This window comes from Vitis vinifera, chromosome 8 (genome assembly GCF_030704535.1).
Source record: "Vitis vinifera cultivar Pinot Noir 40024 chromosome 8, ASM3070453v1".
Lineage (NCBI taxonomy): Eukaryota > Viridiplantae > Streptophyta > Magnoliopsida > Vitales > Vitaceae > Vitis > Vitis vinifera.
In genome coordinates this window covers 17,791,289-17,930,785 of record NC_081812.1, presented here as the reverse complement: position 1 = coordinate 17,930,785, position 139,497 = coordinate 17,791,289, and the positions used below count along the sequence as shown (strand labels likewise).

General features: G+C 34.7%; 16 protein-coding genes across 29 annotated transcripts; 8 read left to right on the top strand and 8 right to left on the bottom strand.

Annotated features, from left to right (window-relative positions):
* The first annotated feature begins 4,091 nt into the window (after nt 1-4,091).
* LOC100263022 (short chain aldehyde dehydrogenase 1) lies at nt 4,092-5,309 on the top strand. Its single transcript, XM_010655825.3, has 2 exons — nt 4,092-4,171; nt 4,304-5,309. Exons 1-2 carry the CDS (start codon nt 4,143-4,145, stop codon nt 5,121-5,123), a joined length of 849 nt encoding a protein of 282 aa, XP_010654127.1. The 5' UTR covers nt 4,092-4,142; the 3' UTR covers nt 5,124-5,309.
* A 4,035-nt stretch (nt 5,310-9,344) lies between these two features.
* Nucleotides 9,345-10,041, top strand: LOC100256195 (small ribosomal subunit protein eS17). Its single transcript, XM_002281220.5, has one exon. It carries the CDS (start codon nt 9,430-9,432, stop codon nt 9,853-9,855), a length of 426 nt encoding a protein of 141 aa, XP_002281256.1. The 5' UTR covers nt 9,345-9,429; the 3' UTR covers nt 9,856-10,041.
* A 1,222-nt stretch (nt 10,042-11,263) lies between these two features.
* LOC100261287 (uncharacterized) lies at nt 11,264-24,244 on the bottom strand. 2 transcript variants are annotated; one of them, XM_002281182.5, is made up of 8 exons: nt 23,908-24,244; nt 23,721-23,823; nt 23,270-23,374; nt 19,173-19,258; nt 18,100-18,341; nt 16,633-16,822; nt 14,894-15,077; nt 11,264-11,761 (listed from the first exon to the last, which is right to left on the bottom strand). In XM_002281182.5, the coding sequence occupies exons 1-8, from the start codon at nt 24,012-24,014 to the stop codon at nt 11,456-11,458; spliced, it is 1,323 nt and encodes a 440-aa protein (XP_002281218.2). In that variant the 5' UTR covers nt 24,015-24,244; the 3' UTR covers nt 11,264-11,455. The 2 variants fall into 2 exon arrangements, with proteins under 2 accessions (XP_002281218.2, XP_059595144.1); XM_059739161.1 differs by lacking the exon at nt 23,270-23,374 and having other exon boundaries at nt 23,908-24,174.
* Nucleotides 24,245-42,857: 18,613 nt separating this feature from the next.
* Nucleotides 42,858-44,397, top strand: LOC100266492 (protein GL2-INTERACTING REPRESSOR 1). Of its 2 annotated transcripts, none has more exons than XM_010655828.3 (2): nt 42,858-43,474; nt 43,604-44,397. In XM_010655828.3, exons 1-2 carry the CDS (start codon nt 43,210-43,212, stop codon nt 43,993-43,995), a joined length of 657 nt encoding a protein of 218 aa, XP_010654130.1. In that variant the 5' UTR covers nt 42,858-43,209; the 3' UTR covers nt 43,996-44,397. The 2 variants fall into 2 exon arrangements, with proteins under 2 accessions (XP_010654130.1, XP_002281204.1); XM_002281168.4 differs by having other exon boundaries at nt 43,367-43,474; nt 43,576-44,397.
* A 6,235-nt stretch (nt 44,398-50,632) lies between these two features.
* Nucleotides 50,633-54,459, bottom strand: LOC104880158 (uncharacterized). Its single transcript, XM_010655829.3, has 2 exons — nt 54,164-54,459; nt 50,633-52,916 (listed from the first exon to the last, which is right to left on the bottom strand). Exon 2 carries the CDS (start codon nt 52,914-52,916, stop codon nt 50,859-50,861), a length of 2,058 nt encoding a protein of 685 aa, XP_010654131.1. The 5' UTR covers nt 54,164-54,459; the 3' UTR covers nt 50,633-50,858.
* Nucleotides 54,460-59,419: 4,960 nt separating this feature from the next.
* On the top strand, nt 59,420-65,691 carry LOC100244148 (ubiquitin-conjugating enzyme E2 variant 1C). 2 transcript variants are annotated; one of them, XM_003632602.4, is made up of 4 exons: nt 59,420-59,881; nt 63,308-63,447; nt 64,108-64,233; nt 65,270-65,691. In XM_003632602.4, exons 1-4 carry the CDS (start codon nt 59,848-59,850, stop codon nt 65,408-65,410), a joined length of 441 nt encoding a protein of 146 aa, XP_003632650.1. In that variant the 5' UTR covers nt 59,420-59,847; the 3' UTR covers nt 65,411-65,691. The 2 variants fall into 2 exon arrangements, with proteins under 2 accessions (XP_003632650.1, XP_019077187.1); XM_019221642.2 differs by lacking the exon at nt 59,420-59,881 and adding an exon at nt 61,394-61,473.
* Nucleotides 65,692-67,561: 1,870 nt separating this feature from the next.
* Nucleotides 67,562-68,941, top strand: LOC100249306 (probable CCR4-associated factor 1 homolog 9). Its single transcript, XM_002281102.4, has one exon. It carries the CDS (start codon nt 68,032-68,034, stop codon nt 68,866-68,868), a length of 837 nt encoding a protein of 278 aa, XP_002281138.1. The 5' UTR covers nt 67,562-68,031; the 3' UTR covers nt 68,869-68,941.
* Nucleotides 68,942-79,890: 10,949 nt separating this feature from the next.
* LOC100251218 (transcription repressor OFP13) lies at nt 79,891-80,904 on the top strand. Its single transcript, XM_002275534.5, has one exon. The coding sequence runs from the start codon at nt 80,159-80,161 to the stop codon at nt 80,846-80,848; it is 690 nt and encodes a 229-aa protein (XP_002275570.1). The 5' UTR covers nt 79,891-80,158; the 3' UTR covers nt 80,849-80,904.
* Nucleotides 80,905-87,531: 6,627 nt separating this feature from the next.
* Nucleotides 87,532-88,682, bottom strand: LOC104880159 (transcription repressor OFP6). Its single transcript, XM_010655830.3, has one exon. The coding sequence runs from the start codon at nt 88,422-88,424 to the stop codon at nt 87,864-87,866; it is 561 nt and encodes a 186-aa protein (XP_010654132.1). The 5' UTR covers nt 88,425-88,682; the 3' UTR covers nt 87,532-87,863.
* Nucleotides 88,683-90,791: 2,109 nt separating this feature from the next.
* LOC100261457 (uncharacterized) lies at nt 90,792-103,176 on the bottom strand. 8 transcript variants are annotated; one of them, XM_010655832.3, is made up of 13 exons: nt 102,666-103,176; nt 102,158-102,259; nt 101,988-102,061; nt 101,666-101,737; nt 101,534-101,562; nt 100,277-100,327; nt 99,711-99,761; nt 99,109-99,168; nt 98,915-98,997; nt 97,086-97,233; nt 95,443-95,493; nt 94,790-94,894; nt 90,792-91,192 (listed from the first exon to the last, which is right to left on the bottom strand). In XM_010655832.3, exons 1-13 carry the CDS (start codon nt 102,728-102,730, stop codon nt 91,049-91,051), a joined length of 1,035 nt encoding a protein of 344 aa, XP_010654134.1. In that variant the 5' UTR covers nt 102,731-103,176; the 3' UTR covers nt 90,792-91,048. The 8 variants fall into 8 exon arrangements, 6 of the variants coding, with proteins under 6 accessions (XP_010654134.1, XP_010654136.1, XP_002275518.2 ...); XM_010655834.3 differs by having other exon boundaries at nt 101,666-101,717; XM_002275482.5 differs by having other exon boundaries at nt 102,158-102,253.
* Nucleotides 103,177-106,119: 2,943 nt separating this feature from the next.
* Nucleotides 106,120-109,666, top strand: LOC100254641 (HVA22-like protein j). Of its 2 annotated transcripts, none has more exons than XM_002281002.4 (8): nt 106,120-106,333; nt 106,455-106,539; nt 106,663-106,706; nt 106,833-106,931; nt 107,410-107,466; nt 107,546-107,609; nt 107,690-107,905; nt 108,264-109,666. In XM_002281002.4, the coding sequence occupies exons 3-8, from the start codon at nt 106,675-106,677 to the stop codon at nt 108,504-108,506; spliced, it is 711 nt and encodes a 236-aa protein (XP_002281038.1). In that variant the 5' UTR covers nt 106,120-106,333; nt 106,455-106,539; nt 106,663-106,674; the 3' UTR covers nt 108,507-109,666. The 2 variants fall into 2 exon arrangements, with proteins under 2 accessions (XP_002281038.1, XP_010654141.1); XM_010655839.3 differs by having other exon boundaries at nt 106,423-106,539.
* LOC104880160 (uncharacterized) lies at nt 108,537-109,338 on the bottom strand. The gene has a single exon (XM_010655838.3). It carries the CDS (start codon nt 109,336-109,338, stop codon nt 108,784-108,786), a length of 555 nt encoding a protein of 184 aa, XP_010654140.1. The 3' UTR covers nt 108,537-108,783.
* A 3,013-nt stretch (nt 109,667-112,679) lies between the features above and the next one.
* Nucleotides 112,680-119,224, bottom strand: LOC100249486 (transcription factor E2FA). 2 transcript variants are annotated; one of them, XM_010655840.3, is made up of 14 exons: nt 118,811-119,224; nt 117,027-117,219; nt 116,754-116,807; nt 116,558-116,643; nt 116,392-116,480; nt 116,213-116,267; nt 115,933-115,985; nt 115,773-115,823; nt 115,625-115,673; nt 115,433-115,501; nt 115,262-115,338; nt 114,849-115,071; nt 114,073-114,139; nt 112,680-113,989 (listed from the first exon to the last, which is right to left on the bottom strand). In XM_010655840.3, exons 1-14 carry the CDS (start codon nt 119,009-119,011, stop codon nt 113,853-113,855), a joined length of 1,404 nt encoding a protein of 467 aa, XP_010654142.1. In that variant the 5' UTR covers nt 119,012-119,224; the 3' UTR covers nt 112,680-113,852. The 2 variants fall into 2 exon arrangements, with proteins under 2 accessions (XP_010654142.1, XP_010654143.1); XM_010655841.3 differs by having other exon boundaries at nt 115,433-115,498; nt 118,811-119,223.
* Nucleotides 119,225-122,659: 3,435 nt separating this feature from the next.
* Nucleotides 122,660-123,840, bottom strand: LOC100254596 (transcription termination factor MTEF1, chloroplastic). Its single transcript, XM_019221431.2, has one exon. The coding sequence runs from the start codon at nt 123,679-123,681 to the stop codon at nt 122,674-122,676; it is 1,008 nt and encodes a 335-aa protein (XP_019076976.1). The 5' UTR covers nt 123,682-123,840; the 3' UTR covers nt 122,660-122,673.
* Nucleotides 123,841-124,864: 1,024 nt separating this feature from the next.
* Nucleotides 124,865-131,065, top strand: LOC100259748 (2-Cys peroxiredoxin). 2 transcript variants are annotated; one of them, NM_001281184.1, is made up of 8 exons: nt 125,122-125,349; nt 125,565-125,569; nt 126,076-126,148; nt 126,898-126,979; nt 127,118-127,197; nt 128,374-128,499; nt 130,453-130,566; nt 130,703-131,065. In NM_001281184.1, exons 1-8 carry the CDS (start codon nt 125,122-125,124, stop codon nt 130,817-130,819), a joined length of 825 nt encoding a protein of 274 aa, NP_001268113.1. In that variant the 3' UTR covers nt 130,820-131,065. The 2 variants fall into 2 exon arrangements, with proteins under 2 accessions (XP_010653738.1, NP_001268113.1); XM_010655436.3 differs by lacking the exon at nt 125,565-125,569 and having other exon boundaries at nt 124,865-125,349; nt 126,074-126,148; nt 130,703-130,999.
* Nucleotides 131,066-132,932: 1,867 nt separating this feature from the next.
* Nucleotides 132,933-137,123, bottom strand: LOC100259707 (cytokinin riboside 5'-monophosphate phosphoribohydrolase LOG7). The gene is made up of 7 exons (XM_002275378.4): nt 136,872-137,123; nt 135,794-135,891; nt 134,889-134,919; nt 134,433-134,532; nt 134,247-134,317; nt 133,392-133,535; nt 132,933-133,252 (listed from the first exon to the last, which is right to left on the bottom strand). Exons 1-7 carry the CDS (start codon nt 136,977-136,979, stop codon nt 133,154-133,156), a joined length of 651 nt encoding a protein of 216 aa, XP_002275414.1. The 5' UTR covers nt 136,980-137,123; the 3' UTR covers nt 132,933-133,153.
* Nucleotides 137,124-139,497: the final 2,374 nt, after the last annotated feature.

Sequence of the window (139,497 nt, the reverse complement as noted above, 5' to 3'; positions counted from 1 at the left end):
CTAAAGAAATCGTCTTTTGAATATACGATTTCTAAAATTACTTCTTTTTTTTAAATTTACACACTAAAATTGTCTCTTGAAGGGGACGATTTCTGTTTTTTTTTTTTAAATGTTGGGAGAAACTGTCTCTTCAAGATACCATTTTCTCCTTCAAAAAAAAAAAAAAAAATTGTTTGGGAGAAATCGTCTCTCAAGAGACAATTTCCTCCCCCAAAAAAAAAAACATTTTTTCATTCCCTATAAATTTTTTTAATAATATAATTATTATAAATATATATTATAAAATTAATTAATTTTATTTACTAAATTTAATATATAAAAAATTATGATTATTGATATATTATGTTTAATATTTAGATATTGATTTAAAAAATATTTTCTTCTTAATCTTCAATTTTTTCTTTAAATTAATTCAATTAATTATAACTAATAAAATTAATTTACTTTGATATTGTTTTTTATTTATAAGATAAATAATATTTATCTAATTTTTTTTTCTTTTGCTTTGTAATTTTAAAAATTTATTATCAATTTTATGTGAAAAATGCATTTATAAAAAGTAAATTTGTTATTAATTTATTAAATAATTATTTACAAAATAAATATTTTTATTTTTATTTTTATTTTTAAATTAATTTTATTATATAAATTTTAAAATTAAAAATAGTACTATAAAAGGAATAAAATATAGAAAAATAAATTAATTTTCAATAAAATTTTCAGCATTAAGAGATGTAATTTTTTAAGTACTAATCAATTTAAAAAGAAATAATAATCATTTGTATATTAAAATATTTTATTTATAAATTATGAATGATAAACAACTAAAGTAATTTGAAAAAATAATAAAATATTTCTTTAAAAATAATCTAATACACTTAAAATTATAAATGATTAACTATTTTTTATTAAGAAAAAATTGAGGAAATATTTTGTTATATAAAAATTTTTTTATCTGTTTTTAATTTTTAATGTTATAGGTTTCAAAAAAATCCATTAAATAAAAAAGAATAAATAAAAATTAAGAAAACATTTTTTCAAAAACTATATATCCAAATAAAAGTCTTCAAATTCAAATACACAACATCATAAATATGAACACCAAGTCAATTTTTAATCATCAAATGTTTTTAATATTAAAAAAATCTAAATCACTTATTATGATGATAAGAAATCCAATAATATTATTTATATAAATACTAAAAAACTAACAAATATCTCGACAATTAATAAAGTATCAACCATGATAAAATAAAATTAAAAAAAAAATCAGCTATTATCATGAATGTAAAAACCAATAATCTTGTTCATATGAACTATCATCGAAGAAATAAAAAAAAATCAATATCTAAGTATTAAACTTAATTTATATTTTTATAAATATTATTATTGATAAATATCTCAATAATTATAATTTTTTATATATTAAATTTAATAAATAAAATTAATTAATTTTATAATAAATATATATATATATATATATATATATATAAAATAATTATATTAGTAAAAAATATATCATTAATTATTATTTTTTGAGGGAAAACCTTCTCTTGAAAAGACGATTTCTCCCAAATAATTTAGTTTTTTTTTTTAAGAAAATCGTCTTTTTAAGAGACGACTTCTCCCAACCTTTTTTTTTTTTTTTTGAAAATCGTCTATTCAATAGACGATTTCTTTCAATTTTTTTTCTTTTACAAATCGTATCTTCAAAAAATAATTTTTTTATATGTAAATCGTTTTTCAAAGAGATGATTTAAAAAAAAAAAAATAACGTTCTCCCTCCTACTTAACAAAAATTACAATAGATTTGGAATTAATTTTTTCATAATGGTAATTTAGGAATTATTTTTTTAAACTGCCGTACTATTATCAAAAATCCTTCCCATGCCCTTGGCAGCCACTTTAAATTTGAAATTCGGTGGCAGCATCCTGCCACTTTAAATTTGAAGCGTGGGCAGCATCCCGCCACTTTAAATTTGAAATTTGAAGCATGGGCAGCGTGGATAGCGGCGGCCGATTTGAAATTTAAGTCACTGTCACCGTCAGAGGGGTGTGTATAATCAAAATAATTATTAGGATCTCTGAAAGGTGATCTCGTGCTTTGAAATATGGTAGGTTAAGTGGATGAAACTTTCACACTTCATATCAAGTTCTACTAAATAGGGTATTTTGTTTTGAATGCGACATTTTTATAGGATAGCTTTCCCCACGAGATGATCCCATGCTTTAAAGTATTCTAAGTTTGGTGTATGTGATATTTTCCCAAAAATTCCACCGCAACTCTGCTCCAAAAAAATATAATAGAAGCAAGTTGTTGCACTACTTCATTCTAGCATCAACCACATGTATCATTGTATTTTTATTTGATTTTTTGACTTTTGAGAGTGAACGGAGTGTATTCGCATTTAAAAGAAGAAAAGAAAAAGTAAAATGAGAACTTCAATATGTAAAATCCAAGTTTAATATATTTATATAAAAATTACCATATTTTTCGGTAAAAGATATAATTTTTAATCATTTAAGTATTATCTTTTAATTATATGAATACCGTAAAATGTCATTGTCTTCAAAAGTTTCTTTTTTTTTTTTATGAAATTTTATTACTTTTTATACATCTTTTGATTGTCATATGTCAACTTGTAATTAATTATATGATTTGTTTTCGATAAGTAACAAATGGTTAGATTTATCTTCTAACCAATAAAATATGAATTAATTCATTTTATTTTTGTTGAAACAAATAAATTTGTTATGGCTTTTTAAGGACTAATAAGAGATCTCTATAAATTTCTTATATTAAATCAATAGTTTTATTAGTTTATGACTTTTTTACTAATATTAAGCTAAAAAGCAATGTTTTCAGGATTAGACTAATCGTTAAATCGAAAAAATTACTGATTCACAGTTCATTAATTAGACTTGCAATTGAACCATAATCAAACCGATAATGTCATAAATATATATTTTATATATTATTAAGATTATAATAAAAAATTAAAAATTAAAATAATAAATTTTGTCTAATCTATCAAATTATAAACAAGAATAATAATTTTAATTATCATTCATCTCATCAACAATTATAAAAATAAAAATTAAAAATAATGAATTTGAAATTTACTTTGAAATAAAAAATTTATTTAAAATTTAAAAATCAGAATTTTATTTAAAAATAAGAAAATTTTAAATTTAAAAATGGGAACACAATGTTTGATTTATTGATTGTTTTCAAAAATTTATTTTAATTTTTAATGTTTTTAATGATTTTATTAATTTATTTAAACTCAAACTAGATATTTTAGAAATCAAAATAAATAAAATGGAAATAAACTAAACAAATATACTTACTCAAGTGAATGTAAAAATGTAAGTAAAAATAAGTTCAAATTACTCAAGTGAATGGAAATAAAATGGAAATAATGTAAGTAAAAATGTAAAATAAGTTCAAATTACTCAAGTGACTTTAAAATAAACTTCTTTATTTTCCCCCATCTAACACCCATTTCTTTTTAAGCAATGTCAATTTTAAATTATACTTAAGTGTCAGATAATTCCTTCATTTAGAGCTTTCACTAAAATAATCTTCTAGAATTTTGTAAATAAATAAATAGAACTTTCATCAAGATATATATTGGCATGTCTACCAGAAGGTCGGGTGCTCTGTTTGCAAAGAAATTGGCACCCAAAAACTATTTCCTTTGTCCATTATTCATTCACTAATTATCTAATCAAATATGGTAAACACAGAAATGTTACAAATTAACATTTTTCTAAAAGTTTTGTAATTAACTTCGAACACCTAGTTTGTCCTTTCCAGCAAGCCATTTGGCTTCGTTTCATATTTTATTAATAAATTTAACATATCAGTGACTAATTAATAATATTTCTAGGATAAATTCTATATATATGGATTAAGATACTTTCAATATAGCTATAGGACTCACGTAGGCCCCTGCGATTCTACAGACATTTAGCCGCTCCAGTCCTGGGCTTCTAAAAGTACTTTTATTTTTAAATCACCAACTTGGAAGTTGTGACTTGTGACGTCCATTATTGAGAATTTTGTCCTATAAAGGCATAGAAAAACATTGAGCAGAAAAAGTCCCCAGATCTTTCCTCTTCTTCATCACACAGCAGAAATGAGTGCTGCCATTCCCCTCACCCAGAGGTAAGCCGATGATAGTTAGGCTTTTTGCTTGTGATCTTCATTTTTTTATTAACAGATTCAGTACTCCAGACCACTTAAATATCTTTATGAGACGTTTCTCATGTACTAATCAATGCTTCTTTTGTTTTGCAGATTAGCCGGTAAGGTGGCATTAATAACTGGTGGAGCCAGTGGCATAGGCGCCTCCACTGCCAAGTTATTTGTGAAACATGGTGCCAAGGTCATAGTCGCAGATGTCCAAGACCAACTTGGGCTCTCCGTTTGCAAAGAAATTGGTCCTGAAGAAACTGTTTTCTATGTCCACTGCGATGTAACATGTGACTCCGACGTCCAAAACGCCGTCGACACTGCCATATCCAAGTATGGGAAACTCGACATCATGTTCAGCAACGCCGGCATCTCAGGCGAAATGGAGTCAGGAATCTTACTCGTCGATAATACAAACTTTAAACGGGTTTTCGATGTGAATGTGTATGGGGCCTTCTTGGCCGCTAAGCATGCCGCTAGAGTTATGATTCCGGCTAAGACAGGATGTATTATATTTACTTCAAGTGCGGTTTCGGTTGTTTCAGTGGGCGCCACACATGCATATGTGGCATCGAAGCATGCTGTGGTGGGACTTGCCAACAACTTATGTGTGGAGTTGGGACAATATGGGATAAGAGTTAATTGCATATCTCCGTTCGGAGTGGCAACACCTATATTAAGGAAAGGATTAGGAATAATGGAGAAGAGGAAGGTTGAAGAGTTGGTTTGCTCTGCGGCCAACCTAAAAGGTGTGGTGTTAGAGGCGGAAGACATCGCAGAGGCAGCCTTGTATCTGGGGAGCGATGACTCCAAGTACGTTAGCGGGATCAACTTGGTGGTGGATGGCGGTTACAGCAGTACAAATCCCTCTTTTGGAATGGTACTTAAGTCTCACTCGTCATCAACCCATCCATCCCAAAACTAAAGTCACTCCCATCTTAATTCTATGTCTAATAAACCTAGTTTTGTCAATGATGAAAAAAAAATGTTGTAAAATGCAAAGTTCTCATTTCATTGTTCATGTTGTAATCAACTCAGAATTCTGAAACTCAGTGTTGAACCAGGTTTTATGGAAGTTTTTTGTAATAAAATACCAGTCAGTCATGTCCCATTACGTTGTCTAAAAATTTGGAAAATAATCACTTTTGATAAGAAGAGTCAAACCAGTGTTGGATGTTCAACCCATCTGGCTGGCTTCCAACTCACCCTTTTAAATGTTTTTCCTTTTTCTTGACTGGTTCAAGTCTCGGATAAACCCGTAAGCAACATTGATTACTAAAAATTCCATGGAAATGAATTTTTCTCTACTCTATATTATATTATGATTTTAGTCTCTTTCATATACCAAAATATCCATTTCAAGTTAACTAAAGTCATTGTCAGTCTCAAATGAGTGTATATAATCAAAATAATTATTAGGATCTTTGTAAGGTTAATCTCATGCTTTGAAATATGTTAGGTAAACTTTCACAAATTATATGAAGTTTGCTGACTTTTTTATTGGGTATTCTATTTTGAATGTGACATGTGAATAAGATAGCTTTTTTCCACAAGGTAATCTCGTGCTTTGAATTATGCTAGGTTAGGTGTATGAAACTTGCAAATTTTCTTCATAGTTTTAGATTCCACACAACTTTCACACTTTCTATACCTTTTTAGTGAAACTTTGAATTATGCTAGGTTAGGTGCATGAAACTTGCAAGTTTTGTCTTTCTTTTAACTTGCAAATTTTCTTCATGGTTTTAGATTCCATACAACTTTCACACTTTCTATGTCTTTTTAGTGAAACTTCGGGCATCAACTAAATGTTTAACATTTTTTTTATAGAAGAATGGTTCACATATCCTTGTCTATCATGTCATAACTTGCAAGAGCCAACCATTAGTAATAATTTCATAAATTTGTAGCATAAACAAGCCTCGACTACAATAATCTTTTTCCCCACAAATACATCATTCTTTGTGAGCATAATTTTATTAGACTTAAATGTGATCTTAACTCTTATTTTCCCAAGTAGAGAGACAGATACTAAATTCTAGTAAATATCTAACATATGAAGGATGACACTAATAACAAACACTTCATTTGAAGTTAGCTTGAAAATTACTTTCCCTCTCCAAATCATTGGTGAGGGCCTTAAGTCCCTCATAAATACTTGTTTCTTGTCATTCTCTGTAGTAGTGAAGGAAGCAAATGCACTCCTATTGTGCCTAGTAGTCCCAAAGTTCATTACTCAACACTTCACCCTATCTAGTAATCATGTTCATAATAGAGAGAATCATTGCAACTATCACATCAATCTTAGCTAAACCCATCTTAAGTTTTAGTTCCTTATTTCTTTTCCTGCATTACGTTGCATAGTGTGCAAGGTTTTCACATACAAAGCAATTTCCTCCTTTTTAAATTTAGGTTTTTGAGACTTGTTCAAGGAATTTGGGTTAGATTTTTTATTTTAGGTTAATTGTTATTATTGTTGTTCTTCATATTTTGGGCTTATCTTCAACTTGATTTGCCTTGGAAGTGAGTTCCTTGGCTTTCACAACCTTTGTCTAAGTTTTTGTTTTATTATTTTATCCTAAAATAAAATATCATATCTTCTAAACACATTGGTTCCCTATGTTTCATACTACTTTTATCACACATCTTTCATGGACTTAGGTAAGATATAGATGAGATACATAACACCAAAATATTTAAGTAGCTCAATATACTCATTCAATAGGCCATTAATTAAGGCAAGTATGTATGGATTTGAAATGATATGTTACCCTAAGGGTTCTCCTAAACAAGTTTTGATATTGGGAAAACAAGGTTAAGTGAACTAATGAATTAAAATCAAGTTAAGTTTGAAGTTTTAACAAGAAAATAAAAGGAATGATAAGTTCACTTACGAAGATTCGAGGAAGGTAAAGATTTGGATACTTGAAAACTTATCAAGACTAGGATAATAATGTATGATAAACCATTTGGGTGCACTTACGATTAAAATAATTTCTGTGTATTCTCTCATACTTAGTTTTTACAAAAATGAGTTTAAACATTTATAAATTATTTGAAACTGAGTCAATCTTCAAAAACCTTAGGCAAAACTATTCCAAATTGACTTATAAGGGTTTTAATATAAGTTTCCCAAGTGCTAAGGAACTTTGAATTAAAAAAAAAAAAAAAAAAGGTTTTGGGCCCTTTTTTGTTCAACCAATGTAGGGTGCTTTTAAATAAGCTCAATTAATTGAGAGTCGATTCAATCGGTTATCCTTTCCCAATCGAGGATTGATTTAGGCTCCAAATGACATTCTCTCTTGTTCAGAAAACTTGTTTTCCCAATTAAGTATCAATCGAGGGCCAATCGAAGCTTAGAAAGGACCAACAGTCACTTGCAGTGCATTTAATGTCCAATGACTACTCAACCAATCAAACTAAAATTAAATCGATCAAGGTCTATTTTTTTTGTTTGAGGTGTTTGAGATTGGTTTTCTATAATTTGAAAGCTCCTGTGCATTTATTTAAAAGAAAACTCTTACATTAAATTTCTTACCTACTCATTTCTCTCTTTCAAAGCTCTCAACTTCAAGTGCATTGATTACTTTACTTGAAAATATCTTTTAATGCACTCATTTGTGTTCATCCTAGCTTTCTTTGTATCAAGTGATCATTAAGTTAGATTGAGTATGCTTAATCATTCCTCATTTAAGAAATGTTGAGTGATTGAAGCTTCAAGTTGACATTGAACTTGAAGAGACTTGTAAGTGCTTATAGCAATCATTGAATCCAAGTGTAACTTGAAGGCTTGTGTTAGAAGCCCTAGAATAGTGGAACTTTCACTCAAAAAGGAATATGAGGAAAGTAAACATAAGCAGGATTGGTTGAGTCACTATAGAATGAATTTGTCTCTTTTTCCCTCTCTATTTACATTAATTGTGTTATTTGTTACTTTATTCAAATAGTTTTCAAAAAAGTTTTAATTACTCAATTCACCTCCCTCACCCCCCTCTTTGGGTGATTTCCTTTAAGTTAATTAGTCTTACTTCACATGATACATCTTTATCTTCAATATGATATATGATGATATATATATATATATATATGTTACATTTTTTTACAAGGCAACACCAAATAGCTTGTTTGATAACATACTTCAAAACATGGGGAACTTGTTTGTTTCCTCTTCCCCAGTCAACATAATGTATAAAGGTTTCATACGGTTTTGACCGAATCAAACATGTCATAGGTTAACCACATCGAAGAACACATGTTCCTACCATGAAACTCATTAAATAAGTCCATCTAACATGTGTCAAGTCTACCTATTGCTTGGGAAGCCTCCTTGTTCTCAAATCTCCTCTAAGATGATTGGAAAATAGTGGTTGAAATTATCGTCGAACTAAGGTAACCCTATTGAACAAAGGTCAAGACTAAAATGTAGGAAACCAAAATCTAAACAATATAATGAAACTACAAAGACAAAATATGAATAAGAAAACTTATTAAGCTCGATTGACGTTTGTAACCACTGTCCTTAGTAACATTTTGATGCTCTTAGAGTAGATCTCACCTCCTCTTTAAGATAATATCTGGGTGCAGTAGGGTCAACAACAATGACTTACTTCCGGTGCATGACAGTCTACCACTTGTTATGGAGCATTCCAACCACAAGTAGCAACACAATTAATCAAGAGTGTTTGTCTATAAAAAATACAATTCATTTTTTTAAATGGGGATTTCTTTATTTTCCAAAATATGATTATCCGATTTTTAGATGGGATTTTTCTCTATTTTTTTTTCATAATTATGAAAGAGGGTTTTTTTTCGTGGTAAAACAAAAGTTAAATTATGATTTTTCTAATAAGAAAATATTCTCCACTTCCTTAAGAAGCAACATTTGATGCTTAAGAAATGGATTAGCAAAAAAACGACAACAATATATTTTTATTTTTATTTTTTTTATAATTTTTATAATTTTATAGATTGGGCTTCAAAGCACAGCCTGCGTCCAGGCATATCAGCTCAATTCACTTATTAGTGGGCCTACTGAAGCCCAACTCACATAGCAAAATGGGCCAGCACACGGCCCATCATAAGATTGAGCCCTAGAAATTTTGTTGGGCCCCTCAGAACTCAAAACCTCCCACCACCACCTATAAGAGGGAAAGCGAAGCTGAGGAAACCCTAGCTAACGTAACCAGCCCACGTTCTCCTCTACTATTCTCTGTCCGTCTGTTTTGCTGTAAACCATGGGGCGCGTCCGTACCAAGACGGTGAAGAAATCCTCAAGGCAAGTGATTGAACGTTACTACTCACGTATGACTCTGGACTTCCATACAAATAAGAAGGTCCTTGAAGAAGTTGCCATCATTCCCTCCAAGCGTCTTCGCAACAAGATCGCTGGATTCTCCACTCATTTGATGAAGCGGATTCAAAAGGGTCCCGTCAGAGGCATCTCCCTTAAGCTCCAAGAAGAAGAGCGCGAGCGTCGCATGGACTTCGTGCCTGACGTCTCCGCCATCAACACTGATGAGATTCCTGTCGACAAGGAGACTCTTGATATGCTTGCTATGCTAGGGATGAATGATCTTCCGGGTGTGGTCAAGGCGGAGCCCGTTGTGGTTTCTTCTCAGCCTGCTTTTGGCCGGAGTATTCTAGATAGGAAGAGGTATTGATGGAGGCTAATCGTAACAATTTTGGGTTATTTATTATGGGTATTTTTAGTTTTTGTTTACGAAGGGGAATTGCATTTTGATTGGAATTTGCTATTTGAACAGTCTGTTGATCGGAATGTTCTATTTGAACGGTCTGTTCTATTGGAATGTTCTATTTATTATGGCTATCATTGATGTTTATTGTTACTCTTGGTTTGAGATTAGAATGTGGTTTGGAGGGACATGATGAGCCCTTTAGGGTTTTTTTTTTTCCCTCTCCTTTTTCCTCCTTTTGGGTATATATTTTTATGATTAGTTTTAAACTGGAGTTTAAAGAGTTGCTTAGGGTGACTCGTATGTCCGTGAATGTGGGGTTTTTCATAGATGTGATTTATAGTATAATTGATTTCTTTGTTGGAACAAAATTTGAGTTTAACTTAGATCTCCACAGTGGTACGGGAATTTAATGACGGTAATGTTAGTGTAATATTTTTCTGCACCACATCTTTTTCAATTTCTAATTTTCTACTCGTTTATGGTTTCATCTTTTAATTTTATCATTTTATCAAATACCAATCTTATTCTAGTAGACTCATTTTATAGATTATTCTTAATATTATTTGAGAAAATGATACTTTAAAATTAAGATAATACTTTAATTTGAATTTTCATTTCTTTGAAAAACAATTAATTTTAAAATTTCATGACTAATAAAATATTATTTTTAAATTCATTTATTATATTTATTATTATTCTTTATTTTAAATTAAATTTTACTCTTTTTTTTGTATAAATTCTTTTTAATTTACAAGAATAGTGTTGAAATAATTTTTTTTGTTTTTTTAAATCGTGGATGTCTAGTCCAGTTCCCATACACCTGAAGTTAACGGGTAAAGTGGCATGAAGAGATTCAAACTGGTGACCATTGGACTGAGCTACCCCTTAGGTTAAATAACATTATTAAATACCTTGATGAAAAATCTGTACCCTTCTTTTTCTATAAGGAACGATTTATCTAAATTGCAGTTTTTTCAATTTGCCAAAAAATCAACAATGCATTTAGCTTTTTTTTTTTTTTTTTTTTCCCTTTGTTTGGCAAAAATTTTACTGTGACATCCGATCTTCCGATTAGTCGTCCATTTTTTGCCAGCCCGTGGCCTCTTTCATGCCCAAACCCTCCACACTGATTTCCGTCGCCTCATTCGCAGGCCCTCTGATATCTAGTATTTTCCTAAATATGACGATTTTTGCCTTCTTTTAAAAAAAGGTTTAGATTTAGGCAAACTTATCATGTGTTATGTCTCCTTCGGTAGAAAAATGACTTCAAGGAGGACAACAGGAGGACAACATTCGGTTCTCATTGGCAATATTATCAAAATTAGTTTTAAAAAACAGAGGGTATGGTCTCTTAAAGCTGAAAGGTTGAAAATGGAGTCAAGATTCTATGATACAAAAATATATTCAACACGTAAATACTTTTAAATTTTCCACAAGAAAGACAAGTAAATACCACCAGTGTACTACACTGTAGAACACATCACAAAGGTTTAAAGACACTGGGATTGTGACAAACAATTCAAAAGCGGCAAATTATGAATATAATGATGCAGAACTCACTGGTTTATTCGCTTGAATTTGCCAGCCCAACCATATTGAGCATATGGCGGTCCTCCTTAAACCTCTCTAATATAGTGCCTTTGCCAGTCTCGTGCCTTTCTTGTTGTGCTCCTTTTGGGACTACTCCCCAGCATTCTATCACTTCCGGGTGTATTCGATTGATATTGGAGAGGCAAGGGCTCCCAAATGTGGTGCAGGTAAAGGTTTGCCCTTCATCAAAGCTTGCTGAAAGGAACAGTCCAAAGTGATTTACTCTTCCTCCAAAACCAATACCGTTTGGGATGCTATCCGAACTGAAATTCACAGCACACTGCAAACAAAATAATTTTCAGCATGATTCCGATTAAAACATATACACACAGACACTTTAAAATATTTGCCTTTTTGCATTACATGCTATCCAATTCAGGTCATAAGGAAAAATAGATGCTGAATAAGCTAACCATAAAAATGTGGTTATTTGGATCTCACAGCTTAAACCTTCTCCACAGCATAAAATGTTCACAAACTAGTCCCACTTATAGCCCAACCAAACTCAATCCAAGTTAAGAGGTTAGAATTACATGCAACTTAACTTAATGTTTTGGTTTAACATTTCCAAATACTCAAAACAATCTCCACAAAAGTTAGAATCTATTGCTTGATGGTGATTTTCCTAAGGACACATGTAAGTTTCACAAAAGCTTTAGTAGCATTTCATGATAATTCAAACGTTTATATATAGATACCAAATTGGGAAGAGTATCGTTAGAACCATTTTAGTTGTCTCAAAGGCATTTAATCTAATTCTTCCAATTTATTAAGGCTGGTTTGTTTAATTGGCAGAATAAGATAGGATAAGATATACATATTTTAAGCTATTATATCTAATGAAAATAATATCATAAGATATTAGATCCAGGATATGTTAGATATTTCTTAAAAATAAAAAATTAGAGAAAGAGTAAATTTATGATCCATGAGATATATGTCTTATATCTATATCTTAACTTAGAATTATTATATTCCATGAAGAAGGGAAATAAAAAAAGGTTCAATAAGTTATTTCATTAGTTATTATTTATCTTATCTTATATTTGGTTAAAACATAAGATATGATAAATGATGGGACAACTTATCTACAGGTAGCAATTCGTTCAAACGAGGTGTGTCAAAGCCTAAGCATTCTACTATATAGGTTAACCCAAACCTAATATGAATAATAATTATGTTACATAAATGAACAAACCTATAGGTTAATTCATGGAGAAAAGAAAAGGAAAAGTCCTATATATATATATATATATATATATATATATATATATATAGCTCTAGGAAACCTACAAAAAGAAGGAAAGTAGAAAGAAATAGGAAACTACCTAACAAATCCTATCCAAATAATGATTGTGGCTTGAGTAAACTCCTAACAAATATGGTTCATGCATGAATTGACTCGCAACACTAACTGTGTATGTGATGTCATGTCTACTGTGTTACATATAGATTAGATGTCCTAGAAGCCTTTGGTATCTTCCCTTATCAACAAGAACCTCTCCTTTCACAAACCCAATCTTATGATTTGCCTCGATTGGAGTACATGTTGGTTTACTTCCAAGGAAACCGATTTCTTTGAGTAAGTCAAGGGTATACTTCCTTTGGAATACCAAGATACCCTCTTTGATCTTGCACCTTCCATGCCTATGAGGTACTTCATGGGACCAAGATCTTTGATTTCACATAATTTGGTTAGAAAGCACTTCATTCTCTCAACTTTTGCTGAATTTGTAATTAGAATGTCATCAACATATATAATCAAGATAGAGATTTTACCATTCAAAGACTTCCTGTAGAATAGAGTATGATCTACTTGAGCTTGTAGCCATGACTCCTTATTGCCTTGGAGAATCAATCAAACTAAGTTTGTGGTGATTGTTTCAATCCATAAAAGGACTTTCTCAACCCACACACCTTGTTCATTCCATAAACCTATTCAAACCTAGGAGGAATATCCATGAACACTTCTTCCACCAAGTTGACATAGTTGCCAATCTAAGTTTGCGGTTAAGGAAAGTAATACTCAGATTGTATTTAGCTTTGTCATTGAAGCAAACGTCTCTTGATAGTCAATCCCATAGGATTAGGCAAGTCCTTTAGCATTGAGATGGGCCTTATATCGTTCAATGGATCCATTGGACTCGTACTTCACTATGAACATGCACTTGCACCCCGCTGTCTTGTTTCCACTCGGCAAGTCTACAAACTCCCATGTTCCACTCTTCTTAAGAGTCATAATCTCTTCAAGCATGGCATCCCTCCAAGAAGGAACACTTAGAGCCTCTTAAATTGATTTTGGAATCTCTACATTAGAAAGGTTAGTGACAAAGGCACAATAAGAGGGTGAGAGATTACTATAGCACATGTATTTCGAGATAAGATGAGATGTACAAGCTCGCTTTTCTTTTCTTTTCTTAAAGCAATAGGAAGGTCTAAATTTTGATATTGGATTGTACAAAAAAACTAGATATACTAAAATATACTATTTCTCTTGGTTAGAAATATGTCCTATCAAACCGTATGGTTATGTTTGATTAGTTGGATAGATGGGATATACATAGCAAAGGATATTATATTTAGTGGGATATGTCATACCATGCTAGTATTTAGTTTGTCAAAAGAATAAAAATTTGAAAGGAAAACAAATTTCATCCTAATATCAAGCAACTTTTAAAATAAAATATTGATTGCTTCTCGATATTTGGTGTTTAAAAAATCAGGAACTCTCTTTGATATTTTGTGTTATGTAAAAATTAATGCATAATTCATTTTTAAATAAGTAATTCATTTCTTTATTATTAACAGTAGTAAAATGTATTACATTTTCCAATAACATTTAAGTGTTTAATTTTTTTTTTCCACAAAGAGATTAACATAAAAAAGTTAAAAATAAAAATAAAAGAGAAAAAAAATAAGAGAAAAGAATTTATGATCCATAGGATATATATATATATATATCTAATCTCCTCCTATGGGACTATTAAGTTTCATCCATAAGAGATATGAGAAAGAGGATCCTATTAAGTTTCATATATAAGAGATATGAGAAAGAGGATGGAAATGTTATTCCAACTCTTTTTTCATTCTCAATCAAACAAATACACGGGATAGGATATGTTATTCGACCTCTTATACCATCCCATATTATATCCAGCATATCAAACATAACACAAGTTTTAATCTGGAGAAGGAAAAAAATTATCTCTTAAGCTGTGGTCAAGTTATTGCATGTCCATATTTGGAGGGTACTATTTTTAGCATCGATATGGAATCTCAAGTACTAGCCAGCCAAAATTAAGAATAACAATACCATAGTAGATAAAATAAAAAATAACCCCACTTCAGAACCATATGAAAACAAGTGGACACAAACTAGACACCAAAACAAAGAGAGGAACTAAAAAGTTACCCATTGTATATTACTGTTTGCTCCAGTAGGCTTGAAAATAGATGCCTTCGGGAATATCTGAAAGAGAAAAGACTTCATATCCCCATAGAAGTCGCCATGCCTCTCCCAAGGCTGAGAAGCATAACCTCCATATACATAACCTTCTTTATCCTTAATTATTAACACTGTCGGCCCTTCATCATTTCTGCATTTCAACGGAACAATTACCCATTCTGACCCCTACTTAAAAATAGTTGCAGCAACCGAGAAACTGAAATGGAAATAGAAACCATTTAGCATTTCTGCTTCTTAATGAAGACAAAAAGCAGCAAAGTATCAACACAACATGGAAAAGTCTCAATTCTTTTTTATCCTAAACCTAAAGCACAGGCTGGGACAGTCTGCATATACAAGTTCCACAGACACCACTGATGGCCTCTCATCATGGTAGCTCAGAAAACCAGTCAAAAGATTAAAAGACTTAGAGAACCTTGTCAGTACCAATTTGTCCAGCAGTTCATTATTGCACCAGTATAGGTTTGGGCTTCAGGAATTTTTATGCACATGATTTCCTGCTCAGAGACTAACAGGAAACATAGAATAAAAGGTCCAAAATCCAGGATGGGCAATAAAATATGACAATTAGTGAATTTTCTGGCAAACAATGATGATGCATCAGAAAAATGGAAGCATTTCTTGTCATTTTTTAATATTCAAAATTATCCAGAGACATTTTATCGTAATATTCGCGAATAGTTTCTGATTTTTGAATTATGCCTACTAAATCAGGCAGTATCCTTCAAAGAGATTGACGTGAATCAGAAAAGAGTTTTAAAAAAAAAAAAAAACCTAACTTTTTCTGCATCCTAACTAATTTCAAGAACCTAAGTCACTTTGTATAATTGATAGAGACATTTAGGCCAATGTTCTAGGGATGTTTATTTAAATACCCAGGACATTTGTCCCAAATGCCATCCTCCAACACTAATGCCGAATAATTTCTGGCACAGGGTCTGTTTACCAGAATCCACCAGCACCATTCAGTTTCTTTGTTCTGTTTTGATGTTTAGTTCCTCTTCTTTTAACATATAGTTTCTACGTCATAAATACATGAAAGTTAATCTAAAAGGAAAAACAATTAAACGTCAATACTCAACGCCGTATTGAACCAGAAAAATGTTGTTGAGTACTTGCAAAAGAGCACACATAACACACAATTTCTAATAATAACATAAGCAGTCACAACAGCAACAACAACAATACTAATGATGATTGCTGTCAAATTTGATTTTAAAAGGTTTTTAATTGAGGCAAGACAAAGAAATACAAGTTCCTGCATGCCCTTTGCTTCAAATCATAACTACATGGTGAAAAACAAAGTTTAAAATATTCCATGACGAAGGCATTTTTCCTTGCATGTTCTTCCCTCCTCTTTGATGCTAAAAACTGAAGAGAAGCAAGTAAAAAGTTCAATCTTCTATATTTGCTATTCAATTCTATAAAAGTGAAATGTCAACTCTGCCAAACAATTCTATAAGTAGATTGCAATTTTCTCAATCGAAATAACAAAAAATATAGATGGTTCATCCTTTCTTTTTACCAACCGATTCATACAAACCAAACAGAGCTGAGATTTTCTTTTGATTAAAAGCCCTACAAGTTTCTTGAATGAATTCATAAAATTTAATTGGTTCGTTCATGCAATAATGGTTTAGGCCCATCAGACAAGCTATGATAGTTGAACAAAAGAAGCAACTTACGATATATTGCCCAAGAATGTGTTGAAACTTAGGCCATGAAATGCACTATGGTATAAAAGCTTCCATTCCTCCAGCTCCTGTTGAGGAAGGGCCCCACCTATATGCCAAGCATATTCCTTCTTTGCTATTATCATACTAGAATCGATGTTTTCCGGATGCATTAGGTGAGGCACTTGATAACCTGGTCTTCCTACACAAAAGAAAAACACTAATAATGATAATGCATTTAAAATATGAAAATAAACATAAAAAGTAAATTAGTTACTACCATCATAATTCTGGATTGTTCAAAAACCATACTGGAGAAGACCCGACACAACAATTTGGGGCCAAAAAATTCAATTGAGAATGAATATCATATAATCAAAACTTCCCAATTTAACATGCAGAAAACAGAATGTAATGGTAGTTGGTCCGTCCTTAAATGAAGATGCATTTGGCGATATAAATATTGCGTCGCAGTTTGTTTCTAGTCTTCAAAATTGGTTTATGCTTTGTTAAGTCATTAATCATTGTGCACTGCAAAATTAATTAAAATATTAATTTTTTAGTGGAAATTAATATTTTAATTTTGTTCTAACAAATTAAAATCATCATGATACTTTGCAGCACCAAAATCGGGTTTATATATCTTGTCAACTCTCTGATATCATGGTTGACCACAAGTTCAATCAAAATTTGAGTTTTTATATATATATATATAAACTACAAATATCCCAATATTTTGCAACATCATGACATAGTGGACATTATATTTTTTTATCAGCATACTGGAGATTATATTGGTCATCCTCAATTTTTAAATTTGCAATAAAAGTACAAATACCCTATGACTATGTTCTAACATGGTTAATGACCAAAATAATAAATGAGACTGTTAACTCTGCATCATTCATTATAATAAGTATGTCAATGAATCAAATAACGATTTTTTTTAATGAGTAAAGAGGTCCACAAAACACACCAAAAAAAGAGAAACAAAGTATACATGGAGTAACAAGGATCAAAAGGAAGAAAAAACATAAAGCAAAAAAGAGAACCTATCCTCACAAAGTCTTTGATCTTTTTGCTATCGTAGAACCTATCAAAAAGAAAACTTATTCTGCACAAGAATGCTATCAATAAAATCAATCAAAGAACTTGCTCATGCAAGAGTACAACATGAAATTCAATGAAACAGAAAACTATAGAAACATATTTGAGCTTCACATAGGGCTGCTCCACCACCAGGAGTCTTCCTACTCCATCTCTTTTCAGGGTTTGATGAAATAATAGTTTAAATAAGTTCAATCCAAGCCATATTATGCAATACATTTTTTATTTTAAAATCATACTTATTAATTCAATTGCATATGATCCTAAAATAATTGTTATTGAGAAAAAAATAAAATAAAATCAGAATGTAAAACAGTAAAAATAAACAGAACAGCAATTAAGGAAAAAACCTGAATGAAAATGGGAGAAGACCTGAATCAGATGACATCAACAAGCTTCCAAGGTACTTCCTGACAGATGGGAGAAGACTACACCAACTTCTGAAATCCTCAAAATACATGCAGGTTTCTGCACATCCTTCATCAATTTTTGAAAATGTTGCAGCATTAAGAAAAATTTTTATGATACCCTCGTGTGGACTATATCCCGGTTCAGAATTTCTCTGAGAAGATATATCATCAAGCATCACAGTTAAAACAGCTTCCAGATCAGACCTGACAGTAGATTCCCAATATAAAACATATTAACATAAGAAAACGTTGCTGAGTTAAAAGTTTCCTTAAATGTATAATAGCTCAGGTTTATTTCACCCTCTTGTAATTTTAGCAGCAACAGCAACAGATCATATTTAACCCCCTGTAACTAATACAATAAAAAGTAGGGGACAACAATGATTATTAATTATTTATACACATTTCTGCTGGAGTTAGAAAGAAGTAGATACTCTTATCCATAGATTCAGGTCTCTTCTTTTGCACTTTTTTTAACATTGCAGGAACTGATATTAGGAAAGACAAGAAAAGACAACAAGAACAAATTCTCTTACAAAGGGAGTTACTAAGATCAATTTTTACATAATTTGAAGCAGGAAATGGTTATGGGAAAATGAGAAAATACAACAAAACCAGAATCTCTTACAAAAGATGGAGTTCTTTGAGATAAATTTAACCCCCTCTCCTTTTTTGTTTTTTTTTTCAATCTTCTCATGGTGATAAGTCACTGCTTAATGGTTGAAATAAAACACAAACTTGGTTAAATAATTGCATACTTTAGAACATCAATTCTATTCAACTTTAATTCTCCACCCATGCTGCAAAAATTATTTTTGAATGAAACAGAATATAACACACGTTGAAACCCAAAAAATATGTAGCATCGAAAATTAAATATAAATAGCCTTAAGTGCTTTGCCATGTAAGCACCAGCAATGTAGATTGATCTTGAGTGATTATGATCCAGCTTTCCTCAACATATAAGGTAAGCTAAGGGTAAAGCAACCTTAATGGGCTCCCTGTGTCTAGACATAGGAAGTGATTGTGATATACCTTCCCACTATACCATCACTATTTACATCCAGTAATCGATATATGAACTCTTCAATATCATCATTTGATCCTTTTTCATAAGTTCCCTGCAATGTGAAAATGGAAGTTAATAGAGCAACCAGCATTTTTCTCATAGCTAAACAAAAACATATATTGAAAAAGACCCAAAAAGGTTGTTGCCCAGATACACAAGATTTACAAATTTACACTCAAGAGATAATAGAACAAAGCAAAAACAGGGGAGGAGGAGTGGGGGGGGGGGGGGGGGGAAGGAATCATACAGCCCAACCCCAACCTTCAATCTCAGGGACTACCCATTTCATCAATAAAATCTAGGAAGCAGCATCTTGTAGTCAAAGATGAAACAATTTCTAGACTCACAACATGGTAAGATCTCAACATGATATACTTCCACTTCAAAGAAGCAAGCCATCACCCCTTAAAGAATTAACATACTTTGCCAATGTGGTAGTAATTATATAGTGTATAGTACATTTACAAGTACCATGTATGTGTTTCAATGCTTCCCTTAAAGAATTAACACACTTTGTCAATGTGGTAGTAATTATATAGTGTATAGTACATTCACAAGTACCATGTATGTGTTTCAATGCTTTTAAAAATTGATGCATATGCATATATATATACATTTGAACACAAACAAAGGTCCAAGGTGCTAGGTGAATATATTTCCTGTGGAAGATGCCTCAAATTCATTATTATTGTATAATCCTTTTAGTAAAAAATATTATATAGAATATTTCATATTTTAATATGTCGTTGTAATATTAGATTTATTTGTAAAATAACGAAAGTTGTTAGGAATATCTTTAGCCCTTGAGGCTCGGGTCAAGTGATAAAGGCTTGGGGCGGGTTTGTGAGAGCACATGTGTATATATATATATATATATATATATATATATTGATAGATAAAAAATATGTATATAAAGAAAAGAGGAAGCACCAAAAGCAGTGCCCTCAAAGTATACAAAAGAAGCCCAAAGGCTCAAACCGAAGGGAAAGGAATAGAAACAAAAAAATAACATGTCCTTACTTAGAGCCTAACCAATCAAAGAAGCTTACAAGTGAAGAAGGGTTCAAAACTATAGACACCCTAACCCAAGACCAAAGATTACATACAAAAGAATTTTTCAATCTTTGAAACGAAAGCTCCTCATTACCAAATGCTAACATATTCCTTTCCTTCCAAACTAACCAAAATATACATAAAGGGGTCATTTGCCAAGCCTTTTTACGAACTTTCCCCACAAACGCCTCATGCCACCCAAGAAGAGTTTCCTTCCCTGAACAAGAGAGAATCTAGGCCACACCAAAGAAAGAAAAAAGAAGATTCCACAGAACCCGAGTCTTTACACAATAAAGTAAAAGGTGATCCATCGTATCTACCTCAGGGAGGCATAGAAAACACCTATTTTCCAATAAGCACCCCCTCCTTTGAAGTTGTTCCAAAGTTAAGACTTTACCCCTAGAAGCCTCCCAAGCAAAGAAAGTCACCTTAGGAGGCACACTCGCCCTCCAAATACTACCACTAGGGAACAAAGGAGAATTTTCGGGCTCCAAAATAGAATAAAGAGACTTGACTGTAAAGGTGTCACACCTCGAAGCTATCCAAATCACTCTATCTTCCTCCTCCCTTTGCACCCTAAAGGCTTGGATCTTTTGCAAAAAATGTTCCACCAACTCTACCTCCCAATCATTAAACGCCCTTGAGAAAAAAGGGGTCCAACCACCCCTATCACCATCAGGGTTCCAAACATAAGACACCCAAGCTTCCTTAGACAAAGAAATGGAAAATAAGGAAGGGAAGGACTCACAAAGTGGCTCATCTCCACACCACTTGTCCATCCAGAATCTCACTCTCTGCCCATTACCCACTTGGTAGGCCAACCTACCACTCAAATAAATCCACTTCTTCCTAATTGTTTTCCACAACCCCACACCATACCTCTCAGTGCTCTCACTTACTGCACGGGAGCGCCACCCACCCTCCTCTTCACCATACTTCTTCCTAATATATATATATATATATCATTAAGAGAAAAAGTTATAAGATGAAGATGGACTTGTGAAGACTATGTGGTAGATATAGATGTGAGGAAGAGTAGGAGACACAAGGTGTAGTAAGAGCTTATAGTTTAAGATGTGGATAAAAGGAATAGGAAACATAGGATGTTTTAGGGTTTAATAGTTATATTACTTGTATATGGTTTTTGTCCTTTATAATATTTTTTTATAATATAATTAAATGATTCTCTCTCATCTATGGATGTAGACATGATTGGTAAAAGTCCTTGTGTGCTTTCATGTGTGAATTGATTTTATCTTTGTATTCTTGCATTAATATGTTAGCATTGAAGATTTAACTTGTATAACAAGTAGTATTAGAACTTCCACTAGCACAACGAGTGATATTAGAGCCATGGTGGAAAATCTTATCAAAGCCCAAAGTTGAAGATTTTTGGAAGAGCCCCAAGTCAAAATTTTTAGAAGAACCAAGGTACAAATTTCTGGAAGATCCTAGGTCGAGATTTTTGGAAGATCCAAGGATACTGGAAAGCACAAAAGGATTATAAAAGAAATTTTGATTCACAATGAAGTCAATTGTTCTTCCATTGGCATGTAATACATGGAAGATGTACCTCATTATCTGGACTACGTGTCTCTCACATACACTTAATGGATCTTGCAAGTTGGAAATAGTGAAGTGTCCGAATAGTTTGAATCCATGGAAATCTACTAGAAAGCAAACAAGGAGATCATGGTGCATGAGAGGACCATGGTGCACAAAGGGATTCATGACACAAAGAGACCACGGTGCACAAGGAAACCATGTTGTGGACTATGGAGTAAGATTTGATTCAAACAAGTTTTCAAGTGAAGTACATTGGACAATTTAATTGATAGTAGAATATCATAAAAGTTTTGTACACTAAAACTGTGCATCATAGAGATATGGAAAATTGATCTAATGAAATATGATCCTAGGCGGAGATTGTTGGAAAGTTTCTTAAATTCCTAATTGGCATATATTCCTTTTGTTGGAAAGTGTCTACTATGTCAATATATTATTGCAATATTAAATTTTCTTGTAAAATAAGTAAAGTTGTTAGAAGTGTCTTCATAAATATTTCAGGTAATAAGAAAAAAAATTATGAGATGGAGATGGGCTTGGGAAGAGACCAAATGTGGAGCGAGTGTTCATAGTTCAGGGTGTAGATACAAAGACTGAGGAGACATAGAATATTTCAAGGCTCAATAGTTGAATCTAATTTATGTCCTCTATAATATTCTCTTTGGTGTGGTTAAATGATTCTCTCTCATTCGTATATGTCACCACAATTGGTCAAACCATGTTAAAACCTTATATACCTTTGTGTTTTCCTTATAGAATAAGGTTTCTCAATTAAGGAGTTCACAGTTATGTATGTTGTTACTTAGACCTTGCTACAGGAAGCACCTAATGCAAGTGAAAACACAGCTCCAAGGAGACATGCTTCCATAGATGTCAATCTAACATCCTTCATTTTCAGAAGTGGATCACGCTTTCTACACCTTTAGCTCATAGGGATACACCTCCATGCTATAAGCTAATTTCCTAGTTCCCAATTTTTTTTTTTTAATAGGTGAATTTTTTTGTCCATTGGGACTTGAACTTGGAACCTCCCACAGACCTTCCCCAACCCTTTACCACTTGAGTCATCCGCCCAAGGGCTTCCTAGTTTGCAGTTCATACACATTACTTATCATAGCTTCATATTCAGTTCAAACAATTTGATTATGCTTCCTAATACAGCTGAGATGAGTTTTTTATTTGCATAAAGCAAAACAAGCTTAAACATTGTGCTTTTACCAAGCAAACAAGCAGGCACTCCATTCAGCAGAAGATGACTTTTACTAACCAGACAGCCATGTCATCTTGACTATGAGTTAATTAATAGGACAATCTGCAATAATATATATATATATATATATATATATAAACACAGTGAATCTTCTAATTAAAAGAACAGGTTCAAAAGTGTTAGGATAAACATTGTGCTTATCACAGAAGACATTTAGTTATTTTCTAAACTTACTTTTGTAATTACAAGATCCTCGAAGGTGAGCTTTTGATCCTTACGATTCTGTGTGACTAAATCAAACATTCTATTGCCAAGAGGACCACGAAGCCCAAAATATGCCTGATGGGAGTAGAAAAGGCCGGTGAGATTTCACAGTGCAAATCATTTAAATCGGAAGCCATAAAAGGCCCAGATTCTTTGCAGAAAAAAACTGACTGGAGAAAGGAAACGAAAAGAACCTTAATATCTTGCATTTTGCTGGTTTTGGATAGTAAGCCACAAACTCAGATGAGCTCGGCCAAATATTGTGCAGCATATAATATAATTGGATTTCTAATTTTATAGTGAACAAGAATCACATATATAAGGTTCGAGTTCTCAGATTTTATTTTCTTTTATCCTCCTCTCCTCGGTTTTCTCGGCAACCAAACAGAACAAACAGAAAATTTTGAAGTCAAAAAGTAACCTGGAAAACAGAGGGAGAAATGTATTGACCGTCGCTTTGCGATTGAGCAGCAAGGGACACGAACAATGATTTCAGATCATCCAATTCCGTCTGGGTGAAAGCCCTACAACAATTATGCACCTACTAATTAATTAAATAATTAAAATAATTAACCTATTACTTGTCTATCGGGAGAGAAGAGAGAGACCTGGCTGTGGAAACAAAGCGAGGATCGGCGGCAGGCGACTGAGAATTCCCCATCTTTTCCGGCTTTGGTTTCTCCCTTCTCTGCTCGACGGCGTATGTTCTCGTCATTACAGTTCAATATCCGTACAATCTTCTTCTGATTTTTTTAAGGCAAAAAGTGCGTTTTCTTGTTCCGTGTATGCAGACTGAGAAATCTTGTCTTCAAATTTCAATTCATGTCACTAAAAAAGGATAGATTGTAAACTGTTTTTTAAAATAGTTTTTGAAAATAGATTTTAAAATTGGAGAATAATGCTTTACACCCACTTAATTTGATAATTAATAAAAAGTTTTTTAAACACTCATTATTGATTAGAAGGATACTAGGAATAGACAAATGTACTTTTAACTTACACCCATTATTTTTATCTTTATACCACTACTCTTTTCATGTCATTTTCATAAAATTCTCTTTTATTTAATATTTTATTTTATTTTTCATTGTTTTTTAAAATTCTTTTAAAAATAATTAAAAAATCAACTTTATTTTCTATTTATAATTATAAATAAACAAAAATTATATTAATGACTAAAAAACTATTTTGGAAAATACTTTTGAAAAAAATATTAATTTAAATGAATAAAAATTATCTTTTACATTTTAAAAATAAATAATTTAATTATTAAAATATTGTTTAAAATAAATATATTTGTTATTTTTTTCTTTTATATTGAAGGGTATTTTAAAGTTTATTTTTTTGCTATTATAAAATAAAAATTTTAATTTTTGTAATCTTTTTTCTTCTTTATTTTAATAATTTTTTGAACATAGATTTTTTATAATAAGTTATATGAAATGTTGTAAATTTTTTTATTAAGGAATTTTTTTAATGTTTTGAATTAATTAAAAATTTAATGAAATAAGAAAAAGAAAAAAGGAGAAAGAGGATGGATTGAGAGTTTTTATTTTCTATATTGTCTTTTTTTGAAAATACATTTAATTAAAAAATGAAGACTATTTTTAAAATGAAAATTGAAGACCTTGTTTAATACTATTTTTCCATATGAAAATAATAAAAAGAATTCAATTTTATTTATTGATTTTTTTATATTAGTTATTTTAATAATAAAATTAAAATATAATATGGTCACAATTAAATAAAAGAATCGATCAATTGTATATTTTTTTCACAAAAAAATCGGATTTACGCTTTTCGCCATTTTTCTTAATCAAACTATTGTAATCATGTTTAATACATATAGACACACATTCACTATAAATATGTGAAATTTATGTCATTGTACAAGGTATTCACTAATTGTACAAGAGATATATACTAAGTATACAAGGGGTGTAAAAAATTACCATTTGTAAAAAAATTCAATTGATTTTAAACCACTCGTTTATTTTCCTTATCACTTACAGATTACATACACATATCATGCACTTTATTTAACTCTCATATTGAAATTTCAATACTTTCCTCAATAATGATGTTTGGGGAAAAAAAAATGTAACCCTAATTCATCCACCTTTTTCTCAACTAAACCATTAGAAATATGGTTAACATATGAACGTGGACACAGTACATAGGAAGAATATCTTGCTCCATTGTATAATAGTATCACATTAACTGTATAAGGGAAATGTACCAAGTGTACAAAGCTACCATTTGTGAAATATTTTAAATGATTATAAATTGTTTCTTTATTTTCCTTGTTACTCACGGATTGTATACCTAAATCATGCATTTTATTTAACTTCCACATGGAAATTTCGATACTTTCCTTAGTAATAATGTTTGGGGAAAAAATTTTAATCTTAATTCATCCATTATTTTATCAATTAAACCATTAGAAATATAGTTAACATACTTATGTGAACGCATAACTTAAGAGGGATATATTGCGTCATTGTACAATGGTGTTAAACTAACTATATAAAGGAAATGTACTAAATATACAAGGGTGTACAAGACTACCATTTGTAAAAGATTTTAATCAATTTTGAATCACTTCTTTATTTTCCTTATCACCCACGGATTGTATATGAAATTTATGCTACTATACAAAGGTGTTACACTTACCGTACAAGACAAATATATTAACTGTATAAGACAGATATACTAACTATACAAGGTTACCCTTTATGCAAGATTTCAATTAATTCTCAACCATTTTTTTGCTTGTCACCTAAGGAGTGAACACTTTTCCCCTACACATTCCTCCACCTAAAAATTATTTCAATTTTAATTTTTAAATTTCATAATTCAAAATTTATAATTGCATATTTCATTTGATTAGTTTTAACAATATTTTATCTTAGGATATTTATATCTCATATAAATGAAAATTAACCACAATATTTAGGTACTATTTTTTTGTGAAATCAAATTAATATAAATGGATAACGCATTAGTGTCATTGTTTCAAATGACTCAAAGACAATATAAACAACATATAATAATTGTTTAAGAAAAATTATCAATGTTTTTTTACCAAATTACGTCATTTAGATCTTCCATACCAAAATTAAAACATAGGAAATAAAATTAAAATTAATCATATTTAAAGTGTTTATTATAAGTAAATTGAATGAAATATATATTTTTACCACTTATAAACATAATGTCAGTAAAGATTTAAAAAATCAGATTTAAATATAATTAAAAATAATAAAAATTTATCTTTGTAACATTTGTAATTAAAAAAAAAAATAACAAGTTAATTTAAAAGAATTTTTTTTGTTGTTGTAATTGTAGTTTTGAAGATTCTATCATTTTTATATTATTACTTATAATTTATTTGTTTTGATTTTTTATCTTAAATTTCATCCAAACTTGTTTTTACCCATATTTTCATGTTTTCTATTATATCTCTTTTTAAAGTGATTTTCATCTAATTTGCGCTCTATTATATTCTTTTTTCGATTTTAATGTGTTTTATACTTCTTTGCATAACAAAAGATTTTGTCATTTTTCATCTACAAAACTTTATACAAAAGATATCATGTATGAGGAAAAAAAGAAGAGAAAATTATAATATAATTACATGTACATCTCTTAATATGATACAGTTGCTTGACTTGATGACATCATGCTTTAATAATTTAAATCATGTTAAGTCCACAACTATTTCAGATTTAAAAGTATATTTTAATATTTTTCAAATTATTAAATTATAATACATTATTCAATTAAAAATTAATTATCACCATTAGTTAAAGGATGGTCATGTTACAAAATAATATATTAAGACAATGTCTATATATTATCCATAAAAAAGAGAAAATATTCAAATAATTGTCTATAACCTTAAAAATATTTATATAAAAAAATAGTTTATATATATATATATATATATATATATATATATACACATATATATATTAGATAAAAAAGAATAATAACATTTTTTAAGGTGTTTAAAAAATATTTACTTAAAAAATGTATTAATAATCATTTTTAACCATTGATTTATAATATCCAATTTATTAGGCATGGTTTTTGAGAGAAAAATAATTAATGTAAATAGTGACACATCTCTAGTTATGAATTAATTTACATAGTCCCACCAATTAATATGTAAAAGAAATGTAAGGTGAACGAAGAGAGATAAATAGAATGAGAGAGTGATAGAGAAATAGGAAGTTTTTTTTTTTTCTTATTTCTTTTTACCATGAAGGACATTTCACGGAAATTTGAAAAGTAATGTCCTTCAACTCAATTTTCACTCTTCCATTAGGTCTGAGGCTCAAATTTAAGAGATATGAGGATCTTGGGCCAATTTTTAAGCCCAAGTTGATGTAAAGCACAATTCTCCCCTTTAAAATTTAATTTCTAATATTTTGTTAGATAAAAGTCTATTTGGGTGCATAAAATATTTTTAAATATTTTTTATATTTAATGCTTTATCTTTAACCATCTACATGTTTATATAATTATTTTCTAAAACAACCCTAAAAAAATACAATGAAACTAAGATTTGATTAATCTCAGCTTGATAATAATAAAATAATGTTTGAATCTAATATTTATATTTAAGTGTAAGAGCAAGAAGACTTCATTAGATATATAAAGAAAAAAACAAATTGAGTAAAAAAAAATCAATAAGAATGAAGAACAAAACCTGAACAACCACTTGGCAATGTGGATAACCAGTTGAATGTCCACATCTGTCTTTTAGCCTCCAACGGTTCCTACAACTCATTAAATGTTCTAATAGCTAGTAAGTGGACGACGAAGAGGACATCTGTTTATGAGGAACTTATTTGTAATTATTAATTTGATTTTTTAACTCATATGTAGAGGATTTATACTTCATTTATAAAAAAAGAGGAGTTTCAAACTATAATTTAATCATCTCTTAAGTTTTAGAAAATATATTTTAAGTGTATTGAACTTAAACTTGCATTCTATTCTACGCATACCTAATCAATCATAATTTTCTTTATATCCTTGAGCAAAAATTTGGAAATTAAGAATTTGTATTGAAAAATTCATTTCTCATAAAACTTATGAGGTGAGCTCAAGCGTAAAGCATGACTTGAGGAAACAAATTTAAATGTTCGTTATCATATAGTGATTCTTAAGTCAGAGGTATCATTCAAGGGATTGTTCAAAAGTAAAGCATTTCATGAGGCTTAAAAGTTTTAGACTAGTAGAACCCTCAACTCACTTGGAGTTTAAGAAGAGTGAATGTAGATTGAGTTGCATCGAATCATCGCAAAAGTCTTGTGTTTGCGTTATCTTTTTCCCTTCTCTATTTACTTTATGCAATTGTTTCATTTATTGTCATATGTGATATTGTTGTTTATTCATCTAAGTTAAATTGTAAATTTACAAAAAAAATATCAACACTTGATTCACCTTCCCTTTTGGTTGTTTCCTTAGGTTGATATAGATAAAAAAACACACACACACACACACCAAGATAGAAAATTATATCATGGATCTCATGCATTTGCTAAAAATGAAGTCACTATCAAAGCCCTTATATAGTTTAAACTCAAGGGTGAGTTATTTACTGACGAAGAATTTTATGTTGGCTCATATTATGATATAGTCATGTGCTATGAACTATATACCATTGGTTTAATAGTAAATCAAATCTAATGGTCAGTTCTCATGGAGCTAGTTATATACACAATTTGTCTCATCTTGATGAGTCTTCAATTTCATCCACCAAACCAAGGTCCATAGCATTTCCCAATAACTTGATGGTAAGAGGGCTACGCCTATCACCAAGGCACACTGGGTTTCTATAGGATCTCGCAAGTCTTACTTCTGACTTGGCAAACACCAACCTTACATGAGAAATCAAGTTAATATCATCTTATGGGGCCTATATTGGTTAACATTATAAGACCACTTCTATAAGTTTAAAAATGTTAACATTTACCTTCCCATACAAACAAAAGAGTAATGTTTCACTTAAAAGTAAGTATCTTCCTAATTAAAAGGTAATGATACACTTCCTCTGCATCCTCCATAAGTGGGTACATGGTTGAAAATTTTTCTTTTTTCTTCATCAAAATTTTGGTGAAATATCAGGTTTCAACGATTGACGATACGAAAAAAATAAGCGAAGTGCCGCTACAATGAAAGCTTGATAAAAATCCCTTTTAGCTTGCTGTTGAGGAAACAAAAGTTGCAACTGAGGAGTGGTGAACCACTAGGGCAAGTATGCCCTTTGTTAAATATGTTGCACCAAACATATTTATATTAAAAATCATCAAATAAACAAAAAATTAAAAGAATATTTTAAAGAACAAATTAATTATAATTATTCTATAATTAAATAAAAAAATTTCATTTAATTGATTACCAAAAATATAAAATTATCATGATAATTTTCTTCATAATGTTTTTAATATCATTAATATATTAATTAAATATTTTAAAAATTATACATATTTCACAATTTATTTTATATCATTTAATACAATTGAATTAAATGAATCATAATTTTAATATTAAATATATTTTAAAATTAGACATATTATAATCAAATATCACAATATTATTATGAAATGATATTTGATATAATTTAATAATAAATGTACACTTATAAAATTCATATATATTTTTTATCGATGCAGAAGATATTATTATCAAATATGATAAATTATATATATATATATATATATATATATATATATATATATATATATCAAATTCTTCAACAAAACAACTTTAAAATATGTCTATTATATTTTTATAAGGTTTTTTTTTTTTTATTCCCATGAATTTTGATCAATTTTAGGTCTATTGATATTTTTTTCTAAAATATCTGTCAATATATCTCCGATATATCTGTAATTTTTGATATTTTTATGTGGGTATTCACTAATGTAGGAATCGGTATAGTCTAGCCTAAAATGAGGCACATGAGTGTGTATGCAATACATCAAGACACGTGTAACAATGTAAATGAAGAATAATCTAACATGCATAATGATACATTACTAGTGATCCAACATGTCATATTAAAACATGTGGAGATAAGGCATATAAATACACATTAAGTGCATGAAGTTGGCATCAATAGATAAATATTTAAAGATTATTTACTAGTTGTAGTGGACTTCCCCGTGTGACCACATGGCAGGCCACCTTGGCTCCACGTGGCATCCTTATAACTCTATCCGGACGAATGTAACTAGATTCGAATATCCAATCCGGATTAGAAGTACCAGTAGCCAGTTACGCAATGCTCCTCTAAAACTACGCAATGCACTCCGAATAGGTTTCCTAACCTACTCCCACGAGCAATCATTCTCCCTATGCCAGGAGCACGCTCGATGGGACGTCATCCTATCTCCGCAAGCGGCTTGCTACACGCTGCACCATACCACCTGCAGACTGAGGTAACAAGTGAACCATCAAGTCACCCTTACTAGCAATCCTTGTCAGCCGCCTAAAGAGTGATGATTGCTCTGTCACCAACTGTGTTGTCGTCATGATTACAAAAGTCAAGAGACCATCTCAGCACAAATGTGACACTGTTCCAGACACTATAAAAGTCATCTTCCATCTCAAAATCAAGATACACGAGCATATACACGCAACAAAGACTCATTTTTAGCTCCTAAAAGGGGGCAACCTCTCAAGTTGACTTTAATTATCTGACTTGAACTTCAGAGGATGTGTCCGGACATCTTTTACAGGAAAGAAGAGATAAGCATCACTCCCAATTGACTTGGCATCAACACTAGTTGCAAAGGATTAGGTTTTTAGAAACCTTATGACAAGATAGAGGAAAATATTTTCTAGTATTGAAGTACTTTTAGGTCATTGGAATACTTAGAATATTTAACTTTAGTATTTTGAAAAGCCTAGCGAGTATGTCTAGGTTTCCATTGAATATTGAATTTAGTTACGTGGAAAGGTGAGATTTAAAGTATTGAGAGGTGCTTTGGACTTTTCAGTGCTTTTTTTTTTTTAAAGGAAAGATCATTTACATTTCAATCTGTAAGTCCATATGAGTCCATCTTAATCTTGTTTTAGTTGTAATAGTTAACAAAATTCATTATCATCTTTAGATTTTTTCAATTATAGAAAATTACTCTTAAGGTTAGAGGTTTTAGGATCTTCTAATAAGCAAAGTTTAAGTTATCCATCTACAATACTATTTAAGATATATATTAAGGGAGTGTTTGATAAATTAATTTAATAATTTAATATGACTTAATAACTTAATTTATATTATTAAATAGATTAAGGTGGTGTTTTTTTTTTAATTCTAAATAGAACCTTAATACTTACTAGTGTTAAATATTAGGTTGTTTGTTTTTGTAATATTTTATTTCTATTAAGTATTAAAAAGTAAAGAAAAACCAATATGTTATTTTTTCTATTTAGAAAAAGTTACATATTTTAGCCTTTTCTATTTAGTAAAAAGTTTATAATGAATTATGAAAAAATAGAAAAACAAACAACCTAAATTCTGAAAACAATTTGTTTTTAACAAAAATCCAAAAAAAAAAAACATCACCTAAATATATTTGATAAAATAACTTAATATTATTACTTAAAATTATATTTAACTTTAAATATGTTGTCAAAATAATTAACTTATTTTTAATCTCAATTTTTTTTATCTCATTTATCCACACTAATGAGAGTATATTTTAGAATTATGATTCTACATCTATAACTACTTTTTTTATTATAAATATTGTATAGTTATCTTATATATCTATAGTATTATAAATATGGATGTTTTATAAATAAATTTATTATTTAAAATTAATGAAAATAAACATGAGTTGTTATCAATGAGGATTGAAAAATAGTTGATCTAGCTCTGTCAGTACCTAGAGGGGGTGAATAGGTGTTTAAACCTTTTTAGTCCAAAATTTAATTATTTTTTAATCTTATAACAAATACTTTTGTTTATTTTTTTTAAAGAAAACATAAAAATATTCAACATAAAAACATAAAGGATTTTTATATGGAAAACCATTCACACAATTGGGATGTAAAAACTATGAAATCAAAAATCTTTAATTAGCAATCGACCAGTCAAAAGTATAGAACACAGTTTTACATTATGAAAGTTATCCATAAATATTATTATGCAGTAACTATACTACACTTCACGTCTATGATTTAATACTATATGTGCTCTGAGTGAATCTAATCTCAATGTCTAAAGAAATGCACTTCTCCTTCTCAACCCAACAAATGAAAAATAAAAAATATTTGAGAATTTTGAGATAGAAAAGGGAAATTAAACTTCTTTAATATTCCCATCAAAAGCTCGAAATCATTTTTAACATAGTATTTATAGGATATAAATATATAGTAGACTCAAATTAGGATTTCCAAAATAATAATCAATTAAAATATAGAAAATAGGATATTTGCGAAGATTGGGATCTTGATTTGAGCACTTAAATGCCCTTAAGAGTGCTTGAATGTTTTAAGGAGTACTTGAGCACTACTTCTTGAATGCTTTCCTCGGCACAATGCTCGAGAATTTTTTAAACATTTATCAAAAACATTTTTGAACATATTTTCACTTAGTTTAAAAGCATGTGGTCCACACCATGCTTTTAAATCGAATTTCCTAAACTTTTTTATACTTATTTGTGTCATCCTAATTAATCATGTTACAACTTTGAGTCTTTGATGAAGAGTAAGCCATGATCCGTCAAAATGAATAGAACAAAATTATTAATCTTAAACTACATAACTTAATGTGCCAACAATAATACATTAATAAGAGTCTATGCTAATTTGAGTAAAATAAATTTTAAGTTAACTTTATAAAAAACTTAATTAATTAGTAATTACAACTGAGAACCTTCTTATTTTCTATCTCTGATTAATTTATGAAAAATAGTTTTTTTGAAAAAATTATTGAGTAAACAAAAGCATATTTGAACACCGTGTTTTCAAATATTTATTAAAAATAACTTTTATCTTAAATTTTTAATTTTCAAACAGTCATCATATTTATATAATTATTTTTTAAAATTAGTTCTACAAAACAATTGAAACTAATTGAAACATATTATCACAAAGTACATCATTTTCATCTAAAAAAAACTATTTTCAATCAATAAAATTACCAAAGTTATATATGGTTTCATGAAATAAAAATATGAAAAAAAAAATGATTTTTTCATATTTGATTGTATTATAGGAAAACACTAAAAGAATCAATTACAATTAAAAATTATTAATAAATTTATATATTTTTAAATTATTCAATTTCTATATGAAATTTTTTTTTAAAATAACATATAAAAATAACTATTTATTTTTCTTACTTTTGACTTTAGGGCTTTTATTTCCCCCTCCAGACATAACCCATGTGTTTTTTGAGTCCGTAAACAATTTTCTGTACCATTTGCTGTGGACCATCAAACCACCGCCTTACATGCCACTCTCTGAGCACTGTCTCTCTGCAGGGTGGTAAATATTTCAGAGACACCAGAGTTTATTTAATAGTCACCACTAAAGTTTTCTCCTCTGTTATTTTTAGTGATACACAGGATCTTCGTAAGATAGATAATGTGAGGTCCAGAGTGAAAAAACAAAGTTCAGTCAATCACAGGTTTAATGGAAAATATCAATTAGATACGAAACAATAATTATGGGTGTATGTGTGTACGAGGGATTAGTTTCGGTTTCATCTGGTTTCTGGCATTGGGAAGAAGTTGCATGCCGATTGGACCTTATAATTGCAATAAATTTGTTATGTTGAAATTAATATTTTGAAAGAAATAGCCTGTAGGTGGGTGGGAGATTTTGTTGGCAGGTAAAACATGGGATAATATACTGCAACCCAGTTTCTTGGATGTTCATTTCTATTATTCTTGAAGGTCTTTTTTAAGCTTCTGTCGACGGGGAAGAAAACATTGTAGGATTCCTGTTGAATTTATTCTCCAAGAAGGAATATTTGATACCGAGCCTTGCTGTATTCCATCCAAAATAATGGGGTTTAAGGCTATATATATATATATATATATATATATATATATATATATATATATATATACACATAGTCTTCTTGTAAGATTTCAGGCTCCTGTTCTTTCAGTACTCCCTTTTCTTGGTAGCTAAAATGAGCATAAATGTACTTGTCTTGGCAATTTAATTCACCCGTGTCTCAATTTATTACGCTAAACAGCAGCATTTAGTTTCAGCTTTCAATGGTTGTCGGTGTACTGTTTATGGGAAGAGTGTAAATAATTTATATTTTTATTTTTGAAAATTAATTTTAATTTATTTTATTTTATTCTATTAATTTTATATTTTTGGGAAGTGGATTGAGAATTTTTTTTTTTATTAATGTTATATTTTTTGGAACAGTCCTATTAAGATTATGCTAATGGAGTCTCATTCCTTTTATAAGTAGAATCACCTCCCACTTTGTGTCATCTTCTAATTATAAGTAGATTCTCATTAAGACTATGTTAATGACCTATAAAAGCAGGTCACCCCTCTCTACACTTGAATACCAATTTTTCTGAGAGTTTTTCAAGAAATATTTTCATACATCTATTTGGAAGAATTTATTCAACCAAGGCAAGATCGGTGTGAGATCTGACTGTTAAATCCTGGAAGTAGACTATTGGTATCTTAGTGCACCGAGTTCTTCTTCAAGGAAGGAGAATCTATTTTAAGGATAGTACTTGTCACACTTCATCTGATAAGTTTTTCTTTTTATTCGTTCTGTTCTTTGTTTGTGTCTTTTGTACTAGTATTTCGTTTCCATACCCTTAAAATCCAACACTATTACCCTTACCCAGCCCTTCCTGCAAGGGACGTCATGGTTAATGGCAGTTCTCACCATATGCATATTTAATTTGCTCAGGGGCTGTCTTGGGCTCTTGCCCATATGCATCTTTTTCCCTCTCCATCCTACAGAGGCATTTAAATTAACTTTTGTACCATGAATTGTATGGTACGGGGATTCTCTGTGCTGTTCATGTTTTCAAATTATACATACGGTATCTATGAAGGGGGACCTGGGGTCCTGGACCAAGAGCCTCTCTTATTCATTTTTAGGCTTCTGGACGTGCACAACTTATGATCAGGTCCATCCTCTAACTTGGATTGGGTGAGTCGATTAAATGTCACAACTGTTCATCATAATTAATCAGCTGTAGTAAGGAGTTTGGTCTCTTCTTCGCTCAATTCGGTCTCCATAAATTCCTTGGTGGTGGGGCCATAAGTAGTAGGTGGTTTATGTTGGTTTTGTATAGTCCGTCCTAAAACCGAATGGTACTGCCTTGACAGAATGTTTTATTCAGGCCGACTGACTTGGACGACATTGAAAAATCAATTCTCTTAGTAACAGTTTATTTGAAAACCTTAATCAATTTGAGATTAATAATTAATGATTGATCTTCTTCTTATTCTCACCCCCTCTCCTCCACCCATATTCATATGCCCTCTCATGGGACACGATTGATGAAAAACCATGCACAATCAGTTACGTGGTGAGTCGGAGTCAGGTCATACAGCACTCTCCCATGCATCCCTACCGAAGGCGATACGTAAATAGAGTTACATTTACGTAGTCTTCACATGCTTTAACATGGATTGTCGATAAGCGGCAGGAAAAGAAACAAACGATCGATAACTCGAATACTTGAGACCTCGGAGACTGAACGTCGTTGTTAAGGCCTGAGGGTGTAAAAGAGATGATGAGTTGGTGGCTTCCATTATGGATGAAGTGAAGGACAGTGGTAAGTCTTTTATTCGTGGAGTCGTGCGGTCCTGTCTCAATGAATTCTCGGTAGAATCAGAAATCAGAAGTAATTGTGGCTCTTACCATCCAACCTGTCTAAAGTTTTGCTAGGACGTGAATGCACATATATGCATGTCCATCTGGTGTTGTGCCTCTCAAAGTAAATTAAGTTGCACAAAGGAATATAAGTGTGTAACACGTGAGCATGTCCATGAAAGGAGAGAAGAAATAAATTTAATAATCCAACCTAATTAGGTTATTAATTATTCACTTTAGTTTATCCTATGGGTCAAATCAAATCACTGATGATCCCATTACGAAATTTAGGCATGGAGATGGGATTAATGACTGAGAAATGGGGCGATGATGAGATCCATGTCTTGACAACATCAGCCATAAATTGCAGCTTATCCACCCCATCAGCGTTTGGCATTGTAGATGGGTTTTTAATGAATTGATATGTACGGGGCCTTTGCTTCGGAACTCCCAAGCACTGTCTTAATGAAAATGTGTATTATCCAATTATATTACTTGTCGGCAGACATGGCATGTGCTCCCCCAAACCTTCCATTCTCCCTCTATTCAAATCAAATGCAATTCTCACCAAAAGTTGAATCTCTTCCTAACCAAATTTGCCCTTAATGCTAATCTCCTCCCACGCATCTTTATGGCACTAGTTGTAATCATTAATATCTGTGTTTTTTCATACGTAAGACATGTGTCCAATGCCATTTCACTTTTCTCCAGGTTTAGTAAGAGTGAGACCCATGATGTTAAGCCATATGCAGAGTCCATTTCTTCGCATATTTTAAAATATAATAATAAAAGAAAATTTGAATTATTTAATTAAAAAGGATAAAATAATACTGATATTATAAAAGTAACCTTTTATATGCTTTAATTTAAAAATAATTCATTTTTAACATAAATATTCAAATTACTTTCATGTAAGTTCTGAAAAATAATATTACTTCTACGAGAAAAGAAAAACATTATGATTTATGTCTAAAAAAGGAAAAAACTAACCCGGACCATACTTGAAGCCGGAAAATCTAACCAAGCCAAGGATGGTGTGATGTGAGAGATGTGCTGCATCATCATGTCACGTGGTACAGCGGATCTGGGTCGTCTATTTCAAATCTTGCTTAAGATTTTAATGGCATTGAAGAATCACATAGGAAAATGCAACAAGATTTACAGATGGGCTGCTCTAAAAACGACGCCATTCAAAGTTCTCTCTCTGTTATCATCTCACAAAAAAATGATAAATATTGATATGATTACTTATACAGAGGAAAGTAGAATGATGTTAACAGCAGGTATTTCAATTGCTTGGTGGCAGTTTGGCTGGCATATGATATATTGATATGTGCCCGTTCAATGCTTTCGCTGCGCTGTACACTAGAATCTCTCTCTCTCTCTCCATATTTAGAGACTAATCTGTATCCATCTCACTAAATGCTTTGCATGCATTTCAATGTGGGGAGGTTGAGAAATTCAATTCCTGTTTTATTTGTTTTGTGTTTAAATTTATAACATTCAACTGCTTCCATCCCTTCCAATCTTTCTATAAATGATCCCAATTCCCCCCATAAGTTTAAGTTGGTGGTTTACTTTTGCCTTTTAAATGCGATGAATCTATCGGGACACTCCAATCAATTCTTTTAAAATATTATTCTTAAATTCCCTTCAGTTATCATGATGTTACACTTACGCCTTACTGTTTCCCCCTTGTTTTAAATTCGTAATTCAATGGATTATATTCTTTTCAATGGCTGTGTTTGACCCCTGAGTCCATGAGAGGGTTAGGTGAAGTTTAAAATGGTTTGTCAGGCGCTGAGCTGAAGAATATAACTAAGTAAAAATTCAATGTGAATTTATTTTCTGACGCCGGGTCGGAAGATTTGATCCATTTCATGTATTATAATCTCTCACCAACCAACCCAATTGGTCCAAATTTTACGCTAGAATTTGAGGAGTTGAACCAGACATGACCTTCCGGGTTGGCCCTGTTGAACATGGGTAGGCATGAGTTCTAAGTCCAATCGGCTACTAAATCTAATTCCTGCAAGGAAATAAATTGCCACTACGGACTTAGGTTGCTCTCGTAGCTGTCCATCTACGATCGGTGGACCCCTTTCTGCATTATCCAAACAGGCCCTAAATAAATATCCATCAAGGAATCAATTAGACTACCCTCAAGTCTCAACCACAGAAAGTAAATCTTAGGTTACTTACAGTTTAGAACAAGAAAATCTGCTGTGAAAAGACGGGATTTAATTCACTTTTCCCTTAAATGAATCCATTTTACTTGCGGGGGCCAAAATTCTTGTTCGTGGTCCCAATAGTCCCATATGAAGGAAAAACTATTAGGATATGTTTGGTTGTAAAAGAACTAAAATGATTTTTTTTTCATATTTAATTATCCTATAAAAAATATAAAAATAGTAAAAAAAATTATATATTTTTAAATTATTTAATTTATATATTAATGAGTTAAAATAAATAAACAAATATAAAATAATAAATAAAAATAATTTATTAATTTTTATTTTTTCTTTTCTTCTACTTTTCATTTTTATTTCCTTTTATTAACATTTCCCCTAAAATTTGCTGACAATCAAACATAGCCTTAAGGAATTAAATTTTCATACGGTCAAAAATAATAAATGAGAATTGAAGGAGAAGGTCCAAAGATAGTGCTAGTAACATGGTCCAACCTCTAGAATTCGAAAATAATGAGTTTATCAGGAACGTTTTGAAAAATTATCCTCAAAAATTAATTTTTGAAAATTAATTTGATATATGGTGTTTTGTTGTTGATTATTCTTACATAATTATCCCATTATTTTTTACAAAATCCAGAAAATCAGATAAGCGAAAATAATTAAAATATATTTTTAAAGGATATCATACTTTTTATTTTTATTTTTAAATTGATTTTTGTTTTCTAATTACTAAAACAAACAGACCCAATATCATGTGTTCTGGATGTCCAAGTGTGATTCTGGGTAAGCCTGGGGTCCAGCCAGTTAGGATGTTGGGACTTGGGACTGCACAAACAGGCCATAATCAATATGTGGAGATGACTAGCAACTACCAACGTACGGTACTTACGTTTCTGATATAGAGTGGTGTGGAACACAGAAATCACATTCCTCCTCACATAACATAGTCTCATGTATCTGATTCACTTGTCAACCCACCCTCCAAATTCATTTTTACTGCACTACCCTCTGTTCACTGTTGGAAAGCATTGAAATCTGATTCAATGCCAAGAAATAAAAAGGGAATCAAGACTGTGGGGCAGGTTCAAAGTTAAAGATCCTAAGGAAGTGAGTGGACGCACAACAGCAGGAGAATGCAGTCATGCGAGCCCTGTGTACGGTACTTAGGTTATTGATATAGAGTGGTGTGGAACACCGAAATCACGTTCCTCCTCACATAACAGAGTCTCATGTATCTGATTCACTAGTCAACCCACCCTCCAAATTCATTTTTGCTGTACTACCCTCTGTTCACCGTTGGAAAGCATTGAAATCTGATTCAAATGCCAAGAAATAAAAAGGGATTCAAGACTGTAGAGCAGGTTCAAAGTTGAAGGTGCGAAAGGTGGTTAGTGGAGGCACAACAGCAGGGGAATGCAGTCATGCGAGCCCTGTGATAGTCTGATTCTGATAGAGAGGGAGTCAGACCACAAATTACCAACTCTGTCCTCTGCTTCCAGAGCTGGGTCTTTGACACAATGAGATTTCGTGGTTAGCTTCTGAATTTAGAGGATGTGGTTTCTGGTGAGCAGGACATTTCATCTATATGTGCCCACTCTTTCTGCAGTGTTAGTGTCTCAAATTTAATAAAGGTTTTGTCCGTGAAGTTTTTCAGCTTCTTTTCATGGTTTGTGGGTGCACAAAGTGCGTGCCACTTGTTAATGTGGTCTGTACAGTGAATGAGATGAATAAATCGATCCAGAGAATCGTTGCTTGGGGTTGTGATGTGGGGGAGTGGGGTTATTACCAAATTTAATACCCTCACCCAAGTCCTGCATGTTCGCCACTCCCTGCCAAGTACCATATTATCCATTCATCCAGATCATTAAACCAAGAATCCTTCCTCATCATGACAAGCCACTCACTCATTTTAATATTCCCCGCCCCGGTTTTGTTAGCTTTCTGTAGATATTTCTTTTCTCCCGACCATAACTGTATCATACAGGGGAGGCTATAGGAAATTTTTTATCTTTTTAATTAAGCATTAGTCATCTTGAGACATTAACCCATTGACGCCAGGTCAATCTTTAGGTGAATCTGCAGGTGCATAAGCACAGTTGTAGAAGAAAGGTCTGTCCAAAATGCATTAAAATCAGGCCGAAGAAGTTTGCCATTGTACTACAGGCCCAGTTGTATACCACTGCCTTATTAATACTTACATAACCTTTTCCTGGAGTACTTACATCTTAAACCAGGTAAAGAAAAGACAAATTCTTATAAAAATTACAGTTCTAAATCTTGAGGTTTGATATAAATACATACTCATCCAAGACCAAGAAGAGTTGAAATAAAATACAGAAGAGTGAACAGAGAGACTTTGCCTTTATGGGCCTGGGTGAGACCCCAAACTTAACACCCCATTAACTGAAATCAGTTTATGATATATTGTATTGACCGGATCATTCATCAATTCTATTTTTCCTTACTCAAAACTTGAAGGAGCTGCTTGGTTGCAAGAAAAATTGTTTTACCAATAAGGGCTCTTCTCTCCCAAAACCCTTGTTTAAAAATTCAAATTACCAAAGTGAGTTCAGCAAAGATTTGACATAGACAAAAAGGTTTTCCCCAGAAGGAGGAAACTCATTTCTTGAGCTAACTTGGCTATAGTTAATGTGTATTATATATGTAGTTTAAATTAATCCTTTGGTGGGTAATTGTAAAGAGATTTTAATATTCTAGGCCTTCAGCGTATCTTTTAGGTTCTTAAAAGGGCAATATCTCACTTGTTTGGAGGTCAAAAGGTTCAATAAATAGGGCCGGGCCCTATGAGTAATGAAGTTTGGCAACTAAAACAGTTGTTTTGCCATACACTAGAAAGCTTAATTCTGCCTTTCTGATAGACTTAATCAAGAGGACCCCATTCATAAAATAAATGGGCAGCTAGACCAGTTTAACAACATAGACCTAAGAGAATGGAGAGAAGCTAAAGACTAAAGACTAGGTGTCTTTTATATCAGCCATAGCCAAGAGAGAGGTGGGATCATAGACTGGAAGTTCAGACTGCTCAGGTGCTATAAACAGAATGAAAAAGATTGATTGAAGCTGTTTTTTAGCTTGTGTTTTGTTTTGGATGATTTCATCATGCCTTCACCGTCCCATGTGATGAGAGGTGGTTTATTAAGGAAATTGGATTGCTTAGATGTAGCGAGGTTACATTATCATTTAAAGCATGGTCAACTAATCTTCATCACATGGACTCCATCCATATCTGGTGTGTCATGTATCAACTCAACTATTTTAGGGTTTAATCTTTCGCTAGATTCTTCAGTCTTCATAAACAAATTGTAAATATATTTGATAGTATTATGGGAATGGGGGTTGCGACATTGATACTAGCATTAATGCACTAACTCCTCACAATTGAGAGAATCCATGAAATCAACCCTCTTATGAGCTTGAGATGCGCAAGAGGCCTGCCAGCTCCCCCTTGATCAATTCTTTTTTCAACAGAAAATGGAGGTTGACAGAGAGATTCGACGTCTACCCCAAATCACACGCCAAAATCCCTCCTACTGCAACCTAAGGAAAGCAGTACGCACAGTAAAAGGGTTTTAATTACATTCAAAGCCTGGTTAGGCATCGACTTTTGACATTGCTATAAAGCTTTCAGTTTTTTCAAAGGAAAAAATATTATTCAGGGGAGCGATGAAAGAGTAAGGTATAGTTGACATTTTTATTAATACTAGCTTAATGTATACGGAATAAGTTGTCAAGATAAGAAATAGGTCTGAACATTGAAGTGCCCAACATCTTGTTCCTTTTTTGTAAGATATTTTAGCATTTATATTCTTATTTAATGCAATTTATTTTGGGATGCTAGTATGATGTAGAATTATAATGCACATGCATATCCCCTTTTCTAGAGTTGAGAGGAGTCTAGGAGAACATTAAGTTGAACACCACATAGAAACCGAGTAGCACGATTTTATCTTGCCTAGTGTCTAGAATCAAGTGCCCATCTTGCGAGAAAGCCAAACATTGAGAGTTGGGGTCTACCTGCACCTGACTATAACTTAATAAGCCATTTTGAAGAGCAGCCTCAGAAAAGCTGATCAGCATCTGCTTTGTAGTTCAATTAAAAATTCAGAATTTATGCTATAAATCATTACATATATCCCAAACTTTCATCAAAAACAGTCACTTTTTCTCTTGGATCATAGGCTTCTAAAAGTTTTGAAACTCGACGCTTATAACTTTCATGAAAATGAATTGTTTTAAATTTGTCTTATAGAAAAGGGGGGGGGGGAGGGGGACTGTGGAGGATGCAAGCATGGACATGGAAGACACTATTCTCTCTGGACGAGAATCGACGGCCTTTAATTTCTGAAGGTGTCTGAAGGAGAGCAGTAGCACCCTATTTTCATGTTGAAAACAATTGATACAGAGGTAATGAGAGAGAGAGAGAGGGAGGGAGGGGGAGAGAGAGAGAGAGAGAGAGAGAGAGAGAGAGAGGAAGAGAGAGTATTGAATGTTATTATTTTTGGGTTGGTGTTGGGATTTTTAAAATGGGTTTAGCTTTAAAAGCTGTTGGGGTTTTGCTGAGTTTGTATTGTTCTCACACACACTTAAACACCGACTCTTTAAGCAATGAATGAAGACCTCCTGCGCTTTGTAATTGAAATATTTACTGCAATTTTCCTCCTTCTGCATACTTCTTGGGATTTTTTCCAACAATTAATACATTTCCTGCTCCCCAATTTACACCTCAATTTACACTCCTCCCCTACCAATTCTTCAATTCAATTCTCACTCTCTCTCTCTCTCTCTCTCTATACCCTCCACCTCTGCCTCTAATTAAATTAAGCTTTAAAGAAAACCCATCTCTCTCCCTTCAATTTCCCCATTATATAATGCCCTTGCAGCTTCAAAACCACCACCAACAAGGCCATGCTGGTGCTGCAGGAGCTACCGGCGGTGCCCATAGTATAGTCCTCAGCACAAGGCTAGCCCGGCTAGTCGCTCTCACTGTTCATCTCTTCCATTCATACCACTTCCTCTCTTCATCCGCTCATATTCAATTACAAGACCCTTTTCCTTCTACTCCTACTCCTACTCTTCCTTCCCCTCCTCCTCCTGCTCTCCCTTTTGGTTGGGAAAGGCACCCTCTGCCTCAAGGTACATGTGATCACAATCCTATCAAATCATCTTTATTACAAGATCAACCCTATTTCAGTATAATTCAATTGTTATTTCAACTATGTATTTCTTTGGGACAGGTGGGGATTTATTATTCTAACAATACAGGCAAGAGGTACTTGGGAGACGCCACAAGGATGAGCCGCAGGAACGGTCCGAAACTCGACTTGAAGCTGAACCTATCGCCGCCAAGGGCCAACCGCCACGCCGAATCACCGAGCCGATCGGCGACGTTGTCACCGACATCACCGCCAAGCTCGTGCGTGTCGTCGGAGCTCAACCAGGACGAGACTCTCCGATACTCAAACAGCCCGGAAGCCACATCCATGGTGCTGGTGGGGTGCCCGCGCTGCCTCATGTATGTGATGCTTTCAGAGGATGACCCCAAATGTCCCAAATGCAAGAGCACTGTTTTGCTTGATTTCCTCCATGATAACAACAACGCCACGACCACCAGCTCCACCGCCACCAGCACCACCAAGAAGACAAAGAAGGGTTAGAGCAGAAAGCTTCTTCTGATGATGCTGCACTTCCTAGGACTTATGTTACAGTCAGTCAGTTTTTTTTCTTTCTTCTTTTTTTTTTTTCCCTTTTTTCCTCTATTTTCCGTTAGTACTAGGCAGTGCTATTGGCGCTCCACTTTAACCGCATGGAAATTAAAAAAACCGTGCATAAAAAAAGGTGGAGCGCAAATAGCACTACCTCTTTTTATCTTAATGGGTTTCTGCTTTATTTTTAACCATAGAATATGGGTAATATCGGTAGAGTGGCAGCGTTGATGTTCCTGCTCCCCCTGGGGTTCTTCTCTTTCCCTCCCTCTTCAGTCAATGTAAACGGGGCTAACTGCAACTGCCCAAATTTTCTTATCAAATTGTTGGGTAGCTTCTGCTTTTCATTTTCCATTTCCGTTGCTCGCTCTTGCCCTTCACACTTCACATCATGCCACATTGGACCTTACAACCAGTGGTCAAACTGCTAATAATTAAAATATATGGAACACATGGTCCCCAAATTACCCTCATTGATACACAAGAAAAAAAAATGGAAAACCAGTGACATTAGGCCAAAAAAAAAGGGTGGGGGGAAGAAAGTATATTGTGTGTCCTAGAAAGCAGCTTTTTTAAGGGGAACAACATGGGAAAAAAACTGAGTTTGTGAGAACTGAGAACTAAGAATGCGAGGAGTTGACTTCGGGCCCACTACCCTGGACGTGTGGGGCAAATAATCGACTTGACCACTTGAAACAAAAATGATCCACACCCACCAACAAGGAAGGAAGCCAAGCCAAGCCAACTCGAAATTCAGATGGCCATGGAACTTGAAAGAAAAGCTAAGTTATATAGTGGGCTTGAGAAGTTGTCAATGAAAAGGCGCCTTCAATGGAGTAGTACACACCTAAAAACCAAGGAAATATTTTGGGGTGAGATGTTGTACAAAAACATTAAGATGGAAAGCAGTATTGAAGCTGGGATAGAAAGAAAAGGAAGGGTAATGAAGGAAAATAAAGGAGGAAGGGAAGGGATAGGGGTTGGGTAGTTCGAGCATTGAAAAAAAGGGAGTATTTTAGATTGAGAAACCATTAAAAACAAATAAATGAAAGAGTAATTGAGACGGTTGAGAATAATGAGGGTATTACGTCAGATGATAAATACAAATTTAATTCCACCTTTGGCCCTCTTCTTCATCTTCTTCCCATCTTTGCCTTTCTTTCACTCTCTCGTCACTAAATGCCATCTTCTGTTGCCATTCTCTATTTGGGCAACCTCACCTCTACCTCTCCATGTTCTCATATTCAATTCTGTTTTTACTCTTTTTCCTTCTTTCCAACCCCATTCCTTAACTCACACACATGCACCTACCACTCCCTCTCACTCTCATTACTACTAGCCTTTGAAATTTTGCATTCAAAAGCACAGGGGATTAAAAAAAAAAGCTCACCACCATTCCCACTTGAAGGCCAAGAATCCGCAAAAAAAAATTTCCAAGAAACATAAAAATAAAAAGGTTAATAGGGGGAAAGAATGGTCCAGGTGTTCCAACTTATGTTGTCTGAAAATTGCTTTAGTAACAGTGTATTGTTGAAGCAAACTCAACCTAAGAACCCAGGAGAATGACGCAGCCCATGCTGACTGCTCAAGGGAAAAGGGGGAAACGGTTCCACGCAATTAACGTGGGGCAAGAACTGAAAACCACTATTTGTGGCTGTGGGCCTTGTTGGGGGTCGGTTTTGGGAGGAGGAACATCAATGAATTAAATCCACCTTCATCTGATGGTTACCAACTTGGGAACAAGGATCAACAGTTCTTTTGACCCTCTTACATATTTCATTTGTTATCTCCCTAGTTACAAACACTTTGAATAGTAAATACCTGGAAAAAAATGGATATGTTGTCAACTAATTTTCCATTCAAGGATATGGGTCCAACATGTTCTCATGCAAAAGCTTAGATGCAGGCTGCTGGCACACGGAACCTTTGCTAAAAAGCTCTAAAGATAAAAATGAAGCCATTAAATTCTCTCAGCAATGGAAGATCTAAGTCCAAGATAATTACAGAATAAATAGCACTCTCAGAATCTGATGACATCCATTATCCCCCCTTCACCAAATATGGATAATATCTATTCATATATTCACACAGCATTCAACATTCAAATACTTGGTACCTATCATCATCACCCTTCAATTATAAAGCGCAGTCGATCTATGATCCATGCCATGGCGCTCTATAAATGGCATCAAAATGGGTCACACACTAATGTACTATTGGCACTCTCTTTGACCCTCTGGGTGCATACACGCGTCATGCATGCATATTTGCGTTACATATCATGTTTGAAAGATACCGACACTAGGGAATTGACCAAAAGTTTCTTCCTTCTTTAAAATTTTTTTAATTTTTGGTTTTTAAGGACCAGATGATTAGGAGCGGGAGAGTTGTGTTGACACAACATCTCTCTTTGGCGAGAGCCTCATAAATTGGAACAGTGGAGGTGTGCAATCATTTAGTCAGTGTATCTACTTGAGCTCAGAAAATCTAACTAATTTCAGATGAGATTATCCATTAGATGTGAATGCTCAAGGTCTGAGGAAAATAGCAAAAAGAATTTGAGGAACCAAGTGAAACAGAGACCCAGTAACAGAACCCCAAGTTGAATACTCACTTCGCAAGGCATACAATTCATATCCTATTGGAGTAAAGTAGCAAATGGAACAAGAGGAACTAACAATCTTCAAGATATGGGAATGTGAAAAAGAAAAAACGACAAAATCAAAGACCAAAAGCCAATACAGAGCGCAGATCCAGCCAAGTGGTTCTAGGGGGATGAATTGAATATTGTCCTAATTTCCAGCATTTTTTTTCTTTTGCATGAAGTGGCTACTCTCAAAGCTTGAATCTGTAAATTCATGCTTGGAAGCCCCAGACTTTCAGCATTGACCAGACAATATAACAGAAGAGGGACAAAACAAAGCATATCAAATAAATGCTGGTAATTTGGGAGGATGAAAAGAAAGACAAATCATGTTATATTGCTATTCAACCAATCTGTAAAGCTTCCAACAAAAGGAATTTCACCAAGTTATCGTTAAATGAAAAAACCATGAAACATAAAACCACAAATCGGGGCATCGCTTTCTCAATCAGAATATCTGACACAAGACATTTAACTAGTAAATGTGAGAACAAAAGAAGAGTCTACATTCAAAAGGTGCATAATACAAAAGCACCCCCATTAATTACATAGGTTAAACAACATAAATCGTCACTATGTGATGACTTTTAGGATAGGACAAACCCCCTCATTGACTCTCAACACCCATTCCAGATTGAAACAATTCATGCTTAAGAAAACTCATACAATATTCTGTCTAAAATAGTCTGCTGCTGCTTTTCATCCTAAGATTTATGTAGCCATGTGATCCATGCCTAATTTGCTAATTTTCATTAGCAGATGTAAGGACAAAAGAAGAGTCTACACTCAAACAACATATACAGAAACATCCTCACTCATTGCATTAGGTTAAAAAACAAAAACCATTACCATATGATGACCTTCAGAGTACAACAAACCATCTCTCTCCCCACTTGACTCTTGATATCCAATCAGAGGTTAACAATCCAAGCTTAATAACAAGTAAAATAAAAAATTAAATCGAGAACAATCCCACTGCTTTCAATCAATCCCAAGTTTTATGCAGCTAGTGATCTATGCCTAATTTTTAAAACATTAAAACAATGCCTCACATCCTAAACTCTGTTGTTAAAAAGATTCATTCAAATAGTAGATCAAAAGAAAACAGTTTGAAAACACTTTTGCAATGACAAACCACCAGCTTTCATGTCCCAACTTAATAATGCCAGCTAATACTTCATTTCATTCTTGAAATTTCATAGTTCATCACATCCACACAAATGTGCCAACTTCAATACTTTGGCATATCTGGTTTAAGTCAATCTAAAATAAACCACCTTCTAGTTCCAGAAACCCTTTTGACAATCTTGTCAACTTCACTGATGGATCAAAACCTGCACCACTGAAGTTCCCATTAAATAGAGGAGCCCCCATACAAGGTAGCTCTTGTACATGTCTCTTGAAGACATACTTACAGCCCAAACCAAACATAGTCCAAAAATCTATAAGGACCAGGATGGACCTCAGAGATTCCCCATCGTCCTTTCAATCACACTCATTAGCACCCTAGTAGGTTCATACACAAGGATGAGGATGGACCTTTCAAAGGTCTCATTGTGTGGTTGTTCATGTGGTTTGAGGCCATCTTGGGTTTGAAAAGTAACTTAGAAAATAGTGAGTTGATTCCAATTGGAGGGGCGGATAATGTGCGGGAGAAACCATGAATTGGGTGTAGGGAAGGTGAGCTTTCATCTACTTACCTAAAGCCTTTTATTGGATGCTCCCTTCATATCAATGGTAGTTTGGGATGGAGCGGAAAAGTAATTTCGCAAAAAGTTGTCTATGTGGAAAAGACAATATACCTCTAAAGATGGGAAGGCTTACTTTGATCCAAAGTACATTATCCAATTTGCCCATATATTTTCTCTTTGCTTAATATTCCAATGAAAGTCATATTGAAACTTGAGAAGATTCAAAAAGATTTTCTCTAAGAAGGTGGGGCTATAAAGAAAAGGTCATTTACTAAAGAGGTTGACCATCTGCTTGGATAAGTGTAAGGAGGGCTTAGGTGTTAGATGCCATTATTCACTTAATGAGGCTCTTCTAAAGTGGAGTTGGCAATACACATATGAAGGGGGATGTATCTAGAAACAAGTTATAACTAGTAGATATAGGGAAGAAGGAGGGTGGTGATCTTGCAAAGTGAGAGATGGGTATGAGGATGGGTTATGGAAAACTATTAGAAATGATTAAGACACTTTTAATAGTAGAACCTCTTTTTTTAGGAGGAATTGAAAGGATTGTGAAGTTTTAGAAGGATAGGTGGTGTAAAAACAAGCCTTTGTTTGTTTCTTTCCCTTCTTTATATGTTTTAGCCTAACCAGAGGCATAGGTGATGGATTTATGGGACCAGTAAGGTTAAAGAGATCATTGAAATTTTTGCTTCTCTAGACATTTGAATGATTGAGAATTGGACAACATAGAACAATTCTTCTCTAGATTACAAGGAATGTTGGTGAATAAAGACGGGAGGATGAGGTGGTGTGGATGGATTCAAGAAATGACACATTTTTGTTAAGTTTCTATATGTTGTCTTGGAATTGAGGAATTCAATTCCTTTTCCAATGGGTGTAATTTTGAATCCATACACTCGATCTAAAGCATATTTCTTCATATGGGAAGCTAGTTGGAGAAGGGTATTAAATCTAGATCAATTTCAAAGGAGAAGGTGGTCGTTGGTCAATAGATGTTTTCTTTGGTAAAGTGAATCAAGAATTCATTGATCACATCCTCCTTGATTGTGCCAGAACAAGGGTCCTTTAGCAATTGCTCCTCTTTGGTTGGTGTTTCTTGGGCACTATCTATCTATCACAATTAGAGAGACTCTGTTAGAATGACATGGATCCTTTAGGAAAGAAGACATAAGTAGGTTTAGCAAGTTTGTGCATTTTTTAGACAATATGGAAAGAAAGGTCTTATAGGTCATTTGTTAATGAGGAAAAGCTCTTTTCTTAGAAATCTCTTCTTGTGGGTGAAGTTGTATGTATATAAAAGTTCTATGTCTTTAATTGATTTTGTTGATTGGTTGGGTTCTCTCTAAGAGAGGGAGTTGTTTTTTGTGCTATCTCCTTTTTGGTTGTGCATTTGATATGCAATTTCTTTAGTGCTTGCTTATAAAATCTTATTATTTGACCATCCATAAAAAGAAAAAAACTGATCAGAAATTCTATATTTCCCTAAGGGGAAAATCATTCCATTCTTGTTTCTAACCGGATCTGGAGGAGAATAATAGGCTCCTCCACTCAATTACTGTAAGCAGATAATGAAATAAGAAAAAGGTTTCAAGATGCATGCAGCATGGTGCAAAACATAATATGATTTCCAGCAACCCATCATGACATACTATGTCAGAAATTTATGTCACAATACAGCTTTAGCCAAATAATGAAGTTGAAAATAGTTTCTTCTTGTCATGAAGAAGTTATAAAGCTACAATCAGGTTTGAAACATGTTCTCTTCAGTCAAGATCAGGGGAACTGTAGGTATCATGTTCTTATGGCAACGCTGCATCAAGTAAAATATATTCTGGCAAGATCCAGAAACAAGAGCTTCGGAGGAGGAACACTCAACGAAGCAATGACATATGGAAAATACGATGAAGTTTTAAAAGATTACATTATGAAGGTTTCACAACGTTATGAAGTCTCAAAAAATGATCACATTATGAGGGTTTCACGATGTTAAAAAGCAACACTTGATGCATAATCCCAGGAGCATGAGAGTCAGGGTGCTTGACAGCCATAACGATAAAGAATGCTGTGTGCAGTGCATCACAACAACAACAAAGATTTTTACTTTTTCCCTTTCCTTTTTTGACTTATTTTTCAGATTAAAAGGGCCACATTAGATCAACACCTAATTGTTTTCACAAATTCATTATCATTCCAAAGGAACTAAAACCAATACCCAGCATACTGTCTCCTCTTTAAAGCATAAAAAACATTCTTTACCAAACAAAATTTCATTGAGGTTATAGAGACTCCAGCAATTTAGTTGCATTAAAGATTAAAAAATTGAACATATTTTGTGAATTTACCTGTAAAAGCTTCATCCTGAGAGCTCTGCTAGAGAACTTTCATGTGATGTTCAAGAAAAGCAGTCTAACAAGCAAAAGGAATTCAAACATGCTTGGGTTCTACAAGAACCAAAACACATCTACTGATAAAACCACTCAAACGTTGTCTTGAACCAATTCTCCCCAGCCACTGCTGCTTCTGATATACTTATCAACAATACCAAATTCTCTATTCTGGGCAATCCGCCTGTCATAGTTCTCAGTGGAAATAGGACCCTTTTTCAGCCTCCTGTAATAAATGATCTCCCAAGGCCACAGGCGAGCAGAACCAAAGTAATCCTCTACAGGTAAATGCATTTTATTGTCTTCTGAGTGTTCCAGGCCATAGTATTTCAGAATCTTGAAAACCTCCTCCGAGGATATGCATGTTGAATTACCAGCAAAGGAACCAGCCATAGCTTCTGAATCAGGCTTCTTGGTTGGTGCTAACAGATGTTCCATCATCCAGGCACCAGAATTTTGAAGTTCTGCAGTTTCTCTCAGACTCTCAGGAGACAAAATTGTAGGAGTAAAAGCACCTTTCTCAGTGCATGGATTTTTCAGTTCATTTGATGTCAATGGGATGCAGTTTCCATGATCATCCCTCTGCTGAGGTTGATTTTTGTTCATATCATCTTCCATTTTGATGAATGAAACTGCATTTTCATTTTCCACTGCCGCCATTGTATTTTCTTGTTTAGAATTCTCTGACCCTGCATCACCTTCTACCTGTTGTCCCTGCCCAGCCAAAACCTCCTTGGATTCAGGATTAGTGACATCAACAGAAGAGCCATTCAGCTTCCTCTCCACCTTATTTGGAGAGGATAGCAAAGGCTTACCAAGTGAGACAGACAAAGACAGGGATGTAGGAGAACTTGACCTCCTGGACTTAGCACATCCAGACCTAGAATTCCGTGATGTTGAACTGGATTTTGGAATAGAAGACAGAAAATGTTTCGAAGAAACCGATCTTGATCTAGAAGGAGAACTACACCCTGGTATAGATTTCAAGGATTTTGAATGAGAACATGATCTGGATGTGGTATAATCGGAAGGCATAGGAGGTGAAACTGAAGTTCGTGCTTTCTTGATATGTCTTTTTGGAGTTCCTGTTTCCATCCTGCTTTGCTTCTTTCCTCCATACTCCTTTCCCTGAGTCCTATGACTTTCCTTTCTTGCAGCAGAACTTCCACTCCTTATCAACCTTCGATATTTTCCTGAACCAGATGCCTTCCTATCATTTGTATGCCACCTCAATGATATAGTATCTCTACTACCTGAATGACCCTTTTCATGGGGCTTGGAACCAGTCCTTGGCAGCTCACCTCCACCACTACCTCTAAGATTGATTTCATCATTTCGTTTAAGATCAAACCTGGAGAACTTCTTCTGAGAAGCATTTCCTTGCAGACAGTTCCGCATTTTGTGACCTGGTCTGCCACAATGATAGCATGCCAGTTGGGGTTTTGGAATGTTAGATGGGAGCAAAATTGCATCACCAATCTGCTCTCTCCCTGTTTTCTCTTGAGTGCTTCTAAGAGTAGGAGAGCCACCAGAATAGGTCATCTGAATATTGTCATCTTCATTGCTCCTGTCCTCACCATGATAAGGTTCATACCTGTCAAATTCCATTCCATTTTCAAGCCCATTGCCATTTGACAGGTTGCCAACATGCTGACCCCATCTATCATTGTCCACTGCATCAGGCTCTATGCTACCACCTTCATACGACAAATTTTCACCAGCATTGTGATGATTTTCTTCTCCATAATCTTTGATATTGTCTTGATTGTAGCTTCTCTCTTCATCAAGCATCTCAACAGCATCAGACCTATATCCATCCCTATCTAGTTTTTTAACACCCACTTTATAACCTCGTTGACTTTTAGAACCCAATTTTCTGTTAGAAATCCTTCCACGTTGCAGCTCATATGATCTTGCACCTCTTTGAAAACCTCTAGGCTGTTTATTCGACCATGTTAGAGATATTCGCTCCCCACAAATGTTCTTTCCTCTCATTGCTCTCATAGCTTTGTCCGCATTAGCAGGGAAGTCATAAACTGCAAAGCCATATCCATCTTTCAACTGTATATTACATCGCCCAAACCTCCAGAAAACACGTTCAAGATCATCTCTGCGAATGTGAGATGATAGATTACCAAGATACAAAGACATCTGCAGAAAGTGAAAATTACCTTTCAAGAGATAGGAAAAACCAAACATACCATCAAACACAAATATACAACTAAGACAATGCCTGGTTTTAGGAAAAGATAGATCTAGAATATGCTTTTAAAAAATTTCCAGTGCACTTGCGCCACAGCAGAAGAAAATTCATATTCATTACCATCAAATTCTATGGCACATCAAAATGGGAAAAAAAAACATATTGACTACATACATAATTCATCTTATATCACTCTAATGATTCAAAGATCGACAGTTCGAACATAACTAATAATAAACCTCTCATCCAGGGGGAAATAAAAAAAAACCCAAAAAAGAAAACCTCGTCAAATGGAGCCTAGATTGAATTAGTTCAGTCACATAGATGATAAGTTAAATTTATGCGTCCAACTCAACTATTCCGTTAGTAGCTAGGTTCATTCCTTAGCTATTCTGTTAGGATTTTTTAAATAAAGAAGCTTTTCACGACTCATCAAATTGATATAATTCAAGACCGAGGTGCTCACTGAAATAAAATTAAAAAGGTGCTGTCGAGTTTCATCACTCTCAGGTTTGCGTTTTTCCCTTCAGATATTGGCCAGATATGTCTTATTGATTCAATTTAATGTCCCAAAAACCATAAGATGGGGCAAGGCATGAACCATAAGATGTGAGCCTTGCAATATAAATGAAGTAATCGGGGGAATATGAAAAGCTGCAAGGAGAATATCTTAACCTAAAAATCACCTATGAACTAATTGCACAAATATGGATTAAACTATAGAAGATACAAGCCAGTCTTTTAACACCAGTCTATACATATGCCAACAGACCACAATTGGCACCATTGTGCCAATAAGCTTAAAGTTCACAGCTTATAAACCACAAAGACAACAAACGTTAAATTCCAAAGAAATGTTGTCCTGGGAAGACCGTGCAAAGAATAACTAGATTAAATGGTGATTTCAAACAAAACCTAAAACCCAACGAGTGCATCGTGAACTTAAAATACAAATCGCTGGTTCAAAATACACGGGCTAGCTTTCAAATTTCAACAGGTATAAAATAAATAATCCCAAAACCCGTGAAAGGTTCGCGTTCAAATACTCGGTTTGGTTGCCGAGAAAAATGAAACGAAAATAAAAGGAAAAGAAGCCAATGCTTTGGGAATCATGAGATTTGTCGCTGTTTGGGACTGAATAAAGCGCGAAACGAAACAAGGGTAAACATAAGATTCGGAATTTCGTTTCCTTCACCTTTTCTGGGTTTTGTTGACAAGCAAAGGCGGATAATTCAGCAAAAGAACAAGCTCATCAGAAACCCTAATAACTCGATTGAGCTGAATTGGAGACTTTAATCGAATTGAAGGAAGAATCTGGAATTGATGGTACGGAATCCAGTGCGCTCTCGCGTCAGCGTAGCCCTGAAGAAAGCGGGAACTGCTTACACATTCCCAATTTCTCTCACTTATGCTCTCTCAAGGACCGAAGCGTCCAGCTAAAGCGGCGTAGGACACATTATCTGGACACGTGGCATTTGGATATTGGATTCCACCGACTACTAAAGTTTCGACAATTTGAGCTGCTCATGAGTCATTACGTGGTTCAATGAGTTTTGTGGAAAACTAAGGCTATGTTTGGAAGCGTTGTTAATAACATATTTTATTTTTGGGGAAAAAAAAAACACAGATCTTTATAAATTTTTCTCCAAATATGTTAAATTTTGATATTTTCTGATGATATATTTTAATTATTATATAAAATTGAACAATATGTTTTTCTGGAAACATGTATATAAAAATATTTATATTTCATATATAAATATAAAAAATAATTGAAAGTAAAGTATTTGAGAACAAATTTATTAAAAAATAAATAAATAATAGGCTGAGAATATTTCAAGTTCCAAATAAACTTTTATTCTAAACAAAATAATATAAATTTATTTTTAAAAATTATTCTCAAATATTGTTTTTTGAAAATGTTTCCAATTTTTAAAAACAAATTTATGTTCTTTGCAACAAAAATCAATTTTCTAACTTGGAAACGGGTTTTGTTTATATTTTAGTTTGAAAACAAGTTTTTAAAATAAATTTGAGATATTTTTGGTTGTTTTGACCAATAATAAAAAATGTGAAGTATGTAATACAATAAATAAAAAACATTGTTTTTCATATTTAAGTTTTGTTGGGGTATATAACAAGTGACACGTGCCAAAAAAGTGGAAGGTGACGCTCTATGCTCAAACAACCTTTGCTATGTAACCACAAGAATAGCGCCGTGTCCATCATAACGCAATTAATGTGAACTAACCTTCCTCATAATTGCGATGATCGATAAATATGCGTTTGACAATTCATTTGAAACTTACTTGTCGTGTAGCAAATGTTTTAGCATAACAATTACCTAATGCATCAATGATTGGTCATCACATTGATACTTTAATAGTCACCTTGAGCATTGATGTTATAACAAGTGATGTCTATATTAATTACATGACAATTATTGTAATAACTCATTTTTAACCATATAGATATTGTCTGTTTTAAGTTTAAATGGACCCTCATGATTTTAAAATGCGTTTACATAATTAAGGGAAACTCATATTTATATAATGTCAAAAAATTCAATATGAAATATTACAATCCCTTTTTATATAAACACAATGTCCTCGATATGTCCCCATGAAATCATAAAGTTAAATAGATAGACACCCTTCATGGGGTCAAACAAACTCTCATATTGAGGTTATAAATCAGTTTTGACATTGTTTGTAACCACCTATACCTAACTATATATATATTGTCCATTTTAAGTTAAAAGGATTTCATGACTTTAAAATGCGTCTATAAGGTCAATAAAAGTCAATACTTATATAGTTTAAAAAAAAAAAATTATTATCAAATGTAAAACATTACTCTATTTAGTTTTATAATCCCATAAAACATAATGAGAATGTTGTGTCTACATGAGAGGGAGTGACTATAATCTCCCACATTAAATATAGTATAAATTTGTTTACATTATATAAGTATATATTCATCTTAATCATGTGATACGTTTTAAAACCACGAGGACCTCTTTAAGCATAAAAATAGACAATATCTATATAATTATATGCAAATCATTATAAAATGGTATCAAAATCAAACCTCGATCTTAGTATAGGGATTTGTTTGGCCCCCTAATGAGTATCTGCTTATTTGGTCCTACAATTTCGTATGACACAATGAAAACATTGTGTTTGGCTAGAAAAGCGAAGAGTGATTATGATATCCTACATCAAATAAATGAAAAAGATATTGAGAATATATAAGTATAAACTCTTTTTAATTATATAAACAGACTTTAAAGTTATGAAAATCCTTTGAGTTTAGAATAGGTAATATTTACATAGTTGAGTGTGAGTTATTATCATCATGCATTCATATCACGTGTAACCCATAGTAATTTAAGCAACATGATGTTATCCACTCATACTCATTTATCTAATAAACCTTTTATTTTAGGTGGCTAATTTGGTATTCGATGACTTTTTTTTTTTTTTTTTTTTCAATATCATGTTTGTAGAAAAGTTGGAATATGGATGACAATAGGCTATGTTATATATATGATTTGTGCAATAAATTGGGAAAATTTACCTAACTCAAATTCAACTAGTTTAATAATTGTGTCTTAACACACAAACAACTTGTTTGTCATCAACAACACAACATGACATGTTTAATGAACATGTTAGTTTTAATTTAGTATAAATTGATATGAATAACTCATTAACATAGTTACAATTTCTTAAACTTTAACATGATTCGAAGTTGATAAACTTATTAACAAATTCAAACTCATTAAACCTATTAACACAATTCAAATTTATTAAACCTTTTAATATGATTTTAATCCATTAAACTTATGAACATGATTATAAATGCTCAATCTATGTAAAATTTTAAATTTAAAAATCTATCATTTTAAAACATTTTGTTGTTACTTTAACTTTCAAGTTTAATTTTTTAAAATATAATTAATTTATTTTTTAAAAATTTAATTAATTTAAATCTAACTATGATATGTTTGCAGTATAAAAAGTGATTAAAATTTAATTTTATATTTTTTATTGTTTTATTTATGAGATATTTTAAATCTTTATAATAACACATACAAAATTTTACTTAGGTTCCGATTGAATATACTTCTTATTTTTATTTTTTTATATATAAAAGCATAAATTTATTTAATATTCTTAATTTTGTTAACTAGTTTTTGAAATCTGTCACTATTGTCCAATTATAGTTGATCTCGTTCAAATGAACACATAAATTAAATAAGTCATGAACAAGTTATTTTGATATAAATAAAGAAATTAAATAATTTACACCAATTAAAAATTACCCAAAATATGACTCGTTTATTAAATAAGTTATATAAACTGATACGATTTTGATATGAATTTTACTATATGATTATGATACAAACATGATTACATTTAATTCAACTTACTAATATTCACGTCGTATTAAAATTGTCATCCTTATAGCAAGAGAATATGGAAAAAGATGTTCCCAACTTGCCTAAATCTCACAATCTCTACTTGCTAGGAAGGGATGTATTGACTATAAGAAAAGCTAGACGTATAAAAAACCAAAAAAATAAAATAAAAATAATAACATTCTTGAAAGCGAGGTATGGTGGAAGGAGAGAGAATCGAAAGAACCCTTAGATTTTTTTTTTTCCCTTCACTCTCCGCATCTACCTTTAAGAAAAAGGAAGGACAAACCTAATTTAATATTTGTATCATTCCTTTCCTTTTATAAAATTTCCATCCAAATGGTTTTTTTTTTTTCCTTCTTTATTTTATATTTTTTAGATTCCAAAGCCACTTTGCATTATTTGTGCTTAAATTTATATAAATTAAAATGGAAATTAATGGAAATATGTCATTAAACTTCAAATATAAGAGAAATGTGATTTTTCTTTTCTTCTATATTTAGATAAAACATCAAAAATTAATATTTGACTTTAAAAAATAGTATTGAAATATTCAAAGTCCATTAAAAATCGAGAAAAAAAAAAGGTCATAATAGTGGCAAGCGTAGGAAAATAAATGACCAATATGTCAAGCGGTGGTAGCATTCTAAGTTTCGCTCATGGAAAGTTTGGGAAAAAAAAGGAGAGAAAAAAAAAATTTAATACCAATAACTTTTTTATATGTTATTTTAGATTCATTTTATATATTTAATTATTATATATAAAAATTAAATAATTGAAACATATATAAACATTTTTTTTAATTTTAATCGTATTTAATTTTTAAATTATTTTATGATAAAATCAAGTATGAAAAAATCTTTTTTTTTTTCTTTCTTTAATCATTTTTGGAAGATTGCAACACAAGCTTCACCTTTAATCAAAATGTAGATTTTTTTTTGTCATGGGGTTGTTTGTTTATTTTGTTTGGGAATTCAAAATTTAAGGGTAAACATTCTTTTGTAGGGATGTATTCTTAACTTAAAAAGTGTTTTTGAAAATAAATAGGTGTTAAAAAAATTTAGGAGACACTTTAAAAAAATCTGAAAATCACTAATAATATGAAAAATAGTTTAGAACATATTATAAAGAAATATTTGATAAATAATTCTCTTAAAAATATTTTAAAAAACAATTTTTAATAAAATCACCATAAAACATATTCAAGAGTTTGTTTGATAGTAATTTTGAGAAGTATTTTTAATAAAGAAAAATGTTAAAAAAAAATTTTAAGTATTTGATAAAATCTACGAAATACTTTTTAAATTTTGAAAACCCATTTATAAGGTTTTTATGGAAAAACATATTTCTTTATGATTTTTCTAAAAATATTTTATAAGAAAACACTTTCATCGAAAACATTTTAAGTATAAACATAACCTATGTTTTGTATTAAAAAACACTCAAAAATAAATATTAATTTATAAAATAAATTGGTAATAAAACGATTGAAATGCCCACAAAATAAAGCAAACAGGCCTTAGTCTTCGCAATTCAAAACAAAAAAACAGTAAATAAATATTCAATCATTTATAAATTTATAATTGGTATCGAAGAAAAATGAATGAGAAGTGGGCTGCTTCTTTCCCCTAGTAATTGCCCCACTAAAATTCAACAAATCATTTGTCACATCTTAGTTGCATAAAGTTGGTACGACTATTTATTATTGCATTGAATTGACCATGTAAATTATTTGCCTTCCTAATCAAATTGCCCTCTCATTAGATGAGTATTAATGGAATTAAAAACAAAATTTTGCAGTTTATTAAAAAAACCATTTGCACACAAAGGTCAAAATAATCACATATTTAAAAAAAAGAAGATTTATTACATTTTACCCGTGTTTTTCACATTACTCTCTCATATTTAAAATCGAATCATGGACTTTCTATATTTTATAAAAACATGAAATGTAAATTTGTTATGGGTTGGTGTTAGTTGTAATGAACGAAAGATGGATATATACTTAAATATGTGATGTGTTTAAGTGAATAAATAAGCATAAATTTAATCAAGCAAAGCTTCTAAAAATGCGAATGTTTTAGAAAAATTCATGGGAGGTGAGTGGTTGAGGCCCTCGAGAGGATGGGTTGAGGGCGGACGGGAGAGAGTCATGGATTGGGTCCAAATCGAGAAACCACAAGCAAACACAGAACAAGTTGTAACAGTCGCGAGTCCACAGTCGACTTTATTCTCCATCCTTAATCTTTTATTTTTTATTTTTTATTTTTAAAACACCAGGCCTCTCTTTCTATTTCTTTCGTTCTCTCTCTATAGCTGCCTTGCCTTTCCTCTTTATTCCAACCTTTGCCTTCGTCGCCTTCCGCATACCCGATTCTCCACCCCTCTGACCTCTATCGTTGGAATCCCTCCCGCCTCAAGCAGATCTCCACAAGCTCCCCACAGAAGAGTCACCCATGACGCTTGGCTCAGGAGGATCGAGTGTTGTGGGTGAGTGTCCGACCCGAGTTTTCAATTTCTTCTTCTGATCCTCTGATTCTTGTTGTATCTTTCTAAGATTAATCTTATGGGCTTGTTAGATTTTGTTGTTTCTCTCAACATTTGATGTATAATTCGTTGTGGGTATGTTGGATTCTGTGATGGGTTCGAGGGTTTTTCTTCCTTCCACTTAGTATGCAATCTTGATGGATTTTGGTTGAAAAATCTGGGTTTTCAGTGGATTCGATGGGTTGTCATCAATTTTGTGCAAATCTGCCCATGGGTTTCTTTTAAAAAATCAATTTCGAAATTGAATTTCTATATGGTATGAGAATCTCCATGGGTCTTCTCTTTAACTCTCTATTTTATACTTTTTCAAGATTCCCTTTTTTGGGTGTAAGTTTAGCCATCTTTAGTTTGTAGCATCTGGAGTCCTCCTATGATCCTCTTCGATCATGTCTAGGCATTCCTGCTAAGGGGCATAAGTTTGTCTAAATACAATAAGTATCTGTTTCTGTGTTTGGCTGTTATTTGATTACTTCTGCGATTTTTTTTTCTTGGAAAATGCTTGAGTTTCCATGAATTTCGTATATTTGTTTATTTATTTTTGTTCTTTTGGTTTGTCCATCAAAGATTTAAATATTTAGGTGGAAATGCATCTCAGATTCTCAATTATCTTTTTCTTTGTCTTTTTAGTTTTTATTTCCAGCCTTAAAAGTTATCACAACTAGTTGATGATATGACTTGAAAAATACTAATTGTTATCTGCACTTTCTGATTGTATCAAGCTTGCTGACAATCAGGACAGTGTTGTGAAAGTGGGAATCTTTGAAACAAAATTTGCGGGGATGCATTTTAATTGAATTGAATTGCGTGGATGGCAATCTTTCAATAACACAAGCTTGTTTTTTGAATCATCACTTATTTCTGCTCATGTCAATGAAATGTGGGGAATAACCTTAAGAAGTTTTCGGAGGCATGAGAAGATTCTTGTACACGTGGTGCATCTCACAATGGTGCCACTGATAGGCTTACCAGTGCTTTTTCACGTCTAAGCATGTTTCAATATGCTACTAGTCATGCCGTGTACTTCTTACAAATTAGGTTACTCATATACTTAGCAATTCTCTCTCAAAATTTGGTCTCTATACTGAAAGGTTGACGCCTATCCAATTCTTTCACTCACTATGTTGCTAGTATTGGTTACTCAACCAGACTGAAACTGTTTAAAAGCACTTTCCATTAGTTGGTGAAGGCAGGAGTTCATCTACTATTCAATAAAATGGGGAAAAAATGTTCATGAGCTTTTATGAGGGGGGGTTAGTTTGGAAATTCAGCTTATATCCTCCATGAGTAGCACTTTTTTTTTTTTTTTTTTGGGGGGGGGGGGTGGGGGTGTTGTTCTTTAGGCAAAATGGATTAGTAAATTTGGATCACAAATGGAAGGCTGTGTAGAATGGTAGTGGTAATGAAGTTTGAGGTGGATAGTTGGTTTTGCTGAGAGTAGTCACCTCTTGCAGTTGTGGCTTGCGGTTCTATTTTGGGAAGGATGTGGTCCTCTGTCAAGGACTACACCCTGATATGTTGAAGACCTTCAAGAATGAGTAAGTTCATTTTAGTTGCTGTTTTTCAAGAGTAGAAAATGTGATTAATAGCTTTCCTACTTTTCAAGCAACCTTAATCACTGGCAATGTAATATCCCTGGAATGCATATGACATTGTCTGCGTGGTTTCACCGATATATCTGCCTATGGTACATTTTCTTTTTAATTTTATTTTTTATACAGGGGATAACTCAGTAGTAATAAGGCTGGCATGCAAGTTGGAGTGTAATAATGTGAACCACTTGGGTTTACTGTGGTCCTCTACATATGCTATTTGGCCCTTTTTTGGGCCCCTATCAGTATATCTTTCATTGATGCCTATGACCCTTAGAGTTTAATTTTGTTGTGCTTGGGAGGCCAAGGCTGTGTATGATACATTCAAGATTAAACAGATTCAATTTCTCAGGTCAAACTCCATTTGGCCTCTTGGTTTTGTGATTTAGATTTTATTTTTGGGATGAGGAAAGTTACGTGATATCTCCATGTTAAAATCATATATCTTTAGATAATGTTTATTCATGAAGTTATTATCCTGTACCAAGAAAAAGGGAAATGCATGGATGCTCAATAGGATTCTTGCAGTTCTAGAAGTTTATTGTTGTGGGAAATGAAGCAAAATCATGCGCTACACATGCCTTTTTAATTGCCATAATAAAATGTTTCATATTAGTTGCAAAATTTGTGAACACTGCAATTATTCCCCTTGAAATCTTCTTAGATGCTATTGACGCTACACTGCCTGTAATTTTAGATGTTACGTAGTGTAGGAGTTCAAATGTGATCTATCCTTTCGGCCCTTTATTATATTTTTACTAGTGTGATGGTTACAAATACTCCTGATTTTCAGGAACAAAAGATAACAAAAGCTTTTAAAATGTGTTACACGTGGCGATTTCTGCTCAACAGTTATTGACTTGTGCTAGAACTTGGACTGTGTTTCTGTTCCCTTCATACTTCATGGGTTGTGTTTCTGGGCATCTACCACACATAGAATTGCCTTTTTATTTTTTTGAACAGTAGCCATAAAATGGGGAAAAACAGTATGCTTAGCTGATACATGTTCATAGTTTCACATTGGTTGATTTGATTTTTAGAAGATACAAATGTGATGTCAGAAATCTCTTCCTGAACAGTATGTTTAACTGACTAGTCATTTTTATCTGTTTTCTTTTAATGAGAATGTTTAATGGAGAATGAAGTTGAACTTGTTTCTATGGAAGCTTCAACCATGATACTTCATGTCTATTTCAATGTGTTTTTAGCATTATTTTTCTATTAATGCTTCCATTTGGCATGTCTTTAATTGGGATTTGGTGTCTAGAATGTCAACAAGAGGGTAATTAATGAATCGTGAATCAGTGAATCTCCAAAAAAATAAAATAAAATAAAATAAAATAGAAATCAAAAGAAAGAAGGTAAGAACAGCTACCTTGGAACTTTTTCTATGATGTGGAAACCCACAGGCCCAGCTTCATGTGACCTGGGAAAGAAAGACTGGGGGAACCATTGAGACATGACCCCTCCTTGGAAGCCCACAGGTGCATCTTCATGTGACCTGTGATACATGAACCCTCCTCCCAGAACCTTAAATTGGAAATCCACAGGCCTAGCTTCACTGGACCAGTGAAACCACTATACACAACCCCACTGCCAAGAACCTTGTATCGTGTGACCCTAGAACTCAAACTTGGGATCTCCTGTTCCTAAATGAGGGTGACTGCCAATTGAACTTTCTGGTCTGAAGCTTAGCCTTTGATATTTAAGGCGCCTTATTCAGACAATTTTATTAATTTTCAAGATTTGCGCACTTTTAAGTCTCTGCATTTCCATGCAGTCCCTCGAAACTTCAGATTGCTTGAGGAACTTGAACGTGGAGAAAAGGGTATTGGAGATGGTACTGTCAGCTATGGAATGGATGATGGAGATGACATTTATATGCGCTCTTGGACTGGCACCATCATCGGTCCTCATAATGTAAGTGCCCTTTTAAAGAACAACATGCTTTATATATTCTTTGATCTTGTTACGTGACAAATATCAGCATCACTCTTATATATGTTGATATACTACATGTTGTTATGGCTTGGTCTTGACCCAAAAAGAAGAAGAGAAATTTAGCCTACTTAAATTGTGAAATAGGTTTTCAATTTACAGGATATGCCTCAGGTGGTCTTGAAGTTGAGACCATTTGAGGAGGCATCAACCAATCAGGTAGATGGTACTTCTAGCCTGGTGGCATGTCGTCCATTTAAGTTCAGCATGTTATTCAGAAAATGCTTTGACTGGTCGACCTATGGCCAATTGTGGTGAGTATATACTAGAATACTTTGCATGATGTGGGGTTTCTTCCTAAGCTTGGTTCCAGGCATTTCCTCATTATTTAAATTTAATTCAATTTTGGTTGGGGTGTGCGTATTTGGTTCAATCCTCTCAAATACAAAGGAGAAGCATCCAAAGTGTGAAGTAATTATTTCCCAAAACAACAGTGTGTCAATGAGTTTTACTTGAGATTTAGTGAGTTAAAAACTCTGTTGTAGAATGAAATGTACTATTGTTGAGGTTTTGGATTTTGACTTCTTGCTGATATGGATAGCTTACAAGCACATTACAATCTTCTCCTTTATTTTTTTTCAGACTGTACATGAAGGTCGCATATATCAGTTGAAGCTGTTCTGTGACAAAGATTATCCAGAGAAGCCACCAAGTGTCCGTTTTCATTCACGGATCAACATGACTTGTGTTAACCATGAAACTGGAGTGGTAAAATTTTGATCCCTTTACATTATAATTGGTCTTGTTATGCAGTTGTTGCACTGGTGGTGTTTATGCTCATTGTAGTTGATGATCTCCAGATTCTCAGTATTGAGCTATGCAATTGCAACTTCCAATTGTTAAAAATGGTGGGGGTATAGTCTGGTTTGATTCACTGTACATGTTCTATTTGTCTTATGTCCTGTGGGAATGGGACTAAAGTTCTGTAATCGTTGGTTATAGGACTATCCTGGAATTGTTTGATCATCATTTTAGTGACTATTCTACTATTATTATTGATGAGTTGGTATGTTCGGTGCTCAGGGTTAGGTTGGTGCTCTTGTATTTTTTGCCTTTTACCACCACAGCTAATGCTACTGCTACCACCATTGGTATTGGTGTGTTGGTGTTTGGGATTTGGTTTATGGTGTCCTTGTAGTTTCTCTCTTTTACCAATTCCTATGTATTTTGCTTTGCCAACCATCACTACCACCACTGCTGATGAGTTGGTATGTTTGATGCTTGGGGTTGGTGTTCTTTTATTCATTCCTTTTAACCACAACTAACACCACTACAACTGCTTTGTTACTGATGCGCTGGTGTTTGGCGTCTGGTTTTTGGTTTATGGTGTCCTTGTATTTCTTTGCCTTTTACCACTTTCTATGTATGTGCTACGCTGACTGTCACTACCTCCACCACCATCGCCTCATGCTCTCTCTCTCTCTCTTTTTTGGAGTATTCTTGGTACTAGTAATATTATTGCTATCACTATTAGGCCTGGTGCGTTTCTATTTTTTGCTCTTTTAGCATTCCCTATGCATTCAGTGTTAAATATAGTGCCCTTAGGCCTTTCGCTTGCTGTTCTTCCATTTGGTTTTTTCTGCAGATTATAATTATTGGACTTAACATTTCAATAAATATATTATTATAAGATTTGCCTGTTTGGACGATTTGTGAATAAATAGTTAAATTCAGGAACAAGATCTGATTTATGGATGGATAATTGAATTGGGTGACAAGGTCTGATGGGATCCATTTGTTACAGGTGGAACCTAAGAAGTTTGGAATTCTGGCAAATTGGCAGCGGGAGTACACCATGGAGGATATACTGACACAGCTGAAGAAGGAGATGGCTGCGCCACAAAACCGGAAGTTGGTCCAGCCTCCTGAAGGTACCTACTTCTAGTTTTTAAGATCATATAGATATCTTGAACCATATTGCATGTGGGATATGCAATATATAGTATTGTAATGATGTGTTGATCCTGTTGGAAGTTAAAAACGTATGGAGAATGCCCCAAAAACGCATGTCCTTCTATAACGTCTCCATGGCTTCTCCTCTTGCTTTGTCATCTTCCTTTATTAAACTCTGCTGCAGCAATGCTGTTTGATTAATGGGATTTCTTGTGTGTCAAATATTTAAGTTACCTTTTAATTAGAACTTGAGCTCTTTATTCTGTGTTCAAACTTGTTATTTTGATGGCTTTAACTTTTCCTCTTAGTGAGTTAAAAAAAAAAAGAGCTAGAAATTCTTTTAACATTTCATTCAGGGCAACAAAACATGTGGATGAGGTAGGTAAGTGGAGTTTAGCCAGAGTTGGTGCATGATTCCAGAAGTATAATCTGAACGACCTCCAAAATATATGTAGCCTGTTTGGTAATTGTTTTTGAAAACAGGAAGACACTGAAGACAACCAGAAAACATGTATTTTCAAAGAAAATGTTTTAATTGTTTTCTAAAAGTTCCTTTTAAAAAATAATTATATAAGTATGAAATATAATCAAAAATAAAATATTACATATAAAAGTCAATTACTTTTCAAACATAGAAAACATGTTAAGAACATGTTGCATTCTCAAACAAAAATTATTTTTAGAAATTGTTTTTTGCAAATTGTTTTCAAAGGCAAGTCATATGTAACTCTTATATCTATCTATCTGACATTTCTAAAGGCTGAATTTATATGCTTTTCTTCATGGTACCAAACCTTCATTCTGAGGTGGGCAGCATGGTTAAGACTTAATTTTAATGGTGGAAATTGATTTTGAAAAATCCAGTAACAGAGATTTTGAAGTTATGCCGCGTATGCAAAACGTGCTGGGGGACGACACTGAGCTAGAGATGTGTGCTTTAAGTTTTAACTTTTAACTGATTGAAAGGGATTGAACAGGAATTTAGTCCCAGCCCCAGGGTCCCTAGTTGGGCCCTTTCAGCCCGTTCAGGTTACCAATTCCGTTGCGAGTGGGCTCTCACAGCTGACTACAGTTCACAACCCTCGTAAAGTTTAATGACCCAAGCTTCTATTCCATTGTTTGCCTCTTTTTTTTTCCAGATTTGCCCCTCGGGCCCCTTTGGCATAATCTTATTCATCCTCACAAAATCAAAGATTAATCTTATGAATAATTCATTTGATTTGATAAGCCATGACATGACGGAAGATGCATACGTTATCTTTTTCTAGTTTCAATTGCCCATAAGTTGCATGTGTTATTGGTTTTAATTTGTCAATTTCCATATGTAAGGGACACTTGAGTCATACAGAATAAGGATAAAAATATCGGTAATCACATATATATCGGTTTGATTTTATGGATATATCCGATACATCTTATGGATATATCGGATATATCAAAAACATATCGATGAATATTTTGATATAAAATATCTAAAAATTAACTAAAATTCTAAAAATATTTAAAAAATATATAAGAAGTAAAAATATATATTTTAAAGTTATTTTATATATATATATATATATATATATATATATATATATATATATAGTTTGTCACATTTGATAATAATATTCTCTATGTGGATAAAAAATATAAATTTTACAATATTATTATGATAATATGTCTAATTTTAAAATATGTTTAATATTAAAATTATGGTCCATTTTAATTTAAATATATTCAATGATATCAAATAAATAATAATATATGTATAATTTTTTAAATATTTTTTTATTATATTTAATAAATATAAAGATTATATAAAAAAGACCTATTAAAAAAATTATGTTTTTATATTTTTAGTAATAAATTAAATCAAATATAAAAATAAAATAATTATAATTTATTTATTTAATAATAAAAAAATAAAAAAGTCAGTGAAATATCGATAAAATATAAAAAAAAATTGATTGAAACATAAAAAAATTGATAAAATATCTAAAAATATTAGTTAACGGATATATCTTCCCGAATTTTATATGGTATCATGGAAGGATATATCGACCATATATCCAGATATTCTAATCCTTCGAGAGGGTAAAAGAAAGGTCAACCTCACATCCACTTGTGCACTTTATAAAGCTGCAAGCAATAACGAACCAACGAACTGAAAAAGCGTGTAAACCCGGTGCCGCCCCGCGATCTAGACGCGAGTTGACAACTAATGCAAAAAACTGTGGGCCTTGGGAAAACGGGGAATGGATCCGTCCAAAAAAAGGGTCCAAAAACTCGCACACTAAACTTTGGCCTTATTTCCTCATCTATAAAATGTTGCTATAATATATAATTATTATAGGAGGATGCAGAGGAACAGGCTTAAGTTTAGCACTCAGCACGCTTCTGTTTTCATCATCAATCATCTAATAATAAAAAAAGAGACGAACCGCCCTACCTATTCTCTCTGATTACGCCACGTCTTCTCACCTTTTTTTTTTTTCCTCTTTCCTCTTTCTCTTACTTTCCAGCGAAATAATTTTTAAAAAGAAAAAAAAAAAAAACAAAACCCTCGCTTTCGTCTTGCTTTCGCTTTCATCCTCCATTTTCAAGCCACATCATCCCCTCTCACAAGCCATGCCCACCGACGATCCCCCTCGGACTTCCGCCCCCGTTGAAGTCCGGGGCGTTTGGTCTTCCAATCTCGACCATGAATTCAAGCTGATCAGTTCTGTAATCGATCTCTTTCCATTCGTCTCCATGGACACGGAGTTCCCCGGCGTCATCGTTCGTTCCCTCTCTGGACTTCCTGACCCCCCTCAATCTCCCTCTGCCGTCAACTACGTCCTCCTCAAGGCCAATGTCGACGTCCTTAACCTCATCCAGATCGGCCTTACAATCTCTGACGCCGACGGTAATCTTCCCGATTTTGGCACCGGCAAGCGCTACATCTGGGAATTCAACTTCAGGGATTTTGACGTAGCCCGTGACTTTCACGCCCCAGACTCGATCGAATTACTTAGGCAACAAGGGATTGATTTCGATAAGAACAGGGAGCTCGGGATCGACTCTCTCCGGTTCGCTGAATTGATGATGTCGTCTGGACTCGTTTGCAATGAGTCAGTGAGTTGGATCACATTCCATAGCCCTTACGATTTCGGGTACCTGGTTAAGATTCTGACTCGGCGTGATTTGCCATCCGAGTTAGACGAGTTTCTAACTCTGGTGGGGACCTTTTTTGGCGCTAATGTTTATGATGTGAAGCATATGATACGCTTCTGTGCCAGCTTGTATGGTGGGTTAGACCGTGTTGCCAAGTCTCTGGGGGTGGACCGGGTTATCGGAAAGTCTCACCAGGCCGGTTCAGATAGCTTGCTGACGCTGCATGCCTTTAAGAGGATCATGGAGGTTTATTTGGGGAAAGATGGACCAGAAAAGTACGCCGGCGTGCTCTATGGGTTAGAGGTTTCTTGAATGTCTAAACTTCTGCATATCGTAGTTATGTACAATCCTTGGCATATCAATAATATTAGTTCAATTTGATCCATTCTTTGTTCCTCTTAATTGCTCTTTTACTTGTTTTCTGCTTCTTACTTGGTGAAGGCTGATTTAATAATTTTACGGGAACAATAATGTTGTTGATGTTTGAAGGAGTTGGGATTCAGAAGCAGGAAGTGTATACCTCTACTTGCAGCCAACTCCTCCCACAACCCCCTTCTCTCCCTCTCCCTTCAGCGTGCCATAAATCCCCATAAACATTCAAATGAACCCATCTTCACAGTTTCTAAAATGAACAGAAATAGAAAAGGAGCTCATTTCATTGTTCAATGACTTCAGAACTCTTGAATCTCACATTAAGTGTACCCTTCCCGTTATCCTCCTAGCATCAGGAGGAGCTTATTCCAAGCTCTTTCCCACTCCCAAACTTCTTACAATCCCCATGGTCAGTTCACTTATTTTGGTTTTCTGAAATCAAATCCAGCTTCTTCTTCCTAACCACGGATTTGATCACCTTCCTTTTATCTGAATCCTGCATTTCTCTCACATTCTAGGATAGGATATGCAATTTCATTTATCGTTATTAGAGACCAACCTTTTCCACCCGCATCTTCTTATCTACCTACCTTACTCATAATAACAGAGCTGAATACTTTTCTAAGTTCACTGTCCTTTATCGAGCTGGATTTCCACTTGCTTTTGTTTTATGTAACCAGGCTATTGGAGAACATCCTATCCTCAATCTCTGAGAGGATTTTCAGAATATCTTCTTCAAAGCCCTCCAATGATACCCCCACCTTCTTACAGAACCAAGGGATTTTTTATTCATGAGGACTTTACTCCCATATCTCTTGCCTCACTGACCAGAACCAATGACATTACAGGCCCACACTCCACCTATCAAAAAAGAAAAAGAAAATTACAGGCCCACACTTCCTTCTTTAGATACTATGATTGGAAAAGAGAGTTGAGGGTTTTCTGGAAATTCAATGGATTGTATATCCTTGAGAACCATATGCTTAGTTCCCCCAATCCCACTTGCCATATGGGTTTGTTAGGCTCCCCCCTCCCCGCCTGTTGAAACCCTCAGCTTCCTTCTCCTCCCCCTCCCTCCCCTTCTTAGCGCGATACTCTTTAACATCTTTGAAGCCAAAGGAGAAGACAATCCATCATCATTAGGAGGAGTTGTGATACCCCTCTCACTCTCCATTACTCCACACAATAGCCCCATCAACCTTGCATTGCTACTCCTCGATAATTCATTCTTCACCAAATGAGGCAGGACATTTTGATTATGAGAGAAGCTCCCTTGTCCTATCTTTGATCCAAATATGCTAGGCCTTTTAGGCTCAACACATGTCTCCACCTGCAGGCCTTTCCCATTTAATGTCTGGCAGCCCACTCTCACCCTTCCTTTAAAAAAGGCCCAGGTTATTTTGGGACCCTCTTTAGACATCTCACCCTCTTGATTTCTTGCCCATCTCCAAAGACTTGGCCCTTTCCCCTCGGCCCAAACTCCTTTCACTTGGCCCAACCATTTTGACTTGCCCCCATCCTCCTTTCCACTTAGTTGAGGGCCTCTAGCCCTAAAGCCCCCATCATCATCATCATTGGACTTTAGTCTCATTGCCCCACCAGTCACGGGCTTATCATTGATAGCCCCCCCTAGTAAACCTATTCAAGACCATTGCAGAGAAGGCAAAGCTGCCTTTTTGCTTTTTCTTTGCACCTTGATCTAAAGGGATCATTTCAAGAGAGTTGTGGGTCCCTTCAGCCATCAGAGACCCATGGGAAGTTGCTAGTGCCACTATTTTTGTTGCCCATGCACACCAAGGTGTGCGAATTTGATACCACTTCTTCTTGCATAAGGTTCCTTGTACCCTCTTGTTTATCTCTGGATGGGGTTCTTACTGAAACTACAACTTACAATGATGAATACCAAACTGAGTTTTCCCACTTTAGTGACATGGAGAAGGAACAAATTCCACCGACACCTCTAATTTTCCTGGCACTTACCTTCCATTATTTTTCTTTACCAAAATTCATGCCCATCTCAGGTTGCAATGCAGCTCAAGTCTTTGTGTTCACTGTGATAAATCCCCACAAGCATTCTCTAACTCCTTTAAAGTTTCCTTCCCCCAATGTTGTAGGGGCAACCTTGGCAATCTAACATGGGATTCCTTCCGTTGAACATCCAAACGTGAGCATCCCTTTGTTGGCATCCACCAATCGAATACAAATCTGTTTCCACTAAGAGAACGACCTTTAATGAATTTTATGGTTTCTTCTGACAATTAATTTTTGATATGTATTTTATGGTTTCTTTTTATTCTATTCTCATGTGATATTATTATCATCATCATCATCATTCTTTGTAATTTCCCTTTGTTTCTTGAAGGTGCTTTGGACATAATTGTATATTTGCAAGAGATGTTCTATCAAAGGATGAATAAAGTGTAGATGTTTTTTTTTTTTTTTTCTTGCAACCAATACATGACTCAAATAATTAGGACTTGAAATTCTAAAATAGTGTAGATGTATGAGATGAAGAATAGTTGTGCATGCTTCTAAATTGTGAATTGTTGAGTACTTCAGGTTACATTTAAGATGTAATTGTAATTGTCAAAAATTCATGGTAGTAGATGCTTGAAATATATATATATTTTTTTCATGTAAAATAATACATATCTCAATGATCACAATTGACTATCTTTAATAGTTTTAAGGAAAAATTAATTGTGATATTTTTGTTTATTTTTTAAATTTGAGAAGCTACTGATAGGCATGAAGAGAGAGATCCTGGTAATATTTTGTTTTTGCCTTTCTAGCCTTTTGGCACCATTTGTTACTTTCAATCTACTAGGGTGCCCTCCTTTTTGATTGGCACTTTCCAATATATTCTGTTTGTTTGTGTATAAAAAATGATGGTGTCTAAAAACGTTATACACTTATTGTGAAGGCATGTGTGGCAAATTACAACTTCCAATAAATATTTAAGCAGTGTCAATTAGATGATCTGTATGTTGACTTAAAAGAATGATAATCAAATAAAGATAAGAACTTTTACTGAATACTTTGGGTTTAAATTTTAAGCACTGCCCAAAGACTCATCTATACTGGTTGAAGACTTATAGAAACTTTACAATTTTGAAATTACGATATCTATTAGCAGAGTACTTGGAACCTGACAGGGGTGAGGAGATCAACATCTTCCATTTCCTTTTTGCCAATAAACTTTGCTGATTTGTGAGGTGGAAAATTACAATATCTATTAGCTGATGTAAGGTGGATTCTTTATGCTTAGAGGCTAGGAAATCAACTTAGAGAACTCAAGCTAATTTGATAGGGAGATCAGATGATATTATGAGTTGGGTTTTAGGGTGGGTAGTCTTCCCACAAAGTATTTAGGTTTGCCTTAGGGTGTTGAGTGTGAGTCTTTATTGGTGTGGGACTCAATAGAGGAAAGATTCGAGAGAAGATTGATCTCGTGAAAATGTCAATTTCTCTCCAAAAGTGGAGGGCTTATTTTGTTGAAGGGCAGGCATTCCAGTTTCCCATATATATTTTTATCAGCTTTTATAATTTTGAGGAAGGTGATAAGCAGGCTAGAAATGATTCAGAGGGACTTTTTGTTGGTGGGAGGACAGTTGGAGAAAAAGATTCATTTAGTGAGGTGGTCTATTGCACGTGCTTAAAAATATGCTGGGGGTTTGGGTATTAAGAGGCTTGAGCCTCTCAACAAGCCTGTACTTGGAAAATGGTTTCAGATATTTGCTCTGGAGTGTGAAAGCTTATGAAGAAAGGCGATTGCAAGAAAGTATGAAGAGTTGGAAGGGGGCAGGTGGACTAGGGAGGTTGGGAAGACATATGGGTCTATTTTATGGAAAACCATCAATAAGAATATGACTGACTTTCTCTCAAGAACAAGGTTTGTCATAGGCGGTAGCCCAAGGGTCAAATTTTGTCATGATTCTTGATGTGGTGTGTACTCTCCAAAGGATTGATTCATTTGAGTCTTTTCAACATGACAGTAAACAGGGATAGTTGAGTAGCAGATTTTTGGGAGGGGATTGCTGGAATCTCATATTCAAAGAAGAATTTTCTGATAGGGAAGTGAATGCAGTGCAGTCCTTGTTTGCAGCTATCGTTTCCTTTTTCTGTTTTTAGTGATGTGGAGGATAAATTGGTATAGAAAATTGTTAAGGTTCCTCTTTTCTATCAGACCTTACAGCTTGTCTCTAGTGTCTGGTGAAGTCCCCAACTTCCCTGCTAAGCTAATTTGGAATGCAAGACCGCCTTCCAAGGTTTGTCTTTTGAGGTGGAAAGCTTCTTGGGAGAAAGGTCCGACTATTAACCATCTTATGAGAAAAGGATGGAGCTTGTCCAATAGGTGTTGACTTTGCAATTAAGAAAATGTATCAGCTAATCATATCCTCATCCATTGCAAATGGACTGCTGATTATGAGCTTTGACGTTCTCTTTGTTCGGTGTTTCTTGGGTCATCTCTTCGGTTGAGGATCTTCCCCTTAATTGGTGAAGCACCTTCGGAGCCAAGCACAAAGAAGTGTGGGAGCTGATTCCTTTAGGTGTCTTTTGGATTACTTGGAACTAGCAGAATAGGAGAACATTTGAAGGAGAGGTGAGATCATGTTTGAAGATGAAGGATATGTTTCTTGGACTTTGTTTTTGTGGACCCATGTTTGCTTAGGGGTTGAGTAATCCCAGTTTTGATGCTTACAAAAGAAAGTTTACTGAAAGTAATCCATTTATGGTCCAGGTGCATAGGTATTCACAATCAAATATTTTGTGTGTATAATTGAAGTAATGACCATATCTCCAAGAAGCAAGAAAAAAGTGCTAATTCAAGAAGAAGCTATTTTTTTATCATGAAGAGACAAGATTTCTTCTATCAATCAACCTCTTGCTCTGCTTCATGCTGAAAATGGAAAAATCATGAAAAAAAGTTTGTCTACTATGGCTGACCATGTAGTTGACTTCTTATGCATGTGGTCAACCATGTGATTGACCTCTTTAGTCATTTACTTTCCAACAGTAACCTGCAATGCATTTAAGGATATAATGGCTAGTCATGTGGTTGACCGCATGGTTGGCCTTTTCTATGAATTTATATCTAATGGTTAGTTTGACCCCAAAACCTATATAAACCCGACCTTAGGTGTATTTATAGATAGACAACTTGCAAACTCCATTTATTACTTGTCTAGCCTTCTTAAATTCTTTTGTATTGAAGCCCAGACTTGCTTATCCTCATTACGAACACTTGTACTCAAGCCATTTTACTTGTAAAATCTACCCTTTGTGAGAGTTGTTCCTATTCGATACACCTTATATTTAAAAACATTTTTTGTGTGAGGAGTTGAGGGATACTCAATGGTGAATGTAAAGGTCCATTGGAACCTTGGAATTCAAGTGTACAAAAACATTAAGAGCTTAGTTTGAGGAAGCTTTTGGTATGTTGGATATACTTCCAATCTTGGGGAGAGGCTATAGGGTGTAGATGTAGCAATTAAAGGTTACAAGAACATTAAGATCTTTGGTTGAGGAACCTCTTAGTATAGTGGATATATTTCCAAGCTTAGGAAGAAGTTGGAGGGAGCGGACATAGGCGGTTACCAAACTAGTATAAATAGCTTTTTCAATGTCTCTCACTCTCTATCTCCTTATTTTTTGTTGCATTTTGCCATATATTGCTATTATTTGTTCTTGCTAGTTTTTGGGCAAAAACTTAAAAAGTGGTGAAAACCCAATTCATCTCCCCTGTTGGGTGTATTACTAGGTTGGTTTTACTCGATTTCACAATCCATGGTGATTTGGGGTCATTTTTGTCCATGCTAGACTTTGCTGATAGTTTGGAGATTAGTTAGCTTGGGTGTAGTGTTGTTTTGTCTTTCAATGCACTGCTTGTATATATTGTGTGTTCTTCGATTGCACCCCTACTTTTAACAAGTCTTCATTTGCCTATAAAAAGAATTTTAAAGTTGGAGGTTAATGAAGTTTATTTAATAGATTTTATGATAACTTTATGCATTAAAATGCGGTACCTGTTACATTGATTTCTCTGAACTTCAATGTTCAAGGTTTAAATGTGATGCCCATATTTTCCTTTTACATTAGTATCTTTCATGAAATTGTTATTCTATTCCTTCATTTCATTCTTGTAATAAGTATTTGTTTGATTTGTATATTGATATTTTTCACTTCATACCCATTTTTGATATTTGTAAAAAGCTTATGATACATTATATGATGGAAGAAAATTAGGAAAGCAATACATGATTTGATCACAAGTAAACTTCTTTGGATGTGAAAATAGGTTTAGTTTGGCAGTTGAGAATATGTAGGAGAGAAAGAAATCAAAATTTTCAAATGCTAAAATTTTGTTATTTAGGGGACTTGGGCATTTAGCCTATTGGGTTAATGAAGAAAACCTGCTTGATTTTGGAGGTTTAGTGTGAAGCTGCAGTGCCTTTAGGACAGTTTTTCTTTAGGAATCTGGGTAAAGATGACCATGCACTGAGGTTATAGAAATTCATGGACTGTAGTTTGGTAAGGAACTATGAAGGGGCTTGAAGACTTTCAGAAATAGGTGATGGTCAAAGTGGGACAAGAAAAAACTCCCAAGGAACATTTTCTGTTTCATAATTTAAAGCTGCAAGTCCGGAAAATTTTAATTAGTTCCGGTGAAGAAGATGCATTGGGACATGTACTCAGTTAATGAAGGTGGAGGCTTTATTTTGTTTGTGGGTTTAGGTTAGTTGGGGCAGATGAATATGATATTTCGAAGGGTTTCCATTAGGCTGAGTCTGGGAATTCTTAGGTGATCAATAAGTGAAACCAAGTTGTAAAAAATTTATTTCAAGTGTGGTTTGTCTTCTTAAAACTTAGAATTTTAGGCGGTGTTAGGTGTTAGAAGTCCAAAGCTAATGATTTTATATAGTTATTGTAGTTCTAATATTAAATGACTTGTTCCGAATCAAGTCATTAGGTATGAGATGAGTGTTTTTCTTGCTGTGTTTGAAGGCTGCAGTGGTATCTCCTTTACTTTGGTGGTATAAAGAGTCCAGCGGGCCGGGTTCCAAAATTGCACACAGAATTCCTTTGATTCTGTTGTGGCTCTCAACTCCTGTATATGTAGCAAAGGGACTTGCTTTCTAGACGTTTAAGCAGAAGTTTTCAGTTGTGCTAAGTTCTCCTTTCCCTGTTAGCATAGCAGGCGAAGGCAGTTTTCACTGTGAACAGTGCTATTGATCCCGAATTTGAGTTTTTTATTTTTATTTTTTATCGAAGAGAGTAGTTGGGTTCTGAAGTGAAGTGGCAAAATCTAAATTTTCACTTGAAATAACAGGAGATATATCAGAAGTCCAGTAGTGAACTCTAGTGAGAAGGAATTTTTTTGTACGTTGTGAGCAAGTCGCTTCTCTTCCTTCAGGTGGGGTGGGTTGGCTTTAGAGGAGAATAGTTCGAGGGGCTAGAAGACTATCATAGTTCTTGATTTGTTGAAGTCGAAGAATATTTTCATGCATCCATGCTGAAGATTTTTTTTTTTTCCTTTGTTAAATATCATTTGTTTTTTTGACATTTCAGATTTAAGTTGGTTCTCAAATTTTGAAAAAAAGTTTGACTAGTAAAGTTTAAGAGATTTAAAGGCTTAGGGTAGCCTTGTCCTAGAGGAGGACTAGCACAAATTGGGCAAATGTGCAGGTTTGCATGCAGTGCAGTAGCTACGGCAGTTGTGGGAATGACAATATGAGGGTTGAGTTAGGAATTGGTTGATTCTGATGGTGATATCACTGGGAATGTGGTGGTGCTGTTTCAGGGAGAGGGGAAGTCGTCACATGGTGGTGGTGATTAGATGGTGCTGTAACATGACATTTTGGTGGCTTTAGGTTTTGCTGTAGTTCTGAATACAACTAGAAGATACAAGTTGGTCGTGGCCTGCATTGTATTTAATCACCCTTTTATCCTCCACATTGATTATTCTGTCTCATGTTTGTGCCCCTTTCTGCATTGTAATGAACTTATTCCCTCTTATACTGTCCTCCGAGGTCGCTTGTTCTTTCTCATGTTATCTCCCACTATGTATAATCAACTTATTCCATCTTTGTGGTCATTTCTCTTTGATACATGGACTCTCTTACTGATTTTTTGACTTTAAAAAATCTTTTGAACCTTAAAAGACTCTGGGAACCGCATCCTCAATTGTTGATCTTTAATTTTTTTGCCCACAAGTGTGGACTTCTCTACAGATGCGAGATTGTTCATTTTACTCGGGGAAGTTTTGTTAGCTAAATTGCCAACCACATCCTCCCTGAGCCCTCTCAGGTAATGGAGACAAAAATAAGAGCACCATGCAGGAACTTCTATGTTCTAACACATGGATAATAGTAGTTTCTAGTACCCTGAAACAGGCAATTTATCTTATTACACACATGGAAGTAATACATTTTTTGATCTCTTAGTCCGTCTCCATCAATTGAACTACTGAGTGGATGATCTCTGATGCAGCATACTGGCGAATTAGTTCATCAGTGTCTAAATCTGGACAGGGTTCAGCATGCCCTTGGCTGGCTTCGGTTCAGCCTGTTCTAGTGAATGCGATGGATGGACTAGCCCTTGGGGCCTGGCATGCTGGCCTCATATTCTGATCCAGTCCATTGGATTAAATTATTTAATTTGATTATTTAAATCGATTACTGTTCATTTCTCTTAAAAGTCTATATTACAAAAGAAAAGGCGCAGATTCTATAGTTATTTATTGAAAATTTAAGATATATTGCATTTTTTTGTTTGGTTTTTTCATGTGTATTAAAAAAAAAAAAAAAAAAAATTCCATGTATTTTGATGAATGAAAGCGTATGTTTGGGTTTCATTTACAATTTTATGGAAGTCAGTCCGTGTAAATATAATATCTGTTTATCTGGGCCTTGTTTGTAACTTGTAGCTGTTGAGTGTCGAAGGGGGCAGCGGGCAGCCCAGCCTATTGTGGCGCCTTGAATCTATCTGGGATATGGATTAAAATAGAAGATTGTTTGTGTAAACAAAATTAGATTGGAATTTGGCTAGGAAATCCCTCAAAGACTGTTGACGGATGTAGATGTTTTTGTTCCCCACACTCCCTTTTTCCTTGTGTGAAGGTAAATGCTTGTAATGTTCTCAGATTCCCAGTAAATATAATCTCTTTGTCCGGTCTAGTGTTTTTCATCTCTCACTTCTTCCCCGTCTTTATGATTATGTTGGGGTTGTCAACCTTTCATATTATTCTTGTTAAATTTGAGTTCATATGTCTACAAAATCCCTTTTTAAATAAATCATTAACTCGGTGAAATTTGTAATGAAAGAGGAGTAAAAAATCCGTTTTGAGTTGAGCAAAGTAAAAGCAGAGGGGCAAGAAAGGAAGAGAGAGAGAACTTGAAGTTGAAAAGAAAGGGTCTGGGTATGTACGTAATTAACAAGGAAAGGGACCACGTGGTAGCGGGGATACTGCATTATAGATGGAATCTCATTATATCATAAATTGTGGATAACATTGTCTCAACTCTCAAGTAGCCTACAAAACCAAAACCACTTTCATCCGCCAGCATAGTGGGCCCACCGCCCACCCCTCCACCATCAAATTCATCCTAACCCTCCCATTTACCCCCAATGTCCCAATCATGTCTATAGAATGAAGTGAGATAATTTTGAATCTGACACCATCCCATCCGATACAAAAAGGAAACAAAAGGGTCACACACACCCCTACAACCATTTTTTCCTTAACACAAAATACACTCCACTCCATCCACACCAAGCCTTTAATACCCATTCTCATCCTCTCTCCCTCTCTCCATGTCCCAATCTTTTAACTGCAACTCTGGAACGTCTATCCAGCCACGTGACCCGTGGTTCCTTTTCAAATTAATACTTCACATGAACCTCAGCCCCACCATGTCTTTCTTTCTTTCGTTTTGTTGGGTTGGGGGGCAATTTCTCCCCTACGTATTTTTGCCCTTCCAAGAGGAATCGATTTAACCTTATAGAGCCATTTGAGGTTAGCTGATGTTTGATGAGTGGGTGCGATGGTTTGACATCATTAGATCTTAGACATTACACAAATTAGTATGGTCGAATGGTTAAATGGCCCGTCATCATTGCGATCCAATATACATAAAGATGACTTTTTGTCCTTTTATCTTCTAAATAATGTGATGCTGGACCTCGTCATTTTCAATCCTAATTTTGATCGATGGTGACAAATGACAATGCTCAAGAGAATGATCATAAATCTTGTTTTCCCTAATTTAATAGCAGTCCCAAATGACGTGGTCCCCATCTCTCCCTCCTCCTCTACTTTCCTTAATTTTCAGACTTTTACCATTTCCATCTCGTTTCTTCTTCTTCTAAAAAATATTTTTAATTTTTTCAAAACCAAAATCAGGAAGTATGATGTATATATATTTTTATTAATAAATCGTCCCTATTTTTTTTAACATCTTTTTAAAACTGTTTTTATTTTATAAAATTTATTTGTGGTATTTTAATTATTAAACTGTTCCTTTTTGTACAATAAATAAAACAATATTTAACCCACTTTGAAAGAAAAAAATAATAATTTAGAAATAGATCTTGAAAACATGCTGTCAAATTGTTTCCTATAATTATGTGATTTACAGGAAAAAAATATTTGGAACAAAATAATTATTCAAAAACCTATAAAATATAAGTCATATTAGGAAATGTAAATATTAAAAAAGTTATAAAATAAATCATTAAAGATATTTTACAAATTTAACAAAAATGGTAAATTCATTAATATAGGATAATTAAAAAGAAAGAAATGTTTTGTATCATTGAATGTGAAAGTAAAGATGGGATTCCACGTGGGTTAGGGGTTGCATTGCACAGGCAACAGGGTGATAAAAAGAGAAATAATTGATAAGTATATTGAACAGGGACAAGTGAGGGTGGGTAGATTGTAGATTGTGTAAAAAGCTATGGTAATAAAAGAAAAACATAACAAAAGTACCATGGTATTAAATGGTCTCAACTGAAATACTTTTATTTAATAAGAAAGCTTTTGATTTAATACTATAAATGAAAAGGCCCCACCACTCCCCTCTAAAACTGTACCTCTGCTTCCTTGATTCCAAATTTACAACTCCCACCTCCACTCGTCTCTCTTCACTCCTTTTAAAATCTCTCTGCTACCCCCATTAATGCCACCCAAGCTTCAACCCTGTTTCTCTGTCAAACCCTAGAATTTGATATGGGGAAGAGGACGAAGTTCCCATTTCTGTTGAAGAACGTAGATGCTAGGTTTCCATGGCAATGGCCATACTGTACGCAGCCCAAAACCCTGTCTTTCAGAGTTGGCAGCAGCGACATGTTCAAGACCCTCAACTCCGCCTACTCTGATGTCGTTGACACGCAGGAGTTATGGTCCACCAACTCATCCGAGTCGGAAAGCTTCTCCGGATCCTCGGAGGAGTCTGGAGGTGAGTGCATAGAGACTGTGATTCGTGGGCTGAGGTCGGAAAGGCTGTTTTTCGAGCCAGGTGAGACGAGTTCCATATTGGAGGAGGCGAAGGGAGGCGGGTTTCCATTCAAGGAGAGTGTGGTTTTGTCCATGGAGTCGGAGGACCCTTACGTGGACTTTCGGAGGTCGATGGAGGAGATGGCGGAGGCTCATGGGTTGAAGGATTGGGAGTCCCTTGAAGAGCTGTTGAGTTGGTATTTGAGGGTCAATGAAAAGCAGAATCATGGTTACATCATCGGAGCTTTTGTTGATTTACTTGTTACTTTTGCTTTTACTTCTTCTTCTTCTTTTTCTACTTCTCCTTCTCCTTCTCCTTCCTCTCCTTTGTCTTTTGCTTCTTCTTCCTGTTCTTCCACTACTCCTTGTTTATCTTCTTCAATAGAGATTGAAGATGACAATGGTTCATCTCTGCATGTTTGAATCAGTGAATATATATGTATACTTCTAGTTCAAGAAATCATATTCCACTTAACCTCCTTTTTCTTCTTCTTCTCCCTTTCTACCAAGTGTAGGACATCACTTCCTTTTTCTTTATGTGCATTGGAGAAAGTGAAATGGAAATTGCCATTGACATATTCCTACTTCCCAAGCTTATTTTTCCCATTTTAGAAGACTTGTTCTCTCCCCCAGAATGAAATATGAAACAGAAAAAAAGGGGACAGAGAAAACATCTCTTTTCCTGTTTGTCTCATAAAACACCAAAAAAAAAAAAAAAGAAGGGAAAAAACCACCCTCTGGAAGAGAAAACCCAAAGTGGATTAAAATAATAGTTTGAAAATCAAGCAGAAGTGGGAGAGGTTGCTTCAACGGCATTCTGTTATTTATGGCAGCATAGAGTTCCAAATGGGTTGATTATGAGTTGTTTTGGTAATTGAATTTTGTCAGTGATGGATGATCCCATGTATCTCAAGTCACAAACACACACGTGTCACCAGTCTGATTAAATGATAGTAAGCTGAGCTGATGACACACATCACAGCCATTGATTTTGAATTGGACAGTCATTGTCAACTGATAGGTACAATTCCAGCGCAGAATTTTGGCCTGGTGCTTACCCCTCATATCCCTGCACCTGCACCATTTATCGGTATCCTCAAGAAAATTTAGAATTTTATTTTGGTCTGCTACCTTGCCTCTCGTGTTTAGTATGATAGATCTAAGGTAAGGTATCCTGGGTCAAATGGCCACAACTTTAGAATAGAAACAAAACCCTATCTGCCATTCAACTTTTAAATAGCTTAACAAATATCAATACTCAATACTTTAATTTCTTCTTGGTAGGGCACCTTATCATCTCAGCGTGCAAAGGAATTTGAATCTGATCTCTATCTCAAAGCCAAACTAAATGCTGGAGGATAAAACAAGAAAACGTAATATTCTTGTTGGGTGAAGGGAGAATGTCACCTCCAGAAATGTGATGGGTGGTACCGGTGATGAGCAAAGAGCCAGCTGGAAATTCAACCTCTAGTGGATCCACTTTGCCTAAACAGGAAGTTTGGAGAAATTGAAATTGCAGATAAAGCCTACACTCTTTGTTGCCCTAAATGGTGATTTCCATGATCTACAACTAAATTCTGTCTGCTATAATTGATTGATTGCTATTTCACTTCACTTCTTGTGATATCTAATTGCAGAATCTGTCCTATAAAACAAAACTAAACTTTCATTACAAGTCTATAGTTTTTGGCTTCCTTTGAAACGATGAAGACTCTCTCCTCCTCTCCTTCTTCCTCAACAAATAGGAGTTTAAGCCTTTCACGACTCCACTTCAAATCGTTATGCTTATTAAGAATTTCTTTCACATGTCAGCTAACTCTAATGTATGATAAAAATACAATTGCTAAACATGGGCATATTCATTGATGTGACATCCGCTCGTTTTTGTAAAATTTAAATACTGGTATGTCTGTGTATGCAATTATATATACAGCTATACGTTCCTCACATGATTTAATTTGAAAGTAGACTATTTTGGGTTATCCTTCATCAATTTGGGTCGAGACCCTTGAAGAAAAAGTTGGAACCCTAAACAGCACTGTGTATGTCCATATCCTATACTATTAATCCACCAGTCATTTATGTAGGAAGTTTTGTGGCAAACATAATTACCTTTCCTAAAACTGGGCTGACTGAACCCCAGTCCTGCAAAAGCAGCAAATTTATGGAGCCAACCAAGCTTTATTACTAGCATTAGTGTGATATAAAAATAAAATAAAGCATATTATATGAATATCTATAGAAACAAATTGATTGTCAACGCGCCAAGTTCAAGAATTTGTAGCTCCCCATGGGGGCCTAGGCTTTATTAATCTATGAGCCCAGATTCTTGCCCGGGTGGCGAAGCTTCTAAACCTTGTGCCGTACCCTCTATTTTGAAACGCAACGTCACTATAGGCCATGCAAAGATAATGCTAAACTAATGCTAGCTGGCGGGTTAGGTTTCAGAGTTATGGCTTGTTCCTAATGATGGGATTTCCATTTGTTATTTATGTCTAATGGATTTGATCTCATGCGGGCAGTAGTCAATGACTACATAACAATATTCCAGTGGTTGATTAGTTTGAGGCAAGTGGGGTTGGTTTTTCAAGTTCAATTAGCGTTGTGATTAATTACCAAGAGGCTCGAAATTTCTGACTGTGTTTTCCTCTCCAAATTGCAAATCTCAAGGGGAGGAATTATCAACAGGCGTAGAGTACTGTTTGGGAAATACCATTTCATCTCTTGAATGGAATCGGATCATCTACTTATTGGACGGTGATGATATATAGTCATCAGGCAATGAGTCCGCGGTGTTAATCAGAATGAGAAAAGCCACAGCTGATCATTTCTATCTGAGACAAGCAAACAAACCCTACGGCCTTTCCCTCTGCAGGTTTTAACTTGTCAAAAGTTTGGAGGAAACCAATACAGTTTTTGCTAAATAATTAATTTTTGGTTTGCTCATTAGCAGTATATTTAATCACCACTTGTTAAGATCCTCATTTTCCGTGAAAATTTAATTTCCTCCGTGGCTTGTGACCAAACAATATTGAAGTTGGTGTCTGTTCGTGGCTTTTTGTGGGCTTTGCATTAATTGCCTTCCGTGGCCAAATACACCATCCCATGCTTCAAAGCATTAACTTGTTTTTATTGCGCTTTCAATGTGGGCTCTTCAAAAAACTATAAGATTATGAGATATTGCATAATCAGTGATCCCCAGCTACCATTGCCTTAAGGAATCATAACGTCAGAAATTGAGTCGTGGGCGTTATCATAACTTGTATTTAAAGAAGGATTTGATGCAGCTTTTAAAAAATTGGACAGCTATAAGCTATATAAAATGTACGTGCGGTTTATTATTGCAATATTTCCTTATCCCTAGTTGGTCAACTCCAATATATTAAAGTTGTGTTTGTTTCGAAAAGTATCAATAAAGAAAAAAATAATAAAAAAATTATTTTTCTAAATTTTATTTTACTATAAAAAAAATATAAAATAAAATAATATATATAAATGTTAAATAATTTAAAAAGAAAGAGAAATAAGTAATATAAGTTAAATATATATATATATATATATATATATATAAATAATTTATTGATTTCAAATATTTTCTTTTACTTTTTTTTCCTTTTTCTCTCAATATTTTTTTCTTGTAACTTTTTAAAAGTTTTGAAAACTAAACATAACTTAAATGTTTTTTTTGTAATAAAGAGTAACTGATTTATTCTTTAATAAATAAAAAGGGAAATACCACCTTAAAACTTAGAAAAATTTAAGGTGCCAAAGAGTTACTTACAATCCATCAATATCTACTATTTAAGGTCTATGAAAAAATTTAGATAAGATTAAGATATAAAAAATGAATATGATGGAATCAATCTAATTAAGATATATATGAATAAGAATAAGTGGATGTTTGGTAAATCAATTTAAATTAAGTAATTTAAGCATGTTTAATAAACTAACTTAATAGTATCACTTAAGGTTAAAAATAATAAGTAAAAATAACTAATTTATTTTTAAATCAACATATTTATTTTACATTTTTATCCTTATTTTTTATAATTATCTTTACGATATTTTTTGTTATTCAACTTTCTTTATTCTAATTATAATTTATGAAGGTAAATATATTAATTTAAAATTTTAAAATTAAATTTTAAGTTAATTTTATAAATAAAATAAAATAAAATAAAAATTAAGTAATAACTTTTAAGTTAATAACTTAAATATAATTTAACTTATATTATTAAATAATAAGTATTAAGTTGCCAAACACTACTAAAATATAAAACAAGCATGGCATATTGGCATGTTGTAACTTTTAGTAGTAATCTTTTGAATTGATACCTGTTCTTCATTACTATCAATATTGCCTGAGCATTCAATACCTCTTCTTCATTAGTATCGCCTGAGCCTAGAACTAATAGCCACGGCCACATCGATTGCTTGTTCCCACAGTAGAAGCAAGCTCTGAATGCATGAGACAGAGTCAATTGTCTAAAATCATTACCACACCCAGCCTGGTTTCGGAAATAGTGAGAAAGTGACTCATGAATCAGACTTACTCTGCCCAGATCAATAAACTCGCTGGGAGGGAGGGTTATGACTTATGTCCCAAATCAGTGCACTACTTTATGTCATTTTGCATTGAATGTTCTTCTGTTTCTTTTGTTTTTTTCCTTTTCTCAGCTTACGTCCACTACGCCACCCCTTTCTATATGGCTGTAATGATGAACAGATTTTAGTACATATCTCAAGGGGAGGGGACTGTTTGCTCCCTTGGATTTGGTCATTGTTTTGAGCTCCCATTTTTATTTTTTTTAAATTACAACCTCCACTCAAAGTCACACCTTGGATGTGATCAACATCTGATAATATGATGAGTATATGGACCCAATCAGCCCCGGGATAAGAAGCCCAAGTCAAGATTTAGGGCAGGGCACAACTTGTGTAGGCCCATTATAGCAAAGCATGTGTAATCGCCATCATGTTCCATTGAGATGGAAGCACGAGGACCCCCACATTTGTTGATGGGCTGGGAGCATGGTAAGTGAGGGTCCTTGGGGCCTGGAAGCAAACCTTTGGAGGATAAGCAAGTTAAGTGCGTCGTTGATTGAGGGACAAGGTTGAAGCAAATGGGGTTGGGGTGTTCTGATTGTGGCGTGATGAATTGTTTGATTTGATTAGCATTGACGCCCTTTGTCATGGGTTGCCGCAACTACTTTATCCGTAAGCTCACATCTTGATGCTCCAAATGAAAACATTTCAATTCATTGGCCAACAAACTATCCCCTCACTTCCTAATATCTTCCCATCTCCATTCACCAAATCGAAGTACTCTTTGGGTTTGATTTTTGAACCTTTATGCCTTGTCTCATCTTTATCAAACAATATATTACTTTCTCACATTGACACAATGTCATCCAGAAGTTTAAAAGACCATAACACATGTTTCTTTTTTCTTCCATGAAACGCTCATGAGAGACTTGTAAAACCGAAACCCAGAAGGGCATAGATGCCAAGTTTTGGACATGTGTGTTTTTCAGATTTTTGGTTTTTAATGGGGTGGGGTAAACTAAAACTTCATAATTTTCATTTGAGTTTTTTCAGAATATTTTCTGCTTCGTCTGTCCCTCACTCCTCCACATAACCCAACTTAGATTAAGATGAGGCAAAACCAGATAACGTGGTTTTTTCATGAGTACAAAAGAAGAAAGATGTCCCCCACTACCAAAGGATTAGATGGTGATGGACCTGGTGTCTTCTTATTGAAACTGTACCTTTATTCTTTTCTTCTTTTGGTTGAAAGCATTGAAACTGTAGGTTGATTTGATATTTTTCCTTTATAACCACATGCTGGATTTTGCTTAGAAAGTATCAGAAGCAATAACAAGTTGTTGGTTGGTAAAACATCTATGAGAGAAACGCTTGCTATTGAACATGAAGGAAGAAAAGACACTCCTCTTTTTGTAGCAAGTATCTCCACTTTGATTGGTCTGAGAAGGAAAGATTGAAAATTTTCTATTGATTTGAATCTTTGGCTCTATTAACGGGAAGAGTAAGATTGAAAACAAAGGAAGATTTCTCTAGACATAGCTTTTAGAAATGCAGAAGAAGAGATTAGTACTTCTTTGTAGAGCACTTTGTTTCTAAAATTTGGGTAGGGGGAGTGGGATGGGGTTATAGATTTATAGTTAATTAGTTACAGATCTTTTATCTGCCAATGGCCAAATGCCATCTTGATCTGTTTAAATGAGAGAAGGGAAGGACCCACCTCGCAGGGTGTTTCCACTAGGATTGAAGATTCCCTAATGGGGCCTATGGATTTGACCAACCCTTGAAAGAACACCACATTTTAAACTCTCATATTGATTTGACACCCACATTTATGAAGTAATTATGTGTGGGGGTGAGTCAGAAGGATTGAATGATTTATTCATTAGCTACACCCAACCATCATTTAACTGCTGCAAGCCCAGTACCTCCCTAATTGCCCTCAGTGCTAGCTGTTTGGTATGCCCCCATTATCTCAACCTTTCATCATTCCCCTGATCTAGACCCATCTAAGCTCAAAAGGTTACGACAGCACTACTACCAGGGTAAAATTGAAACAACCTCACTCCCCAACTTCTTCATCAAAGTTACCCAACAGAAAAATGGGATTAAAATCTAAATATATAAATAATATGATGTAATTCAACATATTTTTAAATACTTTCCTCTCATTTTGAGTAAGAAAAAAAAAAAGGATATTTAATGAAATTTTAAATTAATAGAAAAAGATATGTAATTAATTCAAATGTGATGAAAAGTGATTAAAATTAAAAAAATTTATTAAATAATATAATATAAGAAAAACCTCTGACCGATTGAATTAAAAAATAATTTTTTTTAAATTCACATTTTTAAAAATTATTCTTCATCTAGTTATTGCATATGTCGAAGTGCAATTTGCATTGCATTAGGGTGAGGTTAATATCATCCTTTGCATTTAATCCGAAAATTAAAAATTAAAAACAGATGGTGGAAATAATTAGGAACAGAAGCATAGTGGAGACTGGAGACGAAGCATATGCCAAATTGGAGAAAGGTCTTGATTCGAATTCAAAATGCAAACATACCTAACAACATTGAAATCCATTCAGAGAAAGGACCCATCAACATTGGACTTGAAGGAAGCAGTAAACGAAAATGGCAGCGGTGGTTTAATAAGAGAGTGTTGGAAAATGTACACAAAGTCAGTCTCAAATATGAAATACACTGTACACATGACTGTCACTCATTAAAATGCATCAAACCAACGGTCTCCCACAAATCATCACTCCACCTCCTTTGGATTTTATACGTATTTTCCCACCAACGTTGGCCACAGCTTCATCCACTTGTACTTGTACATACATAAATATATAAATTTTTTTTAATAGAAATTAGGAGGCCACGTGCGCAGCATTTAGAAGTCACGTGACTTGCGGGAACCATGGGGCTTTGGAGAAGCGGACCTCACAGAGAAGACCCCATTCCAGATCTCAGTGAAAGCTCGAACAATGACTCCATGATAGTATGGCGAGTTGAGCTGCAAGAAGCAGTTGAGAAGCTCTCTAAGATCGTCCTTCGAGTATATTTCCTTCTCTAGGATCATCTGAAGCATGGAGTGCCGGAAATCCAGATATGGGTCGTCCGAGTCTTTCTCCACCGCCATGCTCTCCCCCCCGATTCTCCCGAACCCACGGACCTTTTTAGAGCTCTTCGCTTCGTAATCGGTTTCGGAGTAATCCGACGACGTGCCTACGTTGGGAGAGAATGTGGTGGTGGTGTCGTCTTGGTCGGTGGAGCAGCCACCCTTTTCCCATGAGCTTGAAGAGGAACGATACGTATCCGGCCTGCGGCAAACGGGAGTTGTTTTGGCTTTGGGTTTGGGGTTGAAGATATCGGAGAGTTTCGGCCTCCGACAACGGCAACCAAGGTTTACAGTCACTGTGTTGAGACGGAGCTTCCTCCTATTGGTGGGCATTGCAGACAAAGGGAGAGGGAGAGAGAGAGAGAGAGAGAGGGGCTTGTCGCGAAAGGCGTGCCGAATGAAATAAGGAAATTGGATTAGATGAAGAGCAAGTGATGCATTTGACTCTGGCTGTGGGGGAGGCCAGGAGGCGAAGGCTCTCTATAAATTCTGCATGTGAGGGATGAGGGTCCCTCACTGCATCCTTACTCATCTGTTGCTCTAAGTGGTGACAGCCCAATCTTGACCGTGTGTTTTTAAGAGAGACGCGTCGGGCAGCATGATCATTAGAGGCACAGTCATTAATAAAAAAATGTCAGACAGCTGGAGTCATAGTCTTTACCAATTGTGCTTTATATACTAGAAGTCCCTCAAAGTAAGAAATTGAGAGTAAGGAATTGACATGAGCATTAGGAATGATATGGGGATCACAAACTATATTTTTGGCCCCTTGATTTGATACCAATGGTTCAGATCCCCCAAATGCAGGTCTCTTCATCCACATCTATACGTACGTCCCTCAAGATTCTTCCCACTTGGAAAATATACAAAATGTATAGATTGGAAAATTTCTGTCATGAACAGGAAGGTCTTGTGATAATTCACTCAAAAGACTCGCTGAGCCGACTCTTTAGTAGTGACAAATCCCTCCGCTTTACGAACATTTCCAAGTGGTAATTCCAAATTCGGAAATGAGTATTCATTATGAAACAAGACTTCCTCAATTTGTCTAATAATTGGAATTTGTGTTCAATATTATTAAGAGAACAATACGGAAAAGTTGGATTTTGCATTCTAATCAGAAAAAGGAAAACGACACGATAATTGCTGAGCTTGGAATTTAGAAAGAATAAAAGTGACTATTCTTTAATGAAGGCAAAACCCGCTAGTGCCATAAAGCTATAGGAGCACATTATTTTTAAGGGTTAATGGGCCTCGGCATATGCCATATTATACGATATTTTATTGGGCGATGTCAGTCAACTAGTGGGAAATTTATGTTGAAGGTGGATGGGTTGGGCCACATATCACGAGCCGTGCCTTCACGGGGGCGATAGAAGCCAATATGAGCCGATGATCTGCCGCGATTTTGTGATTCTGCGGCCAGAATTGGCCTTTTCTGTTCCCACTCTACAATGTTAATAGAAGGCGTTACACGTGTGATACAGTGAGCACCATAATTTCTTATCTCAGTCCTTATGAGTAATAACCACCATAGTGTCACAATAACAACAATAGCAATAAATAAATAAGCTTGTTATGTCTACTGTGAAAACAAACTCAACCCAGCTAAATCTAAGCCAAGCAAATTCCTTATCCAACTGAAGATAAACTGTGGGCTGAGAGTCTCTGCTTGCATGGAAGAGGACAAAGGTATAAATGTGCAGAGAAGAGTTACAACACCATGGTCGTAAATATTGGACCTACCACCTTTGCAACGGTTGCCGTTAGTCTATTGTACTACAGATGCATCACGTGAAGTTGGAAAGTAGAGGTAATGCTTATCCACGAAATACTGCCGTCAACCAAGCGCCATTGGTCATGACAAGCTCCTTTGAAGTGGATTTAAGCACGCAAATGAATGTTGCATTAGGTTCATGAACACGTTTGAGCTGGGTTGGCTAATCATGCTAGAGTCGAGCTTGAGCGGCTCAAGCAAGTTCAGCCAAGCAGAACCATTAGATTTTGATTGCAAGCAAAATGAAGAATGAGCTAAAAGAAGAGTTAGAAGAGGCGGGGTTGAGTAGGAAGAGAATACATACAAATGGTCAAATGCAAGATTAAGCATTGGATTCTGTTTTCTGCAGCATTGGAAGCGACAACCCCATATTCTAGAATAGAGTTATTGGAGAGAACAGAGTTGTGACTAAAGAAAAGATGTCATTTATCTTTCCTCACAAGCATTAAACCTGTTCCATCCATGTTTATAAAGAACCAAGATAAGGTAACAGTATCAAACATATGGGCAACCAATACAAACACTGAAACTATTTATATAACATCCTTAACTGGCAGTCCCTTTTCCAGACTTTCAACTTGTGTTAACAGTCGAAATAAATCTTAAAGAATAAAGTGAAAGAGCAGTAGGTGCCCCTGCACCTAATTTAAGTAAATAACATAATGAGCTAGGACCTTTTCCAAGGATCATAGCCTCAGCAAAGGCTCATATCCATCACCATTGAGTGTCTATGAGAATAAACTCCTGGTTGCTGAGTAGAGTCAACTTCTGCTTGATGAATCTGATTTGTAGTACAAAGATATTTGAGTCCTTATACCAGGCATAAAAGAAACAAAGATGGCTGCTTACTAGGGGAAAATGTTGCCACTGGAACATTTTAATGACAACATGGAAATCATATAACCAATGAGTTAAAAAAGTAGTTAGATCAAGTAAAACAGGGTTGCTACTGATATTGTGAAATGGTAATTAACAAGAAATGGAGAAATTTGTGTTCACAAAACAAATCACAATGTTTATCAGCTAGACAACAAAATAATCTGATTTCAGAATAAAAACAGAATGGAATGAGACTAATTTCAGATGCTAACCAACAACCAACACCCTCTTGACCAACATCATGAACCAATTAAACTCAGTCACTAAAACAAAAGGGTAGCAAGACTGGAGTCTGACCCTTCTAGTCTGCACTTGATATTTGATTCTTGATCAGGTTTGCAACATGCTGAGCTACCCATAATGAGCCAGCTTCAGTGCAACAGAAAGCATGAGAATGGCCCTCTCTTTCTATTGATAGAGCAACATCTGGGGCCTGCTTGGAAATCTGTATGCAGAAAATACAAGTGAAAGATCAGCTTAATGTCAAACTGAAGAAATAGCAAAGCAAATGGGAAAAAGAAGGCAGTGCAAAGTTATGAATCACTAGATAAAATGAACATGAAGAGAAAACAACAGTATAATTGTCATCGTAACGCTCTATATTGCCATAAAAATATTGTTGTAAAATATCCATAGACACCACAGTTATCTGTTTTTCCAAGATGTTTGGAACCAGCCCCAAAGTTCATTTCCCATTATCCCATTCTTGCAAGGGCTCCCATAGGAACATATATCTACTATGGCCAAAACCCCTAAATTAAGTAACCATAAGTCTAGAAGCAAACAATAAGTCGAAGTCAATAAGGTTGTGGCTTTGAAGCAGGTGGAATTTTGGGACGAAGAAGAGATAGTCCGACTACTAGCTGTTCATGAGATGGAAGCTAGGAGAGAAGCAAAGGAGGATTTTAAAAAATGGGTCCTCCTAAAAGAAATTTCTTGGAGACGGAAATCAATGGAAGTGTGGCTGAAAGAAGGGGATAGAAATACTAGTTTTTTCCACAAGATGGCTAATGCTCATAGAAGGAGGAACTCAATGGCTCGAGTTAAAATCAATGGTACTTGGTTAACAGAAGGGAATGAGATCAGAGATGAAGTGGTCAACGTGTTTAAGGTTCAGTTGTCTACTGCAGGAAATTGGAGCCCGACATTAGTGGCCTTTCCTTTTGCAAGGCTGGAGGCTCTTGAAGCGGCCAGGCTGGAAGAGCCTTTTTTTGAGGAGGAGGTTTTTGAGGCTCTTAAGAGTTTTAGTGGGGACAAAGCACCAGGGCCTGATGGTTTTTCTATAGCTTTCTGGCAATTTTCTTGGGGGTTTGTGAAGAAGGAGGTCATGGATTTTTTTAGGGAGTTTTATGACCACAACTCTTTTGTCAGAAGTTTAAATGCAACTTTCTTAGTTTTGATCCCAAAGAAAGGGAGAGCAGAAGACTTAAGGGATTTTAATTATCAAAAAAAAAAAAAAAAGACTTAAGGGATTTTAGGTCAATCAGTTTGGTGGGAGGGTTGTATAAGTGGTTGGCTAAAGTGCTAGCAAATAGGTTAAAGCTAGTGGTGGGAAAGGTGGTCTCCAAGGCCTAAAATGCCTTTGTGGAGGGTAGACAAATTCCGGATGTTGCCCTTGTTGCAAATGAAACCATAGACTTGATTTTGAAGAGCAATGAATGTGCGGTGATGTGCAAACTTGATATTGAAAAGGTGTATGATCATGTGGACTGATCATTCTTGCTTTCAGTTTTGTGTATGATGGGTTTTGGGGAGAAATGGCTAGGGTGGATGCAGTGGTGTATTTCCACAGCTAGGTTATCCGTTTTGATTAATGGGACTTCCTCAAGCTTTTTCCAAAGCTCTAGGGGTTTAAGGCAAAGGAATCCTCTCTCTCCGTATTTGTTTGTGATTGCAATGAAGGCACTTAGTTGTCTTCTAAAGAGAGTTGTGGATGGGAGCTTTTTGACAGCTTGTAAGGTGAGGGGTAGAGGTGGTGAAGGGGCTCAAGTGTCCCACTTATTGTTCACAAATGATACACTTGTATTCTATGAGGCTTCTCAGGATCAAATGACGTATTTATGTTGAACACTTATGTGGTTTGAGGCCATTTTGGGGTTGAGAATTAATTTGGAGAAAAGTGAGTTAATTCCAATGAGATGTGTGGAAAATGTGGAGGATTTTGCTACAAAACTTGGTTGTAAAGTAGGGAGTCTTCCTTTCTTTTACTTAGGATTGTCATTGGGTGCGGCTTTTAAGTCTGTGGTTGCTTGGGATGGTGTGGAGGAGACAATACATTTCCAAAGGAGGGACAATCACCTTGATACAAAGCACTTTGCCTAATTTGCCCATTTATTACATGTCTGTACTTTATTTACCCAGGATAATCAGATTGAGGTTAGATCAGATTCAAAGGGATTTCTTGTGGGGAGGTGGGGCTCTTGAGAGGAAAACTCATCTTGTAAAGTGGACGACTGTTTTCTTAGACAAAAGAAAAGGAGGGTTGGGGGTGAAGTGCCTATTTATCCTCAATAAGGCTCTTCTATACAAATGGAGTTGGTGGTTTGCAATTGAGAGATGGGTCTTTTGGAATCAAGTGATAAAGGAAAAGTATGGGAGGAGCAAGGGGGATGATGTACCAAGGAAGTGAGGGATGGCCATGGTGTGGGGTGGTGGAAAGCAATTAGGAAGGAATGGTACTTAGTAAGTAGTAGACTTTCCTTTATGGTGGGTAATGGACGGAGGATGAGATTTTGGAAGGATAATTGGTGTGGGGCTTTACCTTTTTGCGTCTATTTTCCTTCATTATTTGCTCTAGCCGTCTCTAAGGACGCTTGGGTGAATGATGTGTGGAGTTCCACTAACGGAGGGGGGAGTTGGAGCCCGCATTTCTCTAGACCCTTTAATGATTGGGAGGTGGATGAGGTGGACAGATTCTTATTGAGTCTCAATAGGAAGAGTGTTCAGCGGGATGAGGATAGGGTGCTTTGGAAGGAGACTAAGTGCGGGAAGTTTTCTGTTAAATCCCTATACAAAGCCTTAGAACCAAGCTCTACAATTTCCTTCCCATCGAATATCATTTGGAAATCTTGTGTGTAGCCCAAAGTGAGTTTTTTGGGGTGGAAAGCAACATGGGGTAGAGCTCTCACTTTGGATCAAATTCAGAAGAGAGGATGGTTGTGAGCAAATAGATGTTACCTTTGTCAAATGCATGAAGAATCAATAGATCACATTCTTTTCCATTGTGCCAAGACAAGGACCTTATGAGAGCTGTTTTTCACTCTCTTTGGGGTGCAATGGGTGCTGCCTGCGTCAGTTAGGGTGACTCTTTTGGGATGGGATGGGTCCTTTGTGGGTAAGAAGAGGAGGGAAGTTTGGAGAGTAGGTCCCTTATGCATTTTTTAGACAGTTTGGAAGGCAAGGAATAGAATTGTGTTTGAAGATGATGTGTTATCCATCCAAAAACTCAAAAGTTCTTTTGTTTGTTTTCTTTGGTCGGAGACGAAATTGTTCATTAAAGATGGTCCTTCGACGTTAGTTGGTTTCATTGATTGGTTAAGCTCTTATTGAAGGTGAGGTCTTTTGTGTACCTCCTTGCTCACAGCTGTTTTTGTTTCAGCTGGGTGGGGATTAGTGTATCTTTTTTGTTTTCTATGAGTCACTGTTTTGGTGTCTCTTTATAATATATTATTACCTCTCTTTACTCATTCAAAAAAAAAAAAAAAAAAAAGTCTAGAAGCAAACTTGGTGATCAGAGTCCATCAATCAATACAAAATCAGGATATTCCTAGTTGGGAACATTAGAGTAAATGGCACTAGTAGCGTATCCACCTAGGTTTTAAATCCCAAAAAAGATCAAACAAGTCCTTGAAGAATATTGGTCTAGATGGAAATGTTATAGAAAATACTGCTTGAAAATATCAGCCAAACAAGTCATAACAAGAAATCTAACCTCAAAAGCAAAATAGATGTCAAGGAGCAAAAGGAAAAGGATGTCAGAGTCAAATTTGGAGGGCCAAACTAGAACACATGCTCAACTAAAAATACTGAATCAATCACTTACCTCCTCAAGCATTTGCAACGGTCCCCAGTGATCATCAACACCAAATAAAAAAGCTATCTGGCTTCGCTTTTCTCTCATAAATACCCAATCCAGAGGTTCTGAAAGCTAATACTCATGGACCATGGTCAATACAAGATTGAATGTTGTAATCGCATACAGACAATGCTGAACAGGAAGACATTAATATTATAGCTATAATGCAAACAAAGACCAACACCCATAGAGATAATACCACATAAAATTTTCAAGAATCAACAAGGAGAAAAGAAAATAAAAATCATGTAAAGCCAATGATGATTAAGAGAATATGGTAGTCGAAAATTGCCTTCAACTTCTTAGAAGCTAGACTGCGAATGCATAGGCAATGGTTGTTAATAAATGAATCATAGGATCAAATCTTAATCATAAGATAATGGAGAAAAACATAGATATAGACTCAAAAGTAAAAAATAAAATAAAATAAAAATAAATAAATATGAAATACTGAAACTGGGTGAAAAACATAGATAAAGAAAAAAAATAGTTGAGGGTGCAAGCTGGGTTGGCAATGATGATGACCTGATGTGATGTTTCAAGATGTAGTCCAAAACATCACCATGATTAAGCTATTTTAACTCTCCACCACATATATATTGTGGGTAAAGAAGTCTTACCCTTGTGAACTCTGTCATTGCCATATAGAGCACATTCCGAATTGTGTGGTACTGCAAACAAATGAAATATGCAATGGAAATTAATACAAAAAATTCAACATTCAATATGCCCATCCTTGTATTGACAATTGAAGAATCAAATTTGATGCCTGTGCTAGTACCATAATAGCTGGCACTATCTTATAAATCACATTTGTCCTCAAGGGCTTAGGCCAAACTGCAACTTATGCAAGGATAAAGATATCAATAATATTGGTTACACAAATATTGTGAATTTTCACCATCATCACCAGGCGGTAAACATGTCTAAATTTCTGTACTTCTTTCCCTCACCCATTTGCCTCAACTGCTAAAAAGAAAAAATTCTATTCAGATGACTTTTACCATCTTCCATAAAAAATTTTCAAAGTGGGGATAAAATGTTAAAAATAACTTTCAACGTGGTGACTGATAATTATTCAAGATGATGACTAATAATTTGTCATGGTGAACACAAACAACAAGGTTGGAATTGATTGCTTCGAAGTGGCAACTAATAATTTTCAAGGCAGGGACTAGTAATTTTCCAGGTTTCAAGGAGAGGATTCGATAACATTCAAGATGATTATTAATATTTTTTAAGGTAACTACCAATTACTTACAAGGTGGGACTACGACCTTCAAACTGACAACTTATAAGGTTTTCTTATAACTCCTTAAAGTGGTAACTAGTAACTTTCCAGGGTGTTGACTGATAACTTGTCAAGATGGTCACTCATAACATTTAGAGGTGGTAACATGGGATGGCCGCTGACATGGAACAAAGAGTTCATATTGGGTTGTAGTTTTAAAAAAGAGACAAATGGATTCTATTTTGACCAAAACCAGGTTGAATTGGAAGAGAACTTGAAAACAATGACCTTAGAGAAGACCTTCCCATGGACAGGTCCTTAGAGAACAACCTATCCCATCAATGAATCTCTACGAGTATACACCAAACTGGCTAAGCCAGCTGCCTTGTTTCTGTCTCAATGAACATGAGAAATTTTAATTCACTTAAAATAATCCTGGAGAAGATTTCTGTGATCATGAAAGAGTGATGACACATGGTTTCAATATGTACACTTCTGAGAACAGTTGAGTCATCTACCAAATGAAAGTCACATATCCCTTACTGAAAGTTTGAATTTATTGTTCTATAAACAACATAAAGAAGATAAAACCAGCTTACTAAAACTATCAGTGAGCATCCAAAAATCACATGAATACAATGCCATGACTAAGGTTTTTAATAAAGGAAAGGAAATAATGCACAGAAGCCTCAAGAAGACAACTGAACCTAAGTGCTGATGATGAATCCATCTAGCACAATGGTCCATTGTTGATTTCCCACAGTGATAATCAAAACATGGTTGTGAAAACCAAGAAAGAAACTCAATATGCTGAGTTGGATGTCACATCCCCAATTGGTTCAACAGCTCTGTATTGTCATTCATTGCAAAAATGATGATGGACCATCATGTTTGCAAGAAAGATGACAGATCTTCAAAACCGACAATTTGAATATCAACTAATGTGAAAAGTAGTTTCAAAAAAAATTTCATCATTAAGCATTACAGATGGGAAGCATATCCACACTCCAACAATCAAGAACAAGGGTTAACCTTCAGTAGGTGGGAGCAAAGAGCTTCAACTGCAGTAGAAGACCATGACTTCCCAAGAGAATTTGATACAATAAACCCAGAAGCCCATCTTGGTAATAATCCCAAAAATGCCACAATGGAACTTAGAGCAGCACATAGAATTGGGGACCTGAATATCATAGACTTGCAAAATTAATCCCACTAAATACCTTAACAGAAGCATCCACAGCAATAAGATAATAGTGTTATATAGTCCATAAAAAAAAAAAGTGTAAAATTATAATACTGACAATAATAGGCAGGAGTACAAAGTTTATAATAGAACCAACTGAAATAGATAAGGTTACAGTCCATTCTTGTCACTTAAACTAAACTGTAGAGCCAAAGCCAAGGATCCTCTCTCCTGAAGCAGAGGCTCAAAGGTCCAAAGAGGTTGAGACATCAAAAAAGTGTTACTTGAAAGATGTTACATATGGTACATGGAACAAGAGCAGGAATGGGGAGCATCACTTCCAACTGCATTTGATATGATACAGACAAGCTCATTTAGATTACTCAGTTAGAACCTAGTAACCCAGTTCTGAATACAAAAGAGTTCTTTCACTTCTACAAGCAAACTAAAAGAGATTACCTTTAAACTACCCCTTTCCCATCCAGTGTTTCCCAAGGACATTTTAACCATTTTAATCTGTTGTGGCCATTGCTTTATGCCAAGATACTCATTTTTATGAGGCTGCTCTCCAAAGTTCCTTCTTACATTTTATGGCTTGTCTCCCAAAAAACAAAAATAAATACCTCCATTCATTCACAGCAAGTGTGAGAAATAATAACAGTAATAAAATAGCACAGCTATTTAAGCTGAACCGCATTGTTGAATAGCATTACCAAATAAAGGCATAGGCAAAATGTCCTTCACTTTGTATAAAAATTACACTTAGTTCCATTGAGAGTATGTTGCCAAGGTAATTTTGAGAAGCTATTAAAAAGAAAATAGCATGTTTCATAATAAAATAAAATTTTCACCCAATATTGCGGACTCCTTTTTTTCAAACCCGCCTTATATAATGTATAACATTGTCATATTCCTTTCCTTCTATACTTTCCATTACAACTATTCATTTCTTGCTTCCACTTTTTCTTTTTCTTTTTTCCTTTCTTCTCTAATGTCTCAAACCACACAAATGAGAAATTTCTCTATGTAAATGAATTTACATTCTGAAAGACTGAAATGGAAACATTTTAGATCTCCAGACATAGCAATCTTTCAGGGTAACCTAGCTCCAAAAAATGAACTGCAAGCTAAAATTGGGGAAATTTTTCCTATTTTCATTTTCAAATTCTTGTTTAGCGAAAATTAATAATGATTAACAATAAATATTAACTAGGGCTGCAAAATTTTGATTGGAACCTGTGAACCCAAGGGAAATTTTAATATTTTCGATAATAGAAATATGACTAACAGCATTTTAAATTTAATAATCTTTCAATACAAACAAAATAATGTTCTGGTTGGAAATCTCTCAGCCTCATCCAACATTGAATACATGTTTGTGGAGCTTTTTAACAAGCCGCTAGTTCAGAATATATTAGTTTCATGTTTATTTGATATAAGATATTAATTTACTGCAGTAACAAAATGAAATGATTTGAACCTTTTCACTGCACTAGATCTAAAATGACTGATAAATGAACCATAGATTTTGCAATTAAAAAAAAAATAAGTAAGAAGAAAGCTAATAATCAAGAGAAAATTACTGCAATTGAAGATCAAATTGATTCATTTATATACATATGGGATAAAATAGAAAGAGAGGGAAGTGATATTGCTTATAAAAAGGAAAGAGATTTACGCTGAAATCCTCCCAATGGTAGTCTGCTTCCTGGATTCTGAGTTTAATGCCAAAAATGGATATAGTCCAACATAATAGATAACCTATCCACCGATTGAAAAGGGCGGGAAAGGGGTTAGGAGCTGGATTTTTCTGCATCAGAAGCACATGACAAGTAGCATGATATACTCTGAAACTAAATTATTTGTTATCACCTTGTCTGGGGATCTCCTGAACATTTCCATAGATATATATGCACCAATAGAGTGCCCAACCTTCAGAAAGGGATTACTAGTCAGATACCAAGAATTTCAAGCAAGAAAGTATAGGTCAAGTTGCACAATTTTCAGAAAACATTGATGAGATAGATGAATCACACAGAAAAGATTTAATTATGTTGTCTTATAAGCTTAATCAGCTAAAGGCCAATCACTGACATAAGCAGAACAAAGATAAGTGTCTTGTGGAAAGCAACTTAGAAGGAAAGAAGCAGCAATGGTATGCACGTCTCATGCACAGGAGAATCACAGTACAAAAATCACTGCATATGGAGATAGCACAAATATTAAGGAGTTTGTACTCCTGAGTCCTGATCTCCCCAAAATGGAATCTCAAAGCAAAGCCAACCCATGCCATTAAACTAACAAGTGCCCTCAAACTAGTAATCATTATCCAAGGTTCCTAACGTGATTTTGGACAGAGTTTGCAGTTTTGCAACCAACACAAACATAAACAAACCCAGCCCCAAACACCCCTCAGTAAAATATAAGCCATAATTAACATTTTAAAGCTAATAACAAAAAGAATATGATCCTACCAGTAAAATAGGAGCATCAATATTTTTTAGCTCATGTTGGATGAAGTCCATCTGCAAAAAGGAGATCAAATGGGAATTATAATTTTTACCAACATAGAGGTAAAGCATAGCACTTTGATTAACCAAATCTGAAAAAAAGGACACAGATTTGGAAAGAAGGAATCAAATTCTTAATAAATAGAGTCAATAAAGATACAGATATTAGAATTGGCTTTCTTAAAGGAAACTGAGCTCAACAGTTTATAGGTTTTATTTGGGGAAGAGTTAATCGATTTGGAAATTGTGGCCTTAGTGCAGTTTACAACTTTGCTTTAGTGGATTGCTAAATCATGCAGCTCAATGTATTTAGCAGGTGCCAATATCAGTTCTCCATAAATATAGATGACATGAACTTATCCACATTTCCTTGCTTCCTAGGCATTAAGGTTCCCAACAGCATGTTATTGAAGATAAAAAGATAATGATCACTTTTACCAGGCAAAACATTTTCTTAACACCACAACTAATAATAAGAATAAGGGAAAAAAAGAAAAAAGAAGAAAGGGCAAAAAGGCAAGCAGGATTACCTTATGATCAATTTGGTCCTGTAATGTGAACAACCTTCCATGTTCCCAGTTCTACAAAGAAGATTAAACTTCATATAAGAACAAGAGCCATGCTAGTAAACAACTAAAAATAAAACATCAAATCAAGTTGTATTGCATAGGATGGATCTCAGGAAGATAGGAATAAATTAGTTTCATTAAGCAAACATAGCAAACCACTTCATGGTCTCAAACCCAAACTACATTGAAAACTACAGATTTTATTTCACAACTGCACAAAGAAAAAGCACTATAAGCAAACATAGCAAACCACTTCATGGTCTCAAACCCAAACTACATTGAAAACTACAGATTTTATTTCACAATTGCACAAAGAAAAAGCACAAGGAAAAAAAAATATTTAGAAAAAAATTTATAAGTAATGCCTAAAAAAAGGGTGCACCAAAGTACACAAATAGCCCACAAAGGGCACCAAAAGGCAAAAGACATATACTTCCAATCAACCAGCCAATCAAACAAATCTAACATAGATGTAGGGATGTTCGAAGACATATACTTCCAAGTATCTACAATTTTGCACCTAAGACTTGTCAAAATCAATTTGTTGCATTTTTCTATTTAGTCAAACTTAAAATTTTCACAAATTTATAGTACATGTTATTTTCCATGAAAAGTGGAAGCAATGATATGAGTCACATTGCAGAAGCAAAATAAAGCAAAGGAAAAATAGACAAGGAATGAGCAAATGACCATATTATTTGAAAATTTTGACACCAATAGAATATATAACAAAATGTCATCAGACTGACTCTTAACACTTCTAAATGCATCAAGAAGGCACCAGCAATGGCAGAACATCTTTAGCTAACAAGATTTACAAAGTTATAGCATTCATTAAAGGCTAAGTACCCCAGTATTTTTGGTATATACAAATGCTATGTATATACTTAAAAATTATATCAGCTACATAAATTTTACATCTATCCATTACTGATTGAGTCACAGAACTCCTCAACTCAAATCAGCTTGAAAAAGCTTAATTCCAAATTATTTTTACTAGCTACACACAAAATGTTAAGCTTTTTAAGATTAATGTTTATAAAAGTTTAGCTAAAAGTTTGTTCTGGCTATCTACCAGGTCAATGCTGCTTTCTTAGAAGGTAAAGGGAACCAGCTATGTAGAATCATAAACGCTCGAAACACCAGAGGCAATGTCAATAACAGGGTACACAGCGATATTGACACTGTTTAAACTTATGTTGGCAAAATGAGAAGTACCTTTTTTGTATGTGATACATGCCCAATAGCTGATGATGAACACAAAGACACAGCCATTAGCACTAAAATTAAAGGTCCAAATTTGGGTATGCACATGCAAAGAACATGTATAAGCAGCAACCAGTTCCTTGCCTGTCACAGATACACTTCCTCCAAGTAGCTCATAGAGTGACTCCACAAAGTCCTTGTAAAATGAAACAATACCTGTGATGACCACCCCAATTCCTAATTCTAATCATGAAATACAAAGGAAATCTCTAATGATTTATACTGAAACCCATATAACTGATGTAACAAGAACACTTTTGAAATTAATGGAATTTTGGTTGTCTCTGCCTTTCATAGCGAAGGGAGAAATGTGGAGCACATAATCTTGTGTGGATTTTTTTAGTACAGGATTCTAATTTGTACGGTATTGCTCAAAATAGAACATGTGGGTTCACATAACACATACCAGGATTTCCAGGGATGAATAGAACATGCAATTTAGGTTCTTCAGCATGAAGATCAAGTAACTCGGTTGTATAACTGACCAGAATAGGTTAAGAGATCAGATCAGTCATGTACTCATCATCAACAAATCCTTAACCAAAAACTGAAAAAAGATAGCAAACTGGAGTATACCCAGACACACTGCAGAGTCGAAAATTGGCAAGGCTCCTGCCACTTGGAAGTAAATTTTCATGATCCATCAAACAACTTGCACACTTTGATATATACCTGATCCTAGCATTACAAAAATCAAGTTCACAGGCGATATAAGGGGTCAGATGAAGTCATCAGAATAATCCAAAGAAAGATTCAAGGACTGGGTATCGCCTGTTGTCAGACAACAAAGAAATTGAGGTATACTTCCGTTTGATTCTTATGAAAGAATAAAGAAAATGCTAAGAAAAATAATCCGTTCTAGCAATTTTTCAATCAGTTCTCTCACCCGTTCCAAGAATCAAAGTGTTGAGAGACAATGAGCGGAACAAATTCAAAAACGTCTGTTCTATTGAGTCAACGCACAAAATTGAAGAAACAAATAATAAAAAATAAAAGCAAAAATTGATGGAAAAATCAACAAATTGAACAGATAGTTAGGGCAAATAGGTTGGATTAATGCGGATGTTGGGGATTCATAGTTTACCTGCAAGGGAATGAGAGTGAGAAGCAGATGGGTCGGACTATGGAAGCACAAAATTGTTCGAGCATTTTCCTCCTTTTTTTTTCTTCTTTTTTTCTCTTTTTTTTTTTTTTTTCTTCTTTTTTTCATTAAAAAAATGTTATTTATATTTCTGTGATTTTATGAAATAACCGTTCTTTAAATTTTCCCTCCTAGTATTTCCTTTCCAGTCTCAGTTGTACAATTTTATGAATCTGCTCCTAACGATAAGATATGAAGATTAATTCAACAGTGATTTAATAAAAACATAAAAATAGTGGTGAGCATTTCAGTATTTGAGTTCGGTCGTAAGAGTCTGATTTCACAAGTGGGTGCAGCGCCAAGACAGCTCCATCCGTATCACACCCACTGTGGATGATGCAATCGGATCAGGCTAACCCACACCAACCAAACTCAAGATTTCGCTGACTCTGACCAGTTCCCCATTATTCATATCGCTAATTGACCTGTTAAACTTCATCAAAGACGCTAATATTTGCCACCGCTGTGACCTGCGGCACTGGTTTGGTTAAAAGGTTGACCTAACCTACCAGCTCTTTTTTTTTTTTCTTTTTTTTGAGATCAAACACCACTTGTTAAACCAATTGAATGCAACTAATAACAATATTAAAATAAAATTAAAATAAAATTCTATTTTGAATGGGTGCCGTCCTTGTAGACGTAAGATTAAAAACGCAACATCGCAGAACGTACATGGACCCTGCGATAAGTGCGTTGACTAGAACGCTTCCTCAGCCCTCTTCCACCCCCACTCAGGCTTCCAAATGTGAACTCCCCGCTGAATTATAGCATCTATAGTATATAACTTGAAATATTATTATTGCATGATAATTAACATTATAAATTGTGGAAAGCTTTCTTCCACGTGTTCTTCCCAAACTCAAATTTTTTTTATCAATTAGGCTAAATATATAAATCGTCTACTGACCAAAATAAGTTCCATTTGACATCAGAAGTGAATTTTTTTTTTTTTCACAAGACTAAACGGATTTGACAAATCAAATCGACTAGATCTTTCAGACGGGCAAATCAATCTAATCAAATCCTCATTATTTCTAATATGCGTGATTAATCACATTTGATATCTGAGCGATGAACTATACGTTATTTACACCCAAAAGTCAATGTCAATCAATTGTTACACAATCCCAAGCATTATCAAGTTAAATGCACAATCAACTGCATGTTCCAATATTTTGGCACAACAATCGGCAAATAACATCAATCAACATCCCTTATTTGATGTGATTGTCTAATCCACGTAGAGTGACGAGCATTGACTATCCTATCAAGGCTGGGTTTCCGCCCTAAGGACAATCATCATTACAAGAAAGACAATAATGCATAATCAACGTTATAATGACGGTATTATCAGCTCTATATAAATCCTTTAAGAAGTATGAACAAGGTACACATGCATTCTCTTCCACAAAAAAATAGTTAGAATTATTCTTATTGACTTATGACTTAAGATTCAGATGGACGTGCTCGGACTACTTGTTCAAACATCCTTTTGTGCAGAGTAGAAGTCCACCTAACTTTAATAAAGTTGGATGGACCCGAATGCAGTTGACTCGACACCAACAGAAATGTTTGGATTCCTTCTAACAACAAAAATAAAATAAAATAAAATAAATATTTTTTTAAATTATGTACATGCCAAATGAAGATGGACAATATCTATTAAAATAAAAATGAAGATAGGTATTGTTATACTGTGCCAATCCATATGGGTTAATAAGAGAAATTCTCAAGACTAATTATCCGGTGGGCTTTGTACTAACTCCTTTCAAATTTAAACTATGGATTGGCATGATATAAATAAAAATATCTAATAATATTTTGTGATTATTCACGTAATTGTTATTCTCTTAAACTAAATTTGATTGATAAAATAAGGTATGATATGATTTATAATAAGATATTATATCATTTGATATTAAATCTAGTGGACATAATATTTTAAGATAACATATCAAATAAAATAATGTTATATTTTTTATATTTAATTTATAAAATTAATAAAAATAAAATAAAATATATATTATCTTTTCATATCTAAAATAAAAATTATATCATATTTCAATTTTTTTATTTAAAAAATGTAATCTTTTTTATATTTAACAAAATTCGTGATTAGAACTGTTTAAGCTTTATAAATAAAAAAATCATAATAAATTTTTTATTTTATAAAATAAGTAAAATAAAAAATTAATAAAAAACAAGTTTATTATACACATAATTTGTATATTTTTTTTTATCTTAATATAGAATTAATCCATCCTACATACAAGGTGTAGATATAAAAGAAATCTAGTGGATTAAATTATTTCTAAATTAGTCTTCAAAATTATGACTCATTATGAGTTTGTTTGATGAGACATTTTTAACCTTAAAAACATTTAAAAAAATTTATGATAAAAATATTATAAACATTTCATAAAATATAATCAAATACACTTAAAAAGTGCGTTTGATAGTGATTCTATAAAATATTTCTAATACTTATAATGGTTGAATGCTAAAAAATTTCAAATATTAAAAATATTATAAGTGTTTTCTAAAATTCAAACGAGTTTTAAGTCTTCAAGTCTTAAAGTCTTCAAGATTCAGGTTTAATAAGTGATGAATCATACACATTTGACCTGGACAAAATTTGAAATGATATAAATTTAGCTTTGCTAATATACTCAAATCTTCTAGTTACAGTACAAATTTTAAAAAAATATTCGAAAACAAAATATTTTAATTAAAGTAAAAAAAATAAAAATTATTTCTTTTGTAAATTTCTCAAAGGAAAAAAATATCTTAATTAGAGTAAAAAAGAATAAAAACAAATATTATCTTATTATCTTATAATCCAAAGATAATAAATCCACTTGTATAATTGGATACTAGCCCTTTTTGCGATTAATAATACATAGTATAACGCAAATTCTGTGTTGTCTGCTTTTTAAAGTAAAACAAGAGGATGGCTCCATCACGTGAAACCGACGGTCTTCTTTCGATCCTCTCATAATCCCTATTTGATCATGCCATTTCTCGGGACAAGTTCACATGTGCCGCACAGTCTTCTTTTCTTTTCTTTTTTTAATTTAATTTAATTTATTTTTTATTAGTGTTGACCAAAGACTTTTAGAATCTGTAATTTTTGTACTTGTAATAAAATAAAATATGGTCCGGGTGATTAAACAACTAGATACCATAAGCTTTATTAAGGTAAATTTATAAAGATAGATAAATATATAAGACAAATATAAGTGGCCAGTGATTTTAATCAAAATTAATAATTTTTAGTAAAATATATATTTGTTTTTGACAAAATGAGAAAAAGACGAAAATACCGGAAAATAGAACCTAACTGCCAAACGGTAAATCCGTTGGAATCCCAAAAAATTCATTGAAAAATTGAAAGTTGATATGTAGTCGTTCGTGTAAAATAATAAGGAAGCGTCCCTCCCAAGAAATCCTTCCAATTTCTTTCTATCCAATCACTCCAAATCATTTCTTCCCTTTGACACATATATTTGTAGGTCTTTGGAGGTCTTTGGTGTTACGAACTTGTTCGCCTCTCATCCCAAGTTTCTGCGAATCTTAATCTTTCACAGAATCAGAGATCCTTTCTTCCATAGGTTAATAACACCATTTCTTCCTAAACTACTTCAATGAATCTTATTCTCTTTATTTTGCATTTTTATTTTCTTTTCGTTTTTCCTTGAAGCCGTTTTCCATGGGTTATCGTTTCTCGTGCAGCGCCTGAATCCTTTTAATGGAGGTTTGTTGGAGGCTTGGATGAAACTTTGATTCTGTGATTGATTTTCTTCGTTCTTAGAAACAGGTTGGATTCGTGCCCTTTTTGTTTTCGTTTCTCGAGTTCTTGGATTTTGTTTCAATGAATTTTGTGAGAGTATGGAGAAATTCGATTATTTGAGTAATGAGCGTTTGGAATTTTGCTGCGCAGGGATTATTAAAGATGTTGGGAGATTTCATCACCAGAAGTCTTTTGTATGTGATGCGAACAATCTTTTTTCTACTCATTCATTTTTGGTCTTTTCATCTGATTTATTTGAATCTGTTTTCCACGGTCGACTCCGACGAGATTTGGAATTTTTAATTCTGTTGGAATGGCAGGATGCTTCTTGGATATGCATATCCTGCATTTGAGTGCTACAAAATCGTGGAGAAGAACAAGGTTGAAATCGAAGAACTCCGCTTCTGGTGTCAATACTGGTGAGAAGGCTTTTTCTTTCTTTTTTTCTTCGATTTTGAGCATTCGAGTTCTATGGTTGTAGTTGAAATTGATTCTGATCTTCTATTAAACTGTGGAGGCTTTTAATGATTTCTTGATTTTTCTTAATCTTTTTAATGCCTATTTCATATGATCTAATCTCAGCATTATAAATCTTCAGCACAGTATTATTCACGAAAACAGAGAATGACATCAACATCTAACCACATCCCACACGTATGATAATTACAGAGTAGGACCTCACCAACTTAAAAAGTTGTTGGTTGTCCAACGAATTGAAGAGAAATTCTTATAAATTGGCTGGCAGGATCATTTGATCAATTTGGAATGTTTCCTTGTGGAAATAAATTGGAATGTCACTATCTCCATTGAATTAAAGGATGACATGGCCCATTCCACTTACCCATCCTAAACTTGTATATATTACCAATGGAATTTTAATTATCACGAATTTTTCAGGATCATTGTGGCAATGCTGACTGTCACAGAGAGGTTTGCTGACATTTTTATTTCATGGTATGCCAAATCCCCCCCAGTAGGAATTTGTAGGTAGTATTTGGGTGCATTGAATTCTCATGCTACTATTCCTGTGAAGGTTGCCCATGTATGGCGAGATGAAGTTGGCATTCATCATCTACTTGTGGTACCCCAAGACGAAGGTAAAAAAGGAGAGAATTTAGGGACCAAAAATAAGGGATTATGATGAAAGAATAAGAGAAAACTTGTTGGGTTAATGCAGGGAACAGGGTACGTGTATGAAGTGTTGTTGCGGCCTTATGTAGCAAAGCATGAGACGGACATAGATAGGAAGCTATTGGAATTGAGGGCCAGGGTGTGGGACTTGGCCATCTTTTATTGGCAACACTGCGCCAAGTTCGGACAGACTACGTTCGTCCAAATGCTCCAGTTCTTGGCTGCCCAGTCTGCTAGGATGCCGTCACACGGTGGCTCTGAGGTAGAATCTAAATTTCCTCCTAAATACATTTTTGAGGTGAATTGCAGTGGTTTTGGTGTAGAACCAAATTCCTTTTACCCCCTTTTCCACCCCTCCGGGAATGTGTGACAGTTGACATCACTAATTCATTAGTAATACATAAAACTATAGTTATCTACTCCCACATTCTGGGACCTTATAACAAGTAAATTTATATGCCTAAAGAGATGCAATGCCAATGTAATGGAACCAAATGGTTCGTCAATTCAATGTTTTACGAATAGACACAAATCACTCACATAAAACAAATTATTAGACCAATAGGGTTTTTGGTTCTTTTCTTCTGCCTCACTGCAAACTTAAAACCTAAAATTTGCAGAAGGAAGTAGAAGAAGGAAAGTCCACACGCCAAGACAGCAAGAAGAGCGCACAAGCTACCCCATCTACCACTATCAATCACGATATTTCTCAACCTTCTATCCCCAAACACGTACAAATGCAGGCAGAGAATGGCTTCATCACCAGTCCAGATTCTAAAGCCGGCCCAGAGGGAGATGGCGAAAATCAGCTACATGCGGTTCGCCTGAGACTCAGGCGCTCAAACTCAAGACCGGATCAGTGAAATTTACAAAAGAAAACAACAATTGCTCCCTTTTCTTTTAGTCCAAATTCCAAATTCATTACATATCAATCTCCCTTTATATATATCAATCTCCTTTTATAGATGTAAATTTGTCCTTGCTTTTTTTTTTCTTTTGCAATTCGAAAGTCACACTGAAAAAACCGTGTGCAAATCAAAATACACTTTGTAACGGAATCAATTCTATGAATGAAACAAAAAGGCTCAGCCTTAGCCGCTACGATCAGTAAATGACCCCAACCCTTTTGCCCAATTTGGGTCATCGGACCCCAATCATTCGTAGAATCCGATCAAAAGCACGGATTATAGCGGAAAAAATGTGGCGGTTGATGAATCCAAGACAAGTACTGACCCGATTCCTTAAGCACTCCATGGAGAATCCGAGCAACATGCGGTCAAAGAGCCGGCCGCCGGATGATCCCGGAGAAGCAGACATAGGTTGAAGATAGGCCCAGGCGGCTTGCTTGACGAGACGGTTGCGGATGGAGATCTCATAGCAGGAGCCGGAACCGGTGCCGGCAGCCGTCGGAGACTGGGCGGCGGAGGTTGAGGGCAGGAGGTCCTTGAGGGAAGTGTAGGCGAGGGATTTGAGGGAGATGAGCTCGAAATCGACATTGGGGAAGGAGGATTGGGGGGACGATGACGACGTTGAGGATGAAACGCGGACGCCGTTTGGGCGTGGAAAGCTGGAGCTGTAGTGGGCCTTTGATGGGAGGGTGAGCTTTGTGGGGATAGCAGCTGTGCCGATGGAGTTTCTACGGCGAAGATTGGAAGAGGGCGGCGGGTGGGAGATGGAGGCGGAGTCGTCCACCATGGTTGACTGGATGTTGAAGAGACGGGGACTGATGGTTGTGGTTGTGGTTGTGGGGAGGTTCAGTGATACTCGCTCTCCCCCAGATCACCCGTCATGGATCATACCATACCCTGTGGATGTTTTTCTCGCAGTGGTGCCAATGAATCGTATGGCTTTCAGCCCTTTAGCTTCCCTCCTCCGGCGGCTTGCCTTTTGCTGCTCTTCGTCTGCGTTACAACATGACTTACGCTTATTGGATTATATGGTAAACGTCCTTATTCGGTGTGGTTTTTCGTTTTTGATGTATACACATAGATATATGTCATCCACTCTGTTGAATTTGCTTTTATCCCATTTCTGCCTTCGTATTTTCAATTTATCCCCACTGTGACAACAACTTTTGCACCCTGGACCCATCCGTTATAAGAAAAAAAAGGGTCATCATGATCTCCCAGAAAGTCGCGTTTGGATGCTAGGGTCTCCTTCTGAATGGTGCTTCAAGCGTCAACAAAACACAACTCTAAAGAATTATTGGTTATAAAATTCACGAGGTAGAGACTATCATGAGAAATCTATTAGAAAAAAATAAAAATAAACCCATGAAAACGCTGAATGTTTAAAATGATGTGCGACAAGGCAGGTTCTCATAAAGTCGTAAAATCGACCAAAAAAGCCAAAAAGCAATTGGGTTAAGGGAAATGGACCAACCCACGTCCTTGGAAACGAGGAGGAGGAATGATTCCAAACAACCAGTATAGTATAGGTATGTTGACCATAAGAACAAAAGAATGGAGGAGGAGAGGGCAGACCAACTGAAAGAGCTAATACAGATGAGCGACGACCGAGACAGTCTCGGCTTTATTATTTTGTGGGTGTATATTTTCAATATGTTTGTTGGTGAACATTTATGATACGGAGTATGAAGGCCTGGCCCGCCCTCGTTGTTCATTAGGTATTGTTTTTTCCCTTGTTTTGTGCAGCTCACGTATACAAGTCTTGGTCGGATAAGTCACAGCCACTCCCCTCAAGTCTCAACTAACATACCCATGGGCATGACATTACCTGAGCCTGTCATTTTATTTTGTGGTGGGGATCATGTCTTGCTCTGGATTCTCAAAGCACATGTACAAAATTACCACTAGATCTTTGTAACTTTGGTTTCAAGGCACAATTCTTTTTTGTTGACACTTATTTACTCCTAACAGTGATTGGTTTTTATGGTCATCCTTGACTTGTTCGGTAATGTTATTTTTATATTTTTATTTAATTATTTCACACAAGGCAGCATCCTACTCATGTTGGTTCTAGAAATATTCTATTCCAAAAATAATAAACAATTGAGATTTTTTTTTTTCTTTTACTGATTTGTTACAATTTTTATGTTAAGTCTTCTAGGATTGTTCTTATAATACTCCAAATAACCATGTTGCGATCGTGAAAGACTACAAAAATCAATCAAGTATATCCCTAACTCGAAAGTCTCACATAAAAAAGAAGAATATGGTACTTTGACAAATGAGATTATTTTTATTTTTATTAATGCTCTCCATAAGGGAGAAGAGCAACCTATTTATAGACTTGGTTCCTTTTAGATAACTCTCTCATTGCAATGACTCAACTAATAGTCCTCCAAAAGCTTCATTTGATATTGTCACTCTAATAAGATAGTGAAGTTAATCGCATCCTTCATATATATTATGAGTCTTATTGGGGAAAACTTAAACCAAATCCCTATAATGATGCATTTATGTACAATTGAAATTCTTAAAGAGTTATGCATTTGTATATTGATAAACTTTTTGAAAACTTAAGGATACCGTATAAAATCTCACATGGATTTGCATAGTTTATCCTAAAATGTTTTTGTATGCCCCAAACTCATTTGAAAATATTGAATTAAGCATCTTGAGAATACTTGAGTTATGATTGCAATGGTCTTCTCACACTTATATTGCAAAATCAAAGTGTAACATAAGCTGTGACATCAAGCATAACACTAAATTGTAGCACTAAATAATTTTCTTCATGTCATTCAATTTTGTCCTAGTCACTTTCCCTTGTAGTCACATTCTCTCGCTATATCTCTTCATCTCCTTAATATTTCATTTTGGTTGTCTTCATTGTTTTTTATAATTAAAATTTTAAATTTGGTTTGTTGCAAAATAAACTTTTTTTTCTTTTCCAAAGTATCATTTACCCCCTCCCCATCTTGGGCAATTATTAAGTTTTGTTATCTAATTCGATTTGACAAAACTATATCTTATTTTATATATAAAAAAAAAATGTTCCGAAATAAAATAGATTACATAATCAAACAAGTTTTTTTTTTTTTTTTTAAAGAAACTAAATTATGTCTAAAAATTATAATATTAAAAAGAATGTTACTGCAAATATCTTTTTCCAAAATTTTCATTACCAAGATAAACAAATTACAGCTTCATAGATAAAAGAACTCTAGATTTTAAATAATTTTTATTTTATTAAATTATTATTCTTCTTCACATATAAATCTGATCATTTAAAATAAAAATAATAATAAATCCAATGATTAAAACTTAAAAACTAAGATACAATTTCCCTTTTTCTTGAATACTTTTAGCATTTATAATTTATTATTAATTTTTTAAATATTTCAGTTTCAATTTCATCAAAAGTCGTTTCAAGAGGCTTATGTTACACCTTTTATGTGCAGTATACTAAAACAAACCTAAGAACCGATGAGTCTAACCATCCATTTATAACTGATAATGACGGCTTAACAAAATTTTGAAGTTTCTATCAATTAAGAATAATAACATTATAACTTTTTCCGGTCAACTCCATAACATTTTGACCATAAACACAAGTAGATAAGTAAATTACATAAACATTAAATTTGAAATTAAGAACAAGGGTTTTTTAATAAATATTTTCAAAAGTCTGAAACATACTTTTCAAATTCTAAATTGGAAAATAGCACAGTAGCTGCTGCAGGTGGAACCACAGAAGCATCTGAGCCACCGAAAAAGTACACCAGATAAAATTGGAAAAAGGAGAGCGGAGAAGTGACTTGCAGGCTGGACCATATTGGGAATCCAGTGTGGATTGATTGAAAGTTGTGTGGTTATGAGCTGGATAAAAAAGTCACTTCTAGAATCTCACCATACCTTATCTACTGTTGACCAATCCAACCTGCCTGCACAAATGGGCCATATACAAAAAGAGGTTGACGTGCAAGCGGGCAACCGATAGTTTTTCATACCGCTAAGGAGTCCTTTCTTCCCGCTTCCTTTTCACATGGTATCGAAATGGAATTTAGACAAAAAGTCTACATCTACCCCAATTAAATTACATATCTAAATAAATATAAACCAACTCAAGGATAAGTCAAAAACCAAATAAAGAAACAAATTAAATACAGATGCTGTCCCCAGAATATGTTAATCTAAAATTGAAGGAAGCTTCTTTAAAAACAAACCTGACACAGGACAAATCTCTCAGCGTCAAGAGCCCAAGATGTTGAGGAACCAAGGCCCTTCATCCACTTCCTTCTAAGAGGGCAAAACAAATTGGTCCCCACTTTGAAGTAAAGAGTATCATTCTCTTCAAGGCTTTGTGGAATGAAAATGACATACTACCAAACAGAGCTGCGGTACTGCCAAGCAGTTGGCTCCGACAGGCAAAAAAAAATGTTCACAGTTGCCTTGATATTAATAGAATTTAATTTTTTTTTAAAAAGGCTGATGAATAAATGTCATAATACATACCTAGTACTTATGCAGCATGTGTTATACTTCCACAGACTCCTACAAATTATTTCCATTCTGGATTCTGGAAGAACCACATTTAACATGAAGCTAAATCCTTCACAAGCACTCTGGTTCTGCTTGTGAACTTCATTTCCACTTCCCCAAGTAGTTGACTCAAGTTCAACTTGTAGTTCAGAACTTGCATATAATATTTATACTATAGGAAAGGATGCAATCCCCGGAACTGAGATGTATCAAATAAAAATCAGCATCCTTTATCACCATAACCATATTCTATACTGCTTAGTAGTTGCAGGAACAACAAAACCCAACCCACCACCTTCTCTCATTTCCCCTCTCCTGCGGGAGAACACAAGGCTGCATACCAAATGTCTAGGAACATACATGATACATTTCATGTTAGTTAAATTGAGGGAAATCTCTGAAAGCAAGGATATCCATGCAGTATGCTCAACCTTGCTACATCCATTTCATGTGTTTGCAGCACACATGGCTATAGTCATTCCATTATCTGCTGCCATGTTCCTTTTAAATAGCAAAAGCAACTTGTTTTTTTATTCATTACTAAACCACAGGGTCAACTGTATCTCTCAACTGTATACTAGCAGTTACCTCCAGCTTACCATCCATCCTCTGCATGATGCATTATTGGCCAACCCAATGGTATCTTCCACTCCCAGTTCAAGAACTGAATCAGTGACATTAAAAGGAAAATTGATGGGCATAGAAGGTTGCTACGAGGCAGGTGCCTGAGTTTCTTGATTAAACTCAATGGACCAGTTGAAATCACCTATGTGTAGGGTTAACAGCAGTAGACGGCCCCTCGGTAAGGCCAGATGGAGGTGTTTGAGGCAGTGGAGTACTGACATCAGCCATTCCAAACTCTGCGTTAAGCATATCCACTCCATTCCATTCAACATACGCTACAGTTGGAGTCAAGGAATTGAGCATATTCACTGCAAAAAGTATGCAAAAATAATAATGTAGCAACATTAAGGGAGGATACAGTCTGTCTTCCACATATCTGTAATGCTAACTTCTGCATCTGATCGAAGCCAGTAATCAGCATCACTCTGTAACAAGAACAAGAAACACTTAGCCAGTGTACATATGTTGAATTCCAGAAAATCCAATCATAAATTATTGGAAATTTTACAAGAAAATAATAGTACAATTACAAATTTTCATCCAGAGCTTCCACAAGCTCCTTAGTTCCCATTTCTTAAGGGCAAAGTCCACATTTGAATAGTTAGGTCTCACCGACAAATAGGTTCCACATAAGATGTCTAACATACAAAAGAATTAAGATGATCAGACTAGTTTGGATGATCTATACTTTTATCTTTTACAAAGAAATTTTGAAAAGAAAAGGTAGTCTATTATAAAGTAAGCCTCAGAAATATCTCAAAATTTATTTTGATCACGATAATTATATAAAGAGATCCTGTTCTGGGACTTCAAGTTACTGAATACATGCCAGGTGAGCTACAACTTAGGTAGAGATGATAGAAATGTGAATGATGTTTCTGTCCTCATTCAAAAGTTAAATTTGTAGACATCCATTTCCATGGTCTAATTATGCCAATGGTAAATTCATAGTTATCTTCAGAAACCCTTTTTCTCTTTTGATAAGTAAAAAAATATTGACTAAGGCATCATGGAAAGGGCTCAACCCCAGTACAATGAGAAATACAAAGCAGTGTCCAAGACAGTACACCTAAAAAACCAGAACAAAACTTTAACGTTGTATTTTCATAAAATCACTCAAAAAACAAAACTTACATCAACATCAGGAACGATCTTCATGATTCCTCCGATAAACTCCTGTGATGCAGTAAGATCAGAACACATTTGATAACCATCTTGAGGTTCAAGTTCCTTCCCACTGCTATCAGCAATGACGACCTCTGTTGATGGGTTCTCATTAGACCCTGAACTTGATGCAAGAGGAAAGCTCAAAGGAGGCGGAGTCCCATTCATCTCCTCAAATTTTTCCTCAAATTGACTAAAGAACAAATGCCAGGGAAAGAGGGAAAAGAAAGAAGAGAAGAAAGAGAAGAATATCAGGACTAGAAAGGATCCCAAGTTGTCCATCATCCAACCAACACAAAGAGGAATGCGGAGTTGCAGATGGGATATGGATTAAAAATGTGCCAAAGTAAATACTTCTGCCCCATTAGAAAAGGCAAGAATACCTGACAAGGTAGACATCGATTGGACCCATTGTGCTTCTAAGGACTATACGATATCTTCTCTGTGGATAGTCAACAGCCTGGTGCATAGAGAAGCAGGCTCCTCCATATGTTAATAACTCAAAGTGTAGAATATAACATGAGCTTTCCTTCAAATTTTTCTACTGCACTTACCTCATCAGGATCTGGAACTTCCAGAGTGGTCCCATGTGGAGCTTTAATTGCTATAAGGGTCTCATTCTGCTAGAAGCAAATCATAAAATTTTGAATTACTAATTAGCTAAGATATCAGGGGGAAGTGAGCTTTGAAGATAAGAGACAATTACAGCAGCCCTAGAAAAAGGGTATCGCTACAACATAACTAACCTGAAAGCAGGGTAGGCCCTTGATGTCATCTTCAGTCACAAAAAGCCACCTAGAATAATTGGAAGAAGAAGAAGGGTATTGTTGTGTGAGTAAAAATTCGAATTATCTTTACATAACTCAATGTAGGCATGTGGAGGAGAGATTTTACTTTTGATTGTTTTCATCTTCGCTCAAATCCCTCAACTTTTCCTGCATTTCCCTGTAACAGGGTGGGAGCATCATCAGTATTATCCAATAGTTTTAAGATGGCAGAAATGATTCTAAAAATATGATACAGAACTGATTCTAAAAAGTTAATAAACCATAACCTGATGTGATCATCTAATCTGCGTTCTTCCAGGGAAAGGTTTTCAACTTCTGCCTGCCAAACCACAAGATGAAGTCTCAACCATCCGGAGAGCACAAAAGTGGTTGTATTCCTTCATTTCTGGTTTATTTGTTTTGTTTTGTTTTGTTTTTTTGTTTTTTTGTTTCATATCATGGTTAATATTACATAATGAACAAGAGATCATGTGATGATTTTCATAAATCAAGATAAACCTAGTCCCAAGCGTTTACATGGCAATCAACCAATATACATTTTTATACCTGTAAAATGGTGACATCATCATCAACCTCCCCTGGCCTTGAAACATCAAGCCCCCTAATCAATCATTCAACCAATGCTTAGATGAGTTACATGTTCTCCAAATGCTTGCTAAAATCTCAACTCAAACCTAAGATAAAAGCAGTCAAATTTTTAGAGATATAAAATATTTCAGGATTACTTCCAGCGGATCCTGTTCTTGAGCTTCTTTTCAATGAGACCAATTCCTTCCAGAACATTTGTTATGTCATATATCCGCCTCTTCTGAACCTGTTTGTATAAAAGACCTTAAATTAAAATAGCATGTAATTTATATTATACATGTACTTAAATAGAAAAATGAACACCTCCAAAGTCTCAGCAGCTTTGTTTAGGTCAAGAATACCATCCTCTGCATGCTTGATCAAATTGATGAACTTTTTTGTTAAAAGACCTGAGAAGTTGTGGCACATTATTGTCACTCACACCACATATGAGAGCTTAAAGTAGCATCTAGTTAAATATAAAGAACTAATCTTAGATGCAATCACTTTCAAATATTACCTAGCGAACTGTCATAGCGGCAGTTGCCAGCTGGAGTAAGAGTAGAAGGGGAACCTGCAAGTTAAACAGAAACCATCTAATGAGATTCTTTTCCTTTGTGCCCTGTGGAGTATGAACTGCACTCTGAAAATACATTTATGCTGGGGGAAAGCATCTGATTTGAACCATCTAACACAATCTATTTCCCAGACTATTTTTTCACTAAAGTTCGTATCATAGTATCCTGATCACAAATGAGAAATTACTACAAAGATATTGGATAACATTTCTCACCAGCATTTGACACAGGGGTCTGAGGTCCACATACATTGCCCTTTGAGACCTTTGACTTGCTGTATATCCTTCCCCCTTTTCCAGAAACAGGAGTTCGAAAGGGACTGTTACCTGCATCAGCATATCCAGGACTGGCAGTCCATTCACTAGATCCGACTTCATTGTCATCCATTGCACTTTTCCGCTTCAATTGCTGAGAAACAGCAATTTGTTTGTAGAATTGAAATTAGTGACATACAGAGGACAAACTGACCATGATATTCTTTCTTTTAATAGTCACAACAGATCCAGTTTATGATAATATGACATAATGGGGTACAAGCATTGATTTGGGCAGCAAACTTTAACAATGATTGAAATATAGGAGACACATTAACCACAATATCTTTTGGACCTTGGCATACACCCTCACCTATGGTGTGTAGAACTGAGAAATATTAGTGACTATAACAGAAAGTGCAACACAACTGTACATGATTATGCTTCAAGACTACATATAAGTCAACGTCATAATGCCTGTAATTAACTCATGATTAGTAAACTAAAATCAAAAGATCTTCAAACGGTAAAGGAATCATACAGTTTTTTACTGAAGATCATTTTGAATGCATTAAGTCTAATAAGGAAAATGACAAGGACAATTTTCAACCACAACAAATCATAAAAGGATTTTCAACAAAATCCAAGAAAATAAAATAAAAAAAGATAAAGAGAAAAACCAAGCACAATTTTTATAAAACAATTCAAGCATCAAGCAAGGTAATCCACAATAAACTTTCTTCACAGCCAATTGACGTTAACAAAGCATATACTTGTGATTCCCTTTGGCAGCATCTCAAGTGCCCAGGCAAAGATTTCACTCAAAGAAAGCACAAGTATCATCTAGGACAATGATTGCATCATTAATTCAAACAGAATGTATATGGTAAAACTTTGCTTAAACTTCTGTGTGCTACAATACCATAAACCTTGCACAAATTTATGAAAAAAATTTAAAGAATTAAAAATGCATAATCATAAAAGGAGAAATAAAAGCCAACCTGAACAACTCATTAAGTCATTATAAAGAGAAAGCCACAGCAATTTAATCAGATCTGATTTCAGGAAAAAAGAAAAAAAATCCCTCTTAAACCAACTACCCGGTTTTCACCAATGCAAGATAGGGACAAGAAATTAAATTTATGCAACTTAATATGATATAATCCAAAATAGAGAAGCCAGCTAAGCCTTGTGCAGATTTAAATTCCAAAGAACTATCATCTTCAACCTCTCCCTGAACCCTTGGTATGTATATCCAACCCAATCCTTTACATTAATTTACAAACAAAGGCATTAGTCTTACAATTCACAGTTCAATAAGGCATAACATCTAAAAGAAGCTTGCAAGTTCATCCATAAACTCACTTCACATAAAAAATATTTTGAATTTGAATCATTCACTAATTTTACTCATTCTGCACAGATGACACTCCAGTTGTTTAACATCTTTCTTATTTTCCTTTTGTTTTTTTTTCTTCGCAACCGTTGCTTTTCCAAATCAAACTAGCACAAAGATAATATCAAGCTGTTCGGTGCAATACCAAACTCAAATCTTTTTGTAGGCGCCAAACTCCATCTCTGCGAAATTACCAAGAAACACATAGATCGCGAAATGCGCAAGCCCAAGCACTCGAAAATCAGAATAAAATTATCAAACCAAAACATTTAAAAGTAATGTCAACAAAATTTGAATTCAATACAATCCCAAAAAACATCCAATTCGCAAAGAGAAACATCAAGCTCACAGGGGACTTGACGACAATGCCTTCAGGTTCGTGATTGGCAACCCCGTGAGCATCGGCAGACGAAAACCGGTGGTAATCGTCAGGAGGGACGAACGGCGGCTTGGTAGACGTGAAGGGGAGGTGACGCTTCATCGGCCGCAGGATCTGACCAGAGGAAGGCGGCGGAGGCGCGGAGCGGGTGGGAGCTCGAGGTCCAGACATGGAAGATTAGGCGATGGAAGCGGAGAGATGCGTGTGGAAGAGAGGAAGGAGCGATTGCTAGGGTTTGGTGAAATTGGAGAGGATCGGAGGAGAGAGAGAGAGGGTTTTGGGGGAAAGTAAGGGGAAGCGAGAGCAGAAAACGAGGGAAGGAGGGAATTTTAGTTCGGATAGATGTGGAGGGAATTGGAGCACTGACCAAAACTATTATTCACTTTTTTCTATTCTTGCCCCTTATTTTTCATGTTTTTATGTTCTTTCCCCCCTTGCCTTTCTTTTATACTTTCATTTTCTCGTATTGCCCCGCGGTCTGTATTTAAATTAAATTTGAAAATATATTTTAAAACATATTTTCGGTTTGTTTGTTGCATTACAATGGTGTTAAGAAGACAAATGCAATTTGAATTTAATTTTAACATCTCATACTTTATAATATAAGAGGTAAGTTTTCTTTGATTTTAAGCTTCGTGATTAAATTAGAATTAAAATACTTATTTATCCTGACACTTTTTTCACTTATTCTCATGCGATAGAGATGGACTACGGACTAAAGTTCGTTTTTTCTTGATTAATCAACATATTGTAACATGTCTATTTTTGTTTGTAATTTAAATAGAGTTAAGCAAAAAAAGTGACCGTTAAATTTCAGTATTGTCAAGTTTGTTTTTTACGCACAAAAATGGAATTGGACAAAGAACTACAGTACAAGGACGTGAAAGGGTTAATTTCACTGAATGTGTCGTATTGTCTAAAGTAGTTTATCTCATAATCATCCATCATCTGTGCCAAATATTCCCGGTCAAATCCAAGCATTTCTTAGCAAATGATTTTTTTATTTAGGATGTGGCAGTGGTCGGAAACGGATAAAAATCCTGGTGTAGGTTGATTTCCTGGAGCATGGGTTCAAAGAGAATGTTATTTATTTAAATAAAAAATAAAAAAACTACAAAGGAAAGAAAGTGAGTGACGTTATAAAAATTAGAGCAAAATTAGGGGCATCAGTTTTAAAATGATAAAAAGAAGGGTAGAAAAAACAAAATATGTTGCTTCGAATCGGCGATACGCGCCTTCTATTTGTCTCAAACGGCTGCCGATTATTTGGCACTCACCTCCTTTTCCCCCACGTCCCATCAAACCCTAAAAATGAGGTTACTGTTGGGCATATAAAGAAACGGTGCTATCGCTTCCGATATGAGACATGTGGCATTAAGCCCTTGTTAGTTGTCGCCTTCATTGTTAGAGTCTCTCCAACCATGAGCATTTAAAGTTGCATTACTTGGCTTTGATTAAAAACGAGTCATATTATTCATATTATCAATAACTTAGATAGTGATGGAAGATGCCACGGCTCAGACGTAAGAGTGATTGCGCAGGTCATGACGTGGCATCCACCCAAATGCCACTATTGGCATTTCTCTAACTATGATGAAAGCAACGCAAGGATGAAGCAGATTTGATGCAATTGGAGTAACACCAGCTTATGACCTTTTTAAAAATGAAAGCGGTAACCTCGTCTCGATCTTTGAGCATTACCATGGAAAAAAAAGAGGAGGTTTGTGAGAAGTGGGAAAGAGTTGCTCGAACAGATCCATGATCCATGTGAAGTTGACAATCTAGCACAACTTAAAAAAAAAAAAAAAAATTGCAATTGGTCATGTGGGAGCTCCGGTCTTTCATGGATTTCCTTTTTCCTAACTCAAGTTACTCTAAAGCATAAAAATGGTTTAGGAAGTTTCCTCCGTAGGACCCCCATGATAATGCATCCAAATCAAGCACTCAATCTTTTCGACATACCCATGTATTTGAGCGGCTACCCTTCCTCGACTACAGAATGGCTGAATAAACACGGTAGCATGTCTTCCTTATGGGTGTGTCAAATTCTGAATGTGCTGAGGTGTTCATGTCCTGCTTTTGTACTAATTTTTTAAAAACCCACTTTTGAATTCGTGTTTTAAAGTCGGTATAAGATTAAACACATGATCAAGATAAATGGAAAACAACAACAAACATACGACATCACCCTAAAATATAAGTGAGTAAAAAGTTAAAAACTCTTGCATGCTCCAACTATAGATAATACTTTTAAGTTTAACCACTCAAGTAGACACTATAGTGAATACAATAAACTATAAACAGCTGTTCGGGGGATGTCAACACGAGTTAACCTAATAAAAAACTGTGTTCTTTATAACACAATTGATAGATTGTGCTCTCATGGACGCAATTAGGAGTTCATGCTCAAATACGGACATAAAGTCGTATTCTTATGGTTAGAATTTTGACCAATCAATTGATAATACATAGACATGAAGTGAAAGATAAAAACTAAGGAATATTCTAAAAGAATTTAAGTAAAAATTCAATGTGACAATAAGTATCATATCTTCCACAAGTTATGGCTTATTGATCATCGACGAATTAAATGAATAGGAATAATTATCTTTTCTTTCCTTCCAAATGTTTACTTGAATTTGAAATTAATAAAAGATATCAATTTTGACATTCTTGATAATGAAATCCTTTGAAACCCTTTACCGAAACACATTTCACTTCCTCGATAAAAATGGGACAAGAGTACCTCTGAGATTAATGTAATGATTTTATTATATATATATTTGTATTAATTTAATATAATATTATATTAAAATAAAAATGAAATATAATGACATAATGATCAAAGCAATGAATTCTCTTACCGTGTATGTTAATGCACCTATTACATATTTTATTGGTTCAACATTGCTTTTCTATATAAATATAGGATATTCATGTATTAAATAATATCATAAAAGTGAGGCCTCCACACAAAAAGTAAATTAATGCTATAAAAGCATTTAAGGTAATTAACTTCTTTTTGGTAATGTTTCATAAAAAAAATTGTAGATCACACCCACTTAAACAGTGGCGGATTTAGCTATGGGACACGCAAAAATAAAACATGACTTGAACTTTGAAAAAATTCAAACCAAAACCAACCGACCAGTAAGCCAAATATTACTTTCTGGTTTACATTTGCCCCCTCCTACAGCCCATTTCTGGCTCCATCCCTGCACTTAAAACTCTCTTCATAACCTTCTTGTTTTCGATAAATCGTAGCTATAAAACAACAAAACTAACATTTTCTTCAAAATTTCAACCCACCCATCCAAACCCTAACTCTCTCCTTCCCCTCCATTTTCTTTCCAAATTCTTTTTTAATATTGAAAAAATAAATAAAAACCACGAAATTAAGTCGAAGAAGAGGATTTCGGTTTGGATTGGCTAGGCTGAAAGATCGAAGAGGAGGATAATTTTGTCATTTCATTTCATATCTATAATCTATAATTTAATTAAAATGATTACATTTCCTCTCCATTACTCGAAAGCTTAGTAAAGATGTGCTTAGATAGACCAGTGTAGCCTGAAATGCTAAATAACCAACATTAGGTTAAACTAAAAACAAAAGCAAAAATCAGCACAAGAGTGAACCCTTCGATCTCACCAGAAAGGAAGAGGGACATCAACATTCATGCAATTGTCAACCTAAGGAAGAAAAGTACTTATTCAGGACGTGAGCACCTGAAAATTGTTGCTAGAAAAACTATGAATCATCAATGGATTAAAACACGTGATCAAGTCTATGGCGAAAAGACTACTGAAAGTGAAGGCATATAAACGGAATGACTCTATTTTGAATTAACATCACAATTTGTACACCACAGAGGAGAAGTTCTCAAAGGCCCCGAAGAATTACAACATACCTCCAATCGACCATGAAACTTGGCTTCAGTGGTCTTTAACATTATAGGGAGAGGAAAGCACACCCCTTTTTCCACACAACACTGGTGCCTAGGCTTTATCCTATTCTCCAAACTAAATGAGAAGTACTGTGGGAACTCCTTCAGCTCTCTCAGTTCCCTACCCATTTCCACCACGAAGTAATTGAATTTGGGCTCCAAATTATCTTTAATACTGTGGTTGAATAGTTGGGGAAACCTCCGGACCATGGAAACTGCGTCCCGTTTCGAAAACCCAATTTTTTCTAAGTAATCAATTCTGGGTATCAGCTTTTCTTCAACGCTGCATGATAACAAATTGGTGTGTTTGTTTACCTCTGAAATGCCTATGCTCTGGAGGAAATAGAGGGTGGGGCGGAGGCGGTTCTTGACATTACAAGCGAGCAATCTGGGGCGCCGGTTAACCACGCGGCGCAAATCGGAGCCGTCCACTCGGGCTTCGCGGAGGAGAAAGGTGAAAACGGGAACGATGTCCGAAACGCGGGAGTTGAGAATCTCCGGGCACATGCCGCAGATGCGGCAGAACTCTAGCGCGGTAAAGCCCATGGAGTACAAGAAATCAACAGTGGATTTGATGTCGTCGAGGGATGCGCAGACGATGGGAGGATGGTCGTTGATGAGAGAGAAGAGATCGAGGCCGATGGAGTCGAGGTAGAGCATTTTTTCTTCGAATTGGGAGTGAGGGTCGGGAGGGTCGGGAGAGGAAGGTGGGGATATGGAAGGGAGTTCTGGGGATTTGGAGGGTTTGGGTGGGATGGTGATTGAAGTTTTTGAGGAAAGGATGGGGAAGTGGATGATTCTGGGGCGGGAAAGTGTAGAAAAATCATGGTGGGAATGGAGAACATGGGATTTGGGAAAGGAGCTGTGTTTGGAGGAAAGGTGGATGGTTTCTTGCATTGTCTGATTGCTACATGTTTGGCTGGAGGGAAAGTGTTGTATACTGGTTGGAGAAGATTTAAGAAGTGGGTGTGAGTCTAGAAGAGATGGATAAGGCTTCAACGATGATCTGGAGATTTGGAGATTTGAGAGAGAAAAATGCTATCTCCAATTTGAGGATTATCGGAATGACAAAGGCTAGAGGGCCTGAAATTTTCATCTTGGGCCGCCTAGAGACCAGCCCAACTTTAAATTAGTTTATAATTAATATTTATTTATTGTTTTTATAAGTTTTGATTAATTGTGAATTATTCTTTCACAGAAAACAACTGACATTAAAATAAGAAATTTTGTTGTTGAAAAATAAATTGAAAAAAATAAAATAAAATCAATTTCAGCTCCATTCAAATGAATATGATTTAAAATAAATAATAGACATTTCATATAAATTTATTCACTCTTTTTTAGATGTATTCTATTTATCTAAGAAATTTCACATCTTTGAAATATTGGACATTATGAGCCATGAAGTAAAATATAAATTACTTGACAATCATAATCTTAATATTATGATATTTGAAAATTACAAAAATAATTAATTATTTATTTATTTATTTTAGTTGCCTTATGAAAAAAAATCGAGGAAAAAAAAAACAAAATACGTTTTAATCTTTTTAGGATAAATGAATTAGAAGGAAAAATAAAATGAATGAAAATTTAAAAGAAAAAATCATACAAATTTTTGTATTTGATTGTTTATGTAAAAGAGAGAGAGAGAGATATAATTATATTATCTATAAATACAATTTTACTATTTTAAGAATTAAAAACCTTTTTCATATTATCAGTGTAAAAAATCAAACGTTTGTTCTTTCTAATTTTATTTAAAAAGAAAAAAAAAAGTTGGAAAAAAAGTATATTTTTAAATATTTTTTAACCTCTTTTAAAAAATATAAAATAATATTTTCCTTGCAATTTTTTTCTCATAATTTTGAATATATTTGATTCTTGATAATTTTAGAAAATTAAATGTTAAAGAAAAAGAAAAAGAAAATATCGAAGTGTTTAAATTTTTGTTGTTCAAGATTTTTTTTTTCCCTTCTTGCGACCATTTATTTTTTGGGTCTATAAAAGAACTAGAGAGAAGTTTTATATTTTTTCTTCCAAAATTTTTTTTTGGCATTTTGAAATTTTTTGTCTCTTCCCATGGTAGACATAAATAATTGGTGCGGAGAGAGGTTAGAGATGTCATTTAGAAAGGCAGGTAATATTAGGAATAAAGCTGTATTTACGGTTGGGCCGAAGATCCAGAGCATAGGGTGCGGGTCAGCCGGGCATCTAAAACCCCCACCAAACCACAGACACACTGCCTACTTATCCTCTCGTCTAACCATTCCTCATCCCTAAAGACTGCAAGACTGTAAGAGAGAGGAGGGAAGCTACTGCCTTGTTCTATCTCCGATGGCCTGCTCGGCTCCTTCAACCCCCACCACTCTCCTCTCTTCCAACCCCAGGGCTTTTCCTTCCAAATCCCTATCCACCGTGGCTTCATTTTCCAAGCCCCTCTCTCCCCAAACCCTAACCATCCCCAATTCCTTCAATCCTCTGCGCAAGCCCTTTCAATCTCCGGTCCCCCGCTCCATTTCCTCCCGTGGCTCTCACTCCAGACGTAGCCTCGTTGTCAGGGCTGTAAGTATTTTCCTTGGCTCTATTGCTCTTATTTTCACTACCTGTGGTGGATTTTTGGTACTTCCGTCAATGCGGTTTAGACTCACTAGCTTCCGAGGTTTTGCGATTTCCATTTGGATGTACTTCTCGTGAAAATGCCCCTTGTTTGGTTGCGGATACGATGGTTGAAAACCATATTATGTCAAAATTTAAATCTTATCTGTAATTCCTCTGAGAGTAGGTTCTTCTTATGTTTCTCTCGTTTCCCTACGCTTTCTCGACAAACAAACAAAGAATCGAGGTTTTGTAGAATGCGTTTATGCATTCGGGTTACTTCCTTTCGGTCTATAACTTTTATGTCATTATGAGCTTATTCCATTCAACTTTGCAGTGCTAATATGCTGCATTAATTGGGATAAAAACAGCGTGTCATCAGAGTTGATCTAAACCACTAAACCCTTAAATTAGGTTTCTGACACGAGTTTTAAGTTAATCATGTGGCTACTCAGGCTCCTAATATTCCGAATTATGGGATTACATATCATATGTGAATCACATTCACATAATGGCTGATTTTCTCTGCTAAGCATTAATCATTAATGTAACTTGAAACTAGATTGGAAAATAGATCTACTTAAATGATCAGAGTTTCAATTTCCTTATCACATCTGTCAGCTGACTTGGCTACTGTGTAACTTTTATTTTTAATTTTTATTTTAGTTCCATTTGATTTCTTGTTTTACAGAGTGAAGCTCCACTGGTTGGGAATAAGGCACCGGATTTTGAGGCAGAAGCTGTTTTTGATCAGGAGTTCATCAAGGTATCTATAGAAGAGCAATGTTGTGAAAATATAGTAACATTTAAAGTCGCAAGCCACAATTACTATAAAGGTTTCTATACATTGGGTGTTTTTTTATTGAAAGCACATTGAATTGTCTGCAGCAAATTAGATTATTAAATATTTGCTCTATCTCCTTTCTGAGGTACAGGTTTTGCTTGTGGAGGGATGTAAATATAAATAGAGAGATTCATTGGCAGCTTACATATCTACAATTTCATTCTCATACTAAGGGCTACAAAGTATTACTTTCTTAGTAATAATTATTCACTCATTTACATGATAACATGATATCTATTTTCGTTTTATTTTGTTTCATTATGTATACATGCACATATAGATATAAGCGTGCACACACTTTTTATAAGGTAAAATGAAATTTAGTTTTGTTGTAGCTTATTTCATTATATATACATATACATATACATATGGTTGTGCAGTGTGTGTGCATGCACATGTGCCATTGTAACTGAATTAGTTGTTTCATATTTTCTGAACTTTAGTTGATTCGGCACACTATACTAGTGTGAGCTGAATCAGGTTTGTACACCTGTATTGAACTGCACCTGTCTTTGAAAATGCAATATAGATATTTGGTTGAATTTGCGTAATAGTTTTGGCTGTGGGAAAATTAGATTGTTTTGTTGGGTCCAAGTTGTTCTATCGGGTACCAAATGGTTGGTAGTACTATATATATCCATTTTTTCCTGACTAAGGACTTGCTCTTTCAGGTTACACTTTCAGAGTATATTGGGAAGAAATATGTGATTCTCTTTTTCTACCCACTGGACTTCACATTTGTTTGTCCTACAGGTCAGTTTGATGTATGAAAATGTCAGTTGAAATTTGATAGTTGTGGGCACTGAATCTCGTCTTTTTGTTTTTTCTTTTTCTCGCATTCGCATGGGGGATGCTGAATCTATTTTATCCCCTTCCTAAACCATTTTGCAGAGATCACTGCTTTCAGTGACCGCTATGAAGAGTTTGAGAAGTTAAACACAGAAATATTGGGTGTTTCTATTGACAGTGTGGTAAGTTGTTTTCTATTCTATTTATTCTATGATGTTTATGCCCCAACACTTGTGACCTTTATAATTTTCACTTTTTACATTTTAGTTTTTGATGCATTGGTAATTTGAATGTGTCTTTGTTCACATGGTAAAGTCATATGCCTAGTTTAGCAGATGAAATTTGTTGGTGGAGGTTCTATAGATGTGGTTTAGTCTCCATTGGAGCTTTGTTTCCCTTTTGCTTGGTTTGCAGGTTCTAGAAAGGGAGATTGAGTGCTGGTGCTTAATAATGCATTCTATATACATGGTTTTGATGACATGTAATTTGAATGTGTCTTTGTTCACATGGTAAAGTCATATGCCTAGTTTAGCAGATGAAATTTGTTGGTGGAGGTTCTATAGATGTGGTTTAGTCTCCATTGGAGCTTTGTTTCCCTTTTGCTTGGTTTGCAGGTTCTAGAAAGGGAGATTGAGTGCTGGTGCTTAATAATGCATTCTATATACATGGTTTTGATGACATGTTTTTCCAGTGAGAAGCTGAACTAGACCTGCCAAACCTTGCAGTATCATGGGGCTATAGGCACAAAATGTGAGCTGAGATTGCCCCTGTGTGTATATGTCTACACACTCACATGCACATGCTATATTCCCATTAAGCTACATAATAAATTGTATTTTTCAATTATACTTTATAAATTATTATTATTCTTTTGTGGTATTGACATCTTAGAAGATTTTGATTGTTCACATGGTCGAGCATCAATGGACTAGATTTGGATGCATCATACTTTTGACTCTACTAACTACAGTTGAACCTGGGGTGGGATTGGGAATAAATATGTTATTTCTTTTGGTTCAGGTTTACTTAGTGACACAGTGAAAGTGCTATTTAGAATGGAGATAATGCTAACAAATGTGAATCTATTTCTAATCCAGCTATGACCTTGGTCCATCATCTACATGATTTTATTTTATTTGACAAATCAACAAGTGGTTTTTATTGAGGCAATTACTGCTTATCAATTAGTCTATAACATAATTTCTCAAGTTACTGTGGAATTCAACCTGAATGTGTCAGAATGATATGTGTCCTTGTGTTTGGAACTTCAGTTTGTTGTGTTATGATTTAGGTTAACATTATGCTTAGATCTGTTATTGTTTATACTTCTTGTTGGTCTAACATTAGCTTTGCTGTAGTTCTCGCACCTTGCATGGGTCCAAACAGATAGAAAGTCAGGTGGCCTTGGTGATCTCAAGTATCCCCTGGTCTCTGATGTCACTAAGTCAATTTCAAAATCTTATGATGTGCTGATTCCAGATCAGGTATGATCTAACTCATTTTCTATGACTTTATCCTTGAACGATATTGCTGTCTTGTTTATCTTAAAGACTATATTTAGAGAATGTAGTATGATTGACTTATCTTTTGAGGCCTTCCTTTAGGTGCCCCTTGTATACATCTTGTGTACTTTGGTGTACTTTTTCTGTTGTCAATTTATATATGCCTATCTTTTACCTATTAAAAAAATAAAAAAGTAGTGTGATTGATTCCAAATAAATATATACTGGCTAAGTACTGTATGCAGATTACTCCTGTCAGAGTAGCATGTACAATAGATTTCTGATGCTGACCCCCCTGATTCTTTCATTTGGTCTATCATTTTCATGATTACTTTTTACAAACAAAATAAATTAATTTGGTCTTAGCTTAGCTAAACTGATATTCTTGTAATTTTTTCTTTTATGTTCTCCTGATTATTATTTATATTGCATTTACCTTTTCTACATGTGGGGGTTGCTGGTCTAGTGTTTGATGCAATTTTTTGGAGATGACAAAGCTTGGAAGGATGGTACTCGGAAGCCAACCTTTTCTTTTAAAATAAATAAATAAGAAAATTTGAAATTGGATATATATCCTAGAAGCATTACTTGCATCCATATATAGGGGATGTGGGCTGGCCTAGCCTATGGCCTATAGTTAGGGTTCTTTTGCCAAAAAGAAAAACTGAAAAAAAAATGAATACCCTGCAGTTCCAATTATGAAATAAAAAGGGAAGTTACAAGTTTTAAAATTACAACACACATGTTTGCTATTTAGGCTAAATTTGAATATTTTCAAAATAAAAAACATATAAGTTTTGAAAAATTTGGGAATCTTTTATTTATTTATCCATTCCAGATACAAAAATGAGCCATAAACTCCTCAACCCTGATGAAGAGGATTCCAGCTGTTCTCTTTGTTGATGCTATTAGCCTGCTGGGAATGGAGCTCTGTGAAAGCCAAAGATTTTGTGATATGTAGGGATTTTTCCTCCCATCTTCAGCATGTTATATTTGTAGAGCATACTGGTTATATTTGGGGAAAAAAGGATGGGTAATCTCTGTGATTGGTAATCAGAACTGCAGTTTGTCTGGTCGTGAGAATTTTGAGTATTTTCAGATAATATGGTGTTTTCCAGTTTGAATCTAATAAGTATGCTGCGGATTGGATTGTGGGTTGATTGGTTGATCCTAAGGTATTTCATTTTGAATTTGTGAAGAGATATGTATTATGATTTCAGTACAAGTATGATGGGCTGTTCATAAAATTGAAGATTATATTGCTGTTAATGAGACAATATTGGTTGCAAGGGTTCTAAGGATGCGATTGTTAAAATCTAGTTTTAGGTAGAGTGCTAGCATTCTTGATCAAATGCTGTACTTAAAGAAATTTATTATGTACCTATGTTGCATCTGGTGTCATGGTTTTGCAGAGGCTAAAATTGATAACAACCTGATAGTGGGTTTCCGTGGCATCTAGTCACCAATATTTCCCAAGTGTTGGGTTTTATACTTTGTGGGTGTGGTTCATCTTGGTATCCATTATTTACCATTGCACATTGCACAGATGCTCATAAGCCTATGAGTAATTGCAAGGAATGTTATGAATCTGGATGAACAAGCTGATGGTGGGCTTCTGTGGCTTCAAGGGAGTGCTATACACACTTCCATTTTGCATGTTTGTTACTGTTTTTCTGAAATTAAAAGTTAGGAGTGATTCTTTACCCCATTTTTCCATTATGCTTTTGCCTTATTAGCTTATAGCTGTAACCTTGCTGTTGTCTGTCATTAGGTTGTTTTCAACATGTCAGGGAAATACACACATTACTGTTATCCAAAGATAAAATGTTGGAGTGATGCTTCATTTCATTTTGCCATTATATTAGCTCATAGCTATGGACTTGGTGTCACTATAATCAGTATTATAGTCTGATTATCTTGGTTTTGATGTGTCAGGGAGTTGCACTCAGGGGGCTTTTCATTATTGACAAGGAAGGAATTATTCAGCACGCCACTATCAACAATCTTGCCATTGGGCGGAGCGTCGATGAGACAATGAGAACACTCCAGGTATTTATTTTCAACGATGGTTGAGGCATAAAAGATTTGAAGCTTTTACCATTTTTTTAAGATTTGGAAGTGTTCTCTTGTTTGACCGTTTAATAGTTGGTTTTCTTACCTTGTCTTCTGCATATTGGTCCCACAGGCATTACAGTATGTGCAAGAGAACCCAGATGAAGTTTGCCCAGCTGGGTGGAAGCCTGGAGAGAAGTCCATGAAGCCAGATCCCAAGCTCAGCAAGGAATATTTTGCAGCAATATAAAGGGGATATTGTTAGCATATTAATTGTTGTTTGGAGAGGTTTGAAAGAGTTTTTTACTCATGTAGTGTTCATTTAGTTGAGTTTTGAGAAGTACTTCCTGGGAATAAACATATCAGACAGCATGTATGATCTATCCTGTTCTTTTTTTAATCCATTCATGTATAAAACAGTATCGCCTCCCATTGTTGCCTCTTTTTAAACTATGTTTTGGGCTAATCCAGGCAGGTCAAAACGCTATTTGGAGTATTTGTTTTTGGCAGGTAGTATAGGTAGTTTATAGCTCAAGTTGCAGATTGAAATACAATCTTATGGCCGGTATCAGAACGAATGTGCCAGCTGATGTTTTTTGAAAGGAGGGAGGGGCTCATGGTGGTGGGTTTTGGTTCTATGTTGCATCTTCTACTAGTGGCACGGCACAAGCGATGCAGACCAGAAATCTTGTAAGGCATTTGTTTTCTTTTCCCCTATCAATTGAAATGCAGAATTGCAGAAATATATCAAATGCAACACCAGCAATTCAAATACTATCTGAATGGCATAAATATCACCTATGATACCATGATATTCTTCTCAAGGACTGTCTGAAAAATTGAACATGAATTCTTTTATTGGCTAGTTTCTTTGCTCTCCTGGTGGCTGTGGCAAGAATAGACAATTTAGTGCACTTATTTTGGAAAAATTATTAATTTCAACAGTATTGATTAACTAATTAACTGAACGATCATAAAGTCATCAAACAGAGGACAGGGCGCTACTTGTTATTGTTTCAGATTGATTTTTAGTATCTTGGTGGATGCTTTGTAAATATAGGTTGGAGATTTAGCTGGATTGTTCGTATTTTGGTTGGTTTTGAAGAATCCTCTGCGGATTGCGCCAGATCTAAGCAAATCAAATTCAATTAGGTTCCTCACATGTCCACGCCATGTGGGTCTCATGGATAAAATAAAGCACATAATTATTAGTGTCATCATTAACATTTTATTGAGGCTTGAGTACTGAAATTGTGAGACGGATTTGCCGTTATTTATTCCATTTTTAAAAATTCAATAAGTTGGTGGAATCTTTATTTATTCTAGTATTGGATGAGAAAGACAACTTGGAATATGCCGCTGTTTCTTTTGACATATGAAAACAATACCTCTTTTCTCTCACTCCCAACAATTATGCAAGTCTTTCTTTTCAATCCCTATAAATATCATTTCATTGCTTATTATGATTCAGAAGTCCAAATCCTTAAAAAAGACAGATAATAATTATTTAGATCTTATAATAACGCAAACTATAAGCTAATGATTCTAGGAGGTTCATGTGGAGAAAAATCAGGGTGGATAAGGATAAGGAGATGTATCTCATTGAAAATATATAATCGATACGTGTCTATAAGGCCCAAGATTCCGCGGCATGGTACCACAACTCCCTACAATTCTCTAATAATGCATCTGCTGAAATAGTAAGACCAGCTTGATATTTCGTTTTCATAAGGGTGAGAACCAAAATCAAATACGCAAGAAGGAACAGGCATGGAAAGAGAGATGGGGGCCCGAGAGTCTGATGAGTCTATTTGGCTGCAAGGCCTGACCATAAAGGCTTACTGCTGAACCCTGTGAAACCATGCTAGCTTGCGGTGGAAACGGAAAATTCAGAAGACTTAGGAGTATGATCTTTTTGGCTGACTCGAGATAATGATGTTGGAAGTCGAAACATTTGTCATGCTTATATTATCTCATTATACAACGCTTTCCCCATCAATACGGGGAGTGATTGGAGTGAATACCCTGACGACGCTGAAGAGATGGAGACTGGGTTTGAGGAAGAGGTCAAGACAGCAGACGGTGGAAACAAATGTGACCCACCACCTAACAAAGCACTTGCACTCCGTCTATCTATTTCCATGGTGACCCACCTTCCAACACAGTATTTTAGCAGTAGTTATGCCATATTCTCTCTTTAACTGCCCCGCTTTGACATCCTCTTCATCACATTTAACAAAGATTAACAACCCCTTATAAAAAATATTTCGTTCGAAGTTATGAATACGCCTCGCCTTTTCATTTGATATTTAATTTCCTAAGCTTATTTGGAGCTAAAATAAATGAAAGAAAATTATAGAAATTACAAAGGAAAAAAAAAAGACACTATATAATTAAGTTAAAAAAAAAGGGAAAAGGTGAACATGTATATCAAAACTTCCTGAGTCACAGTGATATTGGCGCAGTTCGAAGAAAGGCAAAAAAAGGTTTCTGTGCTGAAATTGTACGGTATAGACCGTATATACCTATATACCAAGTAAGCTAAAACCCCAAAAAAATTACAGAGAGTAAAACCGTGTAGCAATCATGTGGCCACACCAGGCTTCTCTGACGCGTAACTTATTATTTCCACCTCTTCCCAGATCAGCTTAGATGTCACTTCATCATGCTCCGGAACGTATTCCTGCCATAAAACATCCAAACTAAATCAAAATTAAGATCTGAAATCCACACCCAACCATTAAGTTTCAATGAGTTGCTCGTTTAACTCCTTTAAATTTGAATTCAACAGGTCCAAAACAAAAAGGCATTAGTCTCTGTACCTCAAGTTCTCTGACCAATTCTTTGGCTGTTGGTGCGGACACTATAATGCGGCGAGCAGTTGGTGAAACAAAGCCTTCATCGACAGCCTTGTCAATGAAAGACAACAAGGAATTGTAGTATCCATCCACATTCAACAGACCCACCTACACAAGTTCATGATTATGTTAGTGGAAAGTTTGTAATATCAAAATCAAAATCTTGGATTATTATTATTAATTTTCATTAGGTGACCAATGATACAAACAGAATATCTTTGACCAACATTTCTACTTTTTTAAGCCTTTATTCAGAGCTTTTCTCTCCCATTCAAACGGAGATACTCCCCACATCATACAATGCGTGACTTTGATTGGAGTAGCAAATCTTGTGCTATCTTTCCATGTGAATCCAAAAGCATATGCCCACATGCACCGATTCTGTGGTTTCCCCCTTCTTATCCATCCACTTTGAAACACACTATTGACCAAAGCTCCTGCCTCCTTGGCTTTGCCAGGGATATTGAATTAAAAATAATCTACTCAACATTATAAACTTGGAGGTACCAAAAAACAAAAATCTTACTGCTTATGATATTAAATTAGTTCATTAGGGAAGTAAAATCTCCAATACAATCTTACAAAAATTAGTTATATCAATTAAAGAACACTTTTTTTAATGCATAAAACCAGCTGGAAGTCTGATTTTAAAAGAGTTTGCGTCATACCAGCAAATTTTTTTCTTAATATATGCCGTTAGTGCTACAAAGACTTATGACTCATCCACTATGTAATTTCCATTTAAAGCAAATCAGAAATGAAAAATGTGTCAATCTTCACTTCCAAAAGAGAATGGAAGTTAAGGAGAATATATCTCACTGGTTTTTTGTGGATTCCAAGTTGTGCCCATGTAATGACTTCAAGCAGCTCTTCAAGGGTCCCATACCCACCTGACATTAATAAATGGAGAAGTTACAAATATGTCTAATGAGTCTAATGACATATTACTGCAGAGCTCTACATTCAAAATTCTGATCCATGGATCATATATATATAAATATATACCTGGGAGGGCAATGAAGGCATCAGCTTGACGGGCCATCTCAGCTTTCCTTTCGTGCATATGGGATACAGCCCTCACTTCTCCAACAGTCTCTCCAGTAATCTGCAAAAATAACACATAACGTGAATCTGGGAAACCGAAGAAGAAGACCAAAAATAAAAATAAAAAGGAAAACGAAGAAAGGGAACAGAAGAGAGAGAGAGTCCCTCTATGAATTTAAAAAGAGCATGATAAATAAACGAAAAAATCTTTATTTTTAAGGAAAAAAGTGGTTTTTTTAATGTGCCTCAAGGAATTTAGAAGAGCACAGAAAATAGAGGACAAGTGAATAACAAGCAAAGAAAATGATAAATAAATGCGGTTAACGAAACAGTCTTATCACAAGATATTGCATTCAGCAACTGAAACGAGAGAGGAAAAAAATAGGGTAGATTTTGTTTTTAAGTTTCTGAATATACCTCTCTAGGCATTAGAGTCCTTGGAATAACCCTGCAAACAACCCAAGGTACACCGTTCAGTCACAATCCTATACAACATCATCTTTTTTTATTAGCTTTAGGACATATGATGTTACTCCCAATGGATTCACCCTACATGCGAAGGTTGGAGAACTGAACAAGACATAACATTCCCAAGAAATATAATAAAGGAGGAGAAGCATCAAGTGTTAGTTTCAGAGGTTGGGTGAAGAGAAAATGGAAACAAAGAACCCTGGGACAGTGATGTGGGCACCACTTGTTAATGAAGTGCATAAAAAAGAAAGAAATTCCAAGGTTCCCTTTGTAGGCAAGACAAACCAATGGTCAATGTCTTTTCACATATGAGGGTGCCCCTTTTATTCAAAATAGAAGGTGCTCCAATCACTGGCTAAAAGTTTCCATACTTTTTAACTCCTTTTTCCATTCCATTCTTTCCAACTAGAAATTCCAGTATGTGTACTGACATTACAAAGACCCAAATGGATTCACTTTAGCCTTCTGATCAAAACTGCTAGAAAAGCTCCAAAAACAATTAGTAAAGGCATACTTTTAGATTCTTCTGTATAGCAGATAAACATGCTTTTCATGTATTAGAAACATATGCTCAGATCCTCCAAAAAGGCGTATTTTCCCGGGAGGAGGAGAAAAAAAAAATGCACAAATCCCCTTTTCACCAGGACCCGGCATTTGATCCCATGATGTCTGCCTTTGAGTGGTATGAGAACAGACTTCTTAGAAAATTGAAAACTTGTGCATGGTTTCAAGAGAGAAAAAAAAAATGAAAACCCATTTTATAGAACCAGATAAGAAAGAGAAATATGGGATGAAATGATGCTTGTCTTTTGAAACTTCACGAGAGGGAGGGAGAGAGAGAGAGAGCAAACCCTAGAACATGGCGCCCACCATCATGAACAGCCTGAGAAACAAGACCCATCAGTCCCACGCTCCCACCTCCATAGACCAAATCAATCCTTCTCTCCACCTTAAAAAAACACACACATTGAAAAAGCAACACACGTGTCAGAGACCTCATCACTGAAACAAGGAAATGAAAATGAAAATGAAAATGATGACAATAAGGAGTGAGATAAGATTAGAAGGCTAGCAGTGATAGAGGGGGGCAGTGGGTGAGTGAATGGTTGGTATAAAAATATTTCATGGAACCCCATAAACAAAAATCATGGAGGTTTTAGGGTGATGGTGGCTTGTGGAAGTGCCCAAGGTTAGAACACGCTTAGTGAGTCATTATACCAAGGAAGCACGTTTGGTTCCCTAGGGAAAAGCATGAGGGGCAAAAAAAAAAAAGAAGAAAAAAAAAAAAGAGTTAAAAACCAAAACAAAGATCATGCAAGAAGGCTGCTCAACTGACAGCCAGGTTACAGCTAGCAATCTCTCATGCCAAACATAAACCCTAAACCTTCCCCCTAATTCCCCAACAATCATAAGCCCACGTTCAAAGCTGGTTTGTTGCAACACACCACCACCACACCCACTTGAGAAGGAAGACAAAACACTATACAAGATCATTTCAAAGAAAAACCACATGAAGAATACGCAGAAGAGAAGAAAAGTTTACAGTAAACCAAATTTTTTCCTTACTTTTTAAGAGGAGAAGGTAAGGAAGAAAGAGAGAAGAAGTCAATTTGCACCCAATTCAGAACCGACATTTTTCTCCGAAAATACTTCTCATTGAATCTATTCCTAGACACCAAAGAAAGAACGATGTGATGGAGTCCCAGAAATCGTCAATGGCTACCCATACGAGCCTGTTTGGAGGGTAGTTTTGAATCCATATCTTCAAAAACAACACCGGATTTTCCAAACCAAAGAGGGTAATAAAAAAGGGAAAAGCATCAATCCCATTGCTCATCCAACCATCTAATTCAAGACTGGAACGAAAGGAAAACAAAAAACCAAGAAAAAAATAAAAAATAAAAAGAAGAAGAAGAAGCCCATTGTTACCAGTTCCTTCCCCAACTCAACCGCAGCCTCCTGGTAGCTAGCTTTCTTCCCAGAACTACTCCCACAAAACACACAAATCCTCTTGAACCTAGACCTGGTGTCCTCCATCTCCCTCTCTCCTCCTCTCTCTCTCTCTCTCTCTCAACGATCAAACTCCTGGAAGAAGGGGCGGGTTTGAGAATGAAAATAAAGGGAGTGTTTGTTTAAATATACAAATAACCCCTCAAAGCCTACTTTCAAGCCTTTATAGCTTAATCCCAATCTCCCTCCCCTAAGTCCTAATATATCTTTTTACCTCTATATATCATTAAAATTTAAAATATGATTCCTTTCTGGGAGGAGTCCTTCAATTCTAAAACGACTTAGAGGAAAGATACCCTGTCTCGCACCCCACCTTTACAAGCCACACCCCCATCCTACTCCCTTTTTTAAAATAAGACACATTTCTCATCACATGCAATGTGTCACATGATCTACCTTTTTAATTCTAAGACCACCATGATGGAAAAAAACAATGAAAATTTATTGTCATGGCAACAGAAATCAAGTCTAAAGCTGGACCATAATCACAATTATTTGCATTGCAATTTAATAAAAGGAGAAGATTTGAGTCCTGCTTCTTCTAGCTTATGTCTTATTCATTAGGATATACTAATTGGGTGTTATTTATGAAACATGCTGCTCACATGTAAACACACCTATTTGGGTGGCGCTACCCACTTGAAATTGAAACAATAAAAATACGAAAGCAATTTTTTTTAATTGCTTTTATTAAAAAAATAATAAAAATGTTTGGTTGAACTGTACACATGTTGGATGATAATTAAATAGAAAGTGTTTGATATATCGTTGAGAAAACGAATACCAAACGGATCAATGCAGGGTGTGATTCGATAATCAACCACGCTTTCCTGGTTTTGTGTTGAATTTGGTTGGTTTCACTTAGAAAGTAAATAAATAAATAAATACTTCCTCTGAGATTGCTGGTTTTTGTCTTCGTTGTAGGACACGCAGGTCACGTGTGAACCCTCCCACTTGAATTGTAAGGAATGTATCGATTTACTATTAGATTGATTTTTGTTATGGGTTGGAAAAGTGGGAAATTGGAAAAATAGGAGAAGATGGGGATTTGGTGAGACACAACCACTGAGCAAGTCGAGCCTGTCTTGGGAAATGAAAGAATGATCTCTCTTCTTTCTTAACTGACATGTAATCATTTCCCTTTTGCTTGATTTATGCGTTTTGACTGATTGATTTGATTTTTATCTCAGTTCTTCCCCCTTTTCTCCTTGCATTTTTTCTTTTTTCTTTTTTTTGTTTGTATCCTAAAACTGCCAAATATGGGTCGCCTCACCCGACTACCACTTAAGTCAGAAACATTTTCACATTTTTCAACACATTCGAAGCACTTGATTGCCTCTCTGCGACCTATCCCCTATATTCTCCGCTCTCTATTCCTCCCGACTGTTTTAACTGAAACGTCGAATTGGATTGGACCAAACGACGATGTGGCAGCCTCTTCCCAATTTGCTTTCTTTATTTTAACTCAATTTAAAATGCATTTGGTTCGAATTTCGCTAATTTTTTATAAATTAAATTCAAAATTCGACGTTTTCTTAATAAAGTAAAAAATAAATAAGCAGAGAAAATGAAGATTTTCGTGATAGAGACAGCAGCAGCATGGGGGAGACATATAGGCCACGGGGGTCCAATATTGAAGCAGAAAGTGCCTTTCCTCATCTGGAGAGAGGATATCACCAAGTGAGAAGCTGCAGGGAGAGGGTCTTGCTATAAAAACAGAGGATGATGGTTGGTAGAGACGGCGGTGGGAGATTGCGTGTGGAGGGTGGATATGAATTATAACCGAATGAAGGTTCCAAACACCTGCGCAGCAGACAAACACCGAGAACACATGTAGACGACTCAATTGATAACGTTGGACACGAGTGAAAATAATATGTAGCTAGTAAAATGAAAAAACACAGGGCCATTACCATTTTGCCAGTATGCCCTGGACTTGGTGCCGACACTGTTTAAAGTAGAAGCAAGTAGGCTCTACTTTTAAGCAGGTGGGTGATGTGTACATGCATTTAATATAAGCGGCGCAAAAGTGGCGATGGAGCGATGGTGGTGGGGTTGGGGGCCGCACGTGCGACATAGCCGCCGCGGGACAACCGACGTGAGGAACAGCGTCGCGTCTCTCTCCCAAGGCCGCCACACGAATCAGACCAGATACGTCTGCGTCACTTAATCTCCTTACTCAACCCTCTACAGTGATTCACGTTCAAGTATGTGGTGATCCAACCCTCTCTCTCTCTCCAGATTCGCATCCACTTCGAAACTCCCCTCTCCTCCCCCAATCTCTTCACATTTATTCCGTGTTTTCATTCCCCAACTCGTATTCAATTTTTTGGAAAATTATAAAACATATATTAAACACAAATATAAAGAAAAAAATGAAAAGGTGAAGTGATTTAAATGATGAATTTTGAAAGGGAAGGGGGCGACATGACCACTCCTCACACGTGGTTCAAGAATGAAAGGACAATCAAGGCAAAACATGCAATGTGGCTCCTATGGACTCCCTGGGGCCTTCAATTGGACATGAAAGCTACATAAAATTCTG

Excerpts from the sequence above, each read along its gene's own strand:
- LOC100259748 (NM_001281184.1), top strand. The coding sequence starts at position 125,122 with ATGGCCTGCTCGGCTCCTTCAACCCCCACCACTCTCCTCTCTTCCAAC. Across the intron at positions 126,149-126,897 it reads TTGATCAGGAGTTCATCAAG|GTTACACTTTCAGAGTATAT; the intron begins GTATCTATAGAA and ends TTGCTCTTTCAG. Across the intron at positions 128,500-130,452 it reads ATGTGCTGATTCCAGATCAG|GGAGTTGCACTCAGGGGGCT; the intron begins GTATGATCTAAC and ends TTGATGTGTCAG.
- LOC100251218 (XM_002275534.5), top strand. The coding sequence starts at position 80,159 with ATGGGGAAGAGGACGAAGTTCCCATTTCTGTTGAAGAACGTAGATGCT.
- LOC100266492 (XM_010655828.3), top strand. The coding sequence starts at position 43,210 with ATGCCCTTGCAGCTTCAAAACCACCACCAACAAGGCCATGCTGGTGCT. Across the intron at positions 43,475-43,603 it reads AAGGCACCCTCTGCCTCAAG|GCAAGAGGTACTTGGGAGAC; the intron begins GTACATGTGATC and ends CTAACAATACAG.
- LOC100261287 (XM_002281182.5), bottom strand. The coding sequence starts at position 24,014 with ATGACGAGAACATACGCCGTCGAGCAGAGAAGGGAGAAACCAAAGCCG. Across the intron at positions 19,259-23,269 it reads AGGATCTTGTAATTACAAAA|GGAACTTATGAAAAAGGATC; the intron begins GTAAGTTTAGAA and ends TTCACATTGCAG. Across the intron at positions 11,762-14,893 it reads CAAACAGTAATATACAATGG|TGTGCTGTGAATTTCAGTTC; the intron begins GTAACTTTTTAG and ends TTTTGTTTGCAG.
- LOC100254641 (XM_002281002.4), top strand. The coding sequence starts at position 106,675 with ATGTTGGGAGATTTCATCACCAGAAGTCTTTT. Across the intron at positions 106,932-107,409 it reads CGCTTCTGGTGTCAATACTG|GATCATTGTGGCAATGCTGA; the intron begins GTGAGAAGGCTT and ends CGAATTTTTCAG. Across the intron at positions 107,906-108,263 it reads CGTCACACGGTGGCTCTGAG|AAGGAAGTAGAAGAAGGAAA; the intron begins GTAGAATCTAAA and ends TAAAATTTGCAG.
- LOC104880158 (XM_010655829.3), bottom strand. The coding sequence starts at position 52,916 with ATGTCTTTGTATCTTGGTAATCTATCATCTCACATTCGCAGAGATGAT.
- LOC100259707 (XM_002275378.4), bottom strand. The coding sequence starts at position 136,979 with ATGGAGGACACCAGGTCTAGGTTCAAGAGGATTTGTGTGTTTTGTGGG. Across the intron at positions 134,920-135,793 it reads GGTGGGCGCCATGTTCTAGG|GGTTATTCCAAGGACTCTAA; the intron begins GTTTGCTCTCTC and ends GGTTGTTTGCAG. Across the intron at positions 134,318-134,432 it reads TGCCTTCATTGCCCTCCCAG|GTGGGTATGGGACCCTTGAA; the intron begins GTATATATTTAT and ends TATTAATGTCAG.
- LOC100249306 (XM_002281102.4), top strand. The coding sequence starts at position 68,032 with ATGCCCACCGACGATCCCCCTCGGACTTCCGCCCCCGTTGAAGTCCGG.
- LOC100263022 (XM_010655825.3), top strand. The coding sequence starts at position 4,143 with ATGAGTGCTGCCATTCCCCTCACCCAGAG. Across the intron at positions 4,172-4,303 it reads GCCATTCCCCTCACCCAGAG|ATTAGCCGGTAAGGTGGCAT; the intron begins GTAAGCCGATGA and ends TTTGTTTTGCAG.
- LOC104880160 (XM_010655838.3), bottom strand. The coding sequence starts at position 109,338 with ATGGTGGACGACTCCGCCTCCATCTCCCACCCGCCGCCCTCTTCCAAT.
- LOC100261457 (XM_010655832.3), bottom strand. The coding sequence starts at position 102,730 with ATGCTCGAACAATTTTGTGCTTCCATAGTCCGACCCATCTGCTTCTCA. Across the intron at positions 97,234-98,914 it reads ACCATTGGGAGGATTTCAGC|GTCCCCAATTCTATGTGCTG; the intron begins GTAAATCTCTTT and ends TATGATATTCAG. Across the intron at positions 95,494-97,085 it reads TTTGCTCCCACCTACTGAAG|TACCACACAATTCGGAATGT; the intron begins GTTAACCCTTGT and ends ATTTGTTTGCAG.
- LOC100256195 (XM_002281220.5), top strand. The coding sequence starts at position 9,430 with ATGGGGCGCGTCCGTACCAAGACGGTGAAGAAATCCTCAAGGCAAGTG.
- LOC100249486 (XM_010655840.3), bottom strand. The coding sequence starts at position 119,011 with ATGTCTGGACCTCGAGCTCCCACCCGCTCCGCGCCTCCGCCGCCTTCC. Across the intron at positions 116,268-116,391 it reads AAGAACAGGATCCGCTGGAA|GGGGCTTGATGTTTCAAGGC; the intron begins GTAATCCTGAAA and ends ATGATTGATTAG. Across the intron at positions 115,502-115,624 it reads AGGGCCTACCCTGCTTTCAG|CAGAATGAGACCCTTATAGC; the intron begins GTTAGTTATGTT and ends ATTTGCTTCTAG.
- LOC100254596 (XM_019221431.2), bottom strand. The coding sequence starts at position 123,681 with ATGCAAGAAACCATCCACCTTTCCTCCAAACACAGCTCCTTTCCCAAA.
- LOC104880159 (XM_010655830.3), bottom strand. The coding sequence starts at position 88,424 with ATGCCCACCAATAGGAGGAAGCTCCGTCTCAACACAGTGACTGTAAAC.
- LOC100244148 (XM_003632602.4), top strand. The coding sequence starts at position 59,848 with ATGACGCTTGGCTCAGGAGGATCGAGTGTTGTGG. Across the intron at positions 59,882-63,307 it reads AGGAGGATCGAGTGTTGTGG|TCCCTCGAAACTTCAGATTG; the intron begins GTGAGTGTCCGA and ends ATTTCCATGCAG. Across the intron at positions 63,448-64,107 it reads CCATCATCGGTCCTCATAAT|ACTGTACATGAAGGTCGCAT; the intron begins GTAAGTGCCCTT and ends ATTTTTTTTCAG.